This window comes from Numida meleagris, chromosome Z, assembly GCF_002078875.1.
Source record: "Numida meleagris isolate 19003 breed g44 Domestic line chromosome Z, NumMel1.0, whole genome shotgun sequence".
NCBI lineage: Eukaryota > Metazoa > Chordata > Aves > Galliformes > Numididae > Numida > Numida meleagris.
The window spans coordinates 41,841,413-41,984,915 of NC_034438.1; the positions used below are offsets into that span (position 1 = coordinate 41,841,413).

The window sequence follows — 143,503 nt, forward strand, 5'->3', positions numbered from 1 at the left end:
GGGGAGCTGCTGGAAGCATTAATGACTTTGCAGCCAGATTTTCACAGCACATCCTCACAGGCAACACTCCCATGTAGGTGTCTGGGTTCACAGAAGTTGACAAAGGCAGTCTCTGTGACAATAGGGAAAAAGAAGTTAAGCTTCAGGGTAGTGTTTTTGAACAGTTATCATTGCTCATCTCAGGTGTGACACTGTGCAAGTCAGACTGCTGCTACAGACATTCTGCATGCTCAGCTTAACTGTGTTTAGCTGGAATAAAAAAACAACCAAACAAACAAATAAAAACATCCAGCAATTAAATACACATACATGCATTTGGGGTTATGCCCGACATCCAGCCTGCATTTCCAATGCTTCATCTGTAAACAGATAATGTTAAATACTACTCAGCATTTATTTCTAAGTATAAAGCAATAACTGCATGTAGTGGAAATGCTAAGTCATGGATTGAAATGGTGATTGAGCACCTGGTAGGAAGGCGGGGCCAACCCAAGGGAGCTCAAGTGCATGCAGTGCACAGAGTAAAATTTACCATAAAATTTAATAAACACTGTTATGTAATTGATGGGTTTTGTTCTCGTAGAGTGCTTGTTAAGAAATCTTTGTCAAAATATTTTGAGTAAACCTTTTCAGAAAGACGTAGTTCTGGAAAAAATAAAATTGATCATTTGCAGATTTTCTATCAAATAAATACACATAGCACAAATTTACATGGAAGAATAGTTGCAAAGAAGCTAAGCCAAAGAGACGTATTTTCTGGTTAGCTCTAATTGTGGTTAGTGGTTATCCTTGGGTCATTTGGAAGAGGTTTTTCTAGTCTTAATTCAGCATCAGGGAAAAACACAACTACTGTGGATGCAAGCCTTCCTTTTTCCATTAGCAGCTCGATTTTTTCCACTGGAGAAGAGCTGTTGTCAAGGACATCACCACAGAGGGAGCGGCATTCTGCTTTTGGACAATTCAAACTCCAGAGTGCTCTGCCAGGACTCTGGGTCTAGGCTTTGGCACAGGGAGATGCTGACACATGTGCGTTCAGACCCTCGAGTAGCTCAGCTAATCTGCTACTTGTGGCTCAGGTCAGGCATTCAATTAATTGTTTTGCCAAGGAGCAGCTTTGTGGGGATGTATGTGATACAACCCCTTATGAATAAACACATGAATTAGCAGATCCTACATTAGCTTCAACTCTCTGGGGAGACGGAGCACATTTCTTTGTACGAGGAACAGACATAAATACCTAGAAATTACAGGAGGCATTAATCTTTCTGGAGTGCTTTCGGAGAAGCAAAGCCCATCATTCTCATTAGGTTGCCTTCTTTGTGATTTTCAAAACACAGCAATGAGACAAATTTTTAACAAAATTTAACAAAACAGTATTTTATTAACTAAAGAGTGATTATTGCAGCCTGTCCAGTTTACCCTGCACCACTGACATGACTGCAGTGACAGTGCTGAATACTGCCTGGTGAATCCATTTTCTTTGTCAGCTACCTGCTTTTTTTTTCTTTTCTTTTTCCACTATTGTGTGACATCTATAAAAGGAATACCTGGCATATTTGGAACTCCTTTTGTAATAGCAATTCTCTGGGTTTACCCAAACAGAGTGTCTCAGTTATACAGAGCATACAGAACAGCAACTTCCAGGGGCTGACATAGTGTATTTTGTGAGAAATGAAAATAGGTATGGAAAATCTATGAATCATCACAGAGAACATCACACATTACCCAGGAAATTGCTTCTATAGTCATGTCAGAAGCAAACACTGATCTCTTAAAAAGAAACCTGTATGCAAAAGAAACAATTGCCATCTAAGTGACTCACATTTTTCACTGTCAGTTACATCTTACATTATTAGGAGAGGCATATTACCTGGATGATGGAAACAGACCAGCCAGTAATCTTGAAAATATTATTGTACAGCAGTGTACTTAACATGCCTCCTTATCTGTTGGTGGTGGTAGTGTGTTTTTTTTCTGTTTGTTTGTTTGCTTGTTTTGTTTTTGTATTTGTTTCTGTTTGTTTGAATGCAGAAATGGGTGCCTAGATGGAGTGGAAAAGTGCCTGAGGAGTGCTGTGAATCACGGGGCGTGTAGAAATATTGTAGCTTTCCTTTCACTAATCAGTGCCCGGAGATACAGTGGCTCCCTACAAATTTGAATTCCTTGTAATAATCATTAAGAAAAAGAATGCTTATTTTCTACATAGCAAAATATATGCATATCAGTTGACAAAGTAAGCTGGCAGGCACAATCCAGCCCTTTGCAAATACACTTTTTGCTATTAATCTTTGTACCTGATCCTCGTTCGTTTAAAGGTAATCTTATTGAAGTCAGCACCACTCCTGATTTACAGCAACATAAGCAAGGAGTTACTTTCACTTTATTAGTTCTGTTAACAAGGTGCGGCCTCAACAATGCCGAGTACAAGAGGACGATCACCTCCCTCATCCTGCTGACTACACTATTTCTGATACAAGCCAGGATGCCATTGGCTTTCTTGGACATCTGGGAACAGTCCTGGTTCATGTTCAGCTTGCTGTCAGCTAACACTCTCAGATCCGTTTCCTCTACACAGCCTTCCAGCCAATCTGCCCCAAGCCTGTAGCATTGCACGTAGTTGTTGTGACCAAAGTGTAAGACCTGGCACTTGGTCTTGCTGAACTTCATCCCGCTGGACTCAGGCCAGTGATCCAGCCTGTCCAGATATCTCTGAAGGACCTTCCTACCCCAGGCAGATTGACACTTCCTGCCAAGTTGGTGTAATTTGCAAACCTGCTGAGGGTGAACTCAATGCCCTCATCCAGGTCATCAATAAAGATATTGAATAGGACAGGCCCCAGAACCAACCCATGGGGAACATCACTCATGACTGGTCACGAGCTGAATGTAACTCCATTCATCACCACTCTCTGGGCCCTGCCCTCCAGCCAGTTCTTTACCCAGCAAAGAGTGTATCTGTTCAAGCCACAGGCTGCCACCTTCTCTGGGAGAATACTGTGGGAGATAGAAACAAAGGCTTTGCTAAAACCTAGATAGACTGCATTTCACAGAATCACAGAATTGTAGGGGTTTGAAGGGGCCTCCAGACATTATTGAGTCCAACTCCACTGCCAAAGCAGGCTCCCTACAGCAGGCTCCACAGGTAAGCATCCAGACGGGTCTTGAATATCTCCAGAGAAGGAGACTCCACAGCCTCTCTGGGCAGCACATTCCAGTGCTCTGTCACCCTCACTGTGAAGGAGTTCCTTTGCATATTGGTGCAGAACTTCCTATGCTCCTGTTTATGGCCATTTCCCCTTGCCCTGTCCCCACAGACCGCTGAAAAGAGGTCGGCCATATCCCTTTGTCTCCCACACTTAAGATATTTATAAACATTAATAAGATCCCCCCTCTGTCTTCTTTTGTCAAGGCTGAACAGACCCAGGGCACCCAGCCTTTCCTCACATGGGAGATGCTCCAGGCCCTTTATCATCTTTGTGCCCCTCTGCTGGACTCTTTCCAGGAGATCCCCATCTTTTTTGATCCAAGGAGCCCAGAACTGGGTACAGTACTCCAGATGAGGCCTGACCAGTGCAGAGTAGAGGGGATCACCTCCCTTGACCTGCTGGCCATGCTCCTTTTAATTCCTCCCTGGATCACACTGGCCTTCTTGGTCACCAGGGCACACTGCTGCCTCATGGCCAACCTGCTGTCCACCAGGACCCCCAGGTCCTTCTCCGCAGAGCTCCTCTCCAGCAGGTCATCCCCCAACCTGTACTGATACATGCTGTTATTCCTTCCCAGGTGCAAGACTCTACACTTGCTTTTGTTAAACCTCATCTGATTTCTTACTGCCCAGCTCTCCAGCCTGTCCAGGTCCGGCTGAATGGCAGCACAGCCTTCTGGCATGTCAGCTACATTTCATCCAATGCAGTGCAAAACCTGAAAGCACAAACTGCAATCAAAATTGCTTACCTACATTTGTCAGCAATTTTACATAATTTTTTCCATTCATCACATGTGTAACCCAATACCTGTCTCCAGAAGTTGAGAATCATACTGAAGGTGCAGCTGTTGGGCTGGGCTTCTACCCTGACCAAGGACTGCAGGAGTGCCACCAGGAGCACAGTACGTGCACCCTTCTGAAGTGGTCTGCACCAAGTGCTACCTGTTGAGTATCTCCCTAAAGATGCAGAGATGGTGCTCTGAGCGACAAAAGTCTCCCTTGCACCCACACATGCCCTGGCACAGCCCTGCCACTGGGGCCACATGCACAGCTGGTGCACTGCTGCTGCAGCAGTGTTCAGACACAGCATCTTCTGCAAGTGAAGGGCCTGAGTGTGAGCAATATGCAGGCATAGCCTTCCATACAGCTATTAAGTAAATGAGACAAGCACTGTAAGCAATGCATTTTTTCTGTTGATGCTATGCATCTAGGTAATTATCTCAGAAACAGTGCGCTGATTCCGGTGTGTGCTTGTCTGAACCAACACTGAGATTCCAATTGCTTCACTTGGTGCAGGCCTGGGTCACAAGGAACACCCTGAGCTGCATACATGAGCAGTGCTGGTAGAGCAAAACACATGTGCGACAACAGGTGCTACTCCTATGTGAGCCCAGGGCCATAACAAAAACACCAAGGAAAAAAAGAAAAAACGTGAAGATTAATGACCAAAAAACTCTTTGGCTGGCTGCAGTGATTCTCTTTGCATCCATCAAATAAGAAATCTCCAAAGCCAAAAGGAACTTCTGAACTTTTACCCAAGGCTTATCAAAATTCTTGAGCTGTACAAACAATGCAACCACCTCAGATGTGTGAGTCACGACCTGAAAACCCATTAGGGACAAACGCACGGAAGATGGGCTGTCTGCAGGCCTCCTCGCCTTGCTTCTGTCTAACAGCCGTGGAGGACAGTGCTGCTGTCACAGCGCCCATGTCGGTGGTGTGGTGCCTGCGGTGCGCTCCTTGGAGGCAGCATGATGGAACTGCACCTCACAACTCCGCTGCCTATGCCTCCATTTCATGGACGACATCGTTTGGGCTACAGAAAATTTTGACACTCATCTGGGGCCACATCGTGACTCACTCAGGAGATTTCAGGGCTTTGCATGCCTGGTACTGGGCTTGGAGAAGGCTGGGCTCTCTCAAGTGCTAAATGGAGTGAGCGTGACACCACATATCTGTCCTGAACTCTTCACCTCTGATGAGCAATCCTCTTTCTGAGAATCACAGAGCTCAGAGGGGAGCTGAAAGCTGCTTGGTAACCTGACGTCACACACTCCCTCAAGGCTGAACAGTGCAGATGAAGGGAACAGAGCAGCTATAAAGAAATGTACGCAGCTAAGTTCCAACCCAGCACTGGGCCATATGCTACGGAACAGGGCAGGCCAAAACCAGGCAGCCACAGAGTGCAGGAAGCCAGGGAAGGCCAACGGGCAGTAAGCACGCAGCATGGCAACAACAACGCGATGGGTTTCACGTGGCCCCGTGACACAGCGCCCCACGCCGGGTACAGCCCTCCAGCGAACGCGCCCGGCGCGGGAGAGTTTCCCCTCTCAGGGTAGCGAGGGACTGACGGGCCGCAGCCTCCAACCTCCCGCACAATGGCGGCTGCGCGTGCCCGCCGCCAACCCAAGGCGGCGCCACCACCATCCCCCGAAGCCGGGCAGTGCCGCGCCCGCCGCCCGCTCTCCTCGCCGAGGTAGGGGGCGGGGCGGTGACGCCTTCCCATTGGCGGAGCGGAGGCGGCCTTGTGCGGTGCCTGAGCCGGTCGGGGCGCTGTGGCCGCTTTGCTGGGTGCGGATTGTTTCGGGCGCCGCGCGACAGAGGACGAGAGGCAGGGGAGCGAGCGAGCAAGCTCCGACCGATCGGTCGCGGGGAACGACCGCTGTCGCCGGGCGGGTCCCAGCGCGGCAGCGGGCAAGGGAACACTTCCCCACTTCCCCTCGCCGGGGTCAGGTGCGGGGAGGCCGGTGAGTACCCGGCTCCTGCTGGGTAGCGGAACCGCTGCGGAATGAGTCGGGCGGGCGGCGCCCCAGGGAAGGGGGGGTCGCGGGAGACGGGGGCGGTGCGGCCGAGGGCGGGCGTTCACCTCCGCGCTCCTCCGCAGGGCGTGGGGCGGCCCCGGCGTGGCGGTGATGAGGGCACCGAGCAGCGGCTGAAGGCGGCGGTCAGCGGCGCGGCGCTACCATGACGGTGTTCCGGCAGGAGAACCTGGAGGAGCACTATGAGACCGGCGAGGATCTCGGCAGGTGGGTGAGGGGCGGCGGCGGGGACAGAAGTTCTCATTGTGCCGTTCTGGCGCGGCGGGGAGGGGCGGGAGCGGGGCCAGCAGGGTGCTGCGCCGCGGTGGGCGACGGGCAGACCCACTCCTTTGCCTCTTGACTCAGCCCCGCTCGGTTCGGCCAGTCGGGGCTGGTTGTCGTCCTCCCCTCTTATTTAGTGGAGGGCTGCGGCATTTCGGGACAGCACAGGGCCGAATCTGTGTCCGGCAGTGATTTCCGTGATTGGTAAGCTCGGACGGTGTCTGATTACCGCTGGGCAGTGCCGAGGGCAGGGATGACCTCACTGCCCCCGGAGGCGGCGGCCCGGCTGAGAGGTGTAGCGGGGCTCTGAGCTGTGGGACTGCTGATAGAAAGGAGCGGCACGTTATCAGGGGCATTTAAAGCAACAGAAATGTTGCACAGAAACTTGTGCAGGTACATACAGAACCAGTTCCTACATCTCAGGTGACAGACTGTTGGACAGCCTTGTCATACTGATTTGTTGGCTGTCATGGTAGAACGATATGTGGTCATGCTGAACCATGAATTTCAGGTGTGTTGTCCAAATAAAGTATTTGGACGTGAAAAAAATTTTGGGAAGAAGGTGTGAAGTGTTCTAGAATTGAATTTCCAGCTTCTGGACTGCTAAAACTGACACTATGCTTGTGCTTACAGACATTAGTACGTGATTTACCTTACAGAAGAAAATAAAGGCAGAATCAGAAATGATCTATTGTGTTGTCTTAAAATTCTTCACAGGGAAAACAGTTCCAGCCTGCTAGCTTAGGAAATGCTAAGGTTTATGTAAACTGTCCTGTATTCGTTTTAGAGGGAAGGTGTCTGTGCAACCCTTGGTCCCCGACACCTATTTGTGAAAGAGAGCTGGTTCCGTAATGATGCTCACATACAGAACATGTTCCATAAGGGCACTCACATAGGCAGCATGTGAAAATATGGGAATTTTCCCACACAAGCATGCTTGAGAAGTCTCGTGTTAGCTCCAGAACGTGACACTGAAGATGGAGATTTTCATTTTTAAAGCACGGGGAAGTGCAAACACTGAATGATGTTACACAGTATATTTAAAAAAGAAAAAGCAATTGGATTTTTTTATATTGGCTGAATATCATGTAATAAAGTTCAGTAAAAAACAAAAATTGTTATATTTATGTGATCAGTGATGGACAAGGTGTTACAGTATTGAGGCTGTTTGCTTTTGTTCATTTCAGTGGTTTATAACCCTAGCATGCAGTTTGAACCTATAACATTTAAGAATTTAAAAGAATTAGTTAAACTCCAGTTGTTTTTCCTTAAAAAAAGTAAACGTAACAAAGAGCCCTGCTGTTTTTTAGTGACTGATGTGAGAAAATGCCAATTGATGATAAACGTAACCAAAAGTGTAGGTTTTGCTTTAAAAATAAAAGGGCCCAAAGAGTTCAGTATCACTTTGAGAACATCATTCCAAAGCTAAATGTTGCCATAATAGTAGGGGTAAAGAAATCAGCATAGTTGTTGAGCAGTTTAGTTCACTGATGCTTTTAACTTGTTTTTGAACTTAAGCTTTTAGGGTTGCTTGAAATACTCTTGTAAATCCCATTTCTTTCCCTTGCTTCTTTCCCCCATAGGCTCATCACCTTTATGTTTGCAGGTAAACATACTTGCAAGTGTCAACCCTGAGGCTTAAAACTAAAGAATCAAGTGACTATTAAAACACCTTTGACTTTAAATTTTGTTGTATTTATGAGAACCTGAGTCATGATCTAAGATACGGCTAAGCATTGATGAAAGGTTCTTTTTTTTTTTTTTTTTTGCTGTATCAGCCTATTTTTCCCTCCTAAGGGATGAATTTGTTTCCACTTTCTTAGCAGCAGCAGTGTAACAAGTGGGTAGGCAAACTGATTAGTGTTGTGTTGTTTTCTTGTTTTTCACTAAGGGGTGTTTACATGTATGGATCCTGAAGCTCCTAGGACCACCTGCCTTTTGAGAAAGCTTGGTGAAGATGCAAATACTTTGACATTTTAATCTGTTTTCGCTATTTTTTTTCTTGGAAAATATTTTGCTGTCTTTATTGCCTTATGATACTTCTGGTAGTAACTAGAATAAAAAGTAACTTTGCTGTTCTAGCAAAGATCGTTTGAAGAAAATACTTGAATTGTGTAAATGAAATTTCTAATTGAAGTTAGTGAAGGAAGTTTAAATATTGCTTACAAAAACCTTCAGAAGACTGAAACAAGGAAAAGAGGTAATGGTGTGCCTTGGCTGAAAAAAAATGCATTTCTCAGTTTTCTGTTATTTCTTAGTGCCATTGCAAAAGTAATAAACAGTCATTCTCTTGCCAAAGTGTTATGAGTTTTATTCCATTCTTTGGTTTGTTTAGATTTATCACGATAGAAAATGAGAGAAAAAGAGTTCAGAACTGTGAATCCTTGTGGGATCATTCTTTATTTTTTTCATCTTGCCTGTACATGAATTATGCAGATGGCTTTGTGACTGTTGAAATAGGCTTACTTCTTTTGTCATGTTAAGCTTTTGTACCGAGTGTCCCAAGACTTGTTGATCAAATGCTGTCTTCAGGACAGAACATCATATGTGGAGACTGTGCTCTTGACCACTGTATGTGTTGTTTTATGCACACTATTTTGCATCTTATAGATTTAGTAGTATGTATCAGTCTATTGTTCAGGTGTGTGTTACTTATAGATGCGTTAAATAGTCATCTGACCATGACACTTCAGAGAGTGTTGGAGATCTGTTCCTGCTGGGTTAGAGATTACCATGAAACAGCAACAAATTTACTAAAGTTGGTTTATTCTTGTTAATTCTGCCTGCAGTTGCAAGGTGACTGACTGTGCATTTTAAATACCCTGCTGCAGTGCCTCTGCTTCAGTTTGCCCAAAAGACGGGAATTAAAGTTCACCAGTACTAAAAACCTTACCATGGGGAGCACACAAGGAAAGACCTTGAAACCAGTTCAGACTAATAAAAACGTTTTTTTTACTATCTGATCGACTTTGTCTGAAGTTGCTACTGTGATAAATGCTGCATTGCTCAAGAAATTATTGGGAATGGTATCCAAGCAAAGCTACACTATATACATTGTGTTTGTTTATGTGAATTGAAGTTACTTAGTTCATAGTCTTAAATGCTAAACTCCTTCTGCCTCTGCTTTTCCTCCCTTTTTTTTTCTTAATCATTAAACTTTTGAGTGTTTCCTAAAAGAGCTACAGATTGCTAAAATAATGTTCTGGAATTGAGGAATGGTATTTGCTTTGCACTGTGGTTTGCCGCTTATTAATAGGACACCCCTGCTTTTTCAAAAAGTAGGAAGAGATAGAAAACAAATTTAAACTTCCCTTGTTTGAATTTGTTGAACTCATGAGTGATATGCTTTCAACCATTGTTGAACATAACCCATGTGGATCTCAGCAGCTCTGGAAATCAGCATGCTTCTGCTTGGTAGCTCACTAAGCAGAGGAGCTACCAGGGTTAGCTTACTGCTTTCTGCTGTTATCTAAGGCATCTAATCACTTTATTAGTTCAGAGAGGAAAATGCATAGGGTAATGTGATGAAGGTGCTGATAAGAGAGAATAGGCAGTTGTGGAAGCATATATTTATGATCTGAAAAATGTTCTTTTCTTTTTGAGCATTCAGTTAGAAATCTTTTAGGCCATGTGGGATTTGATGTCAGTAGTAAGCAGTGAGTACGTAGGCAGAATATATATATATATATACATACACACATATTTTGGTTATTCACACTTCAGTTTTCAGAAATGCTTATTTTTAGGACTGCAGAGGCTGTCCCTCACCTATCCATACACTGGAACGGTAATTACACTGCACTCTGGTGTTGAGAGCGAAGAGAAAACATTGGACAAAAAATGCGTGGATGACAACTGTAATGTGACTTTCATGGTGCTTTTCAGGCTTGACAACCTAAACAACTCATACTAATAAGCTGGTGTGCAGAAATTGTGCACATATTGTCAAGTTCCATTATGAGATGTACAGCATGTGAAATTCCTTCGAAGTGATGCTTCCTCTCAGAGTGGCCAAGCTGAGAACCATGCCAACTCTCTTTTTAATACTGTTCTGTGATGTTTTTTCCCTTTACTTAGCAGATTAGAAAGTCGTGTTAAGGGATGGGGGAGAGTAGGAGCAGTTTGAAGGATGGTCTGGTAAAGCTGAAAGTATTACATATGTTTAAAATTTTTAACTAGGCCTGTGGAAATTTCCAATTTCTGCTTTGTTAGATAATCCTATCAAAACCGCAACTTGGTTTGCTCCCTTCAAAGGCACACTAACCTACATTTTTGTACAGAGACAAAACTACCGAATATTGAAGATGGGTAACAAGCAAACCCCTAGAACAGTGTTTCCTGAGTTACTCATGTAGGCTTTGCAAGTATGGAATTCAGTATTTTTGTAACTACATGTATGGAAATTCCAGTAATATGTGATAGTGAATTACAGTAAATTGAATGGGCTGAAAATGTTGGCCCCAGAGCTACTTCTTGTGTAGGACATGTGAGTGGCTGATGAAGCCCAGCTTGCAGTAAAGAGCTATTTCAGTGCTGTCTGTGAGCTGTGTATATTTTGTATCAGAATTGTAAGCTATGAGAAGCTGCCTTGATAACACCAAGTGGAGTAATACCTGACCCTGGCAGTTGCATGGGGACTGAAAAAATAATTCTCTAGCTGTAAAGCATGGTGGTAAGACTTACTCTTCTGGATCTCATCTCACTTTACCTCAGTCGTGCCTCAAAATGCCTCTATTTGGAAATGTGTAATAAACTGCAAGCTGTTGAGCATGCACTGCTGGTGACAACTGTTGCCTTTTAAAGATATGTTGAAAGTTGTTGCTGCAGGAAAACCATGAGAAGTGCAGCCGCTTTTTGGTGTAACAGCTTCATTCTTAGTGCATTTCTCTGTTCAGAGGAGAAGTGTCTGATTTATAGGACTTCTAAAACTAAGTGTAATTACATCTACAGCTTGCTGATTATTATTTGTTCATCTAAATGCAGAAATTTTTGTAAATCTGAACTCATCAGGAAGTAGATAAAAATGTTTATCTTTGATTTCTTTTCTAGCTAGGCTCAATGAAGTACAGTCAGCTCCTGAACTGATGTGTTGGGGGTGTGCTTAAACTTTAATTTGTTCTTTCCGGCTTTGCTTTTTTGTTTTTCTTTGAGTGTGGAGGCTTTTTTGGTGGACTTTTTTTCTCATCTCTGTTGTCTGCCTTTACAGATGTTCAGGTATATCTCTTCCTCTATTAGAACTGTGTGTACTGAACAGAATTTGGCATGTTTGACTTAGGAAGAGGCTGAGGCTGCATTTCCCTGAGGGCTGTACGCCAGGCACAGCCCAGGCTGATGGTACCTGACAGGAGTAGTATCGCTTTCCCCTGATGAATGTTTCTAGCCATTTCTTTGATGCAAAGATGCTGTCAAAGAGAAGAAACACCTTATATCTAATTTATGGCCACAGTTCACACTTAGATCAGCTGAAAGCCCTTTGAAATCTCTGTCTGTGAGGAGGCCTTTACAAATCTGCCTCCAGTTAAACACGTGGGAGGGACAGAGGTAAAGAACCATGGTATGAAGGCAAAAGAACATAAGCTGTCAACCAGGAAATAAAGCTGAAAATAATGAGAATGACGGAGAGTACTGAGGTTGCAGGATGACCTTGCCAGACAGTTGTTAAAGTTGGTAATGCATTAAAAGGCATATCAGTTTTTGGAGGAAACTGCGTATTTCCTGTGAGAGCCACAGCTGGTCCTAATGACCAGGTGTCCTGTTTTTGCCTGATTTTGTTAGTCTTAAAGCAAACACACACAACTTGTTGGCATAGTTATATGTTATGGAGGAAACAATGCCTGTTAAAACAGTGGTTTAATAATTTCTATTTCCTGAATGATACTGTCTTGCGTAGTAGTCTTGTCTTAAGTAAGACTTTTCTCAAACTGCGTTTTGACCCAGTTGCAGGAAGATAGGTGACCCAAAGGAGTACTATCCAGCAAACTTGAAAAGCATCAATGACCAACACAGTAGATCTTACTTAAACAACACTAGCTTATGGCAGAAACTGAGGTAGACAATGAAAGTTTGCCTCTCAAGATCCTGGAGCAGAAAATAGTTCCTTGTGTATCTTCATTATGCGTTACATATAGAGTAATGTAAATAGTATGAAAATTAGTGGGGCAGATTGCAAGAGCCTCTGCCAAGGAGCCTAATGTAGGTAATTCTGCTGCATTCAGATCTCATAAGTTGGGGCTGATAGAACAAGAGTGGAGCCTGCCTGTCTTGGTCAGCTGTTGGGTAACATTCCTGTCACAATGCGTAAGGGTGCGATTCTTCTAAGTACCCTGAAAGAATGAAAATGTTTGAGGAAACAAGGAAACCTTGGACTTGAAAGATCTAAAGTAGATTTACACTTTAATGTTCACAGGTAAGCGAATGGGCTGGAAATTGAAATGCTGGTAGCCTCCAGGAGAGTGAACTTCAGGATTTCTCTTTGAAACAAAGCCAGTTTCAACAGCGAACCTAAATTGTTTAAAGGCTGAACTTGTTAAATTACTGGAGAGTTCAGCATGATGCTGTTGTGGGGAAGGAGGAATTAGGGATAAGGATTTATTCTTTGTAGATTTTTTAGATCAGCTTTAAATCTTTCTTTTATCCAGGCGCATTATAGTCTTTGAGGATGTTTCCTTCTTTAGTGAATGTATTATATTTTGAGCATGTTAGAATATTATCTTATTTGGTTTTTTGGTTGTTACACACATTGATGTCATGGAGAATGTCTTCTGACAGGTGCTTTTCACCAAAATCCAGAACAGTTCACGCAGTTTAGCATTGCTGTGAAACACCACACTGAGTAATCCATTTGGTGGTTTGCATCCTTACGCTCTTGGTTTTAATATTTTATCCCCTTCCCCTTATTCTCTGTTGATTACATGAATAGATGTGAAAAATGACAACTTCTGCTTGAAGATGCAGTAATGCTGACGAGGAAGCATCACTGCATGGTTGCCCAGACCACGTGCGTGCATTCTCCACCACCGGCATGGAACTTGCAGGGTGGTGGTATGCCAATTCTTAACGGAGCAAGTCTCTCCCAGAATAGCCTGCCTGGGGATGTAAGATGCTGCAGGTGTTTAGAGCATGTTGTCTGTACTTCTCTGAAAAAAAACTAGCTATTACCAGGTGATTGCAGGCACAGGAGGGTATATCCACACCTTTGGAGAGTTTGCAGTCAGTGTAAATTATAACCATGCTTACAGCGTGATTGACAGGTATAGTTTTATTGAATTCATTGCTGAGCTGTTCAGGGGAATGAGCTGCTGGAAAGGAAAAAAAACATTGCTGAATGCGGTGCCCTGCTGTTTGTGCATTTCTTGCTTCAGCTGAATGGTAGGATTGCCTTTAACTGAAGTAGTGTGGTATAAATATTTGATTTCTAGTGTATCTTTATGTATCTTTGTTAGTGAGCAATTAGTGTGGTTTATAAGTTTTTGCCAGTTACCAGAGGAGGCCCTGCTTTCTGTCTGATCTGTCAGTTAGCTTCTGGGCTCTTGTCCCTTTTCTCAGCTTTGTCTCAAAGACCATGTCTCACAGACTCATTGTAAGGCTTGCGGTGCAGGATGGTGTGTGCCTCTGAAAGTGTCCACTGACAATGCCTTGCTTTTGAGCATACCTGTGGGGGCAGGGACTCGGAGGACCACGGTCTGGAGCTACAGTGTTTTGAAGTTGCTACTCTTACAGGAGAAAAGGAAAGGTGTTCATTTTCTGGAGTCTGTGGTGACATTCAAGACATTATTACAGAGAAGTGGGATGGTGCCTTTCATGTCTTTGGTCTCAGCTGAAATTTTTAGTCTCAATTTGTATTGCAGGTTGTCTGCAGCTTAAGAGGACTGTTTTATTTCTGAAATGGTGCCTTGTAGTCTTGCTTTTCTAAATGAGAAGAAGAAAACCAGTGTTTAAAAAGTTAAAATACTGAGATCCTGTGTTCTTTTGAGTGCACATTGGTGTTTGGCATTTATTATGCTTACTTATGTAGGTATCACTAGCACAGGTAACTCTTATATTACTTGATTGTATTGTATTCTCTTCTGGCACTACTTGCAGCTAAAGTATTTTGTCACGTTTAATGGAGATTTAGTGGTGTGGAATCTGTTTCTCCTTGTCCGGACTGGGAAATAATATTGGTGGATATTTTACTTGGGTCTAACAAGTTCTTGGCCAAGATCCCATCACTTCCACTAGCTCCATCAAATAAACTGGCAGCTTGTTACTTCCTAAGAAAACCACATACCTTGCAGTCTTGGTCACAGCGTCTGTGAAACAGTGGGTCACCTCCATTGGTGCTGATTTGTATAAGCATGGCATGCAGGCTCTTGTTCATTGCTGGTGAAAATGCATAGCTAATGGTGGTAACTGTTGAAAAATAGTGTTTTGTAGCTGAGAACTTGCTCTATCAAACAGTGTCATCATGTTCTTTGTAACTGTTGTAGTTTGCATGGAAATAACCAGGAGGCATTACTTTTGGAGCAACCTACGCTGCATGAGTTCGGCCATCTGCATAGATTTGCTGTCTGTTTCCTGGGAAAGGAAGGCATGCCAGGGAACAGCATGGTCCATTATGTCTTGGTTACTCTCATTAGTTTCTATTTGAAAGGGCCTTCTGATACTATTTACTTCACATTCCTGCCTAAGAGAAGCATTGCTTTTTCAGCCACTAGTTACAACATTAATCAAGGAACATATTACATCTGAAAAATCTGGTCCATTTCTGGTTCCTCTTGTTCCTGCAGAAAGAAGGCTTTACATTATGGTTTCCTCTATGGATGAGTGCGCTGCCATCAGGTAGCTCCTGACGGGCGCTGCAGTGCCTCCCTCTTAGCCTGCCCAGGTGCCCTTATGGTGTGGCCAAACCTGTCCAAGGAGAGACTGCCAAAGGCAATGGTCTTTGTCCTCACCTGCCACACTGCCCCTGCAAGCACCAGACCTTCGTTGGCATCATGAGTGGCAAGGGAGCATGTGGACCTCCATGGCACCTCAATGGAAGTGCTCCTCTGTGCAGGGAGGGAAGCCTGACTGCTGATTGACCCTAGGTAACAAGGCCTGTGACTGCGCGGTCTGAGCGTGCTTTCCCATCGCAGCAGTTGTAGGGCAGACAGGCAGGCCTTCCTTTGCACGAAGGTCAGAGAGGGCAATTTGCAATATATATTTTTTTAATGTTCTAAATTCCTAAGTGCGCCAGCTCATCTGTGAGAGTGAACAGATGTAAATAAAGACTAAAGAGCAGGGGAAGCAGACAATTACTTGGCTGTAAATAGCAGCTCATAAAACAGTAATGTATACAGACAGTTACTAAGGCTCTTGGTATGAGGTTTGAGTATGTGACACAAACTGTGCTTTGTTTGCAGTTCTTGTAATAACAGGTTTCGGTGTCTTCCTAAAAAGCTTACTTCAAGGAGAGGCAACATGTTCACCGTGCAAATTTTCTTGAAAAACATCAACAAGTAATGTGCTTATGGATTCTCTTGCTTGGCGAGTTTCTTGTATATCTAGCTAATATCAAATTAATAACTGAAAGGGGAAAACTAGAAATTTTTCCAAGCGAAGTACATAAGCTTGTGGCTTCATGCTTTTCTTTGTGCTCTGGTACTGGAATGTTAGTAAAACCTGTGGATTTTACAGTGATTACATATACCCAACGGGAAGTAAATGTGATAAAATCTGTACCATACCTTTAATGGCATCCTTTCTTAGGAAAGCGTAATCAGTTTTGGGGCTTTGCAGTCTGTCTTCGTTTCTGCTTACTGTCTTTCTAGCAAGCGTTTGCTGAATAATCAACACTTTGTCATAGTATTAAATCTCTTTTACTAAGATAATGAAAAAACAACTTTGAAAATTAGTACTGGTTTAGGTATCTAACAACTACTTATCTGCTGTGAATGCCATGCATTTGAATTTTTGGGTTTGTGACTGTGCAGTAGACAGCCTCCAGAGTTGAAGCATAGAAATGTTTTCCAGATGCACATTACTATTGTTCATTAAGATCATAGGTTGTATGTTGGAAAACAGGGAGGTTCTGAAAGGTGAAATAGAGGGAAGTTGTTCATTATAATGAAGAAGTGGATGGCATAACTTAGATATAATAAGCATTATCATTACTCTTCTTTCCCAAGCTGCCAGACAAGCACAAGCATCAGGCAAGCTTCAGAACCCTTTGCTATAGGAGAGCAGCAAAGCAGGAAACTTAGCCTTTTCTGTTTACAAAATTGCAACAGCAGTATTCTGTGCTTAGCATCACCAAAATCAAATGTTTCTTCTGATCATATACTTTAATACTCACCACAGGATCCTGGTTCAAGAATTTCTGAGGAAATTAGGACTGTTCTCTTGTCTTTAATTCTGAGTTAGATGTACCTCATAAATCCTTCCAACATTTAGGCAGGCTAATTCATGAAGTATTGTTAATTTCTGAGCTGGTTTACAAACTTCTTGAAAAGTACGAAAGGAAAAATAAAGAACAACAGAAGCATTACAACTCAAATTCTGGCATTAAGAACTGGCACTGTAAATTATGTTCTTTGTTTATATGGCTATTTACTTAGGCGTTGATCTGTAGGTACTTGTACTTGCAAGCTCCTTTTCATTACTGTAAATGATGGTTATTGTAGCGCTTTTTAAAAAAAAAAAATCTGCATTTCTCTGCATCTTCTCACCTTATTTCTGGCTTTTTCATTTCCATCAGAGATGTAGCTATTATTTGAACTGTTTGTAAGTGTGAGTACCCTGTTTTTCACATGTTAAGATGGTTTCTGAAAGGGCTTTAACAAATGTACATATATTCAGATGAATTCCAGTGAGCTCCAGCACAGGCATGATTATTACAAAATGGCTGGTATCCAGCTGGCTTGGAAGTTTTGCAACCATATGTATTCCCCTAGTTTGTACAGTAGATACTGCTATGTCTAGGCATGGGTTCACAATGGTATTTTAAATGACTGTATCTATGAGTAGACTTCTGTCTGAAGCATTTACTTTAGCTGTTACTTGAGCAACTAAAATAATACTTAGTTCTTCCTGTTCTGGAGTTTGGTAATTGCTAAGTGCTCATGTTAAGGGGCTTGCCGTGCAATACCTTTTCTGTTATTGTTGTTTTTACCATCTTCAAGCTTCACAAGAATGATAGACACGTAAAGAATGATATATGTGCTTATGCTTACAAAGGGATATCCATCAATTTGATATTCCACACCCCACCCCCTCCAATAATGTTGCAATTGTTATTCATGCCTAGGCAATAACTTGATCAGGAAAAAGAAATGCCTTGGCATTGCTTGGCATCTTGTATGAAATTTCATTGATGTTAATAACTTGCATTTCTTGTCTAGTCCGCTGGCACAACGACAAGCATGTATGTCTAGCATTATACAGAATAAGTGAATGCTACACAGATAATATGAAACTGAAGACATCGTGATTGTTTATGTGCATACAGGAAATGAGGAAGGTTTTGTCTGTGCCTGTTTGGTGTGTGCCTTACACCCACCTATTCTAACAATTCTAACAGTTTGAAAATGCTAAAAAGCAGAAAAGAATTTGGTCTTTAATTGGCTACTTTAGGACTTTAGTTTTAGCAATCAATAACGTTTTCTTTGTACCTCTTTGTTTTGTATCTGCCGTAATTTATGGGTTTCCAGCAGTAGAGAACCATCAGACCTTCAGTAATTCTTCTTGATTGTTCAGTGCACCTTTGCTTCCAAACAGCTGCTGCCAGCACAGGTCCAGAGTACTTTTATTCAGTCCCATTTGCATTCCAAAACCCAAATGTGAATAGGGAAAAAAAAAAATCTGACATCAGAATTCCTGCTCAAGCAAGGGAATCTGTTTTAAGAAACATCACAGAACTCCGGATTGGCATGCAATATCTCTTTGTTCTGACTAACAACAACAGCACAAATTGACTTATTTGTCTGCCTACTAAGCCACATTAATCCATTGACAGAAGTGTAATTTAGAATTATCAATGCAGTACTAGTGAACAGATTGATGTAAAGGAATTTTTCTTTGTTTTTTTTTGTGTGTAGCTTGGACCTTGAAAAACACTTTGTCTATTTGTACACAGATGCCAATTTTCCTGTGCCAAGAATGTTCCTTTATACACTAAAAAGTTCTAGCAACAGTGCAACTCTTATTTCTGGCAAGGGCTTTATAAGTGCTTGAGAGTTAAAATAAGTCCTTCTGCTCCTTTTTTACCTCCTCTCTTCCCCCTTATGCTTTCTTTCCTTGACCTTCAGCTGTGTTAAACTAATTTTAAAGGGCACAGCTTGACCTAATTGCTTAACAGAGTATGATCGTGGAGAAATCCCATATATTGTCTGCTAACCCCGTGGTCATAATTTCTTTAAAATCATGTGCTCTTTTGAAAGAACACATTGATGGGAGGGCTGTGTGCTGGCGCTGTCTATGGAGGATTTAGCAGCTGCACAATCTCTCCTTTCTCTTTTCTCCATTGTTTGAAGTACCATTGACAGTGCCACCTTTTCTGCTTGAAAACCACTTATCCTTCATTCTCCAAGGCACTTAAAAAAGAGACAGAAAATCGGTGTCTGGCTGAATCTCTGCTTTGCTTTTCCACCCAAATGAAAAATGCGTGGGTGTGAGTTCTTGTGTGATCTTCCCTTAAAGGCTTAAGACAACTTAGGTGTGAGTGCAGTGTGAATTTGAACACATACAATTAAAGATAACTTCTGTCAGCCCCCTCATTCTCAAACCCCTCCAGTGAGGGTGTCTGTGGCCCAGGGGGCCTTGCCTCCCTGTTGGGCTGCTGGTGCTGGCTGCCAGGCCTGTCACAGCCTTTGCCTCACCCTGAGTGCTAAGTGGAGAGTTGCTTTCCCTGGCTCCTTTGTGGGGCAGATCGCTTTGCACAGACAGATTGGGAGTGGGGATGCAGGGGTTTTTCTTGTTCGCAGAATACCTTAGTGACAGAAAACTAGATGATGCTGAAACTAGCAGTCTGATAAGTACAGTGCAAGTAAAAGCATGTGTTTCCTAGCTGTGTTTGGATTCCCTAGGTAAACTATTTTCATGCTATTGGTTTTAAACTGTTTCTGAGGGCTGATTGTGACTCCTGTGTCCTGGCGTGGCGCGTGCTGCCCCTTACTCCCCTGCTGGAGTGCTGGATAGGCCTCGGTGCCATCACCACACTCATTCAGGGGAGAAAGAAAGCTGATATTGGAGGGCTCTTCAAGCTCTCACTTTCAGTCAAAAATAGGAATGCAAACTAATTTTCTGTAAATGGTATTTTTTGTGTTAGTTCCAGTGTTAGTTGTACCACTTAAATATTTGATTTTTCTGTATTTTGTAACATCAAAAGAGCAAGTTTAGAAAACAGTGTGACCACTTGCCCTTTTGTCTCTCATGTGTATTGCATACCATGTGATGTAAAAGGGTGACTTTGCAAACTAGTATCATTCCTTCTGTGCACTTCAGTTGATTTGTAGTTTATGTGGTACAGTCTTAAGGTCCAGTATTGTTGACCATACACCAAGAAGTGTTCCTGATATACTGTTTTACTGATAGTTACAATAGAAGCTGTCGGGGCTCACTCTCCGAGAAATGTGGGAAAAAAAGGATCCATATGGTCAGATTTGTGAGGAGAAATGCAGCCCATCCTTGTTGTGATAAGCAACACATCAGCTTTTGGTGTTCCTCTGTGGAACAGAGAGCTCTGTTAGTCCTGAAGTGATGAGACAGTGACTCAGCTGAGATGGTGTTTTGGGGGGGGATTTCTTTTTTTTTTGTAGCCCTCACAGGGCTTATATCTTGCCAGAACACTGGTCAGAGTGTGAAGCGAGTACCTGAAGTGTGCCCAAAACTGTTGCTTAGCTTTGCTGTGGGAGTAACTGTTCATTTGTTTGTTCATTTTCAGCTTGGGTGCTCTCCTAGGAAAATTCAAGATGTGTTCCTAAAACTTGCATCTGCACCCTCAATGTGCTATCTTAAACCAGAATATGTCTAAATACATTTAAGCCTCGTAATATTTTTCTGATAAGCCCTCTTCTGTGATGTCCAGGCAAGTTTAGCCAACCAGTAATGCCAGGTGAAGTGAGGGAGCTTAATGGCTTTTATCTTAAAAATAAGGGTGGAGGAGGAGAGGAAAGAGACTGTGCGTGTCTGTATGGATGTACAGGATGTACGGTATTCGGTTTTCTGTGCATGTTTTTTACTCCGTTTTTACCTCATGGGTGAACTATATTGTCATTGGTGTGTGTAAAGAAACAAAGGCGACAGAGCCTTTATTTGAGATACAGGCGCTATAGAACAAGGTATCAAAGAAAGAGGAATTACCTCACCCCTCCCAGCAACAGTTCGGGAAAAAAGGGTGAGCTGAGGAATGCAGCCTTCTCCAGTCCGAACTCTGGCGTGCCGGAAAAGGCTAGGGGGGAAAACTGCACAGGCAGTGCATAGAGTGCAGAGTGCATAGGCGCTCCTGGAAGCACGGCCGGAAGCACCTCTGAGGCGAGAGGGAGGACAGGTGGGTCAGGGCTTCCCTGCTTCAGCCACTTGGGTGCTCATGTATTGGTTCAGGCTGTGACCTGGCAGTATCACTGCAGTGTGTTTTGAGAGGTCCTCTGTTTAGTCACCTGTATCAAATGATCTTATAATGAAGTTCTTTTCCTGCACCCAACTTTGGTGTTCACTTTTTTTGGGATTAAGAAGTTTAAAAGCATTTTAAGCTGCTTTGTTTATACACACCTTTCTTAATCCTGTCAAATAATGTTATATTTTTAACAGTGTTCATGTGATAGTAGCTTTTAGTGAGGATGACAACCTATACTGATCTAGAGAAAAAGAAGCATCTTTTTGATACTGTTTCTTGCTTAAAATCCCTGCTGAAATACTGGAAAAAGCCAAGTCTGTGACACAGTACTTGTTGAAGTAAAATTGAATCCATCCTTTAGGGAAAAGGATGAGCCGTGTGGGTGTGGTCAGTTAATATCTCTGTATCAGTGTTTGCAAAGTGTGTATGCAAGTGGCTGGGCAGGTGGTGTCTTGAGGCAGCAGCAGGAGGGCATTTATTCATCCAAGGCAGTCTTGTGCTGAGACAAGGATGGGTGGGCTCTGCCTAGCCTGGCCTTTGAAGCCATGTGGTTGTGAAGTGGAGCACTGCTGCAGCTCCAGTGAAGATCTGCTGCCTGGGGCTGCAGCTGCTCACCTCATCCTCTTGGGCAGCTTCCCCACTGCCCAGGGTGCACAGTCTGGTTAATCTCTGTAAAGCTTGGGCCAGTTTGCAGAATATACTGGAAATATATACAGCTTGTTTGTGTGTAGCTTTGTTCAGATCGCTTACCTACTCTGTATTCTCCTGCCTTTTCGTCATTGTATCAAGGTTCAGTTGCTTCTATATCCCAACAAAAACAACACATCACTGTGTTCTGTGTTGTCTTGGGTGTTTATCTTTGTTCACATTTGCTTTTTGTCCTTTGCACTTACCTGCTATTCAGCCTCAACTGAGTACTTGCTTCCTGATGCCTGCTGGATTTTTTTCTTTGACTTCAGTGTGTCAAAATGCACCAGGCTGTTCTTCATACCCGAATATCTGGCCAGCAGTTGAAATTTTTCAGAATGTTTGCAGTTATGAAAGGATGGAAATGTCTTAAGTCTTAGTCTTAAATAATCTATTTTCTCGATGTAACATGCTCTTAGCCTTTGTCCAACATCCGGACTGTAACATCTACGTCAGAAAGTTGTCTTCTGTGATAACAAGCTCACTCTGATACTTTGTGAATCAGCAGAAGTTTTGTTCTTTTATTTACGCAGTCATGACTGCTTTCATTAGAATTTCTGGAACAGTGTGAACTCAGTTGATTAATCACTTTTCTTTTCTTTGGAGGCACCATTGTCGGTCCTGTGTACAACCTAACCTCACTGTCAATACAAATTCCTAGCTGAAATTCCCATGTGGCCAAGATAATCAGTTCTTTTCTGGGATAGGAAGACTAAATCGTAAAGGAGTATATGGGAAATAAATGTTACTGTTATTCTTTTGTATTGTATTTCACATTACACGACAGCTATGTTTTTTGACCATTCCACTTACTTGAAATGGCCTCTGCAACCATTGCAATGTAGCCCTTCTGTTTGTATTGGATTTTGAATGTTGTTTGTCAGCAGTTAAGTGTTTGGTGTTACCTTTGCATTTTTCAGCATAGGTGATCTGATGCTACTGCTGGCAAGTTAGAGTTTTGAAGTGTTAGTCTTCTGAATTCTGTCCTCTCTACTTCGTAATTCAGGGAGGAAATCATCTATAGGAAAAAATTTCTGACCTGTTGTTTTGTTTTGTCTGTATTATTTCAAAACAGTGAACTTAAGTTTTGCATTAGGTAATCCATCTGTAATTGTCCTATATAAAATCAAATATGATTCTTCCAGAATAGCATCCTAAATGTAGTGAACTATCTAGAGTTTAATTCAGGATGGTTTCTTAACTTGACAGAAATTGACTTTCTGTAGTTGAGAGAAGCTGTGCGCCGTGGAAAAGTACTGGAGTTCTTGACTGATCAAAAATGGTAGTAAATCAGTCCTTGGTAACATCATCTTGCATGACTAATAACCTCACCTTTGTTTTCAGTAGACCAACTAAAAGGAATTCAAATTTCAGAAGGTTGTGGTGAATAATTACTTGTTGCTGAGAAGTCAAAAACAAACAACAGAAAACAGGTTCTTATCTGACACCCCCAAAATGTATTTTCTCTTGGATTTCTCTGGCTAATGTTAATTATTAGTATGTGGCTGGCAAAGCAGAAGACTTAAATTAAGGCAGAGCTTTTGCTGTCATAAATGAAATCTGAGGGAGCGGAAAATAAAAATGCTGTAAGTGTTGGAAAACATTTCTTGTTTAATGAACAGTAGCATAAATAAAGTTGGAAATGATCTCAGATGTACTTATATTCTAGTTTGCCTACTTATCTGTAGTATCGTTTGCCTATTTTAGGGTACTGTCTTTCCAAATCTGTAAGGGACAATGTAGCCTTGGAAAAACTTCAGTCTGTTACCATTTGATCCTAAGACATATGGTGGCTTTCTTCCTCTGTGACTTACGCGCGTGTTTTGTTTTTAAAAATGAATGTTAGAGCACTACTAGCTAGAAATAAGTTGTGATTTTCTGAGATCAGTTGGAGGTGAAATGTGACAGCAGGAACAAGTGGTTGCGAATGCAGGAGTGTGGGTAAATATGTGCATAGACATTGCTGACCCTTTGGTGAGGCAGAGGAGGTGTTTTAGAGGACATCCTTCCCATAATGCCACACTCTGCTGAGCTGCAACTGTGCTAACCGTCCAGCACAACAAACCTGTGTGTAATGCGTATGATATTTTAAACGGTTTTTCACATTAATGAATTATAAAAAATGAGGAAAATTGTGAGGGGAAGAAACTACAAATTCCTAATAAGTTGCACAGACAAATCTGTTACTCAACTTCATAGTATGGATTTTTAAACTAGTCTTATGTGCTATCTCAATTCATTTCACGTGTTTCTTAATACGTGGCCTATGCAGGCTCTAACTTCAGAGAAGAGCTTTAGGATTCAAAAGTTGCTACCTTCCCTGCCTCTATTTTTTGAGTTCCAGTGTTGACGCTTTTCATTTTACTCTGCTAAGGTTTATTGCATTGACTAGTAGTGTGGCATATGAGGAAAAGAGTTTCAGCATGACAGCATGAAAAATGATGTAAGGCTAGAAAGCACAATTATTTCTAGGTGTCAGTGTTGTTTCTCCATGGTAGTGGTTTTCCTGTAATGTCTTTGGAAGTGGGCACTGTCCTGTATTCTCGCCTTAACTCTGATACCCCCTGTACTTGCAGTTACAAAAAAAGTGATGTTCATGCTCAGGTAGTGTTAGTCATGGTATCTACAGCCTGCTCAGCAGTGATCGTGTTACCTTTCACATGGGTGACATTTCAAGCCAGCCCTACTGTCATTTAGTTTCATCTTGCAGTCATATTCCTGCCTCTAAGAAAACCACCTTCTGTCAATCTCTTGTCGAATGGTTTTGTGCAAGCTTGTTTACAGCTACAGAGTAACTTTCTTTTTCCCCTTGCAACTTGAATATAAGCTGTCAAATTATTATTTGTTTCTGTGCCTGGTTCTATGGTATCCTAGGCCTAAGTTTAGAAATAACTTTTTCTTTTTGAAAATCATTGTATAATATTTTGCGTGCTTCTCTCTGCTGCTCCACGCCACAGGGTTTCCTGTGTGTCATTGTTGCCAATAGGGCATGGTTTTCAAGGAACCTTATTGGAAGGAGTTTGTGCACAGTGTGGAGATCTGTTTATTTCTATGTCTCTGATGCAGTTATGTCTGATTGCTTAAAGCGATGCCTATACTTACCTCGTTCACTGCCTAGTGGAAGTCTGAACCCACACACCTACCGGGGTTTTAACTTGTTTACTCAAAATGTTCTTTACAACAGAGCTTGGACTTTCTTTGTTGATGAAGGTTTTTTTCATTTGTATTTTTTGAGAAAGCTTTTAAAAACAAACAATAAATATCTTAAACTCTGTGTAGTGAGTGTATTGAGAATGACAGTGAGTTCAACTCTAACAGATGCTCCAAAACAGCTCAGGCTTGCTGATGTCTTTATTTTGGTTATTATTTTTGCTGCTTTAATGAAAAGTAATTCAGAAGCTTTTCTGACTTTAAGGTGTGATTTTAAACTAGAAGGTATTTGGGGATTCTGTATTCTATTCCACAGATGTCGGCGTCAAATTCTCAAGCTGATTTTTGACTGCCAAATCTGCAAAAACTGTTATGCATTATGGCAGCTGATCTGTGTTCTTTCCTCTGTCATCACCAACAAGCTATCACTTCAGCTATGTTTCTGCCAGCTAGGCAGTCTGAAGGTTACACTTGGAGTAACACTTGTGCAAACTCATTAATTGTGAGGGGAGTTTTGCTGGTGTTACTCTGGAAAATCTGGAGAAAGATGTCTTCACTTGATGAACTCGCATTTTTCCGCTTCATGCAATTCTGTTTAAGTTGTTATAAAACTTCTGTTTCTTCCAGCAAGCAGCCACCCTTCAGCTATGCTGAAACTGTGAGGCAGTAGCAATTCTTCTTGTGAGTATGAGAGTAACACCCAGTATTGGGAGAGAAGGGGGCTCTGACACATGGCTGCCACTCTGCAGGTTTAAACTCACGTGCCACCACATTTTCTGGACAGGCTGCCGAGACCACAAGCCCCTTCTGTTATGTTTGTGGTTTTTTTTTGTCACTGCTGAGGGCTGTAATGCGTATGGTTGCTGCTGAGTGATAACACTGGGTGCATCCTACAGGTTTCCATAACAAAACTGTCTTCATGGAGTGAGAAGCTGCATATCCAGAATGTTGTTCACATGTAAATACTTGCCTTTCTAAAGTTATGCAAGTCCCTTATACTCCAGGTCAGTTGCTGTAAACATCCAGTCAAGTCCCAGACAGTATAGGAGCAAAGACTGGTGTGCTTGGCAGAGCAGCAGCAGATACCAGCTACTTCTGGTGAGCTGCTGTGTGCGGATATTTGTTTCCATGTGTTACCCGAGCTACGTCTGCTCTGTGAGTGGGAGAGGAAAGCAGCCAGTCATAGAACCATAGATTATCCCAAGAATATCATTGAGTCCAACCCCTGGCTCCACATGGGACCACCCAAAATCCGAACCCTATATCTGAAAGCATTGCCCAAAGGCTTCTTGAATGCTGGCAGCCTGGGACCATGCTCACTGCACTGGGCAGCCTGTTCTGTGCCCACTGCCCTCTGGTGAAGAACTGTTCCCTAACCCCAACCTGCCCTTCCCCTGACAGCTCCATCCTGTTCCCTCAGGCCCTGTCACTGTCACCAGAGAGCAGAGCTCAGCATTGCCCTCCGCTCTGCTCTGGGCTGAACAGTCTCAGGGACCTCAGCTGCTTCCATATGCATCCTTCACCCTCTCAGTGGCCCTCAATGCTTGTGTGGGCCATGGTGGAGGCTCATGCCTGGGACAAAGTATGGGGGGTCAGAGAGGAGGAAAAGGAGATGTTTCTGGAAACCCAGGCTTTCTTTCTCGGCGGATTGAATTTGTTTTTCATCTCCATACTGTGTACCAGTAGAACATCCTCCCACTTTGTGAGATACATCCTGTGCTGTCCTCTGCTCTGATGTTGAATACCATTGTCTCAGGTGGCAGCCACAGGCACGCGTTCTGCCACAAGATGAGCACAGGCAGGTCGGGGTGCAGGCTGGACAGGGCCTCTTGTTAGCCATGCAGTGTGCACTTGCTCCTGGGCTTCTGAAGGCAATGCAGAGCTGGCACCACCATCTACAAAGTTACATCTGAGTGCTGATGTCATGAGGAGTGGCGGTGATTGCCTTGTCTGATGGGATGCAGGACCCTCGTGTGAGGCAGAGCAAGGGCCTGCTTCAGTCGAGACCCTGCGCCTGACATGGTGTGTTCACAAGCAGTCCTAAGTCCTTAAAGGTTCTGTTTGTCAAAATGAAAAAGGACAATTAACAATTTATTCTTCGTCCAGCTCTTCTGTAAGGTGAAATGTGGTCAGCGCACTGGCATACTGATCTCTGCTCTCTTGTATTTCCCCATTGACATTTTCTCTTCCATTTAAAGCGAGCAGGGAGAAACTGCCAATCACAGTGATTTTTCTTTATCTGACACTTTAACATGAAAAAGAAAAAAATGAAGCATGACACTGAGGGGAGAGGCCATTGTGTTGGTCTCCCTGAGACAATTTGTGTTGAACTGAAAAGCCAGTGGCTGGCCTTAGAAAAGACGGGCTACTTGCCTACTGCATTTATACAAGAGGTGCATGCTGAGAAGCACCTGGTAATTTCATGTAACAGTTTTTGTTTGGGATTATTGCTTCTATGAAAGAAACTGTAGCAGACCTTCCTAGGAGGAGCCTTGCTTCAGGCACCGTTTCACATAACTTGTATAGGAATTATTCTTTATTTCAGAAAAGGGAAGGAAATGCACAAATGGAATTTTTATTCTTCAAGCTAAAAAGAAATGTCTTGGTGAACTTCTTTTGTAACAAAAATGCAGGGAAAATTAGTTGCAACAGTCCTTGCACTCTGAGAGCTTGAGTCATTTCTGTCCTCTTGAGAAGAACTCAATAATTAGTATTGTTTAGTACTTCAGGTATTTACATGAGAAATCTTTATGTAGAAAATCAAAGATCAAAGCCAGCTGTGGTTTCTGGAGTGAAATACTTCAGGGTTGTTTGTAATTTATTTCTGCACACCAGAATAAGTAGCAGCTCAAACAAATACATTTTTGATAAAGCAGACTGTCATTTGTATTCAAGTTCTTTTATTATTAGCATGTACAGAAACATCTGACCAAAACTTCAGGAGAGTGCTTTGATGCATAGTTAAAATTAACTGCATGACCTTTGTACCCTTGTAAAATGTCAAAAGGAGTACTCCTTAACTTTCTGAAATCTCTGAAAAATTAATCTCTAAAAGTAAGGACTGAAAGAGTAAATGCATTTAGCAAGTGACATTTTTTAAGTTTTTTGAGGAAGTCACGACAGCAAAGAAGGCGCAGTAGAATCTCATGAAGGGAGAAGTGGTGAACGGAAAGTTTATTGAAAATGGTGAAGAGCTATTGGGTGAGCTGATGCTGCTTTTTTTTTCCTGGGTTCTCATCTGAGATATTCATAGAATCATAGAGTTAGCTAGGTTGGAAAAGACCTACTAGATCATCACCACCAATATAACCCCACTAAACCATGTCTCAACACAACATCTAAACATTTCATGAATGCCTCCAGGGACAGTGACTCAACCACCTCCCTGGGCAGCCCATTCCAGTGCTTAACTACTCTTTCAGAAAAGTAGTATTTCCTAATGTCCAGCCTAAATCTCTCCCGCCGCAACTTGAGGCCATTCCAAGTAGAGGGAAGCTGATCATAGCAGTGGGGAAGGGCTTGAATCCCCAGCTTGTCCGCGCTCATTCATTTGCAGCAGAGATGGACTCAGATGCTTTCTATAGGGATGCTGCTTTTGCCATGTATAACTGGAGAATGCCAGCTGGCTGGAAAAAACATTCCTGTTAAAACTGGGATTACGAAGTCATTTGTGAATTCAAAAACTATTGGTTTTATTGGTTTAATTTGAAGCTGTGATGAAATAGCTTTCTCCCTTAAGTGGCCGAAGTCATCCCCCTTGTTCTCTGTCTGCTGTAATATAGCATATCTGCAATATAAAAGTATTGCAGTATCGACTGCTCTGAAAGTAATACCTCTTATGTTACTGTGTTGGCCCACGATGTCAGAGGTGGTTGTTGGTGATATGGCAGTACAGGCTGAACCTTTCTACAAGTATTACGTTACACGTTGTTGTGGTGTGGTGGATGGTCGCAGAGGGGCAGTCTGACAAAATGGCATCTGACATGGAAGTGTGTACAAAGCAAAGGTGTGTAATTGAATTCCTCCTTGGTGGCACCCACTGACATTCATTGATGCTTGCTGAATGTTTGTGTATACCAAACAGTGGATAGGAGCACAGTGGAAATTGGACTGTGTGGGCAACATTTGCCTAGCAGCTGTGTCATAGTTGCATGTATGAAACAGCGCGTCGCTCCACTTGTGCAGGTTTTTGAGCGTGGCATGCAGGCTCTCGTTCATCACTGGCAAAAATGCATAGCTAATGGTGGTAACTTTTGAAAAATAGCATTTTGTAGCTGAAAACTTGCTCTGTCAAATACTGTCATCATGCTCTTTGTATCTGATGGAGTTTCCATGGAAGTAACTACAAGGCATTACCTTTGGAGCAACTCACATATAGGAAGTTGAGGGAGGTGGGGAGGATAGAGTGAAGCAAGACAAAGTTATGAGTAGCAATTCTACAGTGGAAAAATATACAAAAATGCCCCATGATGAAGACCAAGGTTTCTGAAATGAATTATGTACTTTATGCACTCCTTTGTGCATCCCTTGCAATGGGGGGAGGAAAGGATTCTGTCTGCAGCTTGGAGTGGTTGTTACGCTGATGTCACTATGACTACATTTTTTTTTTCCCGAGGTTTAACTCTTAATCTGAGTAGAAAGAGCTGCATCGCTGAAAGCTGGTGCTGATGCATGTGAATCTTTTGTAGACTGACTGAATTGCCATAGAAAGTGAAACTTCTGCTCTGCAGTGTTACTGATTATAAATACGCAACTGTTTGAATGACAGATCTCCTGGCATCCTGTTATTCAAAACCAAACTTAGAAAAATACTTTCTTTTTTGGCACAGAATCTGAATGTTAGGAGACAACTCTTTTTAGCAAGGCTGATAGGAACTTGAGAGTCTTTTGACTTTTGTTTATTCTCATTGTTATTCATTGAGCATAAAATGTGCATGAATTAATGAAAATATATATATGTTGCTTACACTGGTCTCCCATTTTTCCTTTACATATTTACACATTCCTTTACTGTTACTAGCATAATAGTTTTCATGGTGTTCAAAAATGTCATCAGTGTGCATGTGGATTCTAGATTGCTTCATAACACTGACCATCAGTGTTGTTAAGTCAAAGCTGTCCAAAGACAGTTTCTCTGCACTGTGTGTGCTTGCAGAAGTGCAGCTGGAGTGGAGCTGAGATTCAGAGGATGTATTCACTGCCAATGGAAATACTGTGAGACAGCTGCGGCTCCAGACAGCCGACTGTCCATGCACATGCTGCCTTGCAGCATAGCCCCAGTCCTGCTGTGCATAAGCAAGTGATTGTCTCTGGCTTGCTGAAGTTTCATTAAGAGCTATGGAGCACGTTCATCTTTCATCTGAGTACAGCTTACACTAGTTTTCTGGAAAATAAGCAACAATTTACTGCCATGGAACTTAACCTTTAAGTACATTATATTAATATTGGAAGTATAAAAGTCTGATTCCCAGCTCAGACTTCAGAGATTCAGGTGAGATCTTGATGTTTTAGAGTGCTAGTGTTTCTGGAGATCCTTTTTGTTCACACTACCTCAAATCTGGGTTACTGTGTCTTTACTTATCTTTCTTGAGGCATGGTAATTTTTCTACTTACATACATTAAGTGAAGTATTGGTTTAGAGCATTTGGAAAAATACTTATTTTTAAGAATGAGCTGGTTTATATGCAGTATGAAATTAGAATATGATAACTTCAGTATAGATGGCTTAAGCAGTTTCTCTGCCTCAAAATAGGATCAACTTGAGTGCCTGCAAGTATAGAAAAAAATGTCATTTTCTGGGTAGCAGCGCTAATGCTGAGAATTGAAGCTTTTTACATTCTTTAACATTATTATCTAAATGGATATTGCTGGCTTTTTGATCACAGGTCAAAGCAAGCACTTACAGGCAAAAAGCATGTGTCAAAAACCATATAAGAAAAAAATGATGGTTTTGCAGGGGAAGTAGATAAAATTAAAAGCCTCGAACACAAATGGATTGAGCCCCCAAGGGGAGCAAACCTGAGCCTATGTAATTATTCAGCAGTTGTGCTCCAAATTTGTCTGTCTTTCTAGTGCTTCACAACAACACTTCAAATCCTACCAGAGGCTAAGAACACTGTTCTAAATGAAAGGGCTGGTTTTGGCACAAGTGTTTATTTTTTAGTCAATTACTCCTGCAAGTACACTATGATTGTTGTTTCTATAATATTCTAAAATAATCTGATTGCTAAACACCACCACTGTCAAAGTTGCAAGGAACAGTGATCTTTAATTCAGCATGTTTCAGCATTGTATGTTTGAACATAAAAATGCATAGACTGAGTTGTTGGGTTGCAGCCTGTTTTTGCTGGAAGGAGCGAGGTTAGAAAGTTGCATTATGTTAAAAGAAAGTTGTGGGTATTTTGGTTTTTTTGTTTTGTTTTGTTTTTGTTTTTTAAGAGGGTATCAGTTCTCCTGCCCTTGGTATGCCAGCTATTGAATCTGTTCCATAGACTGGAGAAAGTGTGAATGCCTGAGCCCTTTCTGTCTTCGCAAAAGCTTTTACAGAATGATAAAGGTGCTATAAGTTAAGGCTTATGTGGAGTAAGCCCAAGGAAAATGGATGTGCTGTGTTTTAGGATAGGTTGTTCCATTTAGTTCTGTTATGGGGAGACTGTTGATCCCAATTCTCATAGTGGGAATGGGAAAGAAAGTGTGGGGAGGAACTTGTCTCATTTCCATGTTTCAGACACTACAGCTTTATTATGTGCCTAGATCCAGACAGTGATCAGGTAGGTAGACTTGAGGCTGGAGAGGAAGGTTGAGATTACAGAAGTCTTGAATTAAGAGGACTTAGTGAGGAAAATAAATACAGTGGGCTGACAGCTGTCAGAAGATTGAGGAGGGGGCCTTTCAGTTGTTGCAGGAGCACAGCAGTGGGACCGGGCAGACGAAGGTGATGAATACTGGAGATGAACAGAAAGCCTTTGGAACTGTGCCACGTGTTCAAAAATCTTTGTTTCAACAAAAGCAAAAGGCCGACAAGTGGTATTTTACATGTACTGCAAGCCTTTGACTTAGCCCACCACTTGGTCAATATTAAGTCTGTCTCGGAAAACAGAAATTAAGTTCATTTTTACAGTTATCTAAATTGAAGAAAATAGGCTTATAGGAATTCTGTCAAAATGTTCAGCTGAATTTAAGATTAGGTATTAGATAGGCTAGAAGTCCTGCTTTTCATGCTAAACTCTGAAACTGGCTAGGGACTGTGCAGAAGTTTTAAGATGCATCTTGCAAAGCATTTTCTCCTGAGCAGGTGACTTTTGAAGGGCTTACTGAAATCTCTCTTACACTATTGAGTTGTCATCTGCCAATTTCTGTTTGAGTGCTAACTTATTTAAAGTCCTAGGTAAATTTCAATACTTAATATTTTCAAACCCTGATGAAATGCCCTTTTAAACCTTGACTGTGGTTTACAATGATATGCTTTGTGTGGCAGTTTAGTTAATAAAATATTTATTGAAGTAAGAATCTTTTGTCCTTTTGCAGTACTTGGTTTGCCAGAGCTTTTCTTTCTGTGCTGTAATTCCTCTGCTATTCTTTGAAATTTGAATGAAGACCAGTGATATCTTTCAGTAATCAAATTTGTGTTCAGTACAGATAAAGTATTCAGATGGGGTATTCTTCATGTAATTATTACATTTCCTATTTGTATTTCTAATTTAAGATTTACTTATAATTTAATATCGGCCTATATTTTGGATAATGTTCTTGAACAGTTTATATTTGCCTATTTTATACTATATGACAAGTTAATCAAATACGTAAACATCTTTTAATAATGTGTAGTTCAGTAAGATCTAATTATATGTCAAGAAGATGGACTACATAAAGAAAATATAAATAGCCTCAGTTCCAAGCAGTATGTATGCTGCTATTGTTTCAGCTGTTTTCATAACTGCTTTCCCATTGAATCGCACAATAAAGTATCTACAACTTTGAGTTTCATGATTCCTTCCACTCCCCCATACGAAGTAACATGCCAGTGCTCAGGAATCACTCTGAGCAGAACCATTTCTAACTTCACAGAGAGATCTGGTGTTATTCAGACAGAGCACATTCTGCACACTGTAGATCTGTTCATTTTAGAGCTCTGACTGGCAACAAAGCCTTGCATAAAGGGAGAAAATGTTGAGACTCTCCTGTCAGATGAAAGAGAGGACTACTCTCTAATTTAGTTAGTAGCAGCCACACTTGGCATGGGCTGTGCATCAGCCTTCAGGCAAAGTACATCAGCAGGAAGCAAATATGACAGGCTTTTTGAATTTTTTTTTTCCAGATTCTGCATTTCTAGTTAAAACCCTTCTAAGGACAGTAACCCACTTACTGCATACCAAGAGGGAGTATTGCAAATATCTAGTTATTTGTTCCGCAATGTAGTATGTATAAGATAAGCTATCAACAAAATATCATACGGTCAAATTTTATGTTTTGTTCTGCTCTTGGTAGTACATACCAATGCTCTTGTAACATACTGAGATTCTGGTACATTGATGTTTGCATAAGGAGTAAGTGAAAGTGTTTACATGTGCTGGATGTAAACAGGAGGGAACGAACTGATGGTTTTCTTTTTTAAATTTGTCCTCTGTTCCACTCCACAAAATTAAGCCTAGTCATCACAAGACTACATCTTTATCTTAAACTCCTTATTTTTAGATGTGAGCAATTAACTGTTCATCTACAATTGAAGTTTACTGTCAAACTGCTGATACTTAAAATTCACTTCTCCCTCTCTGCCTGATGGCATATACCAGTTAATAAGTGCTTCTGGCACAGTAGTTGTATGCGCAGGTATGTGCATGCATGCCTAAACAGCTGTTAACTTGTTTTTCTTTAGCTTTGTTGGTGAAATGGTATCATGTGAATAGAAGTAGAAATCCTAAGCAGATCAGCATCTTCCTTTTAAGTGATGTTGTTTGGCCAGGGGAAGGTGTATTGTTTTTACTTTCAACATGTGGGTGAAATACATATGAAAAGTGTATTGGAAATATTCCAGATATAGCTTTTTCTTCATGACAGTCATGTGAAGTCCCTGGTGAGAGGAAAAAAGGCAATGTCACACCCATTTTTAAGAAGGGTAGAAAGGATGACCCAGGGAGCTACCAACCTGTCAGCCTCACCTCTGTGCTGGGGAAGATGAAGGAACGGATCCTCCTGGACACTATGCTGAGGCACATGAAAGAGTGGGAGGTGATGTGAGAAAACCAGCATGGCTTTACTAACAACAGGTCCTGCCTGGCCATCCTAGAGGCCTTCTATGGTGGCATAACTGCATCAGTGGATGAGGGAGTACCCACTGATGTCATCTATCTGGACCTCAGTAAAACCATGTTCAGTAAGGTCCCTGTTCATTGCAGCTGAGTTGGATTAGATGACCTTTAAAGGTCCCTCCCAATTCAAATGATTCTCATTCATCTCCAATCAGACCCATCTGATGAATTAACTTGTGCTTAGCAATAGCTATTATTCTGGAGAGCCCCATTGGGTGAGATGTGGTCTTAGCAGAAGTTGTGCATGAATAACACTTCCTGAAGTGAATGTTGGCAGTACCAGACACACATTTTATCATCTGCATTTTTAAAAGAGGCCCATGATGTGCTGTAATACTATGATAATCTGGTATCACGAAGGCCCTTAGTAGCTTAAGCCTTTCATTTAATGCTGGCTGCTTAAGCATACATGTACATGGATCAAAAATAAGTCCTCTTGTTTCTATTTCTTTCTCTCTGTTTTAGTCCAAGATCTCATGTATTTATTCCTCTAAAATTTTTCATATGCTAGTCAGGAAAAACAAAGGGTAAAGCATAGGAAACAATAAGAAATGTGATATCTGTCTTCTGTTCTGTCATGGATACTGAAGTGCTTTGTCATGCTGTTATGTTGTTATGTCCTTCCTTAGGACTGGAGGCTCTTCAGGTTTCTAAGAAAACAATGTGAAGACTGAAAAATCACTATTCTTTAAGCATTGTAAACATCTAGAGAAGTCTGTTAACAGCCTAACAAAATTGTAGGCAAATGGAAAACAATAAAGGACTCCATTGCAATCTAATTTCAGGGTAATTTACAAATTTCTGCTAGGTAGGTTAGCCTGTGGATATGCTTAAAATGGGTAAGTTTAAAAGTACAATATTAAATTTTAAAAATGTGTACATTTAAAATCTAGCCCATCTGCTTTTTACAGTGTCTGAAACATCAAATTCTGGTTGCTTCATCTTGACCATCTGTCATAAATACTGTCAGGCTGCTTCTCTCTCCGTTAAATTCACTAATAACTTACAGTTACGTTGTTCAGTCTGTATTTGAACAGGTAGTACAGCAGAGGTTTCAGTGGATTTGGGCAAAAAATTGCAGCTGACTTTTATACATTAAATAATATCTGGCAAAGCCATGTTTTTCTCTGTCTGAAAGTATTTCATAGAGTAGTAATACAGATTATTTTGAAAGTGGTTTTGTGTTACATTGGTTGATTTTTTGCTTAGCATATCACATGAAGGAAGCAGATGTTTTGGTGTAATCACTTTAACAAGTATTTGTGTTCCTGTTGGAAAATAATCAAACTTTCATTGTCACATACACTGGGTTACTGTATTGTGATCAGGGTTCTTCCAAAACTCTGTAATTTGACACTGAAAGACAGTCAAAGTCAGAAATCTGGAGAAAGAACTTATGAGATTTGTCTTGAGTTAATAGGTACATAAACATATCTGTGTACAACAAGGAACTTGAAAGACCAGTGTACCCTTTTTCAGAACAAGTGCGTTTATGTGCAGCAGAAATGTGCTTGTGGTGATTGGGTGCTGCTCCTTCATATTAGGAGGTAGCCAAGTACTTTGAGCAGTGCCATTTTATAGGCTCAGGGCAGACTGTGAAAATACTTTTCTCTGCCACAGACACAAAGCAGACAAGTCAAATGAGAGATGTGTGTCTGTGTAAGCGCCTGAAGTGTAAACTTGTTACCTACACTGAAGACTGTTTAGCTAGAGCTGTTTTGATTTTTTTTTGTTGTTTTTCATGAAAAAAAAGAAAGCAAATAGCATAATCATTTATCCAGCATCCTTCAGATACAGACATCCTGCAGTGCTCTCCTCTTTGTTTTGTTTGCCATCTCTGTTCAAAGTTCTGGTATTCGAGAGACTAAATGCTTTTGCCATTTTCTGTTTCCCTCCCGGTGAATTAAACATTGCAGAGCAGGGGAATGAACACAAACATTTTGAGCATTGCATGAGTGCTTCCACCTTTCAGAGCCTAAGCAAATGCAGTATGAGCAAATTAGCCTGTCCTGAATTAATTCCGTGTGGCTGCAAAATTAAAAATGTGATTGGGAGATAGAGCAGGGGAATTGTGCCCTTTTTCCCCCCTGCATTGCCCTCCGCATGTCCATGCACATGTATTTCAGTTTCTTGATCCATCACGATTAGTGAAGAACGTGCCTTGAGGCCTAATGCTGGCAATGAGCACAGCTGCATTTAAGCATGGTGAATGCAAATGGCCACCACCACCGCTTCCGTATGATGACTGCCAGGAGTGCTCTATAAAGCAAGTGACTTACCCTGACCTGTTAGTGTTGATGGTAGTTTATCTCTTCAATTGGGCAAGTGTAACACTTTGTGCTTGTGACTCTTTAGTGTACATTCGAGGCAAGCTTTCAAGTGCCTCTTAATGTTTACCCTGTTGTGCAAGACTGCAAAGAAGTGGTGATGGCGAGGGAGCAGTTGGACTCCAATTTGTCATTGTAGTGGAGCTGAAAACATAAACATTATTTGCAAGATTTAGAAGGTGGAGAGGGATTTAATGCATCTATAACCCTTTGCAGTTTCTAGAGAAACTGTTTTTTTCCTTTAGAAAAAGCTCACTTGGTGCTGATACCTTCCTGGGAGTTTTGTACGAGTTAACCCATCTAGCAGCAAAAATTCAAATGTCCTCTGCCACGACCAGGAGCAGCAGATGAGTGGTAGTGCTGACTGATGGACCAACCTGACAAAGAGACGTGGAGGTGCTGTTGTTATCAAGAGCAAGAGAGGGATGAGTTCCATTGTTCAGTTATACATCCTTCTTAGTCTCTTGTCATTTTCCATGCAGCTTCTTTTTAATAGAAGCTTCAGAGAATGTTAAGCCATTAGAGCAAAGACAATTATAAAAATATATTTTAATTTAAAAAAAAAAGTCCTTTAAAAAAAAGCATTTTGAAGCATGTGATGTCTGTACGGGTTGGAAAACACAAAGAATCTAGGCAGACAATTGGAAGTTGAAAATATGGAATAAATCCCACCAGTTTAGGAGGCAATATCCTAGGTGAATCTACTGAATTTGTAGTAGGTAACTGCTTTAAACTTTCACAAGTCCACCGTATAATGTTTTTAAAGCCTGTATTTTCTCAGTACAGACACTTCTCACACAGGGAACAGCATATTGCAAAAGTATTTGGTATGGTACAAAATATGGAATTCTCAAAATGGAATGTGTGTTTGCACATCACAAAAGGTCTCAAATTACAGAGAGATATACAGATAGGTAAATATTTCAGTCACAGCAGTGAAAATCCACAGAAATGCAGTTACTGTGGATTTATAGCAACAGATATAATCCAGCACTGAAGAACCTGGAAAAAGTAACTTACTGCATGAAAATATAATGTGCAACATCTCTAGATTTAAATCCAGTGAAGGTGATTTTGTACACTTGAAATGCGGCAGTGGTTTTACTTAAGTACCTGCAAAAGGAGGAAGCAGTTTCTAATAAAAGGTATGTACTACCAAGACACTTGCTTTATCTCAGCTACCTGTTTAATGCTACTTCAGTGTCCTTTCAGTGAAGCAACATGAGCAGACCCACTGATACCTTCAAAGGAGACTTCTCATTTGTTCGTATTACCTTCAGTTCTTTGGAGTGAAGGTGGGGGGAGTTAAAAACCAGTCACCTGTTCAGTTGGCCTTCCCTGCTGCAGTCCTCTGAGAGAAATTGCCAGCTGTGTTTTGGATTTATGGATGAGTACTTCAGCACAAGTAGTGTGTCAGCTTTCAAGGAACAGGACATCAAAATTGGGGAGAGGATGTTTACTCTTCCACTTCTGAAAACTTCTGAAGTAAGAGGGTTCAGAAAAGAAAGGAGGTGTGAGGATGTTCGTAGTCTGCTAGCAGCTATTCTTGAGGGGAAGCAAGTAGCTGTGTGGTTGACTTGCAATCTAGTAGTATTATTTGAGTGTCTTTCTACTGGATAAGTATGATTTTTAGAAGGAGAGCAGTCAGATAGTGAAAGCAGTAGTATTTGAATCTTAATACATCACATTGTCAGAGCTATGTAATGAATACCAAGTTTTTAAAATACTATTTTTCAAAAAAGCACTAGATATTAGAAATGTTCCGAGACATCTTGTTACTGTTACCAGTGTAATGTCAGTTCTTTATTCACTTTCTCTGCTTCCATTAATGCAGTCCATCTTAGAAAGTTGCATGCGTAATTCCCCTACACTTGCGCATCTGTGGCAATAAATAAATAGAAACTGGTCCCTGGGGCTTGCTTCAGCACCTTCTTGCTCAATTTTCATCTCTTTTGGAAGGTTATTGTTGCAAGAATTTTTCTCATTGCAGAAGCAGCTAATCCGGTAAACATAGTACTGCAGGCTGGGGCTGGGCAGGAGTACAGGGTTTGGAACAGGTGACAAGTCTGCCACTCCTAATCACTATGATCATCCATCAGAAAAGGAAGGCACTTACAACACTGAACCTCCTTCCAAGGAACATAGATTCTAAAACATCTGTGTTTGTAGTTAGAACTGTCCATAATTTATGCTAATGATTAGTTGTTCTGTGATCCCACTAATCCAGGACCAATAAAGAGTGAGGTGTGCATGCTTTGAGGATTTTGTCACTTCTTTCCATATTTTTTGCACTTACCTATATGTATTATAAAGAGCAGCACATGTTGTCTTTATGATATAAAAACAACAGAGAAATGTAATGACTAATAGGCAAATAGGATAAGTACTTATTCAAAAGTGAGTCAGAAAATTCACTGGATGTGGAAGGTTCATGCCAAGAGTCCTGAAAAGAGCGGATTCAGGCTAGCAATTAGCTACTGGTTGAGTAAAAATTACAAAATCACGAAATAAATTACTGTTATTAGCAGAAGTGTTTGTTCTCATATCAAGCTGTCGTCTTCACTGTTGAACCTGCTTCTGCCATGTGGAAAAAAGTCAGATATTTTATTTATGAGGGCTTATGTTTCTTTAATGTAATTCTCTCCTATAATGACAATGATTTTTGTGATCCGACCACTTCAGATGAAACCTGCAAAAGCAAGAAAAACTATAAAAACCCAAGTGCTTTTTTTCTGTCTTTGAAGAAACTGAATAAATGAATGCTGGATTTGAAATAAAAGATCAGTAGGAAAATGCGTAGGAATATGAATATGTTAGCCTATACAGGGCTGACCTACACCGGCTCTGTTGCTGCAGTTCTACAGGTTAAAGTCCAGTAAATACCCTTTGATTTACACCTCTCCTTTAGAGGTTTAGAGGGAGCTGCAAAACAGCATGGCTTAGAGATCTTTGGAGTGAAATAGCTCTTTTGATTGCAGCTTAAAAGTGATCTGCAAGTACAGCATTTAATAACAAACAACTAATTGTGGGGTTATGTGCTGAATACCACAACAGTGGCAATAAGAAGTTTGTTTGTTGAATAACTGGCACTTAATCTAGATACCTGTTATTTGATAACTTTCTTGTACTCTTGAGCAGTGGCGAAGATTCCTGGAACCTCACATCCTAATAAACTGTAGACAGGAGCAATCTACAAAGTCATTTAATTTTAAGCAGTATATTGGCCATCTGATAGCACTTTCATACTGTGGTATATACTGTGCAAAGTATCCTTGAAACAGTTACAGCTTGAGGAAAAAAAGACTGAAAATGCTACATAGCTCAGAAGAGAAAAGAGCTACTTACCTTAGCTGGCCTCCTTTGTTTCAGTGCTTCAGCCCCATGCTGTAACATGATAGTTGACCCATTGCCAACATCAGATTAAAGAACTCTTAGCCTTAAAGGCATCATAAGCATGGTATGTCTGTGTGGAATGGGGGATGTTGAAGATGTGCTGACACCGTAGAGAAATCATCTTTCTTTAGCTTACAGATCTACAACCACTACATGTTTAAAATCACGTGCGGAATGTTTTCTATCTAGAAGGAAGACCAAAATGAATTACTATCTTCAGTGAAGAAATAATGAAGGAAAAATTATTCATGGTCTAAAGGAAAAAGTATCAGAAATTCAGGTATCAGAATTCTTCAAACATCAACAGTGTATGCTTTTTCAGTGAAAAGGGCTGCTCCAAAAGTAGTTCCTCCTGTTTTATTATGTTGGTCCATGATGTCAGAGGCAGATGTTGGTGGTATGGCAGTAGAGGTTGAACCTTCCTGCCAGTATTCTGTTACACTTTGTTGCTGTGAGACAGACAGCAGCAGAGGGGCAGTCTGACAAAGTGGAAGTGTGTGTGAAGCAAAGGGGTGTCACTGAATTCCTCCATGTGGAAAAAATGGCACCCGTTGACATTCATTGATGCTTGCTGAACATTTATGAAGACCAGACTGTGGATATTAGCTCAGTGAAGCAGTAGGTGCTGCATTTCAGCAGTGGTGAAAGTGACATGAAAGGTAAGCCTTGTTCTGGACAGCCATGCAGATTGTTACAAGTGTGGCGTGCAGGCTTGTTCATCATTGGTAAAAATGCATAGCCAGTGATGGTGACTATGCTGAAGAACAGTGTTTTGTAGCTGAGAATTTACTCTATGAAATAGTGTTACTGTGTTCTTTGTATCTGTTGTAGTTTCCGTGGAAATAATTAGGAGTTATTACTTTTGGAGCAACCTGCATACATAACTGTTAATCCTAGTCAGTTCTTCAATTTAATTAAATCTTCTTGGATACCAAAATGTATTGTATATCAGTGTACTTCAGTGTTACTTTTTCGCCCCAGCCTCTCATGAGCCTGATATTAGCAGTGATTCTGTTTTTTACTTTTTTTTAGTATGATAAAGCAGTAGCTGTTGTAAAACTTCCAAGGAGAGCACTGATAAGATAGTGATTAACCGTAATATTTTCATGACTGAAAAGGTCTTATGTATTTCCTTACTCTGACTAATGACTATTTAATTGTTTTGAGATCGATGTGTTTTTTTCCCTTTTTGCAATTGGTGCTTGATGTTGGAAGAGGAGAACAGGTGTTACATGTGCACACACACAGAGTAAATTGTAAGCTTCTTGGAGCTGCGAATCACTTAGCTGCAAAATCCTTGTTAATGTGCTGTTTGAGTGCATATACAACTGCAAATCTGTGGAAAAAAAAAAGATGGTAATAGCTTAAAATCATGTTGTGAGCTATCTCACGCGAAGATTGACATTCTTTTCAAACATGGAAAAAAAAAAGTCATTTTTTGTTACTGGGTAGAGAAGGCTTTTGTCTAGCCCAGTATTTTTCTCTCTATGATATGGAGAGATGAGGGTGTTTTTAATAAGCTCTCCTCCAAAGGGGTAACTAGTGTGACAAGGAGACAATTCCCAGAATTTGTCTGGTTTTCTGCTTTACTTTGTCTATGTAACTTCTGAGTATTGTAGTAGAACCTAGGAAAGAAAATTAAAAGTAGAGGAGGAAATGTAACGGAATTTTGTACCTGTTGTGATTAAACCAAAAATTACTTACCCTTACTGGTGGCTGCTGGTGGCAACTTCTTTACAGACTAATTTAATGTTGTGTGTACACATCGTGTGGGGCACAGCATTTTTATCCCATGAACATCTCCCCAGATGTCTGTATAGCGTTCAAGCCTATGGGCAAATCATAAACAGAAATATTTTTCTTCTTCTATTGTACAGTTTAGACTTACAGCTAGAAAGCCAGTTGACCAAAATACGAGGAAGAAATTTTTACTTCCATCTGACCATTGAGCTGGACTGAGTTGTAGAAATGCCTGTATCTGCTGCCTAGCTTTGCAATTGCCCTGGAGCTCTGAACTCTCTGAAATGTGGATTGCTTTTTCAATAATACTAAATACCTCTGTGTCTCTGGAGGTGTACATGGTTGTGTGAGAGAGTGTGAGAGAATTACAGCTTTTCCTTTCTATAAGAACAGCCTAGAGCACTGTGTGAGCACTTCACCACAGCAGGGCAGATACCTGAGTGCATGCTGTGCCTCGACTGGCTGCCCTGTAGTGCAAAACTGTGCAGATCCAGGAGACCAAACCCAGAGTCTGCATTGTTTGGAGACCTGCTGTGGAGTTCAACTGAACCAAGCAGAGAGGGCTAAGGTACCTGAGTGTCTTTTCTGTCCCTCTGCTGCTGGTTTAGGACAACACAGATCTTCCAGAGGTCCTGTACCTTGTCTCCTGGTCCTGTATGAGTGTCCAAGATAATCTCAGATGGCTCTCATGAGCTAAGTTGAGGCTAATAAATTAGGTCTTCCATCTTAGACTTAATCAGAAAGAAGGTACAACTGGCGCAGCCAAAGCACAGCTCTGCCTGCTACCATTTGAACAACATTTGTTGGGCTCTCTCTGGCAAATTGGGCCCTTGACAGCTTTGTGCTGTGAGCAGTACAGCTCTATCTTTAGAACAGAGATATGCAGGGGAATAACAAAGTATGCAGCAGAATTTTGAGAAAAACCCTTGCCTTAAATATTTTTTCTCAAGCAACATAATGTCATCTTACAAATTAATTAATTAATTTCATGAAATGATGAACATGTTGATCATAACATAGAAGTAACCCCCACCCTCAAAACTTAGACTGAATGCTTCTCTCAGTGTTTACTTCTCTGGCTGTCCATGACAGGGTTCAGAGACTCTCCTGCAAGTGTTGGCTATTCCAGAGCCTTTCTGGAAGGCAAAGGTCTCTGCCCTGTCTTCTGCAAGGAAGTCACCCAGTGTTGCCCAGTAGTGTGTCCCAGCTCTAGACACTTTGTCGCTCAGGTTTATGTGTGGTGATAGTGGCAACCCAACAGCATGAAATATTCTCCAGCTGATCCAGCCCTTTAAGCTCATAAATCTTGTGATTCTCTCTTTTGTTGATTTGTGGAACCATTAGATGATTTGAGTTGGAAGGGAACTTAAAGATCATATAGTCCAAGCCACCTACCATGGAAGTTGGCTAATTATCATGTAATACTGCTTTTATCAGTTATTGGCTATTTTCAGTCTGTCATACACTCCTTAATTGTTTACTCATTTCATCAGTGTATTTGACACAAGCAGATTCTCAGTGATGTAAATGGTGTAATGGATTGCATTCACACATTAAAGATTCCCACCTGGCATCACTTAAGTGATGCCCTTTCTGCAGGTGATGCATCATCTTGCAGATCTCTGTCAGTTGTAATTAATCAACTACCAATACAAGCTAGCTCATAGTTCAGGTACTGACGAGAGTTGCACATGCCTATATGTTACAGCTCTGTGCAGATATCCAAGCCTACTAAGCTTGTCTTTGGTTTAACCATTGCTATAAATGTACTTCCAGGGACAACACTTCTTTGCTTAACTTCATAAATTTAGAAATTGGAAAGTTTCAGAAAAAAATTCTCATTGATATTCGTTAATTCTTTGTACGGTGAAAAAAAAAACAGAATTGCTAGAGAACTCTGAGCAGGAGATTAAGAAAAGTTAAGAGGAAAATTTAGTAATATCAGGAATCCTGTTCTCGCTTTAACATAGCACTAGATTCTTGGAAATTTCTGTTCTGATTTGCTGTGTACAGCTAGCAGCAGTTATTTATGTATCAACAGAAACACAGCATCTTCTTGGAGTCCTTTTTGGTTTGTGACATGATGACCTCAGGCCTGTTTTCAGCTTCAAATATGTCCTTCTTAAGATTATGATATAATAAATGTAGTTCTTGATAGTACAGTAAATAAAACATAAAGCGGTATCCTCAAAAAACAGTATCCTTTTGAAAACTGAGTGAACTAAAAATAGTTTTGAGTGTAGAGTAAAATGAGTAGTGATAGATTGGAAGAAGCTGAAGTTTGGGGGAACGAAATTATCCTCAGCCTTTACCTTCCCCCACTAATTCCCAGTGCACATTTGTGTCAAAAATCTAATGGTCTACACAGGCAGCACTTTTTATTTACATATGCTGAAACATGGGTATACGTATGCATGCAGTGTGTCTGTAGAATTTCAATTTTTTTTCAGGTATTACTCGAGTTTTCACAAAAATCAGTTACATATTTCAGTGGAGTTGGTCATTTGGAGTTTCTCCCTATAGTAGCAAATAGAAACTACTTGCAGTTCTAAACTTTCTTGAGCCAGGTTTGCATCTTTCTTTCCTTTTTTTTTTTTTTTTTTTTTTTTTTTTTTTTTTTTTTTTTTTTTTTTTTCAGTGGGCAGTTTGCTGTAGTGAAAAAATGCCGTGAGAAAAGCACTGGTCAGCAGTTTGCAGCAAAATTCATCAAGAAACGGAGAACAAAATCTAGCCGACGTGGCGTGGGCCGGGAAGATATTGAGCGAGAAGTCAGCATTCTCAAAGAGATTCGACACCCTAATGTGATCACCCTGCACGATGTTTATGAGAACAAAACAGATGTCATTCTTATTCTGGAACTGTAAGTGACTCTAGAGATTTGGAGAAGAATAACAGATTTTTTTGGTTGTTATTTTAAAGAAATTAAGATAGTTTCTCTAAGAATTGTGATTAAATGAGTCTTTCTTACCACCCTAAAGATAATAGTTTAAAAGGTTTTTTTCTTTACATTGGAGTTGTAGCTTCTTGATTTATACATCTGTTTTTCACTCTAACTGTGCTACAATGGTTAAAAAAGTACAGTATACTTAAGCTCTTTTTCTGCCCGTTATTTTAGTCATCATTACTGTTCTAAATCCAGAGGAATAGTGTAGAGCTGAATGAACAATTCAAGATTAGAGCAGAGGGAAGTACTGAATCTGAATGGAGGTTAGTTTAGCAAATTTTGTGATGTTTTGAGTTGGTGTAAAGCAGCATCACTGAATTATTTTTTCCACATAACTGAGAACTGAATTCTCACAGTTCTTTCCTGTTGAAATGTAAACTTAACTTTCATATCCTTGTTTTAGTTCCCATTTTTTTCATCCCATTATTTTCTAACAGAATGAGGTAAATATGTTAGCAGGGAACACTTCACCATTGCTTCAAGTCTGACCTCAGTTTCCTCAAAGGTTGCAAGTTCCCTCATTAACCAATACTTATCCTTCACAGCTTGTCAGCGTCTGCTTGTGGGATGTTCATGTCTTTCCATTGTTTGGATGCCTAACACAGCCTGTATTATTGCCACATTTGTTCCCTACTGTATAAATGTTTTCAAATGCGTATTTCGTGCAAGCAAATGCATCTGATTTGTTACGAGAATCTTGGACAACACTTCTCTTTTTCTTTGCTGTTCATGTGATTTGTCTTGTACATTGTGTCTTCCTGTTTACTGGCTTTCATAACTGATAATTCCACACACCTTATAAGGATACTTTAGTGTGGCATGTTTTCAGTTGCATATATGTAGATTTACAGTAGAAATTCAAGAAATAAACTGCAAATTACCTTCTGGAGTTTCATCTTAGCTATGATATATATATACATGCATAATACATGAAAACATTTTTACGCTTCTTTTAGTCCAGCACGTGATTGTTTATTGTAGTACTTGCTATTGTCAGTGCACTGGCTTCTTTAGTTTCAGATTTACACGTTTGCATTAGTTTGAATTTGCGTAGATGAGAATTATTTTAAAAAACTGAATAATCAACTTGTATAACGTAAAAGCTTCGTAGTTTCTGTCAGAAGATCTACTACTACTGATTTTTGTTCTAAGCTCTTTTAAAAGTGTAATGAATACATAAGGACTAAGGACTGGGGGGTCTTGGTGGATGAGAAGCTGGACATGAGCCAGCAGTGTGTGCAGGCAGCCCAGAAGGCCAACTATGTTCTGGGCTGCATTAAAAGAGGAATGGCCAGGAGGGAGAGAGAGGTGGTGGTCCCCCTCTGCTCCACGCTTGTGAGGCCCCATGTGAGTACTGCATCCAGGCCTGGGGCCCCCAGCACAAGACAAGCTCTTGGAACGAGTTCAGAGGAGGGCCACCAAGATGATCAGAGGGCTGGAGCGCATCTCCTATGAAGAAAGGTTGAGGGAACTGAGGTTGTTTAGCTTGCAGAAGAGAAGGCTCTGGGGAGACCTCATTGTGGCCTTCCAGTACTTGAAGGGAGCGTATAAACAGGAGGGGGAACAATTGTTCACAAGGGTGGATAGTGATAGGACAAGGGGGAATGGTTTTAAACTGAGACGGGGGAGGTTTAGCTTAGATGTTAGGAGGAAGTTTTTCACTCAGAGGGTGGTGACACGCTGGAACAGGTTGCCCAAGGAGGTTGTGGATGCCCCATCCCTGGAGGCATTCAAGGCCGGCTGGATGTAGCTCTGGGCAGCCTGGTTTAGTGGTTGGTGACCCTGCACTCAGCAGGGAGGTTGGAACTAGATGATCTTTGAAGTCCTTTTCAACCCGGGCCATTCTATGATTCTATGATAAAAAAAAATTACCATGATTTCTCTCCCCTTGCTCTCACAGTCTTCTTATATGTAACCTTACTGTTGTCATATTGCTTCTTCTGCGCTGCTTTCTTTCTGTTCTGTAATCTGTCCACATGAAAGTCCAGTGTCCAGTACTTGAGCCATGAAGAAAACTCAGTAGTCACAGGTAGTGGTAGGAGGAATGGAACTGTTCTTCTCTTTTTTTCCACATGGAATAAAAGCTCCTTTGATGGCAGGGCTGCCATGTGTGTCTTTGTGTACCTACTGACTTTTATTGAATGGAAACAGATACTGCATCCAGTATGTGTTAATATGTCATAAAAATGAAAATGTGAAGTACAGCAGATTGTTTATATATCTATTTTGCTAATCATGTTGCCAAGTTAATAATCCCAATGTAGTGTCAGAGATTTTTTTTCCAATTCTCAAAACTGTTACATGAATATTAATCTGAAGAAGTGCTGTTTGTGGTATCAAAAAGTAACATGGATGATCAGAGAGGAAAAGATGATGCACTAGCAGTCCCTTTATAAACTGAATCGCTGTAATTGCTGTATTGACAAGTTTTACTATCTTTAAAATCTCTATGGTATTATGTAAAGCTGTGGGAAATGCAGAAGGATTGTCATTTTAATCATATACTCAGATACTTAAGTATGTAATCCATTTTTTCTAATTTTCTAATACTCATATTTTGCCTGGGGACCTACTCCCCTGACATTCTTTGTTATTAGAGAGCAAATTCAAGCAAATCAGAAATCAAGCTGAAATCTTGAAACCTCTTTCGCTCTTCTCAGAATCCAGGAAAGTGACAATTTTCTGTACTGAATTTTCTGTAATATCTTCTAAAACTAAATTCTTCTAAATACTGCATTTTTTTTTCCCTGATGACGTATATTCTTGTATGACTGCAAGATGAGAGAGCATACCATAAATAAACAGAATTTTGTGTAATTCACATTTTTTCTTAAAATTAGAAACTGAAAATGAATGTTCAGCTACAAAAAGCTCATAACTAGGCAAAAACCCAGAAGAAACACTGGTTTGCTTATTAATAATAACACGTGCAATGATGAGGAGAAGAATCTTTGGTTTCTGTCCTGCATGGCACCTGCAGTCCAGAAAAGACATGACATTGAAGCTGTCCTTTTAGTGGCTGTCAATAGGTGTTAGCGCAAAAGTCTCAAGATGGTGTCTGCTACCTATTTACTATTGATTTCTATCTCCCAGTTCAGAAGATTTGCAGGATTTTGTGCAGACTTTTAATCATTTTTAAGCATCATTCATCAGCTGTTTGTAAGGAGCAACTGACTGTAGTTCTCAATTGCGTCACAGCAAATATTATGTCAGCCAACAGAATATTTGTTACCAGTTCATATGCAGAAATCTGTAGGCCATCATTAATTATTGCATTGACAATGTCTTTGCAATACTGAATGGAGAAAAAAAAAAAAAACTTCTTATATGCTAATGTTTGGAGGTTTTTTTCTCTCAACTACCTTGTATCAGGAGACTAATGTATTAGAATTTACAAAATGTTTAATTTCTGTAACTTTAAGTCAAATGTTTCCATAGAGAGACATCAGAAAGCCAGGGTGCACATGGAACTGAATTTCACAAGGGATGTGAAAAGGAGCAAGGATTCTACAGGTGCATGGGTCAGAAAAGAAAGGCCAAGGATGCCTCTGATGAATGAGAAGGAAGGAATGGCAACAGCAGACATGCAGAAGGCTTAGGCACTCAAGCAGTTATTTGCCTCAGTCTCCGCTAGTAGTCAGGTTTCTCACATTTCGTACGTCACTGAACCTTTGGATGGGTGTTGGGGTGCAAAATTCCCCTCACTATAAGAACAGAGCAAGTCCAAGACCGCCTCATGAGGCCAAATGAGTACAAGTCTGTGAGGCCAAATGGCATGCATCCCAGGGTCATAGAATCATAGAATGGCTTGGATTGGAAGGGACCTTAAAGATCATTTAGTTCCAACCCCCCTGCTGCCGGCAGAGTTGCAAAGTGCTAGTTCAAGTACTGGATCAGGCTGCCTGGGGTTCCATCCAGCCTGGCCTTGGAAACCTCAGGCATGGGGCATCCACAGCCTCTCAGGGCAGCCTGTTCCAGCACCTCACCACCACCACTTCTGAATTAGCAATCTTAATTTAAGACCCTTAATTCTTGCAGTGTATTGCTGAATGTTGAAAGTCTGTTGATAAAATTCAGAAAATGAGAAGAACAGCTTGAAAGTCTCAGTTCAGAAGGAGTGGAATTCTATTGACTTGCACATGACTGAACATTAAGTGTGAAGGCTAGTGCTTTTCAAAAGTTAGTTCCTGTATACTTCTTTTAAAATATAGTCCAAGGGAGCTGGACTTTTTCAGTCTGGGAAGGAGAAGGCTCCAGGGAGACCTGATTATGGCCTTCCAGTATTTAAGGGGAGATTATAAACATGAGGGATATCAACTTTTTATATGAGTAGATAGAGACAGGACAAGGGGAAATGACTTTAAACTGTAGGAGAGGAGGTTTAGGTTAGATGTCTGGGGATGTTTTTCACAGAGAGTGTGGTAAGGTGCTGGAACAGGCTGCCCAGAGAGGTTGTGGATGCCCCATCCCAAGGTGTGTTCAAGGTCAGGCTGGATGGGGCCCTGGGTAGCCTGATCTAGTACGTGATCTAGTGGTTGACAGCCCTCCTCGTGGCATGGGGTTGGAACTAGAAGATCTTTGAGGTCCTTTCCAACCCAAGCCATTTTGTGATTCCAAGTCTCAGAGTTACCACCTTCTTGGCACCTCTGTAATATTTACTAGAACAGAACAACAATTAGATGATAGATCCATATATAAAATTTTGATGGCATCTTGAGTTGTTTATTGAAAAAATAAGAACAACAATGAACTCTGTAAATCTCCCTTGTATTTCATCAGAATTAACTTACTATGCTTAAAATAGCTTGACTTTTACTGAGGTTTGAAGTCAACACAGTTTCTTTAATTGTATCTTTACTAAAATAGCCTTGATATTTTTGTTAAATTTACCTCTAACTTGTTAAGAAGTTGTTCTTGATGGGCCTTGTGGTGGCTTTTCAGAAGTTACTAGGAAGTTACAGCAGGTAAGCACGCTCCACAACGCTGATCTTGAGATGTTGTGCTACCTTTTGACTTCAAAATCCTGAATTACAGGGTGTCAGATATAGCCACAGAGAGTGTTTAGGCACCTAGGAATAAAGGCTTAACAGCTGTGTTTGGGTGCAGAAAGATGTACCGGAGTTTTCAAGTCTCCATATTAGTGGAAACTGTCTGTTTAAATCCCTGCCCAGATTGTGAAGCCTGTGTTCTTCTGGCTAGCTGTTCTGAAGCCAAAGCTTCTTGGTCTATATACTTGTAGAATTCAGGCACATCAGGGAGAGGATTTCACAACAGTGTTTATCTCCAGTATGGGCTGGAGAAGTGAAATGACAAGGAGCTGTAATGCAGTAATAAGCCTTTGGTTGTTTTTTTGTTGTTGTTTTGTTTTTAAACTAAGTAGGATACAATCATAGAATTGCTCAGGTTGGAAAAGACCTTCAAGATCATCAAGTCCAACTGCAGCCTAACCATACTACCCTAACTCTAACAACCCACCACTAAATCATGTCCCTGAGCACCACATCCAGATGGTTTTTAAACACATTCAGGGATGGTGACTCAACCACCTCCCTGGGGAGCCTGTTCCAGTGCCTAGCAATCCTTTCTGAAAAGTTTTTCCTGATATCTAACCTAAACTTCCTCTGGCGCAACTTGAGGCCATTTCCCCTTGTCCTGTCACCTGTCACCAGTGAGAAGAGACCAACCCCGCTCTCACTGCAATCACCTTTCAGGTATTTGAAGAGAGCAATAAGGTCTCCCCTCAGCCTCCTTTTCCCCAGGCTAAACAGCCCCAGTTCCTTTAGTCTCCCCTCATAGGGCATGTTCTCCAAGCCCTTCACCACCCTTGTTGCCCTTCTTTGGACCTGCTTCAGCAGCTCAATGTCCCTTCTGTACTGAGGCGCCCAAAACTGAACACAATACTCCAAGTGGGGCCTCACCAGTGCCACGTACAGGGGCAGGATGACTTCCCTAGTCCTGCTCACTACACCATTCCTGATCCAAGCCAGGATGCCATTGGCCTTCTTGGCCACCTGGGCACACTGCTGGCTCATATTCAGCCAACTGTCCATCAGTACACCAAGGTCCTTATCTGTGAGGTAGCTTTCCAGCCGCTCCTCCCCACGCCTGGAGGGTTGCCTGGGGTTTCTGTGACCAAAATTGAGGACCAGACAAGTGGGTCCCCAACATAGTGTTGCAGGGTAGGATACAAATAAATGTAGCACCCTTGAACTGCTCTTTCAAAATATTTGGTACATTTTTTTACGTCAGAAGAGTGGCTTGGCAACTGTACAGTTCATAAAAGCTGATAAATGGATACTAAAACTGTTAACCTTAAATAAAATGGAAGTAGCAGTATTTTACTGTAGCCTTGGACAGAAAATTTCTATTTTCAAAAAATTCAAGGAATCATAGGGGAGATATTTGACTGCAGAAAACCACAGAATCCATAGGAGAGAGCATTTCTTCTGCAAGTTGGTAACATAAATTTTTGGATTAGAAAGAACACTGATCCGTGTATTAGAAAATAATTCAGATAACTTTCCAAATTGAATCTGCTTTAAAAATTATAATAAACTGATTCTGGATTTTAGCTTTTCTACTTCACACTTTTTTGAAATCTAAGATTGATTAAATCTTTTAAGCTTAAATTTGGGTTAAGTTGCTTGAAGCTAGGGCTTAGCATTTTGTGTTTTATTTTCTTTAACTTCATGAGAAATCATTAGATAATCGTTAATTATAATTTAGGCAATATTATCATATAAGCAATGTGATCAACCCATCGTGTGATGAGTCATTATGAGCTGGCCACACTGATTTCGAAGTTAATTGGTTCTAAGTTCCTGTGTCAGTTCCTGTAATGACTTCCTCCAAGGTCTGGCTAGCAGTGTTTCCTAGTTGAGGAGACCTGGCAACTTGAAACAGCGCTATCTAGAAATCGTTTTTCTGCAGGTGTGATGTAGTTCAGTTCCCGGAGAGAAATACGTGAGCTGCAAGAACATCTGTCAGCCTTCCTTTGGAAAGACTGAGAATTGTGCTGCTACTGCATTTTATGTAAATACAGCATACCCGAGGTTTTGTTTCATTTGCACCAGTTCAGGAAAGCCAGCATTGCTGCCTGGTTGTGTTGGGGATGCAGCAATACCAGTGTTACTCTTAGTAAAAATGATTGTACAAAATATTTTCAAGTTCAGGGCTGTTGCCTTTTTTAAAAATGCACGCTCTGGTGCTTGAAAACAATATGAAGTGAAATGATGTTATGGCAGTGAAAATAGGTTTACTCAGCCTTTACAGCTTTCTATGTTATAGCATAGTAAATAATAAAACCTAGCCTCTTGGATCAAGATGTGATACTCATGGGTCACAAGTTCTTAGTATATTGAGGCAAATGTATGAACAACCTATTTATTGTAACTACAGAATATTTCCAATTTAAAGGTAAGGAGAAAGGTTTTATTCGGGAACAGCGAAGAGTTAATGCTTCAGAGGAAACAGTTACACAATGGTGAATGTAAAAGTTTTGCAACTGTAATGGGATTCAGATGTGACTTATGTTCAGCTATTAATGTTAATATGAAGAGATATAGCTTGTTGCTGACCTGTTACTTGATGGCAGTTTGTGGAGAAGAGTTGTCAGTGCACAGATTAGTTGCTCAGAAAGCTGTCTGTAACTCCAGCTAGCAAACAGAAAGTGCATGGAGAAAAGCTATGCACTTCCAGAGGAGACAACATATAATTATTCTGAAGTGTTTTTCAGGAGGAAATCCTCTTGCTCAGTGAACAGTTTGCCTGTGCACCCTGAGGAGAGCAGTTCTCACCCAGTCTGTTGGCAGCAGTTATGTAGTGCTGTATGAATCCCTGTGTAGTGTGTAAAAGGCAAGCTGGAAGCCAGGTTGCAGGGTTCCGGCAGCAGTGGGGAAGCCTGTCTGGTGATCTAGTTTCAGCTAGATTTAAATACATCTTTCACCAGCAGTCTCATACCTAACTTGTTTTTGGTAAGTGAGAAACAATGCTGGGTCACTGTAGTGGCAGTGGAACCAGTATTCTTCCTGGGAGAGGCTGAAGTTTTAAGAGATCAGTCTTAGAGACTGAATGGTCTGCCTCTTCTCCTTTAGATTGAGACTGCTGCCATGCATTGGATAAGACTATGTGCAGGTATTTTGGTGCAGTAGTGTTTTCTTTTGGTACAATTCTGGCTTGCAGTTTCATCTCTAAAGTTAAGCATAGGATAGTAGATTATACCGTGTTTATTTAGTATGGGAACACGTTATCCTGGCTGAAGCGCAGGACTAGACTTGAAAACCTGACAACATTTTAGATTTGCGAGGACTGAAATAGATTTGACAGTCAGTGTCTTATACTGGGTTTTTTAAAAGCAGTTTCTTAATCTGTAGTATTTGGAAGTCCACTCAAGATCATCCAGCGTGAATCTAGTTATATAATGTGATTATAAAATTTGTGAGAGTAGATTCCACTGACCAAGGGAACTGTGAGCCAGTAAATGCAGAATTGAAACTTAGTTTGTAAAGCATGTTGAGTGTAGACGTGCACTAACACTCTATGGGTTGTTTTAAAGCAACAATTGCCTTGTAATGATGCAATGATTTTCTGTATACCTATGGTGATAGTATTTAAAATCAGACCTGACCAGGGTCAGCAGGAAGGTAGCATAGTAAGCGTTCTTCTGATGAGCATTAGAAGGAAGCTAAGAAACAATACCTGCATTATTATGCTCTATGAAACCTTTTACTTTTTTTCAGAGGGAAGCAAAGAATGGGGGAATATGCATATGCATCCAAATGTAAGATCTTTCTGACCAGCCTGCACAAGATAATGAACTGCATTTAATCTGCAGCAATTTCATTTTAATGTTTCTAAAACAAAATTATTAAAATGACTTCTATTCCTTCCAGTTTGTAATTTTTGCATTTCATTTTGCACTTATTTTAATAATTGCTTTCATGAAGAAAATATTACAACATCCCAAATAATACCCAAAACAATACTCTTGTCTTCTAGGCAGCTCAGTGAAGGCTCCAAGAACTCATTGAAATACACTTTTCATGCAATTTGCATTACAATAATGCAGATTAAGTCTCTTGAAAAGTAGACATGATAAAGCGAGTTGATTGTATTTCCAGAAACCTACCCAGACCGTTTAGCTATTGTTATATGTTAATCCCATTATTTTTCATAATCAGAACTTTAAGTCATGAACAGATTATTTTGTCCCTACAGAAAGGCAGTATAAATTAGGTTGTACTTTCTGTTATATATACGTATAATTTTTTAAATTATTGGTATGTTACAAAATATGGGGGATAATGAGACTTTCTTTGCTGTCTCTAACACTTATCTATGTAATAGTGCTGGTTTTATAAACAGGAAAGAATAGTTGCTAGAGTGGCAAGTTACCTCAGTAGGTGTCCTTAAACTGAAGAGAGCTTGACTGTTTTTTAAGAGAAGTTGTGAATGTTGTTTCTTGTTCACTTCATGCAATGGTGAAGTTCACACTCCTGAGGGATATAGGACAGACAAAGAGTAAAATCAGGATGCTAAATTTTAGGGAAGTCAAATTCCAGCTCCTCTGGGAGTTAAGTCAACAAAACTCCCCTGGGAATCTGCCCTCAGGGACAAGAAGGCAGAGCAGAGCTGGCAGATCTTTAAGGAAGCTTTCCTTAGTGCAGAAGAGTTCTCCATCCCCAAGTGCAGGAAGGCAGGAAAGGACACCAGCATGGCTGAATCAGGACTACTGGTCAAACTGGAGAAACGAGAAGAAAATGCACAGGCAGTGGAGATGGGGACAGGTAACCTGATGCTGCTAGATTGTGTAGGGATGGAGTCGAGAGGAAGGCTAATCCCCAACTGGAATTGGATGTGGCAAGGGGTGCAAAGAATAAAAAAGGATTCTACAGGTACATCAACCAGAAAAGGAAAGTCCAGGAGGCAGACTGGTAACAGTGGACAAGGTGAACGCTGATGTACTCAACAACTTTTTTACATCAGCATTCACTGGCAACTGCTCTTTACACACCCTTCAAGCAGATGGAATCAGGTGGTGTGTGTTGGGAAGCAGTGCCTCTTCGGCTGTAAGTGAAGATCAGGTTTGTGACCACCAGAGGAGCCTGAACATCCCTAATTATATGGGTCATTATGAGATGTATCCCAGAGTCCTGAGGGAATTTTCTGACTTAGTTGCCAAGCCACTCTCAATGATATTTGAAAAATCATGGCAATCAGGTGAGGTCTCTGGTGAACTGGAAAAAGGCAATGTCGCACCCGTTTTTAAGAAGGATAGAAAGGATGAGCTAGGGAACTACTGACCTGTCAGCCTCACTTCTGTGCTGGGGAAGATCATGGAGCAGATCTTCCTGGAAGTTGTGCTAAGGCACATGGAAGGGTAGGAGGTGATGCAAGACAACCAGCATGGCTTCATCAATGGCGAGTCCTGCCTGGCCAGTTTTGTGGCCTTTTATGAAGCTGTAACTGTGTAGGTGGACAAGGGAAGATCCACTGATGTCGTCTATCTGACCTTCAGTAAGGCCTTTGATACAATCCTCCTCAGCATCCTTTTCTCCAAATTGGAAAGATATGGACTTGATGAGTGGACTGTTCAATGGACAAGGAACTGATTGCAAGAACATAACCTCCAAATAGTGGTCAATGGCTTGTGTCCAAATGGAGATCAGTGTTGAGTGGTGCCCCTTAGGGGTCAATAGTAGGGCCAACACTTTTTAATATCTTAATCAGTGACATTGACAGTGAGATTGAGTGCATCCTCAGCAAAATAGCAGATGACAAAAGGCTGTGTGGTGCAGTCAACGCACTTGAGAGTCTGAGTGCCATCTAAAAAAATGTAGAGGGGTTCAAGCAGTGAGCCCAGGAGAGCCTCATGAGGTTTAATAAATCCAAGTACAAGATCTCACACCTGGGTCATTGCAATATCCACTATCAGTATGAGCTGGAGGATGAAAGGGATAGAGCAAAACCCTGCTGGAAAAGACTTGGGCGTACTGGTGGACAGCAAGCTGGACATGAGCAAGCAATGTGGCCTCGCAGCCCAGAAAGCCAACTAAGTTGTCTTAACTGCAGTTGTAGATATTCCTTGTTAGGGAAGTTGTGGTACGTTAGGATAGAAATATAACATGCATCCTGAGTGTGGTACACTATTTCAGAGAATACAGTTTGTTTTTAAAGAGTTGAACGCTTTGGGGAAGTTGTGTTCTTCAATTCAGTTTTTAAATCATAATTTAAAAAACAATAGCACTAATTATTATAAAGAAAGTTTTGAATTTTGAATTTTCCAATAAAATACAACCGAACAAAATCTAATGTTACATGGGTGTATGAGCAAAGACAAGCTTTATTTTTTAGCTGTTTGGTATGTTTTGTGTAGGTGGGTTTTACTTCACTTAAATTTAGATACAGCCAACCATGAATATGTGTATGTTTGGTTTTTCCAACCTTTTTTCTGTAAAAAAAAAAAACAAAACCCCACAACTTTTTCAATTGTAATATTTCCTCTTCAGGGGGAGTAAGGGGTAATTATTATTTCAGATATTGAATTAAGTATTTTCCATCTTCTACTTTGATACTGACAACTTACAAGCTTTTGGGTGCTTTCTGAGGTTGGTCTGGTAATAGTTGTACTAAAAGGAGCCTGTAGGTTAAAACAAGCTTGGCAGTAATTCTGCTTCTGTTTTCCCAGTGTTGCAGGTGGAGAGCTCTTCGACTTCTTAGCTGAAAAAGAGTCTCTTACAGAGGAGGAAGCCACAGAATTTCTCAAACAAATACTTAATGGTGTTCAGTATCTCCATTCTCTTCAAATTGCCCACTTTGATCTAAAGGTAGGTTGAGCAGATAAGAATGCACACAGCTGTGAGCAACATCCCTTGAAGTCTTGTGTCATGGACAGGACTAGTGGTGTCAGTAATGGGGCTTTGGCTATTTATGTCATGGAACTAGTTTTGAGAAATCTGGTCTTCTGGGTGAGGATGGAGTTCATCTCTCAGAGAAGGGGAAGACCATATTTGGCAACAAGCTTTCCAATTTAATCAGGAGGGCTTAAACTAGAGTTGCTGGGGGAAGGGATCTTCAAACCATCCCACTTTGAGGCTGATGATGGTAATGAGTGCCCTGGGTCTGGAGCTGGGTCATAGGCCAGTAAGACAGCACCTAAGATGCAGGCTAAGGGAACTCCTGTTGGTAAATCAGCCTCAATGGGAGCCCTGCTGAAATGGTTGTACACTAGTGCATGGAGCATGGGGAACGAGCCAGAAGAGTTGCAGGTGTGTGCATGCCTACAGGGCTGTGATGTCATTGGAGTCACTGAGACATGGTTGAGTGGACAGGTGTAAATTCTTTAGGCAAGGGAAAAGGGGAGGAGGGGGTGTTGCCCACTGCATCAGTGACCCACTGGAGCCCATGGAGCTCCACCTGGGGATAGATGAGGAGCTGACAGAGAGCTTATGGGTTAGGGTTAAAGGAAAGGCAGGAAAAGGAGACTTCATAGTGGGAGGCTGCTACAGGCTGTCTCATCAGGAGGAGGGAGTGGATGAGGCTCTCTATAAACATATAGGAGCAGCTTCACATTAACAAAGCATGGTTCTCATGGTGAGCTTCAGTCATCCTGATATCTGCTGGAGGGGCAGCACAGCAGGGCACCAGAAATCAAAGAGGTTCCTGGAATGTGTTGATGATAGCTTCCTCTTCCAAGTTGTACAGCCACCCACGAGAAAAGGTACTATGCTGGACTTTGTATTCACCAGCAAGGAGAGGCTGATGAGTAATGTGAGGCTCAAGGGCAGCCTTGGCTGCAGTGCCCGCAAAATGGTGACCTGGCTGCCCCTTCTTCCAGAGCTTGTAAACCCTTCTTGGATTCTTGAAGAAGCTCTATGTTCAGCTAGGCTAATCTTCTCCCCCATTGGCTCAACTTTCAGTCCACTGCCACAGCCTGCTCGTGCATCTTCAAGATTTCCTTCTTGAAGAAGGCGCAGCCTTCACAGATTCCTTTCGCTTTAGACTTACCTCCTAAGGGAGTCTGTCAGCAAGGTCTCTAAATAGGCCAAAGACTGATCTCTGTAATTCCAAGGCAACAGTTCTGCTAACTGCCTTCCTCACTACACCAAAGATTAAAAACTGATGGCACATATGGTGGGATAGAGTGTACTGTCAGCAAGTTTGCTGGTAACACCAAGTGGAGTGGTGTAGTTGACACAACAGAAGGAAGGGATGGCATCCAGAGGGGCCTGGACAGGCTTGAAAAGGTGGCCCATGTGAAACAGAAGACGTTCAACAAGGCCAAGTGCAAGTTTTTACTCTTGGGTTGGGATAATACCAAATACATGTATAGACTAAGAGAAGAACTCATTGAGAGCAGCCCTGAGGAAAAGGACTGGAAGTCCTGGTGGATGAAAAACTGGACACGAGCCAGCAGTGTGCTCTTGCAGCCCAGAAGGCCAACAGTATCCCAGGCTGCATCAAAAGAGGATTGACAAGTGAAAAGGAGGGGATTACCCCCCTCTGCTGTGCCCCTTAGGAGGCCTCACCTGGAGTACTGCATCCAGGTCTGGGGCCCCCAGCACAAGAAGCATATGAAGCTGTTGGAGTGAGTCCAGAAAAGGGCTGAAGCATCTCTACTATGAAGAAAGGTTTAGGGAGTTGGGCTTGTTCAGCTTGGAGAAGAGAAGGCTCCGGGGATCTCTCATTGGAGTCTTCCAGTACTTGTGGGGAGCTTATTAGTGGGAACTTTTTACACAGGTAGATAGTGATAGTACAAGGGGTAGTACCCCCCTGCCCACTTCGAAGTCCCTTCATACCTAAGCCATCCTATGATTCCATGATAATCCGCAGTCAGATAGTGATAGGGCAAGGGGGAATGGCTTTAAACTAAAAGAGGGGAGATTTAGGTTAGATGTTAGGAAGAAATTTTTTATTCACAGGGTGGTTAAGCTGCCCAAGAGAAGTTGTGGATGCACCATCCCTGGAGGCATTCAAGGCCAGGTTGGAGGGGGCCCTGGGCAGCCTGATCTGGTGGGTGGCAGCCCTGCTTATGGCAGAAGGTTGGAAGCGGATGATCTTTAAGGTCCCCTCCAACCTAGGCCATTCTGTGATCCTGTGTTGTAAGCAATCCTTTGCTGTATTTTGAAAGATAATTGGTAAATACAAGAACCTGCTATTCATCTATGAAAGGATGTGGAGCCTTAAAAGTCTGGGGGCTGGACCACTCCTAAAGTTTCTCTTGGAGATCCAAAAGCAGAAAGATAATACTTCCCTGATTTGCTGTTTCCTCACTTTCTGTGAAATAAACCTCTTCCAAGGGGTAATACTGACCAAACACTAGTTTTTATAGTTTTTCTCTCTTGCAAACTTCTAGCAGAACTGCAGTGATCATATCACAGGGGCTGTGATCTTTACTGAAGAGGATGTGTTTCACCAGGATCTGTCCAAATGAAAACTGCTACTCTTGTATTCACAAGAGCTAGAATTTTGTGCCTGCAGAAATTGTAGCGGTTTGTCATCAGCATGAAATTCTGATTTACTGTATTTAATTTTTATCGTATGTTAAATTGCAATAGGAAAAAGCAGGATTTTTCTGCTGAATACACAAGAAATTCTCAACACTGAAGAGCACTGAGATGTATCAGACATTTTGTACCTATACATAATCTTTTTCTCTCTCTTCCTCCCTTTTAAAGCCCGAAAACATAATGTTGTTGGACAAAAATGTACCAAAGCCTCGCATCAAGATTATTGACTTTGGTTTAGCACACAAAATTGACTTTGGAAATGAATTCAAAAATATTTTCGGAACACCGGAGTTTGTTGGTGAGAAACTTGATGTTTGTTAAAACTCTTCTTTCTCAGTCTGTGAAATGATAAATGTGGCTTAGCTTGGTTTGACTGAGATACAGTTTATATGGTGGCTGCTCTGAAAGTAATGCCTCCTGTGTTATTATGTTGACATCAGAGACGCATGTCGGGAGTATGGCAATGGAAGTTTAACTTTCCTGACAATATTCCATTACATTTTGTTGCCATGTGACAGAGAGGCATTCTGATGAAACGACATCTGACATGGAATTGCATATGAAGCAAAGGTGTGTAACTGAATTCCTCCATGTGGAAAAAGTTGCACCCACTGACATTCACTGACACTTGCTGAATGTTTTTGGAGACCTAACAGTGGATGTGAGCAGAGTGAGGGATGCATGGTGTGCTTCAGCAGAGGCAACAGCAACAGTGGGTCACATCCACTGGTGCAGATTTTTACAAACATGACATGCAGTTGTTCGTTGCTAGTGAAAATGCTTAGCAAATGGTGGTGAATGTGTTGAAAAATACTGTTTTGTAGCTGAGAATTTGCTCTATCAAAGGGTGTTATTGCACTCCTTGTATCTGTACTAGTTTCCACATAAACAAACAGGAGGCATTACTTTTGGTAATTCATGGTATTTTGAAATTTAACTAAGCAGTTTGTAGCATTCATTCCTGCTTTAAAGATATGTTAAAGGTATTAAATGTCAGCATCTTAGTTTATGATCTCTGACATGTATAATCTCAGAGTGAAATGGATTTCCGCATTGGCTATATTCTAATCTACCTATTTTCTCCTTTAGCTCCTGAAATAGTAAATTATGAGCCTCTTGGTCTTGAAGCAGATATGTGGTGAGTTACTAGATCTTATTTGAAATAAATGTTATGATTATTTTTATGCTCTAACCTTATGTTTTTCTTTCTCCATTTCTCTCTCTCTTTTTTTTTCTTTTTTTACTCCAGGAGCATTGGTGTAATAACTTACATTCTGTAAGTACCAAAATCTATGGGCGGTTCTTAGAATTGCTAGTTTTTTAATCTGTTCTCTGGGTTTTTGGTGATGCCTGTACGAATCAAGCAATTTTGATTGCACAAGATGTTTCAAGTTGAATAATCATAAAAGCAGTATTGTAATTCTTGATCAGAATAGCCATTAGAGGGTCTTGAGATTGCATGGGAAGCTGTCTTAAGATGTGTAGGTAATATTCTTAGAAATTGCAGAGAAACTTTTGCCCTATTAGATCAAATCTTCCTGAAAATAGTATTTCCAGTCTTAAAGCAAGAAGAATAAATGTTCCCTTTCTGCTGTTGTTTGTATCTGAGAGAGTTAAACAGCTGTGTTTCAACATGTAATGTGAGATGTGTTCTGCATTTCTGCAGTCTAAGTGGTGCATCACCATTTCTTGGAGAAACCAAGCAGGAAACATTAGCAAATGTGTCTGCTGTGAATTACGAATTTGAAGAAGAATTCTTCAGTAATACCAGTGCCCTAGCTAAAGATTTTATACGAAGACTTCTAGTCAAGGATCCAAAGTGAGTTGTTCCTCTTGCATATGCATTGTTGCAGCCTGAAATGTCTCTAATATTTCAAATTACAGAATATTTTGCATTTTTTTTAATATATAGTATTTTGTATTTTATACTACCTGAAATAATTCTTTTTTGTGCTATTAAAGGAAGAGAATGACTATTCAAGATAGTTTGCTGCATCCTTGGATCAAGGTGAGCATGTAATTCATTCTCTGTTCTGTTTTTTAATCATTCTTGATTTCTTATTCCACTTTCACTTGTTAAGTTCTTTAGCAAAGCCTTCAAATTGAAAATTGGTGTAATTGTTAAATATATCTTACTGCTTTTGAAGACTATCTGTATGAAAACTAGTATGTGTGAATTGTGGACTTCATTAACACATCCTGTATATAAGTTAGCAATGGGCAAGAAGAGCAGCCTATCATTTAGATAAAATTCATGTTCAACCAGAGAAGCTAGAGTTCAGAGAGCGTTGTACTGACAAAAATGCAGTATCACAATCCAGTCCCGTTGTTGTCTAGCTCTTATCTCCTTATTTAGATCAGGTGTAGAATAGTCATCTGTCTTCTGTCTTTCTTCCCCCTTTAGACTGAAGGCAACAGTTGATGCGAGGCAGTGTTCCAATAATTGTTTTTAGGACAAGCTATTGTAGTATTTCTGGGCTGAAGGGGAGAAAGTGAGACCTATCACTCTTCTTAAAGTATACGCTAATAACTGTCATGGATGTTTTTCAATACCCTATCAAATTCTGATTATGAATAGTAAATGTCTTTAGCAGCAGTGATTTCCCAAGCCTTTGGGTTCCGCTGTGACCTCTTTCCACTTCCCAGAGAACCAGTTCACAGTTTAGCATCCTAGGGCAGATACTTCCACAGCAACATGCCAAACTGCAGATTTGACTGGAAAAAATACTGATATTCTCTGTGCTCTGCTGACTTTTTCATGGGTTAATCTTAACAAGTATAGGTGTGAAATGGACAGCTGGGATCATGTTGAAGTGATTTTTAAACCAGTAGAGCAAGCACTAAGTTTGTGTTTCACAGACACGTTTTCCACTCTTGCAACCAGAGCCATTGTTTTGTACTTTGCAGTGTTCCTTTATAATCTTAATTTTCCAGATGTTCTCCTTCTGCCTCCTCCACTGCTCATATCCTCTATTACTTCTTCCCATCACTACCCTTACCCATATTTCTCAATAAAAATAACTTCAAGTGCAGCATCGTGCTTTGCAAAATGAGGTATGTTTCACTGGTGACTGGTGCTTAACATTAGCATATGAGAAATGTCAAAGGCTCCAATGTTAGTGCTTACTGCATAGGACGATGAGATATGATTATTCTTTTGTTCCAGCAGTGGCTACCTAATGACACTGAGATTGGAACAAAGTTGGATTAAATTCAGCTAGGAAATTTTCCCTGAAGACATATTTTGTCTAGGAAATGATACACAATTCCTCCGTCATAGTGGAAGACTAAGGATGAAGCTTCTCTTTAGAATGTTAAATTAACATTCTTTTGATGTTGGCTTTTTGTTTTTGTTGTTTAAAAAAAGCAACAAAAAAGCCAACTTAATATTTCATTAAATATTCTTAGATCTGGATTTTCTTTAGAGTGTATTCTTACGGAATTTCATCTGCATGCCTCACTAGATTGCGAGTATTCGAATACATGCTTACATTGTAAAAACATCATCACAGTGTAATAAAGTAATTATAAATGGAAGTCTTACATAAGGGAAGATCCTTTATGAAAGTTCCGGTTGTAACTACGGGATATTTCACAGCTATATTTCACTTCTGCTCACAGCCTAAAGACACTCAGCAAGCACTTAGTAGGAAAGCATCTGCAGTGAATATGGAGAAATTCAAGAAGTTTGCTGCACGGCGAAAATGGAAAGTAAGTCATTCAATAAATCTTCAGAATGTAGGTAACGTATAAATATAATAGTGGTACCTGCTTCAGAAAAACATGCTTTTCCTTTGTCATTTGAGATAAAGTAGGTGCTTGGGTATAGTGAGAAGACTTCCTTGCTAATGATCTGCATGTAAGTGCTCGTGTGTGTGGAGTATTTGTGTGTCTAGTTGTTTGCTGTCATTATCTGTCTTGCTCATGTTTATAGAGGAAGGGCGCTCTTACGTGTAGGTACAAGTTTTTGCTGCAGTAATACCAGTAAATCAAACATCTTCCAAGCAGGCCTCACAGAATTAATTCTTCCAACAAGTTCTGCCAACACACAGCAGAAGAGGAAGGAAAAACTAGTCTTTTTTGCGAAGGGTTTTTGCTCTGACGCTGCCAATATGCTTACAAGAAAACATCATTTAATCTCCTCAGAAATGAAGCAAGGTATTAGCTGAAGTTCGACATTGATCAGTGCAGAGAGCACTTCAAGGCAGTTCTTCCCTTCAGTGTGCACACTAGGGAGTTCACACTGATACTGAGCAAGAACTGGACTGCTGTGTGTATGAGAAGAGTGAAACATGACACAACAGAGGTCTGTAATATTAGAAAAAGAGTTTTACTTATTTCATTGGAGGCCAGAAAAACAATGATTTTGTTAAGCCATCAAGCAGAAACAAAAACTATCCAGCTATACATGTACTTTTTTTTTTTTTTGCCGCAGTGCAGTGTCTCTTTTAGGTAAATATCTATGGTGTTTATTAAACTGAAATATTAGTTTGCTGCCTTAGAATAAAACCGTAAGTCTATATCTTACTCTCTCTCTCTCTCTCTCTCTCTCTCTCTATTACAATAACAGTTTAAGGGAATGTTGTCAGTTAATTTAAGCCCAGTTAGGTTTTCTGTATGGACATGCTTTAAAATCCACTCATTTAAATATTTTCAGTGTTTTGCTCTGTATCTGAATGGCTTTTTTAAATAGTACCAATCCAAAAATATTATATAGTTCTCCTAGGGCAAATGAATATCTTATCTGTACTATAGTTGAAGATTCAAATACAACTTAAAAAGGACATGGGAGAGAGGTTGGAACCAAACTCATTTGTGTTGCTAATAGCCAGTCTTCTTTTAAAAGCTCTGCAGTAGCATTCTATCACAAGTATTGTTTTGATTATTCTTTTAATATAGCTTTTCTCTTCTTATTTTTAAAAAGCAATCAGTGCGCTTAATATCCTTGTGCCAAAGATTATCAAGATCCTTCTTGTCCAGAAGTAATATGAGTGTTACTAGGAGTGATGATACTCTGGTAAGTGTATACTTACATGATTAGAAAGCCTTAATACATCTGAAATGACATTTTCTGAAATGATTCTAACATGATTATTGGACAAAATGTGCAGGATTAATAAATCCTCAGGTGTAGGAATAAGTAGGTTTTAAATCTGCAAAGGCCGGTTGTCCATAGTCTGATCTTGTGTATGACACAAACTTTGAAATTTCATTTCTCAGTTTCCATACTGAGACTGATTAGCTTGTGCTTGAAATTCATTTATCTCAGTTTTCGAGTTTTATTCAGGGGGAATTTTAGTGTTGTGGCAATTATAATGTGAAAAAGTTGCATCTGATTTTATTCATGGCACATCATAACATAAAATAATACTGTGGGTATTTTTAACAGAGTATTCAGAATTACTAAGCTTCCATAAGTGTGACAAATGCTAGACAGCAGTATCAGAGTATGGATAGTATGCAGTTACTTAAGGACAAAATTGTAGAGTTGGCCAGTATTCCATTTTTGGGGTTGTATATGTCTACTGGATTTTAAGTAGTAGCAGTTGTTTGCTTTGAAATTAACAATTTCTTGTAAATCCAAGAGCATCTTATTTATCTTACTCTCTATATTTTAATACAGGCTTCAGAAATCCCATGTGATCAGCAATGCTAATATGTTTAGAGCTGGGTAACATCATTTTTTTCCTGTGCATTAATAGGATCATGCCTCAAAAATTCCACAAAGCCTTTTTTGTTCTTGTTATCTTCTTTGTGTTCCTGCTGTGTAACCCCACATACCTTTATCTCCATTTTCTCTTATCTTTCTGCTTCCATGCTGCTTATTCTCTGTCTTTTCCCACTTTCTCTACTTCCCCCACCCCAGCTTATCAGCTGTCATTATGTCTTTTAACACTCCATCAGCGTTTCACACCTGTGTTGCAGTGGAAGAGATCGTTTTCTGCACATCCTAATGTTAGATTATAAAAAAAATTAGAAACTGCAGCATGAAGGAGATAAGTGGTTCAAATATTTGGCTCAGTGAATTTCAGTGCATGGAAGAAAAATAGTCTGCAAATGTATCTAGGCTCATTACTTATTTTATAGATTCCTACCTGGTCCATAATGAGTGTATGAAAGCTAGATCCAAAGTACCTCTTCTACAGCATATCCCTGGATAACACAAAACTTGATTCTGCTTTTTATATGTCTGTATTTCTTCTTTTTAATGTATCAAACATGTAGAATCAGTTAGGTTGGAAAAGACCTTTAAGACCCTTGAGTCCAGTGATCTACCTAACACTGAAAGTACACCACTAGACCATGTCACCCATCTCTTAAATACCGCCAGGAATGGCGATTCTACCACCTCCCTGGGCACCCTGTTCCAATACTTGACCACCCTTTTTCTTCTGAAGAAATTCTTCCTGATTTCCAATCTAAACCACTTCTTGAAAGGAGGGAGGGGACAACTTAAGGCTATTGCCACACATCTTATCACTTGTCACCTTGGAAAAGAGATGACACTCTCTTTGCTGCAATCTCCTGTCAGGTGGCTGTAGAGAGTGATGAGGTCTCCCCTCACCCTCCTTTTCTTCAGACTACTTAGCCCCAGTTCCCTCAACCGCCCCTCATGTGTCATGTTTTGTAGTCCTTTCATCAGCTTTGTTGCTCTTTGCCGTGCTTGGGCAAGTCAGTATTCTTTTTGTAGTGACAGGCCCAAAACTCAACATAGTATGCAAGGCGCAGTCTAACTAGTGCCAAGTATAGAGGGACAATCACTTCTCTGCTGGCCACCCTATTTCTTATGTAGGCAGGACACCGCTGGCATTTTTGGCCACCTGGGCACGCTGCAGGCTCATGTTCAGCCAGCTGGTGATTAGCACCCCCTTTTCTATTAGGAAGCTTTCCAGCCACTTTTCCTGAAGTGTATACCACTGCATGTGGTTGTTATGACCTAAGTGCATAGGTCATATGTATCCCTCTGCAGAGCCTTCCTACCCTCAAGCAGGTAACACTCCTTCCCAACTTGGTGTCATCTAGAAACATACTGAGAGCTCACTCAATCCCCTCATCAATATAATTGTTAAAGATATTAAAACTGACATAAATACTGAGCCCTAGAGAATGCCACCTGTGATCAGTTACCAACCAGATTTAACTCCATTCACAAAGACCCTTTGGGCTCAGCCATCCAACTAGTTTTTTACCCAGTGAACAGTACATCCATCCAAGTCATGAGCAGCTAGTTTCTCTAGAGAAGGTTGTAGGAAACAGAATTGAATGCCTTCCTGAAGTCCAAGTAAACAATATCCACAGCCTTTCCCTCATCCACTAAGTGGGTAATGTTGTTGTAGAGGAAAACCAGGTTAGTCAAGCAGAACCGGACTTGTATAAGTCCATGCTGACAAGATCTGATCACCGATTGTCCTGTATGTGCCATTTGATGGCACTGAAGAGGATCTGCTCAGTGACCTTCCCTGGCACCAAGGTTAAACTGACAGGCCTATAATTCCCCTGATCCTCCTTCCTGCACTTCTTGCAGATGGGCATCACATTTGCTAATATCCAGTCAATTGGGAGCTCCCCAGTTAGCCAAGACTGCTGGTAAATTTTTGAAAGTAGCTTATTTAGCACTTCAGCCAGCTCCATCAGCACCCTTGAGTGGATCCTATCCAGCCGCATAGATTTGTGTGTTCAAGTGGTGTAGTAGGCTGCTTACCATTCCCCTTTGGATATATTCATGTAATTAGTTCTGCTGCATTTAGTTCCTTGTTTGGAATCTCAGTGAATAATGAGTTTATAGGTCAAGTATTACTGTACTAGAAGAGATGTGGGGCTTTTTGGTGTGAATTCTCAAATAACATGTGCATTTTATCTGTATGCTTCACAGAGGATTACTTGCGGCAGAAGGGTTCTACAAGACTTTAAACATTTCACTTTTTAAAATGTTTCAGTGTCTTGACAACTGCTGAGTTGGAGAGGGGTTGTTTTTCTTGAAGCTAACAGTTTTTCTTCTTTGCCTTTAATTACAAGGATGAGGAGGATTCTTTTGTGATGAAAGCTATTATTCATGCCATCAATGATGACAATGTTCCTGGATTACAGCACCTTCTGGGATCTCTGACAAATTACGATGTCAATCAACCCAACAAGGTAGAGTGTGGGTCTGTGATGATGTGGGTGGCAGACTAGCTCTAACTCTGTTGAATAGATCAGCATGGCTGTAATAGAAATGTAACACGTGAAATGAAAAAGAAATGTCAAGTGGATGGGAAATTACTCTGCCTTTCTTTAGGGAAAATTTTATAAGTTCTGCCTGCAGTATTCTCAAACTACCTGAAAATGGAGCTTGAAATATGTTTTTGAAAAAGTAAGCCTTCGAAAAACGACTAATCAAATCCGTTTAAAAGAGCTTTGTTATATTAGAGATTAGCCTTTGCTTTAGTTTGCAATTGTTCGTTACAGCACATGAAAGTGGCTGAACATGTACAAATAACCAGACTGACAAACCAGCTTTGCAAAGCACTGTCAGAAACAAAAGTCCCATACAGGAGAAACTGTATATATGAGCGTGGTGTTAGATTGAGCCATTCATTTTCAGAAACAAAGTGAGTTGCCTGCTGAAGAGTTTTAGTATCCTGCTGCTGCTCGAATGGGAGTATTTTAACTGAGCTAGGAGACTGGGGTTCCATTGCTGGCTCTGCTATTAAACCTTGGATAAATTATCTCAGCTTTGATTTTCAGTTTTTTTGAATGATGATAATGTTCATTGTAAAATGCTTTAAGAAGTATTCTTGAAGAGTACTGTGAAAGTAAAGCATTTATTATTTTGTTGTGAAGGAGTCCTGAACCTTTCAAGTAGACGTTTTTGTTCAAATGCTACAGTACCATTTAACTTTCTAAGATGTTGTTAGTGGGTTGTGTCTTTGAGTTATTGTGGCCAAAAATTTAGATATTCTTTCTATATTCTTTTCTTTTTTCTAAGCTGTTTGAAATGTAGCTATAAAGAAATTGTGAAAGGGACCGTCTTTTGAAAATTGGGCTAATGAGAACTTAACATTACTATTCCTAATTTGAAAAGTGTGCCTTTAATATTTTGTGTCATTTAGCCAGTGTGACTTCAGCCCAAAAATGTGGAAAATTGATATATAATAAATTTACTTGGACAAAGGAGTGAATTATTTACTGTACAGTATTCCTTGAAGACTTGTCTAAAACTGGAGATCCAGAGCTGCCACTAACTGTCTTACTGCCTTTCTTCTATTTCATTCTCTGTTCTTAATCCTTCAAAATTTAAATACATTATTTCTGCTTGTATTTTTCATCATTAGCATGGAACACCTCCACTACTCATTGCTGCCGGCTGTGGAAACATTCAGATGCTTCAGCTGCTTCTAAAGCGCGGATCCCGTGTTGATGTCCAAGATAAGGTCAGGGTTCCGATTTGTCACTGTTTCTGTATAAGATTTTGGCTTTCAGTAGAGCTAGCAGAGGACAGGCTGTTTAGACCAGGTTGTATTGGAAATGAAAAAGTGTGTATTGTAGAGCCTGTTTTGTAAGTTATTCACTAGTCTCCACAGCAAAAAGATAAATGCAAATCTTCAATAACTTCATTTGTTATTAGTGCATATGCCCTAATTTTTATCACTTTACTAGCTGTGTTAATCTGAATGATACTAATCTTAAAATGTAGCTCTTGCTTATTAAGTTGACTAAGTTAGTTCAAATTAGTAATTGCACTAAATCAAAATGGTGAACTTTGCTTAGTATGAAATGATAAGCACGTATTTCAGTGATGGGGAATGTCACAACTAAAATTCAGGTGCACTTTGCAACTAGTGTTTTTTCAAAATATCTTCTAATGATCTGGGTCTCATTTAAAGTGAACTTGAAGCACTGTCTGCTCCTACCTAATAAATGGAAAAATAAGCACAACAGAGATTTTTATCCTATGAATTCTCCATAATCTCCCTTGCAAGGGTGAAGAGGATTATCCTTGCATAGAGTTAGTTATCCTATTTATTATCCTTGTACAGAGTGTGGTGGTTTTTTTGGCGTTGATATGTCCAGGTGTTAAACCATTTGAAGAAAAAAAGTACATATATAAATATGTTGTTATAAGTGATGAGCTCAGATTTACTGTGATGAGTCTGATTTGTTCAGTGTATCAGTATACATGTATGTGCATTTTTACCTCAGTAAATGTCTAAAATTAGGATTCTAAAGCGATTACTGACACCTATAATCAAACATTTTGGACAGGCTGGATCTAATGCAATCTACTGGGCTTCTCGACATGGTCATATAGAAACATTGAAATTTCTTAATGAGAATAAATGTCCTTTGGATGTTAAGGATAAGGTAAGAACAAGAGCTTTTTTGTTTGTTTGTTTATTTGGTTTCACAACACTTTTATCTTAGCAAAGAGAGAGGTCTTTGAATTGAAATGGTTTTCAGTTGCACTGTAATCTTAAGAATGTGACTGAATTTTTTAGTTTGGTTTTACAAGCTGACATACAGGGCTGTAATAACACAGCTTTTAAGTAGCTGAATGTACTGATTATTCTTCTGATGGATGTTAACCAAGTGTGCATATAAATGTGGTGAGTACATGGCAGGTAGGTGGAGAAGAACAAACCTAAATTAATTTTCACTGGATTTCGCATTGGAACTCAGGGTAAAATCGTGATTCTGTTTTTCATTCCTCTTGATCGAAAATCACTTTAGTCTGACAAGTAGATTTGACTTTACTGAGTATAAACGAAGGTTAAGAGTTGATGAGTTCTTAGCCTGTCTCTGGCAGTTACTTCAGCAGCATTTGCCCTAGAAGCTGGTTGCTGTTAAAATCTTCTACCAGAGCAATGTTTTCACACTAGCCAAAGCTCCAGTACAGAGGCAATTATACCTGTGAAATGTATGTAGTTGTGAAATGTACTTTGATCGTGGAACTAGTGCAAGGGAAGGCGTACTGGCAATATCAGTATTCCATTCCTGATAGAGATACTAGAAAAGGAGTTACACTTATAGTAGAAATACTGTTTCTTGTAATGTAACTGTAACAAAAGTTTGCAAATTATTTCATGTAATAACCAAAATATATGTACCAAAGGATATACTGAAATGTTAGGCCAACTCCCTACAGGTATGGATGTAAAGGTGGGAGGGATAGTAAGAAATAGAAATAGGATACTTGTTTCAGTGACAACTGTGCACACATCTGTCTCCTCATATTACTCAGAAATTCCATTGTGGCTGCGATCTTTAGCAAATTAAGTAAGAAAGTAAGTTCTGGAAAATGAATGCCTTTCAAGAAATACCTTTTGTCTGGTGGTATCATAATTGTCACATATAACTACAGTTTGCAAACTGGAGACCTCTGCTAATTGGAGCTGTAGTGTTAGGGTACAGGAAGAAAGGAGACCCCCAAGCAGTATAGGCAGTCATGCTGTACATAGTGGTGTACGTTTGGGGCAACATACAAAATTACACTGGTGTGTTCCTTTGTAATTGCAGTCTGGGGAGACAGCTCTTCATGTTGCAGCTCGATACGGGCACGTGGATGTGGTTCAGTTTCTCTGTAGTGTTGGATCCAATCCAAACTTCCAAGATAAGGTGAAGTACTTTCTGTTTTTCTTACAGAAACACAGCTTTAGTGGGCATGGTCAAAATTCTTAGCCTTTCCTTACAGCCTCTAATATGTTTGAATTTCCTTTCAGTATCTTAATGGGGGCTGTAAGAAGGAAGGGGACAGGCTTTTTAGCAGAATCTGTTGCGACAGGACAAGGGGAAATGGTTTCAAACTAAAAGAGGGGAGATTTAGATTGGATATAAGGAAGAAGTTTTTTACAGTGAGGGTGGTGAGGCACTGGAAGAGGCTGCCCAGAGAGGTGGTGAATCTCCCGTCCCAGGTGTCCCTGTTAATTGCAGGAGAGTTGCATTAGATGGCCTTTAAAGATCCCTTCCAACAAAAATGATTCTGTGATTCTATGAATTTGAAAAAGACAAAAAAAAAAAGTCAAATTATGGAAGTCTTCATACCTCTTAATAAATAGCTACTCAAAAACAGAGTGCATAAACCAACCTACCACTGCAGTACTCATAAAGCACAAATTTGCTTAAAAGCGGAAGCTTAAAGATGGAGAAGCTTTACATCATGAAGGTCCCACTAGTGGTGTGTAATCTGTGAGTTCAGTTAACACCTTTTATTACTTGTTGCTTTGATTTCAGCAGCTTTTTATGAGGCATGAGAGATTTCAGAAGTGTCAAACGCTCATTTTTGAAAATAGGAGGACAGCTCAGAAGGGCTCCTTTAAAGATGTTTTTGGGTTTTTTTCTGTGAGCTCTGAACTGTAAATTCTTGTGAGAAAACAGGAAAGAAAAGGCGTAACTGAGAAAGAAAACATACATTCAACCCAAAATTCACTGATATTCTGTTGTGCGTGGATGTTGGCTTGTGGAACTAAAATCTGACATCCCGTGGGACTATATTTGTATTGTTTAAGCAGCAGCAAGCCAAAGGACTACAGGACATGCTGTTCAACTTTTACCTTTTTCCTTAGATTTTTACAGAAACCTTGAATACAGCCCAAGTCCGCTAATATGAGCATTAATTGTCTGTTGTTATTAATCAAGTACAGAAAGGATATTCTATTTCCTAGAATTGGAAAAAAAAAACTTTGTTATGATTCTTGTTTTGTAGTGGGATACAAAATCAATAGTTTCAATAGCATATTTTTATAAAACATTTGAATTTCTTAATGATACTCCACGTAACTGTTACAAAGTACAGAGCTTCTGGAGATGAAGTTTTGAATCTTCCTTGGTTCAAACAACAACAAAAAAATCTGTCTCAAGCAGAAAGTCTTGTGGGATTTATATCTCCTTGGTGAGTTATCTGTTTTAAACACTATTTTAGTCCCTCAACATGCAGGATGTGGCTGTAGAAAGTGTTAATGAATGAGAATCACTTTTCAAGTAAGAGGACCAAGACAGCCTTAACAGCATGGAAATGTCTAGGCTAGTATTGCTGACATTCAGAGTGTTGTCAACAGATAGCCTTATAGTGAGAAATATAGAGTCCCAAAATCCAGGTGATGATGCAAATCTAGTGCTTCATCGTAATCCCTTAGTGTGTCATTAGGAACTACTTTGAGAACGTCAGCATTTGAAATTATCCCATCTTTCCACAGGGCTTATGTAGTAGACTGTCTCTTTTCTTTCCTTCCGTCTTGCTTTCTCTCTAAGTTAAGGAGGTGAACTGCTTCTTGTTTCTGTTTTTTTCATTGTGGGTTTTTGTTTTTTTTATTTTATTCTGTGTTGCTAGGAAGAAGAAACCCCATTGCATTGTGCTGCTTGGCATGGCTACTACTCTGTTGCCAAAGCACTTTGTGAAGCAGGTTGTGATGTGAACATCAAAAACAGAGAAGGAGAAACTCCACTCTTGACAGCATCTGCTAGGGGATACCATGATATTGTGGAATGCTTGTCAGAACATGGAGCTGACCTTGATGCAACAGATAAGGTTAGTTATGGGTGAGTGATTTGCTTTTAGTAGGAATTGCGTCCGGAGTTCACAGGTGTCACAGAGCCATACCTCTGAACTGATTTATTTGAGTGCTGCATGCCAGCATTGTTTTTTGTGATTTCTGTTTTCTGAGCAGTTTCTACAGAGAATATGGATGGCTGCATTAGTCTTTGAAGTTGCCAGCTGATTTTTTTACTTTTTTTAATATTATAATTTGATGATTCATTATTGCCTTTATCAGTCATCACCTTATGAATAGTATTAGGTCAGATAAATCACACCTGTTCCCAATACACTAAAGTCTAACGATTTAAAAATACTACTCCATTTGATCCAAAATCATGTTTTGTCTCTCACAATGTGATCCCAAAAAATAAACTTTGCATTTCTTAGCTTATACTTTTGCTATGCTTGTCCTTATAGCTAGCTTTATTGGTAGTAGTTACAAACTTGTTGCTAAAGCATGTTCAGTGCAATATTTGTTTTTCTTCCCCAAAAGAAGTAAACTGATTTTTTCAGTGAGGTATGTAAGTTACTCCACTGAGAAAGAAAGCTTTGTCTCAGACGTGACATATCACTAAATAGATTGCTTGAATTTTACATACCTAACTTCTATTACTAAACAGTAGAGTAATTTACAATGCTGAGCTGGTTGTTTCAGTTGGTCACGCTCCCAGTTCCTGAGGAAGTCTTCACTAGAGAATGTGTATTTACATTTCATCCATTCCACTGCAAAGCCCACTGGCTTAATAAAAAATTTGCTTTCTACTTGTTGTTGATCTGTTCTGACAGATATTGTGCATCTCCCTGCTTCCAGCCCTGTCCTTCCCTTTTGCCTCCCCCAGAATATTCTTTTTTTTTTATTCTGGAGGTGAGGAAATGCATACAATTACTGGGAAATGATCGTAACTCTGAAAATACTTGGATTTTTATCTCATGTCTTTGCTATCTTGTGATTTCAGGATGGTCATATAGCACTACACCTTGCTGTAAGAAGATGTCAGATAGAAGTAGTTAAAACCCTCATCAATCAAGGATGTTTTGTAGATTTCCAAGATAGACATGGCAACACTCCTCTGCATGTGGCCTGCAAAGATGGGAATGTTCCTATTGTAATGGTACTTTGTGAAGCAGGTTGTAATTTGGATGTCGCTAATAAGGTAAATAGGATACTGCACTGAACTGCTTTGTTTAAGAGGTCACTCATTGCATTAGATGACCTTTTCTACTTCACTAGTCAGAAAATTATTGTTCCTTCATTTTTGTCTCTTAAAGTGGCCAAATGCAAAGCATTAAATGACTCATGTTGCAAATTTACCTTTTTCAGTTTAGTTCACAGATTAAAGATCCATGAAGAAGGAGCTCAAGTGAATTAATTACCACGGTGTACTTTGCCACTCAGCTCTAATGTTCAAGTCTGTGCCAGCCATCTTCCCTAGCTGTGTAGCTTTGCTCATGCAGATCGTATCTAGGCACCAAAGAACACAGCTTGTTTATTTCTGGAGGCCTGAACAGACATTGTATTTTAATAACAATAAATTGCTTGCAGAATTGAAGACTGGTACATTTTTATTAAAAAATCTGCTTTAAATTCAGTATGGATCTTCACTGTCATCTGAATAGGTGATTTAAATCAAGTGCAGATTCTACAGCTGGTTATAAAAAGGCATGTTATATTAGCTGGTTTATGTTTTTCTTTCTTGAGTTCATTTATTAAAATATTAAGATAAAGATAAAACATTTATCTCAGAATAGAATATCTTCATATATAAAAGAAGTTGTCACCAGTAGAGTACATGAATTCTCTGTTTTCAAAAATTGTAGTTAGATGACTGAGGAACGTGCTTTTGGAAAACTGTCCTATTGCTTATTCTTTCACTTACAAGGGACAATTGCAGAAAGGATAAACCTTTTAAAATGTTTCATGCAATGCCTGTTGATGGATTACTGGCAGGTAAAAATGTGAAATGCCCATTACTGTAGTCAGTAGGCACTTTCCGAAGAGAAAGTTTAATTGCCTGTCTCTAAATTTGGAGATACTAGTGCTTTCTTGACTTCTTTTCTTGTGTTATTGCTGCAGGGTATGGGATAACTAGGTGTCATGCTATGCAGGTTTAACGTTCTGGCTTTCCTATGTATCTTTAGGTGAAAAGTAAGCTGTTTGAGGAAATTTTCCTTTAGCTGGTTTGAATAAGTTTAAGGTTGGCCAATAGACTGCTGACATGCTGTGAAACTTGGGGTTGATATTTGGCTCCTATGTCTTTCTCTGCTCTATTCAACTTTTATGTGCTCTGAAATTTAAAAGTTTTCTGTAGAAATCTTTATTTCGTTATCTGTTAATTGTTTGATTCAAATATTGTAATTCACTTGTTTTTCTGAAAACACGTATTCCAACAATAACATTTTACTAACGTCTTCATTTATTGCAAAAACTGACCTCCATATTAGCCAGCTGATTAAAGTTGTAGATCTTCTGGCTTGAAGATTGTCCAGTGAAATCACTTGGTTTTAATAATTAAAATCATCAGCTGCCAAGTCAAGAAACCTACAGTAATGAGCTCCCCGATCTTGCCTCTGAGCTTAAATATGATTGAGTAGGCAATTAAATCTAGATTCACTACTGAGAACACATTTTTGGAAAGTGAGTTAATTCAGCAAAAGGCTGGATTAGCACCTCTTTTCATCACTGAGAATGCTCAGCTGGGATCAGTAGCCTGGCCTCAAGCATACCATGGAAAAAAACAGCCTTCAAGTGTTCAGGTGATATGGGATCGTGGCACAGGAGCTTCAGTTAAAGTTTTTGTCCTGTTAGTCTTTTAGGAGTCAAGTATACTAGAGTGATTTTAACACTATTTGAATGAGTGAATAAAGGTCTTAAGAAATAAGGGACATCTATTTCTGCTTGTCCTCTTCAGCAGTGAGGTGTGTAATTTGAGTGAATTTGGTTCTCAAATCTGGCATTGTCCAATGCATATCCAATACCAGTTGAGGGCACTGCTAGTTTCTTCCACAGACTATGTGCAGTAGAACATCATAGGCATTTATTTGAGTTCGAGGAGTAAGCATCTTTCCAGTTTTCAGCTGGCATAAAATTGGCTTTGCTTTCAAATACTCTTTTGTGAAGTAAGCAAATGAATTTGGTTCTGAATGTAGGGTTTAAACAGGGAGAACTGTATTGAAAATACGAAGTAATAAGAGGATGTGATAAGAGGATTTACAAGTAATGCAAGGATTTACAGTGTACAGTAGAGTTATTTATGACATTAGCTGTGAACATAAAAGACCAGAAGAGGTTGATATGGAAACCTGTTGTCAGCAGAAAGATTTGGAGAAAAAAGCAAAAATGGAGTGAGGAATACTTTCAGCTCTTTCCTTCTGTCACTATAATCATAGATCCCTTCATGCTCACTCCTTGTGTTTATCTCTTGTTCCTTGCTAGGAGGACACTGCAGACATGTTATCTTCAGTAATACTTGGTTTGAAATAAATAGAATCCAGAGCTTTAAAGGCTAAGGACTTTTTCTTAAAATTTTTACAATACCTTTGCAGTGTATCAGTACTTAACAATTGTATTGTATGTTTGATAATTAACCATAAAAATTGGAATGATGATCTTTGACTAATGTGACACTTTATTTTCACCACAATAGTATGGAAGAACATCTTTACATCTTGCTGCAAACAATGGCATTCTTGAAGTTGTCCGGTTCCTGTGTCTTACTGGTGCCAATGTGGAAGCTTTAACCTCAGTAAGTATGAAGACAGTGCTTCATGCATGTTTTATATACGATGGTAGAAAACAAGTTAATCTCAAGGGAGAGCAATGGTTAAATACATTTTGAAATGAAAAAATAGCAGGCAGTAGAACATCCACAGCTTGAAAATACTTACCTCTTGTCTACCTGTTCCCTTCTTACAACTGAATTTGAAACTAGGTACTGTAAAGCTACCACGTCATCTGCAGTTTCTTCACTTAATAATTAGTTATAGCATTGTGTTATCTGTATGCATAATAGGCCACAGTTGTTAAGATATATGTCATTTCATACCATGTATAGTTACTGTATATGTGTAGTATGTAGCTTGTTGGATTTTTTTTTTTTTTGCTTTTGCAGTGGTTAAAAAGTTTCATTTTCATGTCATAAATGTGTGGGTGCATGAAAGAGTGAACTAGTGTGCAAGTATCTTTATAAAAACAAATCATTTATGTCAGATCAGTCAGTACCATTGCTTCCAATTTGCACCGCTCCAGATATTTTTCTTTCTCACTACCTTGAGAAGCAATGTCCTTTCTGGCATATCCACAAAAGAGGTTAAATATCCTTCTTCCTGGACACCTCATACACCCTCCATGCATCCAAGGCATTGTATACACCTTTACCTTCCCACCCACCATGATTTATTTTTAGAAGAATTGAACTGATTTATGCTGCTCCTTGATCTAATCAGTGCATTCTAATCTGAAATGACTGTTTCTCTGTATATTGAAATCATGTGATTGCGATTTGGTTATAACTGACTCTGGGTTTTTCAAAGTTGTTATCCACACAAAGTATCCCTGAGACAACAAAAATGGAGAGAGAAGGAAGACTTGTATCTCGTTTGCTTTAGCTCTTTGATGGAAATTACAAACGTTTTTGCTTTCCCATATATTGAGCACTGTTTTTTCCTCTAAGTATGTATCTCACATGACAAATAGAAGCCTTTCAAAAGCAGTCATTAAAGCCATTGAAATTGTGGCTTGAAGAAGTTTAGTATCTGTAAACAATGTTTGGAAAACTAGGTCAATAACTGCTTTGTCCCCTATTAATCAGTAATGAAATGTGCATGCAGTGGACTTTGTGGTGCATGGGCATTTTACAGCTTTTTCTTTGCCACCTGTTTTTGTTCTTTGCTTTTTTTTTTTTTTTGGTCTAATTCTGCATTTCTGTTTTCAGTACTGCATACTGTAGAGGTGAGGTATAAGGAAAGAGTGTGGATAGGGGATTCATGAGCTGTATCAGTTCACTTACGTCAAAATGACTGTGTTGATGTAATTGTCCATGTATACCATGTCTTTCCAAGATAAGAGTACTTTTTATCTCTGTAGTTTATATCAATGTGAATGAGATGACAAAGCAAGTTGTGCTGATACTGAACCTCTCAGAAGGAACACACTGAATGTACCGTAATCATAGAAAAATAGAATGGCTTAGGTTTGAATGGTCATCAAACCTTCTGCTGGCAGGGTTGCCAACCACCAATCCCTCACTAGATCAGGCTGCCCAGGGCCTGATCCAGCCTGGCCTTGAACATCTCCAGGGATAAGGCATCTACAGCTTCTCTGGGAAGCCTGTTCCAGTGCCTCACCACCCTTTTAGGGAAAAATTTCCCTCTGGCATCTAACCTAAATCTCCCCTCTTTTAGTTTAAAACCATTCTGCCTTGTCTTATCACTGTCTACCCAAGCAATTTGGATCAGCACAGATGCAAAGATTCTTCTCTTTGTTACATCTTTCTAAAGAAAAAGAATTTTTAAAAAATAAGGTGTTTCTTCAGTAAAATTGCAGATACCTCTCAAGTATGGAAGGAATTTGAGGGCAAGACATTTGTTCAGAATTAGTCACTTCATACCATGAACTACAATTTTGACTATTCCCTGCTAATGTTGCTTTCCTTTTCTATATGAATTATCTGAAATTCTGGAGTACATAGTAACTTCTGTGGAAGACTGAAAATGGCTTCTGTATGTGAATACTCAATTATCAAAGATACCTGTTTCACTTATCAGGCAATAGTTAACAGTATTGTCAGAAACTACTTAAGACTATACAAATTTCACATGAAAAACTAGTAAATTAAATATGGAAGTCCAAGAAAGAAGTCTTAATTTTCCAGTACTTTGTCTTAATATTTGAAAGCTCTTTCATAAAAAAAAGAGTGAAAGAAGTAAAGTCCTTGTGAATTATTTACTTGCTGCCAAAATATAAAACAACATTAGCATTAATGTAGTTGTAACAGGAAAAATAGTGAGCAATTTTTCTTTCAGCTTATTTCATATTAAACTGCTGATGTATGAAATGTGAGTAATTAAATGTCAAGAGCAGAATGCTGAAGGCAGCTTTCCTTCTCCTTTTGAATTTGCTGATGCAGTTTAAACCACATCCTTTATAATGTTCATGCTTTCTGAAAACATCCATTGACCGATGTGCTGTCATCATTCTTGACCCACTAGCAAACAAAATTCACCTGCTATTCATGCAAGTGAATATGCTAATGTGTGTCCTCTTCATGAACTGTTTAAACTTAGAAATCTGTTTAGAATGTGATATCTAGAAATTGCTGTAAACTACTCATTGGTGACAAAAGAAGAGGAATACAGAGAGAGAGTACAGGCATCACTCTATGGCTCTGAATTCAAAGCGTCTTGGTACAGTGGTATCCAGATGCTAATTTGCAGAAGAAATACTTGGTACATTTTACTGCATGTATCTTTGCACCGCTTAAGAAAACAGGAATTCCAGTGGGTATAGTCAGTACTGCTTCATTTATTTTTTCTCTTCTCCCTGACTCATCTATGTCTGACAGTAATTATTCTGTTATTGCCATAACCAGAGTTGATCTATGTTGCACATAACTTTTTATTGTGGGTAAAAGGAAGAAACTGCAGCTAATGATTTATCTTTCAACAGGATGGGAAAACAGCAGAAGATCTTGCCAGAGCAGAGCAGCATGAACATGTAGCCAGTCTGCTTGCAAGACTTAAAAAGGTTAGGAATGCATAAATTTTAATTGAGCTCTTCATGTTTTTAAGATAGTAGAAGCAGTTTGAGTATGGGAAATCATAAGATCATTCACAAAAGCTACTCTAAAAAACACATTACAAATATCCTTGCTGCAAGATAGACTGCACCAACATTCCACCTTATCTGCTCTCTGACAATCCCTACCAAATATTTTAAGGAATTTATAAGGAACTGAAAAACTATTAAGAGTTAGCACATCCTACAGGAAGACTTACTTTCATCACCATTTTAGTTAGATTTGAGTTATGGACTGTGAGGGGTTTGTGCCCTTCTGGAAACTCTAATACCACTTGGAATAGTAGTGTAAGTCAATGTCCTTTTTTAATAATGCAATTTCAGTATCTCAAAATCCCCTAACTTCTAGAATGTAAAGCTGATGTGGGCTTCTCATAAAGGAGTAAGTCTGACAAGTCTGATATACATTGATTATTCTAGATATGCAGCATCATTCATGCTATGAAGATACAGAGACCAGTTTCCTGGAGATTTCAGGCAACAGCCAAAGCAGCTAGGAGTACTGTTTTAAGTATGCTGATGATACTATGGAGATAGGAAATAAATGATCAGTCTCTTCCTTATACATAATTTTGAAGTAGTAATGTATGTGTGCCAGGCATTGCCAAGGTGAAAGTAGAATCATGTCCTGCCAGTAAATCTATACTTGTTAGGATTGTAAAATATACTAGCGAAGATGACAGAAAGGTACAAAGTTGAGGCTTCCTTTGCAGTGATAGCTTTTGCGTACACATGTCATAACAGGATCCATAGAGTAGCATATATATGCTATAGCATAGTATTTTTTCAAAAAAAACCCAATCAAACAAAACAAAAAACAAACAGCTCTTGACTGTTTTTGCATGCAGGTGGAGAAATGTTTATGATGTTGATATGGAACTAGTACGAATCAACCTAGGACAGAAGGAAGAAGATAGATAAATCTTTTCTGGAAGGGATTTTAGTAGCTCTAACACTGTTTGACAGTGGAGTATACGTAATTCTAGAAGGCTGGCTATGTATATAGGGAAAATGTATGATAACTATATATTTGATTAGAACCTGCAACAGAGAATTTGCTAAGTTGAAATTAATAATCTACAACAAACCACTTAAAATGGGTAATATCATGTAATATTGAGTGTACCTGACATTTTTTTTATCTTCAATACCTGTAGAGGATTTTGCTCCTAGTAGCACACATATGAAGAACTTACTGTCACAGTAGCTCTTACAGAGAATTGAATATTAGCAGTGACGGGGTGCAAAATTTGCATTGTGATGAATGTGTTTCATGCATACCTGCTAGGGAGGAAGAAAATAAATTAAATACACTACTGTTTCTGTGAAATTTCTCAGTGAAATTGCTGCGTGCTCTTATTTTAGGGAGTGCTGCTGTGGGTGCTCTTTTAATAGCTTACTGTACCTGTTAAACCCAATACAAATGCAGAACAACAGAGCATCTCTCAGCTCCAAATGGGTGAGTGAAGGGAGGGAGGATGAAGCAAATTCCTTTGCTCCGCCTTTGATTTTAAAAGTTGATTTTAAAGCAGAGGTCCCATGCAAAACAGTAGAGTATCTATGTCTGATTGCTTCTTGCTGGAAGAAGAGAGCAAGACATGTGATTTGTTTGTTCTAGGCCCTGTTATTCTTGTTGCGACACAGAGTGGTGATGCGTAAGCTTAAAGAGGAAAGCTCTTGTGCAGAAGCTGTGATTGAGTTTGAAGAAGGCCTGAATATAAGGACGAGACTACAGCTGTGGAAAAGCTAATGAATGCATCCAGAGAGCAAACAATGAAAGGAGAATTAATTAGGGAGGCAGATGTATTGAAGCTTGGGAGTAAAAAGGGAAACAAGTCTAGAGGATATAAGGCTGCAGTAGAAGGGTAGAAATATAGAAGATTGGAAGAGGTTTTTAATGAGAGAGAAGAAGTTTGTGGGAATTGAGATGTAAGATTGGTCTGGGTAAGGCAATATTTTGCTTGCAAAAAAGGAAGTGAAAATAAACAGACTTTTGGTGGAGAGAGAAGAATAGAATTCTCCTAAGTATTAAAAGTATAGAAAAAGATAACAGAAAGAGGAAGGGAAATGCATGCCAGGTTTTCACATTGCTCCAATGGTTGCTATCATTGCAAAATTCTTCAAACCTGGATGTATATTATGTAAGCTGAAAAGTACTGTCTGTGCTACTGAAACTCGTGGGTAAGGACAAGGGGAACTAAAAGAAACTATTCTTTTCTCATTTGTCCTCTATCATAGGTCAAAATGATCCCATTCACTGATGTTGATCCTGAAACTATGCGTGATTTTCATGACAATTCAAGGTCTTTCTTGACAGCAGTGATTCAGCTGTGTTTTGGTTACGTATCCCTCCTCTTCTGCCAGTGATTGATCACTTGCATAATGGAGCAGATGCGGGAACCGATCCAGATGAGCACTAACCTCGCAAGAAAGTTTTACCTAAATCCTAGGTCTTGAGTTTGTTGAGAGGCAGAAGTTCCCTGCCATACACTCTGATTTCTTCTCTATATTGAATTTTAGGATACACATAGGGCGCTTTTTATCCAGCAGCTGCGACACACGCAGAACCCACAGCCACGGATTAAACTGAAGCTATTTGGACACACTGGCTCTGGGAAAACAACCCTTGTGGAGTCTCTCAAATGTGGCCTAATACGAAGCTTTTTCCGAAGACGAAGGCCTAGACTCTCCTCCACAAACTCAACCAGATTCCCCCCATCTCCTTTGCCTTCCAAACCTTCAGGTATGGCTTTAACATCATACCATTGAATTAGTAACTCATTCTTCATCTGTTAAACTCCAGACAAACACCTGTTAACCTGTACTGTAAAAGACAGAATAGCCTATGTGTGTAAGGAATCAAAGCAAAGCAGAGTTGGTATTGACTTCTCTGCATGCAGACTCATGCCTAAAATAAGAGATAAGAGGAGCTGTGGTTGTGGAGAATGAAGAATAGTTCAGCTTCTATTCACTATTGTGGTGCATAAGTGAGCTTAAGAGAGCAAAGGATAGGACTTCAAAAACTGTATTTATTTTTACAAAAAATTCTCAAGCTGCAAATATTGGTGTCTTAGTGGGATTCTACCATCATGGTTTTGGAGTTACGTTTTGTCAGCATTTTTGTTTAAGTGCAAATTCAGTGTAAAATCAGTTGCTGCATCCTTAGATGATCATTAAGTGTAACTAAGGATACACTGAGATGCTTTTTGGTAAGGCACAAAAATGGATCAGTCAAGTAGTGTCTAAAATTGTCTCTAACCAAAATGAAAAAGGAGCTTTTCTAAACTGAAGTAAATGTATGCAATGGTAAGGAAACCTTGCTCATGAAGTGCTGGTTGACCTGTGTAATGTGAAAAGAGCTGCAGGATGTGGAGAAACTAGTTAGATTTACACATCAACATGTACCTTGTTCTGGAAGAACCCATAGTTGTGGTAGCATGCCAGAAAGAGAGAACTGTTTGTTGTAACATTGAAATGCTGTGCAATGTATACAAACTAATCAGGCAATTTGAAGAGCTTGAGTTTAAATTGCTGTTCAGAAATAGTCTTATTACCTAGGTTTCAGATGGGGTCAGTGTTGTCTTTTTCTTTAAAAACCTTCGGATATTGCTTGCAAGTTTAGGTATCATCGTTACTTTTAAATAATGTTCAGGCAAGTGGTTGCAATAGATTTCATCCCCACTTTCAATCCTATCAATTTTGGAAACTCTAAGGTAATTATTGTGATTTGACAAGGTACACAGATTGTTACTACATTTGCTTTTCATATATCAGAAGGCACTCACATCTGTGATGGAGGCAGAATACATAAATTGATTAAATAAATCAGTCCGAAGTTCTTGGATGATTTAACATAATTCACTGTGTCATACAAGGGGAGACTAACTATACCACAAATATCAGTTCCTGGAGGCGGTGCAGAAAGGTGACACTAAGCTGAGTGATGCAGTTAATACGACAGAAGAAAGGGATGCCATCCAGAGGAACCTGAACAGTCTGGAAAGGTGGGCCCATGTGAACCTGATGAGGCTCAAGAAAGCTAAGTGTGAGGTGCTGCGCTTGGGTTGGGGCAATCTGAAATATGTATGTAGACTGGGGGAAGAACTCCTTGAGAGCAGCCCTGCAGAGAATGACTTGGGGTTCCTGGTGGACAAAAAGCTGGCCAGCAGTGAGAGCCAGCAGTGTGCTCTTGCAGCGTGGAAGTCTGCCTGTACCCCGGAATACAGACAGAGAGTGGCCAGCAGAGCATGAGAGGTTATTGTCTCCCTTTTCTCTGCCCTTGTGAGTCCCCAGCTGGAGTACTGCATCCAGATCTGGGGCCCCCAGCACAACAAAGATGTGGAGCTGTTGGAGCACATCCAGAGGAGTGCCATGAAGATGATCAGACGGCTGAAGCACCTCTCCTGTGAAGGAAAGGTTGACGGATCTGGGCTTGTTTAGCTTGGAGAAGGCTCCAGGGAGACCTCATTGTGGCATTCCAGCACTTAAATAGAGCTTACGAACAGGAGGAAAATCAATTTCTTGCGCAGATTGATAGTATTAGGACAAGGGGGAATGATTTTAAGCTAAAAGAGGGGAGATTTAGATTAGATGTCAGGGAAAATCTTCACTGAGAGTGGTGAGATAATGGAACAGGCTGCCCAGAGAAACTGTGGCTGTCCCATCCCTGGGGGTGTTCAGTGCCCGGCTGGATGGTGCCCTGGGCAACCTGGTCCAGTGCTTGACTTAGTGGTTGACAGTCCTGCCCGCTGCAGTAGTGTTAGAACTAGATGATCTTTGAGGTCACTTCCAACCCAAGCCATTCTATGATTCTATGAAGGTTTTGACTGAAGATGCTTTTTATGTCACTTGATACCAGAACCAGAAAGTAATCTAATGCTGTCATACCATCGTAAATTGAAAGACGACTTGTCAGTCACACTGTTTTTTAGAATAACTGTAATAGTAATGGTAAATTTGAAGCATTCGCTTGAAAATAGCTTGTCTAGAACTTACACTTGAAAATTGAGCAGCACTGTCCAAGTGAATCTACTGTGACATCATTTTAATGTTTCAGTACCTGGTCATTTTGGATGCAGATAATTATATAACCTGTGAAGAATGTTCTGAATGGAGTGTCATAATCTGATAGATGTTTAAAACAGTCCAGTTTGGAGGATACGTGTTTGTATTTTTAAAAGTTCTGTAAAAATAAGTGTGTGAATTCACTGTATTTAATTCACATGAGCTTATAGAGATTTAAATATTCTACCAAAAGATCAAACATGAAAGTTTTTCTTGTTCTACTGACAAGTAGTTTGTTAGAATTCAGCATCTAGTAGAGGAATCAAATATTTACTTTCTCCACTAGATGGTGCAAGTTAATTGAAAAGCTCTCATTTACAGAATCTGCAGTGAGAATGAACTAAACAAATTGCTTATTAGTAAAATCATTACAGTTACGGGCCTGCTTTTCTCCTGCACCTCCTCAGAAATAGTTATTACACAGTGATATTTTTATCCTTATTCACAGAATTTAACTATTCAAATGTATAGCATTTCTATGCCATTAAAAATAGCCTTTGCTATGAAATTACAACCCTTATCTATAAAAAACAGTATATCTTTGTGATGTAGAAGAGCTTTAACTCTTGAAGTCTTTTATTTCCAAATTATTATTTTCCTAGCTTCCTTCCCAGCTGTATATATGCTAAGGTACACTAAATGCCAAATGGGATCATTCTAATATTTTCCTTTTCAGCATTCAGTATAAAGATGTGGTTGTGCGTACTCACAGCTTGGTAGTCATCTTTCTTTGAAGAACAGTTTGGTTTTTTAAATCAGTTTCTTTCTTTGCCTAGCCTATTTATTTTGGAGTGATATGATTATAATTTTCCCATGATTTCTAATCTTGTTTTCCTTTCCCTTGACCCAGTTTCAGTAAGCATTACAAATCTTTATCCTGGTTGTGAGAATGTCAGTGTGAGAAGCCGAAGTATGATGTTTGAGCCGGGTTTGACGAAAGGGGTATTAGAAGCTTTTGTTTCACCTGCTCATCACTCTCATTTCTCTGCTGATGATCAGTCCACCAAGGCCATTGACATTCAGAATGCCTACTTGAATGGTAAGCAGAGTTCTGAGCTGGCATGCCTTAGTTCTGTGGAAAATGTAATGCCATGTTGCTTGTTTTTAGAAGTAAAAATTAAAATATATGACTTGGTATGGTACTGACTGTGGTTCAACACTGGTGGAGTGGGGTGTGTTTAAGAAGAAAGTAAATCTGCATGAAATTCTCTACTTGTAGTACACGTAGTAATCATTTGTGTCAGATATTTGTAGCATTACACAGAAATACTTTTGAGATGAGTAAGTTGGGCAGGAGGAAGGGTTTTGTTGTAATAAGAGTAGACCATCTACTAGTTTGAAGGTCCCTACATAGGGATTTTGTCAGATTTAATCCAGTCCCATAGGCCCACATGTGGTTACCATCTGTATGAAGGACCTACGATTCTCACCCTACAAGGGGGCTGGTGCAGCACATCTGGTGAGCACTGGAGTGGAACTTCTGGTTTCATTTTTTTGGAAAGCAAGTTAACTGTTGTGCAATTGGAACCAGTAGCAGTAAGAGGGGTCGGTCTGAGCAGATGTTTGAACAGCTGACTACTGATCCAAAGCAAAAGTAATGTAATGCCTTCTCTCCATCCAGTAGCTGTCTTTTGTCTTAAGTACACATAGATCCTAGCGTAACACGTTTGAGTGTGAAGACCATACGAAAGGTACATACCAGCACCCTTACTAATAATCACAGAGGTGGTAAGATCTATCCACGGTGAAGATGACGTTTTGCATGCTTTAGCAGATTGCAGTTCTGAGGCTGAGTTCAATTTAATCAAACTTTTAATTTGGAGAGAGAAGCCTACTTAGAAATTTCGCGTATGCACGCTAACACGTACTGTGACAAAACGTTTGTGCTAGATGCTGAAGAGTTTGGCATGTAACTAAAGATTGTTCTTTGTATGAGCTAATTTCTTCTTTCAGTATAACTCGAAACCAGGTCAAATTCTGCAGTGAAATAGCCACAAACTGTCCAATTTTTTTCTTCCTCTGTACTAGCTTGGTATTGAAGCAAAGTGTGTACATGGATGAGCTCTGAATGGCTGTTTTCATAACAGTAAATTTGAGGTTTCTGGCTTTTTTTTTTTCTCCTAGAAGTATGAGGTGCATCTCAATCGGCATTTATTTAAGTAAAAGTAGTATAATTGTATCCAATTTCACTCTAACCTGGCAGTGAGTCTGGGAAGTGCCATGCAGTACAACATGCTAATGGTTTTGTCACCTAAAGCTTAATAAAGCAGATCACAGAAAGAAGCATTGTGCTGTTTCAGCCCTTAATATAGTGATTCTTTAGTTCTGACTTACAAATGTGATTTGAGTAACATAATTCTGTAAAGCACAGTGGATTATTTGAGAATATCCTTGCGTTGCTTTTAATACCAGCCATGACACTTTAAAAGAAAAAATCATTAAAACACTTTTTGGGATTACCAAGAAAAGAACAGGAGCAGTTGCAAGGAATCACTCCTGTACAAGGCAAAAGCCAGCTTAGTGTGTAAGGCTGCACTGCATGTAGAATGCAGGTGTTTCCCTATGATATCCAGCTGAATGACTTAGAGAAGTGAATGTGAGAGAAGAACAAATTGTGAGGCCCCAACTTCTCAGTCTCTGAGGCTGTCTGAAACTACACCATTCCTTTTGTTCATGATTGCTTTACAGTTTTGCTTTCTCCCTTGCATGCAGTTGATCTTTGAGAAAGTTTAAATTAGATTAACTGTTTGATTTGTCTTTCCATGATGAGTAAAGCTTCATGCTTACTGACATGTGTTTGTCTTCTTTTCAGGAATTGGTGATTTCAGCATCTGGGAATTCTCTGGGAATCCTGTGTACTTCTGCTGTTATGATTATTTTGCTGCAAATGATCCCACCACAATTCACATAGTGCTTTTTAGTCTTGAGGAGCCTTACGAAATCCAGTTAAACCAAGTGACCTTTTGGCTTAGTTTCCTGAAATCATTAGTGCCCATTGAGGAGCCAATAGGTATGCCCTTTTGCTTGTTAATGAAATATTACAGGAATGTAAATGTTTCTCTGCAACTTCATAAATCCTCTGTGTTGACTGCTGTTATGTGTCTCCATCCCCTTTCATTTAAACAAACTTGAATCAATGTTTCTCAGCAGTGGACAGTTTTATGTGTGGGACAAGCCTGAAGAATTCCATGCACCAGTTTATCCAGTTGAAAAAGGTCACAAGATACAGCACAAGCTCTTGTGGCAAGTGAAGTTTTATGTCAGATAAGCATTCTGAAAAAGTGTTCAGGAATGTCAAAACCATTCAGGGCAAGTTCTGGGCACACTGATTAAAATGCACTTAAATCTAACACCAGTTAAATGTTTTTGGAGCATAAATTAGTTTTGCCAATGTGAACAGGACAGAATGATAGAATCATAGAATAGTTTGGGTTGGAAGGGACCGTTAAGATCATCCAGTTCCAGCCCTCTGCTGTAAGCAGGGACACCTCCCTTTAGACCAGGTTGCTCAAAGCCCCATCCAGCCTGGCCTTGAATGCTTCTCAGTGGGGAGAGCATTCACAGCCACGCTGGGCAACCTGTTCCAGTGTCTCACCACCCTCACAGAAAAGAAGTTCTTCCTAATATCTGGTCTAGATCTACTCTCTTCCAGTTCAAAACCATTTCCTGTTGTCCTGTTGCTACCTGCCCTTATATGAAGTCCCTCCCCAGCTTTCCTGTGGGCCCCTTCAGGTACCAGAAGGCCGCTCTGAGGTCTTGGAGCCTAAGAACCATAGAATCATACAATTAGCTAGGTTGGAAAAGACCTACAAGATCATCCAGTCCAACCATCCACCTACCACCAATAACCCCACTAAACCATGTCTGTCAACACTATATCTAAATGCTTCTTGAACACCTCCAGGGACGGTGACTCAACCACCTCCCTGGGCGGCCCATTCCAGCACCTGACCACTCTTTCAGAAGAGTAGTATTTCCTAATATCCAGCCTAAATCTCCCCTGGTACAACTTGAGGCCAATTCCCCTCATCCTGTCACTAGTTACAAGAGAGAAGAGGCCAACTCCCAGCTCACTGCAACCTCCCTTCAGGTAGTTATAGAGAGCAATAAGGTCTTCCCTGAGCCTCCTCTTCTCCAGACTGAACAATCCCAGCTCTCTCAGCCACTCCTCATAAGGCCTGTGCTCCAGACCCCTCACCAGCTTCGTCACCCTCCTCTGAACACACTCCAGGGCCTCAATGTCTTTCTTGCAGTGAGGGGCCCAAAACCGGACACAGTACTTGAGGTGGGGCCTCACCAGGGCTGAGTACAGAGGGCCTTCTCTTCTCCTTGCTGAAGAGCCCCAGTTCTCTCAGCCTGTCCTCGTAGGGGGTGGTGCTCTAGTCCTCTGACCGTCTTCATGACCCTCCTATGACCTGCTCCAACAAGAATGATGCTGTAGACTGACGTTACCTCTCAGTACATGCCACTAACCTGTTTAATTAGAGTTGTATGTGAGCTTCAAATATGTTAACTTCTGGTACATCAGGATATACAGAAACCAGTACTTGCAGATCACTTCAATTTTTTTACGACTTTGCATGGGTTTTAAGGTAGTTGACTTTGTATTCAAGCTTTTCAGTGAGTTGAAAGTTAATAGAATCATAGAAGTTACATAGCATTGAGTTATGTGACGGGCAAACAAATTAACTTAAATCACTTGAATTTTTTCCTTAAAAGATCTGTAGGTCTAGGTATACATACTGTAAAGTTTGATCATGTTTATAGCTAAGCATTGGTCTGCAGTTTTATGGAAGAACTGGTTCCATTAATTAAAATGTTATCCCTGCCAGAGGATCTAACTCAGCACTGGTGGATATTTATTACATTGCAGACAAAAATATTGAATGCTTACATAGTACAGAGTACTGCCCCTCTCTTTTTGTTTACTGCTCTGTTCTGTATGTATGATCTCAGCCTGACAGGTGATAATGATGAGCCAAGGGGCAGACCTTCAGTTTTCACCTCAGACTTCTGCATGTCTTTCATATTCCATTTTAGGTCACAACACAAGGTTATGAATATAACTGTTATAACCAGTTATGGGTGTAACTGACTTGCATTTACTTTTGGAATTAAAAGCTCAAAAACATGCAGAAAAATATTAAAGCTAAAAATGCAGTTAATTTGCAGTGGTTGAAAGCTTTTCATGTCTTAGTCTAGTAAGGGAACTTAGTTTGACTGAGTTAATACCATTATTTAGGCACTTTGCTTAAATCAGTATTTATACTGAAAAGCTCTGTTTGGATACTCATACATATTTGTGTTATTTGACACTAGTGGAAAATTTTAACTTTTGGAATTACTTACAATTTCTAAATCCTTGAGCTGAAAAACAAAAAGATTTAATCTGGAGAAGACTTATCTCAAAGTGCTACAAAGACAGGGGAAATGTGGCTATTTTTAAGAATGAAGCAAGATTCTGTAGCTTAGTCGATGAAAGCATGTTTCTGACTTGCAGTGTTTTTGTCAGACAAAAACTGCAGAATTGGACGTACTGTCATTCTTCTGAAATAATTGTCTAATAATGTCTCCTCTTTTGTGGAAGATCAGTCTGAGAAGAGATTGAAAATTTTGTGTTCCATGCTGTCACCTCATTCATGCCACTTGTATCTTTCTTTCTTTCTTTTTCATTCTTTTTCTTAGTATCTGCCAGGCTTTCCTACTTAACTCTCACCTAAGTGAGAGGTCACTGTGTGTGTAAGTACTGTAAAATAGCATTCATACCAACATATAAATGTTGTAGACATTTTGTGTTCTACCTACATTTCCCTAAGCTTTACCTGTAGTGTTGAGGTAATGAGAAACCCTTTCAAGAAGCTTTTATTTTTCTTAGTTATTTTTCCTCACGTTGTTATAGATTGTAGTTAATAGATATATTGGTAGTGTTATTAATTAATGTTTTTGTTAAAACAATAAAGGCATCTAATACCAGTATTTCCGATATTATTCAAAGATTCTAGCTATTCAAATTGAATGTTATATAGATAATTCTATAGGTGACTAACAACCATAACAGCAGTGGTTTGATTGTATAGAAATAGACGTAGCTGTGCTTAAAAGTTTGTAAATCCACTGCAGAAGTGATTGTTATCAAGAGCATAAAATGTGTTGCTCCTTCCCTGGCTCAGTAAGGCACCCATCTTCCCAGACATGTCTCATAGTGAGGAAATGTTCTTGTTTCCCTTCTAGCATTTGGTGGAAAGCTGAAAACTCCACTGCATGTTGTTTTGGTTGCCACACATGCTGATATAGTCAATCTTCCTCGTCCTGCTGGGGGCGAGTTTTGGTATGACAAGGATATGTCATTCTTGAAAGAAATCAGGAACAGGTAAGGAGGGATTATATTTATTGGTAGCGTACGTGTGAGTTTCAAAGAAAATATATGAAAATGCATAAAAATATGTAAAAGGTTTTTTATTTGGCTGAAGCTATGTGATATTTACACAAAAGGAAGTGTCCAATTTTGAGGATTTTTTAAAAATGAAAATATTCAGGAAGCTTATTCTGTGGGAGGGGAAAAAAAGGAACATTTGCCCATACTGTGTATCAGTGAGTGAGCTGCACTAAGTGAGCTCATGTGAGCAAATAGTGCATAATATGAGTGAAGCTCAAAAGTCTCACCCAGTAGATGGGTTAGACCCAGTGGCCAGAATCAACAATCTGTCTGACATCTTCATGTGTAAGTTTTGCACCAGCCTCAGAAAAGTGGGCAGTTCTGAGCTTCAGCCTGCAGGAGCAAAAGAGGAGGCTCCACAGGGCAGCCACCTTTTAATCTGAATTGATTTAGGGTTGCTAGGAGAAAAACTAAGTTAAGCCTGGAGGTACCACCCATACACAATTTCTGAAGAACTGGACATAGCGGAGTCACATGCATGAAGATATCAGCCAAAAGGTACCTAGAAGTTAGAAAAGCTTCTAACCTTCTTGAGCATATGTTTGGAGAACATGGTGGTTGTCAGTGGCAGCAGTGAACTTTCACACACTAAGGGTATTATTATATAATACTATATAATAATATAATAATACCTTATAGGTATTCACAGTGAGCAGAGTTACCCACCAAATGGATAATGTGGTATCTCAATCAGTTGAAGTGAACTGTCCCAACAAACCTGGGTGTAAGCTTTGGTCCTGAAATCCTTTTAAATGTAAATCATTTCAGAGCTAAGAAAACAAGTATGTGTGATTGAAAAGTTAAATAAAAGTAAGAAGTAGAGCTAGTGTCTGTATTGATGAAAACTTAACTATTTTAATTGAGTAGAAACTAAACAACAAATTTCAAGACCTTAAAAAAAGAATTCCTGCTCTCTGTTATCTGGTAAAATGTGTTTGTAATTACAAGTGCTGGGATGGAGTTATACTTTACTTAGGACTCTTCAGCCTTCTTCCATTGGAAAGTTAATTTTCTGTCAGTATGTCTGCTTACGATGAAGAAAATTAGAGAGCAACTGTTCTGTCTTTCCTTATAAAATATCTTGCGATAATTAGTGCTGCACTTCTTCATTATTCTTTGAAGGAAATTAAGTATTGTGTAATTCAAGGCTGAAGTGCCACTGGATTAAGAAAATAGATATGGAACTGAATAAACAACATGGCTGTATTTCTCTTTAAGATTTGGAAATGATCTTCGAATTTCGGACAAGTTATTTGTGTTGGATGCTGGAGCATCTGGATCTAAAGATATGAAGCTTCTCCGAAATCACTTACAAGAAATGAGAAGCCAGATAATTTCTGTAAGTAATATTAATGGTCTAGTTTGTGCCAGCCAAAATGTGAAAACCGATGACAATAATTTTTTTTCTGTAAACTTGTTACTTATTTTTGGACTTAAAAATGAAACAACTGCTGACATGAAGGATTCTGTCAGCAGTTCTAGCATTGTTGGCATATTGTACAGGTACCAAAAGACCAAGGTTGAACACTTTCCTTATAAATGTGTGAACTTATATTATCTATCTATCTATATTATTATATAGATAAACTTCTTACTAGATTCTCTTACTGAAAAATATGTACTTGGATTTTTCATAGATGTGTATATATATGTATATATATATGTATATGAAACTATGGGTAAAATTGCCCTTAACTGCATGTAATCACAATGAATCTACACAAACTTCAGTACTGAGGGTGACCAACTCTTTTTGTAGTCTGTGTCATTTAAATTCTTCATACTAAAGTCCTTCTTAACTGTATGACTTGCCAACAAAACATTCTGCGGCTGCTTCTGTTAGGTGTAAAAGAAATAATGAAATGAAAGATAATGTGTTGCTGAGTTCACTCTGTAGATTCAAGGAAGAGGGTTTTTTAATGTAGTAAAATGTAGCCTATTTAATGTTCTCAATGGTGTCTTGATTTTAATAAGTTTTTCTTCTGTGACAGAACTTATTTTTGTAGCAGTTTCCATTAGATGAAATTTGAAGGGGCTTTGTTGCATACAAATTGGGTGCTGTGTCTTGAGATTGCAGGAGAAAGTCATCAGTAATGTCCAAAACAGTAAATAGATAAATGTGCTATCTGTACATGTTACCTGATATTCTGCAGTGTCGCCTATTGAAATAAATTAGTCCAGAACAGATAGTGGTGAGTACAGACTTCAGTTAAATGCCCAGCTGTTTCTGGAATGAGTTCTATTGAGAAAAAGTAGATCTTCCCACAAGTGTATACCAGGTAGAAGAGTAAGAATCCATCACAAGGGGACTCTTTAGACATGCATGTGTATTGTGTATGTATTAGACCTCAGAGTTAGCAGAATACAGTTAAAAGCTGGTTTCTGTGCTTTTTGTAAGACTTGTCCACCTATGACTCTTCTGTGTGAAAAAATAATCTCCACACTGCCTTCATGGAGAAAAATGAATGGACCCAACCAGCTGATGTCCTTGCAGCAGTTTGTATATGATGTACAGGAACAGCTTAATCCCCTAGCAAATGAAGATGACCTACGGCATATTGCACAGCAATTGCATAGCATAGGAGAAGTAAGTGCTTTTTATCTAAACTGTGTATTCTTATTATTAAGGTACTTCTTTGGTCGAATATTGCTTAATGGGATGTAAGTAAATGTCTGTAGTTAATTCCTTCTACTGTTACTTTTAAGACATCATAAGTAATAGAGACTGCTTAATAATGATTCTTGTTATCATTATTGTTTTGGGGTATGTGTTCTACTCAACATTGTTTCTATGAGACAGAAAGAACTGCAGTTCATTACTATTGGAGTACCAACATAAAATACATAGGATAGGCTATTACTAGCATCTTAAAATGAGGTAATGCTTAGCATGTTCACTGCAAATGAGAAATTTCTGTTTGTCCGTTAGAAATTGAATCATAGGAAAACACCTTTGCATGAATAGCTTGCAGAGCATTGGCTAGGCTTTAATGCTGTTGAATTCTGTTGGCTTTATTATTAACAGAAGCCAAGAACAAATTCCATTCTTAGTTCTGAATATTTGCAAGGAATTAAAATGCAGTTTGGGTTCTGTCAGCAGTGTTATTGAAATTATTTGATCAATAGGTTATGAAAGACAGAATGTGGAGTATCATAGTGTTCTTCACAAAATACCAGTAATAGTTTTCCTGTTTATAAACAGATTAACATTATGCAGAGTGAAACAGTTCAAGATGTTGTGCTTCTGGATCCTCGCTGGCTCTGTTCATATGTCCTCGGAAAAATCCTGTCAGTAGAAAACCCCAAAGCTCTCCATCACTATAGAGGTCGATACACTATAGAGGACATCCAGCGTCTGGTAACAGATAGTGATGTGGAAGAACTGATACAGATTTTGGATGCAATGGATATTTGTGCAAGAGACCTTAGCAGTGGAGCAATGGTGGATATTCCTGCTCTCATCAAGACTGACAGTCTCCACAGGTCTTGGACAGAGGAGGAGGATGAGGTACTGATTTATGGTGGTGTTAGAATTGTTCCTGTGGAACATCTTACCCCATTTCCTTGTGGAATTTTTCATAAAGTTCAGGTGAATCTCTGCAGGTGGATTCATCAACAAAGCACCGAGGGAGATGCTGATATACGTCTGTGGGTAAATGGATCAAAGATTATGAATCGTGGAGCTGAGCTTTTAGTGCTGCTTGTCAACCATGGTCAGGGTATAGAAGTTCAAGTTAGAGGACTGGAAACAGAGAAGATCAAGTGCTGTTTACTTTTGGATTCTGTATGCAGCACCATTGATAACTTAATAGCCACAACCTTACCAGGCCTTCTGACTGTAAAGTACTACCTTAGTCCTCAGCAGCTGAGGGAACATCATGAACCAGTAATGGTCTATCAGCCTAGAGACTTCTTCCGTGCACAGAGTCAAAAGGAGACGTCACTAACTAACACCATGGGGGGATATAAAGAGAGCTTTAGTAGTATCCTGTGTTTTGGGTGTCTTGATGTCTACTCCCAAGGAAGCCTAGGAATGGATATTCATGTTTCAGATCTGAATCTACTTACCAGGAGAAAACTAAGCCGACTTTTGGATCCACCTGATCCCATGGGCAAAGATTGGTGCCTTCTGGCCATGAACCTGGGCCTCCCTGATCTTGTTGCAAAGTACAATACAAATAATGGAACACAAAATGACTTTTTGTCAAGCCCAGTCCATGCCCTGCTGCAGGAGTGGAGTAATGCTCCTGAGAGCACTGTAGGAATCCTAATGTCTAAGCTGAGGGAATTAGGTCGCAGAGATGCAGCAGACTTTTTACTCAAGGCATCTTCTGTATTCAAAATAAATTTAGATGCTAATGGTCAAGAGGCTTATGCTTCAAGTTGCAACAGTGGCACATCTTATAATTCAATTAGCTCTGTAGTGTCACGGTAAGAAAAGGTGTTTTGCATAGAAATGTTTTCAAACTGCAGAAAGGATAAAAGTTCAAGAGTTTCTGTACCTTCTTGATTATGATGTTTTACATTGAAGTGTCTTTATCCTTCTAAGCACCACCTTTTTGTGCTTAAACTTTCTACTTCTAGCTGAATTGTTGCTTTTTATTTGATCTCTTAAAAAAGGCTGGTGTACTTCTGGTGTATTAAAGTTATTACAGATACATAATGTGCTGCTTAATACTGCTGTTTTAACTGGAAAGTCTTTCAACTTCTGGATGTACCACAACTGTTTTATGAAGTAATCTTCCCTGTAAGAGGAAAGGGGAGAAGAATAGCACATAGTACCTGAAATGTGTATTTCTTACATCCATTTTTTTTCCTTTAATGCTGTCCTCTGTTTAACATTTTTTAATATTTGTAAGGAGAGAAATCCACCCACACTTGTGATCAGTCTGCCTGAATATAACACCACTTTGTTTTTAGCTGAAAAAGTGAGTGCCTTTTGCAGAAGGGGGGGTTCCGTTGGTTTGAATGACCCTGCTGGAGTTACAAGAACATGCTACCTCTGTTTCACTGAAATCGTCTGCATGCTTATCATTGCAAGTGGTGCTTGCCTTTTAATTTTTCCCTTATTTCTAAGACATTGGTGATGACTCATGCAGAGCATTCATGTGCTAATACTGTGGGTACAGAGGTGTGATGCCTAATCAACTTCAATTACAATCAAATCATAATGTGAAAACCTCTTAATGTTGCCAATTACCATGCTTCATTTATTTCCATGCTCCTCAGGTAAAAGTTTATTTCGTTATAGAGTTCAAAAAGGACATACATGTGTTAGATACTGGCAGAATAATATTGTATAGCTGTTAGTTGTAATTTGTGTATACCAAATGGTTTTCTACTATTAGATCCTAAGTTAGTTCTTGTACTTGAAAATTTTAATGGGGATAAAAACAAAAGGACACAAGATTTCTTGCAGTGAGAACTTTAAAATTGATATGAGGGGATACAGCGCATTCTCTGTTCTAAAAAGCATGTAATTTTAATGGTGGAATGTGTGTTTGTGTATATATATTGTATGTATATATATTAATACTATTTTTTCCTTAATCTTACCATGTAGTAAAATTTTAAAGGATTTTTCTACAAATAAACTGTTGCTTGTTGCATCCCTTTTATTTGTATTCTGTACCTTAAGTGGACCAATCCTTCTCTTTTCCTTACAACCTCAGTGCTGCAGAGGCATTGTCTGGCTTCTGAAGTTGTGAGCACCTCCTGTGTCACACCAGGGAACTTTCTCAGTATGCTGTGCAAGTATTTATTTATATTTTTATTAGGTGGCCTTCTGCTGTAGAGTAGGTATGTGTTCATTTTGACTAACAGCAAGCCAGAACGGTTCACTCCATCACTTTTCCTTTGTGTATTTCAACAATGAGAACCATAGCAGCAGATGCAGGTCTGTCATCGGGAATCCTTCAGATTGGGCTTTGTTGTAAGCATGGTTCATACTCCATTACCACCCATGCATGGTGGTGGCTCTTAGATTAAGGATCTGCTCATCATGTGAGGATTGGTGTTGCTGCTACATGAATTCTCAGCTTCGTTTGCTGACAGCTGCATGGCCTCTGGCTGCACTCCGTGCACGCAGCTCTGTGCAATGCCACCTCCCTGTGTATGCTGCAAAACTGCACTAGGTGTTACACTCACTTTTCTTAAGAAGCTAACTGCTGTTTCCCACTCCTTTCAATATGTATTTTATAATCTCTTTATTACATCCTTCCCCTGACATCACTGAGCTCCCTTGTTGAATGTTTTTTCTAAATGCCTAGTATGCAGTAAGAACCATACCTAATGAGCAGCCCAACCTTCAGGTACCTTTGTTCTGGTGTTTTCCTACCACTGACAAAGTGAGCTCAGCTTCTCCCTTCCACCACTGCTATGAGTTGCTCATTGAAGAACCCTGCTTTCTGTAGCCTACTTTAGGGAGCTTTGCCTGCGTTACTTCTTGGCCACCACCACACTTTGCCTCCTAGCTGTGCACACCTGGAGCAGTTCTGCCACATTCTGGTATGTGGATGGGTCTTGCTTGTTTTGTAATACCTCCTGGTTGTGTAGCTAGTTTCTTCATCGTCAGCCTCAGACCTGAAGGTGAGTCCAGCCTCTGAGTTAGCTTTGCTGAGACTATATGGCTGCAGAGGACTGGGACTGGGTATATAAATTGTGCGAGAGTGCAGGCCACTGTGAGCTGCTTTCGATGTGCAGGTCTGCCAGCAGTGCCTGCTGTTTTGGGATTTAATTCACCACTGTACTGTGGTGAAGTGGTGCAGTGGAAAGACTGGAGATAGCAGGTAGCTCTTCACATGCCTCCCTCCCCAAATGCTTTAAGGACATTAAAGATCTATGTTTCACTTTCAAATTTGGGGATGTTATGGGTTTTTTTTTTTGTTTTGGTTTTCTACCCTTCCGAACAGAAGCAGAGAATCTGCTTCCATTTACTGTAAAATGCAATCCTGCAAGCAGCAGATGCTATGATACATCTTTGAATGGCAGAAAATGCTTATTGCATCATTTCCAGCTCTTATGGTAATAGGTTCAGGAAAGTGAATCACAGTCATAGGATAGCTTTGGATTGCGTTCCTGTAAGTCATTGCCATATTACTGAGATTCCAGAAAAAAATTACAGTTGTTTGTAAATTACAATTTTGACAGAAAAAGTTTAGCAAAGGGATACAAGTAGGCATTCTTCACGCTCTTCAGTTGTTTCAATTTTACTGATTCCCTGTTTTGTTCTACTGCTACAAAAAGCAGCAAAATTCCTCAGTTTTTACGGATGTGTTTGAAAGGCACTGGCCCTGACTCACTCCAGAAACATGGGCAGTGGCATCTTAGAAGATAAAAAAGTTTGGCTGTAAATGTAAATTGTGTGCCGTGAACATGCTAACTAGGTAAACTCAACTCCTGATAGTGAAACAAGTGAATTTGGATACTGACCATTAGAAGACTCCTTGGCTGCATAATTTGATGATAGAGAGGTTAGTCCCAGTGTTCATCAATAATACAGACAAACACAAGGATGCAACACAATTGCTCAAGACCAAGACACATGACAGATGATCCTTGGCAGTTCATAAATGTTCAGTATTGATATCTGAACTTAAATTCTGAAAAATCATTTTTCCAAGTAGAGTTTCTTTTCTCAGGTGTGCAGCACTATGCATAGGATAGCAGAGTGCTTCATGTTGCCGTGTGTATTAGAGACTGATTTTACATCTTGTGGGAGTTTTGCTGCAGACCCAGCTGGTGAGATCAGAAAGCCAGGAGAGATCAGTGGCTCCATGCAAATTACTGAGGGTGGGACAAGAAGGGCGTCCAGAGGTGACCTTGGGTGGAGAAGAGTATAAATTACTCTTCACCTTAAGAGAATGTAAGCCAGAGACAGCCACAGTTTTCAGGAACCTCGTGATTCAAATGATTGAGAAAGAGTTATGAAACCACAGGGATTTAGCAACTCTAAAGTGTCAGAGATTGAAAGGCAGGAGGCTCAGAAAGGAGCCAGAAACTTGCTTTCTAAGTGGCCATGTCTTTCTAGAGCAGTGGTGAAGCTGCATTCCCCAACCCTAGCAGAAGTTATTTGTTGGTATATTGCAGCTTTTGTATTCCAAAGAGGCTGTGTTGCAGCACTGTTTAAAAGAGATTCCTTGATTTGAATCATGTCACTGTTTCAGTTTTGCAAATGAAATGGAAGAGTGATGCACAAATTGTAACTCCAAAGAAAGTAAATGAAGCGTGCTGCGAGCTGAAACCTCTCTAGGTTTTGAGCAGACGGAGCAGTGCATCTTCTCTGAAGGTGGCCTGAATGTACTAGGTACAGAATTAAAATGTTTCTATTTTACTTCTAACTAGCTTGTTAAAATTCACAAAAAATATTGCACAGGACCACAGGTTCATTTCTTCATCTTTTTAGTCTTTCTCTGACTTGTAAGGCAAGGCAGCGGGCAAAAAAAGAGGAAGAAAAGATTTTAACAATGCTGAGGTACTTGTTTTCTAAAAGGGCCCAGCTGCTTGAACTTCACCTCTGTGAGATGGGGTCTCCAAAAGTCAGGGGAGATGTAGACAGAAGGCTGCATGGCAGCAGTTTACCATAACAAGCTTTACTGAAACAGCGGGCCAGTGGGAAATGCTGCCTCCAAGCTGAAAGAGCATCCCTGCACTCTGGTTTGCATTAACCAAACTGACTTAGCATTTCTGCGCCACCCAGATTGCCCTGAGGTGAGGTTTGAATCCAAATTATGCCTATTTAAAGATCATTCTTGAAAATGCTGCCATGTTGCTGACTCAGTTGGGTGTACCTGGAAAACTACCACCCTGCACTGAGGACACCTTGCCTGCTCACTGAGTCCTGTTTTCACCAACTTAGGACACCATGAATCAAACATGCATTCACATCCCTATGCAGGAAGGAAAACTGGGGGCAGTCCTTTTGGGCTGTCAAGGGGTGCTGAATAGGAAAAAATGTCTAGGCACTCTGCACCTTGCTGGCAGAGGAATTGGCAGCCAGAGCCATGCCGTCTTCTGCAACAGAAATGTGGCACCTCTTGTAAGTGCTGGGGCACTTTTGGCAGCTCTTTGTCTGGGTTCAGGAATATCTCTGCTCACTCCTTTCAGCATGGGGCCCACAAGGCAAAGCTGAGAGGTGCCTTCCCTGCAGCCTTGGGCACACTGTCACAGCTGGGCCTTGTCAGCCCAAGCAGCTCAGGATGTCTTTGCTAGAACGAGACCAGAGGTGCTTCTGCATTTCAGTGATATTTGCATGAATGAGTAAGGCCTGGCATGAGACACCAGCATGTGGTATGGGGTAGGGAGCAAGAAGTTGTACTTTTCAGAACTACACTGAAGAAAGCATGGGAAAGAAGGGCAGGCCTCGTGTCAGGGGGGTCAGCACTCACTGATGCTGTTAGAGGACTGTGTGACTCTCTGAGTCACCATGTGTATCACTTTTCAGCTGCCTATTCCATTGCAAAATCTGCTGGTTTAGCACAGCCAGAAGGAATGCTTTCATTGTTGTAGTCCATTGCCTCCTGGAGATAAATGAGTCTCACACGGGCATACCCTCAGCAGGACAGTTTACAAGCCAATGTGTTTGTAGCAGAGTGGATCAGATAAGCGAAGTGAGCGCAAGGAGAAAGATCGCTTGCTGGGAACTTTGGGTTATCAATAAATCCTGTTATCCCTGTATTTGCCTTCATAGTCCTACAGCTGTGTAGCATTGTCATCTATACCTATATATTTTTTTTAAATTCTGACTTTTTCTTGGCTGTAAATGCAAAAAATAGTTCCTCTGCAAAGTGCTGAGCACTGTCAGCTACTGCTGAAGCTAAGGCTTTCATTCCTCTGGAAAACAGAGGTCACAGGTCTTGAATGCTGTGGTAAAGGCAGTGTCAGTGCACATGAAAGTTGTGGTGACAAACTCAGGCGAGCTCCAGGACAGAACCAGCTCCTTCTTTTCTAAGTCCATTGTGTGGATGACATCACCATTCCTAAGGCACAGATCTGCAGAAGATGCAAGAAAGAGACTGTTAAAGGCATTTCCACCCATTTGATTGCTAGGACTATATTATTTAATTATTGAGCTAAAGCACCACTGTCTAGCACTGAAGTGTTTTGACTCAAACATTTCTACAGACTGCTGGGGACTTTAGGTAGCTGGATAATGTTGTAACAATTAGGCTGGAAATCATGGAAGAGGATGAGTCACTGCAACGAAATTAGCACTATATTAGGATGGGATTAATTTCCTTAGATGCTCATAGGTAGAAAGAAATACTGCTTGCAGCTGTTAGACCTGGCAGTCAAGTAGCAGTAAGGATTGCAGAGGAAGCTTGAGGCAGGGACCCACAGAAGCAGGCTGCTTACAGGTCTGAAAGGAGCCATGCGGACACTTAAACTCATGCAGTTTTAGTGCATGCTCCAGGAACTGATCAAGACCCAGAGCTTAGAGGTGCTGCTGGGAGGAGAGGGATTTCTAGACGCAGTGTACAACCTTCTCATCCCAGGTTGTATGACCTAGCTAAGGAGTTCTTTGCATGGCAGTGGTTTCTGGCTTCTAGAGAAAACAGGAAATGAATAACTGGCTGCAGTTTGGATGTATGGGGCAAGTATAAGAACCAATTCAAAGCCACAGCGTTACCTTTCCATTTGCTCTCCAGGAATCAATGTTCTTTAGTTCTTAGCAGGAGAGCATCTTACCAGGAACAGTGGAAAGTCAAGGAGTGCTAGAATAAGAACCGCTTGCCCAGCTGTGATTCTGCAGTATACAGCTCAGATTATTTTGTTTCTGACAATTGTGGCTACAGAAACTCCTGTAGCCACTAAAGAAAGGGGTGACAAGGAGAAATTATGTTGCTTTTTTCAATGCATTGATCTGCACTAGGATATCCAGTTACTTAAATTCCTAGCCTTCATACATTTGTGCAAGTGTGGTGATTTCACAACTGCTCCACTTGAGCTGCCTTTCTGCTTGAAGATATGCACCCCATGAATGCTTCTGCATGGCTGGTGCAGCATGCACTCTGCAGCATGAGGTGGACAAAGAGGTGCTGCTGAGGCCACCAACTGCCTGGCACAGTGACTGCTGCAGGCCTCAACCCTCAGACAAACCTCACCCAGTTGCAGAACAACAGAATATTCCAAGTTGGGAGAGACCTACAAGGATCATGGAGTCCAACTCCTGGCTCCACACAGGACCACCCAAAATCCAAACTCTATGTCTGAGCATGGTGTCCAAAGGCTCCCTGAACTCCAGCATCTTTGGGCCGTGCCCACTGTCCTCTGGTGCAGAACCTTTCCCTAACATCCCCCTGCTCCTCCCCTGACACAGCTCCATGCCGCTCCCTCAGGCCCTGTCGCTGTCACCAGAGAGCAGAGCTCAGTGCTGCCCCTCCGCTTCCTGTGAGGAGCTGCAGCCGCCATGAGGCCTCCCCTCAGCCTGCCCTGCTTTGGGCTGCACAGACCCAGGGACCTCACACATCTTCCGCTTATAGCCCCTCTTTTGTCCTAGTACAACTCAGCTGTGTGGTGTGGATGTGGCTCCTCTGGATCACCCATGGTGTTAATAACAATGCAAAATGGCATGTCTCTTGGGGACAAGAGAGAGGAGAGTTATTTTCTTCATGATGCGATTAACTGAAAGCATCTTTCACCTTCCCTCAGTGAGCCCTGGAACAGGCTGTGTAAGAACAGGGAGTTGTCTCTGAAACTCAGACCTGACATTCATTGTCCTTCTCCATTCTGCCCTCATGAGACCCCACCTGGAGTACTGCATCCAGGTCTGCGGTCCCCAACACAAGAAAGACAGGGAGCTGTTAGAGAGGGTCCAGAGGAGGGCCGCAAAGATGGTCAGAGGGCTGGAGCACCTCCCCTATGAAGACAGACTGAGGGAGCTGGACCTGTTCAGCCTGGGGAAGAGAAGGCTGAGGGGTGACCTCATTGGAGCCTTCCAGTACCTAAAGGGAGCCTACGAACAGTAGGGGAGTCAACTCTTTACATGGGTAGATAATGGCAGGACAAGGGGAAATGGTTTTAAGTTGAAGGAGGGAAGAATTAGTTTGGATATCAGGAGGAAGTTCTTTACTAAGAGAGTGGTGAGGTGCTGGAACAGGCTGCCCAGAGAGGCTGTGGATGCCCTGTCCCTGGAGGTGCTCAAGGCCAGGTTGGATGGGGCCCTGGGCAGCCTGGTCTAGTACTGGATGTGGAGGTTGGTGGCCCTGCCTGTGGCAGGGGAGTCAGACCTTGATGATCCTTGAGGTCCCTTCCAACCCAAGCCATTTTATGATTCTATGATTCTGTGATTCTATGATACTATGATTCTATGATTCTATGATTCTATGATTCTGTGATTCTATGATTCATGACCATCTGCATGCAGCCACGTTACTGCATCAGGCAATAATGGAAATACTCCTAAACACTTTGGGGTTTCTTGGTCTCCACTGTTTCTTTTTCACTCTCAGAAGTAATACTGGTTTATATGAAAGAAGTTTTCAGTATGTGTTTTTCATCTCCACTTCTAGTCATTGTTTCTGGAATATGGCTTGATTGACATCTCTGAAAAAAAGTTTTTCCCCAACAGTGAAACATAACTCCTGGGAGCAGTTTTCTACTCGTAGAAGCTACTAAGAGAGACTGCCTCCAATCAGTACTTTGAGTGGTAAGTGAGGTAATATGCAAATTATTTTTGTCAAATCCTGATATGAGTACCTCCTTTAATCAAGCTGGAGTCACTAGTCCTTGCTATGCATCTGTGTATACGAACTGCACAGCAGCCACAGCTCCTGCACGCCTCTGTTAGGAGTAGAAAAGGATGAAGATTACCTGCCCCAACAGGCACTGAGAGACCCATCGACCTGCATGTGCTCAGTATAACTGAAGCATGGAGATCTTCCTACACCTGAGCAGGCCAACAAAGGCTTGCCTATACCATTTCAGCTCTGCTGCTAGCATCCACCAGGCTGAGAGCTGCTGTTTGCTTAAAGATTTCAATTTCTAGCTTAGGAGAACTGACCTGCAGGCCCAGTCTCTGTCCTATCCAAGGGTTTACATTACTCTACCTAACCTTTTTTTATCTGCCTGCAACTCCATGTGTTAATCCAGCTGAGTTGAGCTGAGCTTCAAAAAGTAAAGTGTGCAAACAGTACTGATGATAATTTTGAGAAGCTGTGAGATTGGGTGAAGGTAAGGTCTTTCAGTTTCAACAACAAGCTGTTTTCATTCTCCTTCTGCAAATTTCAGTCTCAAGAAATCTGCAAAGTCAAGTAATTTGTCTCTTCAAACCTAAGGAATGTAACAAAGTCTAGAAAGTTTATAGTTATACAACAAAAAAAAATGACTTTAAAGATTCGGCTGGAATTGGTCATTGGAAACATCACCCAGGAGCACTTTCTGTCTCTCTAAGAACAAGCCTGACTTCTGTCTCCTCTGCTTGGTAGAAATATGTTTCCTGCCTTCACCCAGCAAAAGCATTTCTATGTTGGGCTACTGCTAAGTCAACAGATTAACCAGAATGTACTTGCATCTCCTCACTGACATGGTTACGGTTTTTGCCTCTGGGTCACTGCTAGTGCTTGATGGTACTTCTCGATATTGGCAAGTTCCAGCTGAAGACATGCTATTTCTTCTCTTCAAACAAGGTCTCCATTTGCACTGCCAACAAGAGTGATGTCTTGATGTGCTCTGTTTCCATTGAGCAGGGAGTGGTGCTTGGTTACTAAACTGCCTTTCCCACTTAGTTTTCATCTGACACATGCTTAATTGTGAGGATGTCCTTCCTCTTGTTGGTGTTTGAGTCAATCAAACTGTTGATGAGGGATGTTGGCCAAATCACATAGCAGTAAAAATGGCTTTAAGCCACAGTGGAGCAGAGCCAGGCTTGGGTTGACAAGTCCTCTTCTTCCACTCCCCAGCAGAAGCCAGCAACAGCTTCCTCACACCCCTGCCTGGCCATGGGACTGTCTTGAGCATCCCTGGAAGAGGCAAGAGCTGTGCTGCAAGCTACCTGTGAGGGAGCACCCTCTGCCACCCAGGTTATTTGTGTAAACTATGTGAAAGAGGATTAGCGATGGAAGTAGAATAGGATATAAAACACAAAGAAATCTGTGAAATTAGTGGCTTCTCTGTCTTCCACATGGTTAAGTACTTGAAATTTTTGACCAAAGGTGCAGTGTTCAGATGCTAAGTACTGAAATTATAACCTAGGTTACAGAAAGGTTGGTGTTCTTGTAAGAGAAACAGATTTCACAAGCTTTACCTGTATCACAAATACGTGCAGTCTTTCCTTCCAGCCTAGTCCATCCGGGCACCAAACTTCACGAACTGTTTCAAATTCAAGAAGCCAGATAATGCTCCTCCTAATCCCTGCTGCCTGGGGCTTCTCTGTGATGACTGGAGCCAAGCAAATAAAAACAAATGGGCAGTAGGAATGCAGTGATAATTAAGTGTTGAAATAGCAAGACTAGAAAGCATGTTGATGGAACTCTCCTTTGTGAGAAATATATACTACTTTCTGCAGGGAGGAGAGGTGGTTTTAGATGTCATTGGGAAGCAGAGGCAAACTGCTCTGCTTCCCATTCTGCACTATTTTTCTGCTGAAAAAGACCTGGGGGTACTGGTGGTTGGGAAGCTGGACATGAGCCAGCAATGTACCCTTGCAGCCCAGAAAGCCAACCATACCCTGGGCTGCATCAAAAGAAGAGTAACCAGCAGGCTGATGGAGGTGATCCTCCCCCTCTACTCTGTGCTGGTGAGGCCTCACATGGAGTACTGCATCCAGATGTGGAATCCTCAGTACAGGAGAGATGTGGACTTGTTGGAACATATCCAGAGAAAGGCCACAAAAATGATCTATGGAATGGAACACATCTCCTTTCGGGACAGGCTGAGAGAGCTGGGGCTGCTCAGCCTGGAGAAGAGAAGGGTGCAAGGTGACCTGATAGCAGCCTTTCAATATCTTTCGGGGAACTACAGGAAAGAAAGGGACAGACTCTTTGGTAGGATCTGTGGTGATAGAACAAGGGGAAATGGCTTCAAGCTCAGGAAGGGTAGAGATTTAGGTTAGATATAAGGAGAATATCTTTTACAGTAAGGATGGGGAGTCACTGGAACAGGTTGCCTAGTTCCTGGAGGAAGGCGAGCCTGAGTAAGGCCCTGGGCAACTTGATCTAGGTGTGGATGTCCCTGTTCATTGCAGGGGATTGAACTAGATGACCCTCAGAGGTTCCTTCCAACTCTAAGGATTCTATAATTCTATGATTACCCACCCACAGCTGGTGACACAGCTGGGGCTCAGAGTGGCCATGCTGCCAGCACACGCTGGGTGGACTACAGAAGTATGGTGGGGCCCTCTCTCTAAGTAGGACGGGGCCTGTATGCTTGTGCAAGTTCCTAGAGAGCCTTGTACATCCCGTGCTGGCAGAGCCAGCTATGAGAACTGCACAGGTTGCCCTGTTCTGCTGGCCTGGCAAGCATCCCGCTCCACCTCACCTGGGCATTCCTGCAGAAGCACTGCAGAGATTGGTGGGAAGCAGTAAACAACACCATGTGGTTCAGCAGCCAGCCTAGCCATGTGTTTGGAGCAGAGAGAAAGGAGCAGGTGCTCTGCTGGGTCACTGCCACAGTTTCAAGCCTCAGTCCATGCTTTTCAGTCAAGAGACTGCTGGCAACCAATCAGCAAATTTGTCCAAGGCTGGTGCCTTGTGTATGCAGGGCAGTTTATGCATGGGTGTGTGTTTTTGTAACCATGCTCAGGACAGTTGATGGGGATTCGGTGCCCCATTGCAGCAACACCTGTGCTTCCAATTTGTTTTTAATTCTTCTTACATTTATTCTTATTCAGGATACTTTTGCAGCAATGGGGAAAGCTAAACAGAGAGTTTGTGTATACAAATAGGCAAAATTACTGACAGACTATCTGAACCCCTGCACGGTCTGGCATGGAGGAGATGTTAAGCAAGTTCCTGCATAGCTCAGGCCAGCACTCCAGTCTCAGCACTGTAAGGCTTCGGAGTGTTTTACCCAAGTACCCTAAGCAAGGCAAAAGCTGCCTTGTGCTGAGGGTGAGGTCCTGTCCCCTCCATCTTCCACTGTGGCTCCATCCATTAAGCTCACACCAGGCCCCATGTGCTCGGGCATCCCAGCCTGCTGCTGGCCCTGCAGGCCTGGCCTGTGGCCTGGTTTGCTCACTGCTGTGGTTAGAGGTCAAGGGGCTGCCAGTGAGGGCAGGGCCCAATGACCTCTTTTCAGCAGTAATGCTGGTCCAAATCAAGCTAAGCTCCTTGGGAAAACACTCAAAAGCAGTTTCCATTCTGCCTCAAATTAAAATTTTATCCACATCATCACAAAAAACCAGAACAACCCCCCCAGAACAACTGGACTTCAATATTTGTTTTAGTTAGAAAGATTTCCACAGGCCATGAAGTCAGATCTCAGTGGCCCTTGGTAGAGAAGTTGCATAAGAAAGGTTGCCATCACCTAGAGCACAGGGCAAGCTGCAGTCCTACAACAACATCATGGCCATATAGAAATAGTCCAAAACCCTATTTGCTCAAAGGGCTGGGCTTTAAATGCTGTATCACAAGTAGGAGGAGGTGGCTAACTGGTGGCAAGGCTGAAGACACACAAAGCAAAGAAGAAATATGGTGCTACTTTCCTACAGACATTTCTGAATTAATGCAGTCTGCAAGTCATCTGACCCCTGTCTCTTTCATTATATCCGGAAGCCATACTTAGTCTGTCCTCATCAGGGTTTGTTGTTTTTCTTTCAGCCAGAAAAGAAGAAAAATAAATGATCTTACAGATATCTAGCAGCCGTTCAAATGCTGCTTCTTAAACATATATGATGAGCAAATTTAATTAAAATCAAAGTGCTTCTAGACAGTGATCCACAATTTTCTGTTTCTTACACATCAAATACCACCACCAGGCTTCTGACCTAAGTCGAGATCACTCTGGAACAGCATTAATTTTAAATAAAAGCATCTAAGTGAATCAGAAAGCCCTTTGTCTACTATTTTAATAAACCCCAGTGAATTTAAAGGGTGCTCTCTGCTCCTGCTTCTGAAGTTGGGTGTTCATTTAATGTCCCCATTGTTTAACCTGTGGGTGGCCAGACTGCCCTACAGTGGCTGATACACAGCATAGGCTGTCCCAGCATTTTCCTTCTCCAGAAGGCACCGCCCCAAGAGCCAGAGCAAAAGACACCTTGGTGCTCAGTGCTAGGTCCTTTGTAACACGAGTCAGGGTGGGCTTTTCCCAGGTATAGTAGTTGGGTACCAAATTCCAGACAGTGTCAGATAAGCCATTACCACAGGTGAGGGAGAGCTTTTCTCTGAGTGGTCCACGCTGACTCCCTAAAGAGAATCACAGAATCATTGGATCATAGAATCATAGAATTAGCTAGGTTGGAAAAGACCCACAAGATCATCCAGTCCAACCATCCACCTACCACCAATAACCCCACTAAACCATGTCTGTCAACACTATATCTAAATGCTTCTTGAACACCTCCAGGGACGGTGACTCAACCACCTCCCTGGGCAGCCCATTCCAGCACCTGACCACTCTTTCAGAAAAGTAGTATTTCCTAATATCCAGCCTAAATCTCCCCTGGTACAACTTGAGGCCATTCCCCCTCATCCTGTCACTAGTTACAAGAGAGAAGAGTCCAACTCCCAGCTCACTACAACCTCCCTTCAGGTAGTTACAAAGAGCAATAAGGTCTTCCCTGAGCCTCCTCTTCTCCAGACTGAACAATCCCACCTCCATCAGCTGCTCCTCATAAGGCTGGAGCTGGTGCTCCAGACCCCTCACCAGCTTCGTAGCCATTCTCTGGACATGCTTCAGGGCCTCAATGTCTTTCTTGTAGTCAGGGGCCCAAAACTGAGCACAGTACTTATGGTACAGCCTCACCAGTGGTGAGTACAAAGGGACAATTACTTCCCTACTCCTACTGGCAACACTATTTCTGATACAAGCCAGGATGCCATTGGCCTTCTTGGCCACTTGGGCACACTGCTGGTTCATGCTCAGCCAAGCATCAACCAACACCCCCAGATCCGTTTCCTCCACACAACCTTCCAGCCACTCTGCCCCAAGCCTGTAGCGTTGCCTGGCATTGTTATGGCCAAAGTGCAGGACCTGGCACTTGGTCTTGTTGAACCTCATCCCATTGGATTCAGCCCAGAGATCCAGCCTGTCCAGATCTCTGTAGGGCTTTGCTACCCCCAGGCAGATTGATACTTCCTGCCAGCTTGGTGTCATCTGCAAACTTACTGAGGGTGCTCTCAATGCCCTCATCCAGGTCATCAGTAAGGATATTGAACAGGACAGGCCACAGCACCGACCCCTGGGGAACACCACTTGGGACCAGTCACCAGCTGGATTTAACTCCATTCACCACCACTCTCTGGGCCCGGCCCTCCAGCTGGCTCCTTACCTGGCAAAGAGTGTTCCCATCCAAGCCATGGGCTGCCAGCTTCTTCAGGAGAATACCATGGGAGACAGTGTCAAAGGCTTTGCTGAAGTCTAGGTAGACCACATCAGCCTTTCTTTCCCTCATCCACCAGGCTGGTCACTCAATCAAGGTTGCAGTACCTTTCCTTTTGCTGGCTGGAAGAGGCTGTTTCCTGTGTAACAGCATCAGCTGCAGACAGCTGCTGGGGCAGCCTCCTCTTGATGCATCCTGCCCCATTACACTCTCTGCAGAGGTGCTGGTTGTACTCTTCATATTGAAGCAGTCACACTGCACATGAAGGGGAGGTGATGTACTACTTCTCGAGGCTCTGTCTCTAGGTAGTCAGCATGTATATTAATGGGAGTACACAGAGATGATTGTAGCTCTGTTCATCCTTAGGTTTTATCTTTTATTTGCTCTGTTGTGTATGGAAAACAAAACAATAGCTTTTTATATATGATTGTAGTATAGCTTTTGGAGTATGTACTTGCAAAATATTTTCATCTTCTGAAGTAAATATAACATCAAAATAAATAAGTGAGGAGCACTGGGCTGTGCTGTAAGATGAGGAAAAGGTTAAGCTTCACAATGCCTTCTTTAATTCTGTCTTTAACAGTCAGACCAGTTATCCTCAGGGTACTCAACCCCCTGAACTGGAAGACAGTGAAGGGGAGCAGAATAAACCTCTCACATTTCAGGAGGAAACAGCAACCCGGTTGTCAACGGTTTTACGGGCGTTCGGCCCAGTTCCATGACGAAGGGGACGGGGGATCCACAGGTCCACACCCCGTGAAAAGGGAAAAGGGAAAAAAGGGTAAGGAGATGGCCCTGAGAGCAAAGAACAGTGGCAACAATCTGAGGAGAAACAAACTAATTTACTAAATAAGATATCGGAATGCCAAACAACACACTATAATACAATATAATTACAATTTAAGCTGATAAATCCAATACAGAGAGAGAGAATGTCCCAAAATCAAGGTAGGCCTTACTCTACTACCGACGATAAGACGGCTGGAGAGCGAGGTGCTGCCAAGACGAGAGACGGCAGAAAAAGGGATGAGGTCTCGTGATCTGCAAGTTTTTATACTGTGAGCTTTTATCTTTTCCCTCCGGCTGGAAAATGGTAACAGAGGAGCAAAGTGCTGTGGGGAATGTAGTAGTCCTTCTCTTCTGAGAACCAGGTACATTCACTACATGATGTTATGATGTGGAATACCAATAACCGAAAATCACAAAACCATGACACCGATATTCCACCTGGACTGTTGTAAGTCCATGAAGCTGGATGGGATCCACGTAAGAATACCAAGGGTGCTGGCAAAAGTGATTCCTGAGCTGCTTTCCACCATTTGTCAGCAACTGGAGACTTGTCAGTGTGATGCCTGTCTACAATAAGAGTCAGGAGGATATAGAGTCAGGAGGTTCTACATATCTATCAACCTGACCTCAGTTTTGTGGAAGGTCTTGGAGCAGATCATCTTGAGTGTGATCACAGGGCATGTGCAGGACAATCACAGGACCAGGCCTAGACAGTATGGGCTCATGAAAAGCAGGTCCTGCTTGACTGACCTGATCTCCTTCAACAACAGCAGACCCTTCTAGTGGGTAGAGGAAAGGCTGTGGATACAGTCTACCTAGACTTTGGTAAAGCCTTTGACTCTGTCTCCCGCAGCATTCTCCTGGAGAAGTTGGTAGTCCATGGCTTGGACAGGTGTACACTCTTTGCTGGGTAAAAAACTGGCTGGCTGGCCAGGCCCAGAGAATTAAATCCAGCTGGCAACTGATCACTAATGGTATTCCTTACGGATCATTACTGGGGCCAGCCCTATTTAATATCTTTACTGATAATCTGGATGAGAGGATTGACTGCACCGTCAGTAGGTTTGCAGATGACACCAAGTTGGGAGGAACTGCTGAATTACCTGAACATGGGAAAGCTCTTCAGAGAGATCTAGATAGGCTGGATTTATGGGCTGTGGCCAATAGTATGAGTTTTAACAAGACCAAGTGCCTTGTCCTTCACTTCAGTCACAACAACCCTGTGCAACACTACAAGCTTGGAACAGAGTGGATGGAAAGCTGCACAGAGGAAAAGAATCAGAGAATATTAGTTGACAGCTGTCTGGACATGAGCCAGCACTGTGCCCAGGTGGCCAAGGAGGCCAATGGCATCCAAGCTTGAGAGAGGTGATCATCCCCCTGTGCTCAGCACTGGTGAGGCCACATCTTGAGTGCTGGGCCACTGACTACAAGAAAGACATCAAGGCCCTGGAGTGTGTCCAGAGAAGGACAACAAATCTGTGAAGGGTCTGGAGCATAAATCTTACAGGGAGTGGCTGAGGGAACTGGGATTGTCCACTCTGGAGAAGAGGATGCTCAGGGAAGACCTTATCGCTTTCTACAACTCCCTGAAAGGAAGCTGTAATGAGGTGAGAGTTGGCTTCTTACCCCAGGTAACAGCAATGGAACAAGAGGGAATGGCCTCAAGTTGTGCCAGAGGAGGTTCAGGTTGGATGTTAGGAAAAATTTCTTTTCAGAAAGTATGGTGAGGCATTGGAACAGGCTGCCCAGGGAGGTCGTGGAGTCACTGTCCCTGAAGGTGTTCAAGAAATGTGTGGATGTGGCACTGAGAGACATGGTTAGCAGGCATGATGCTGATGGGTCAGCAGCTGAATACCATCTGGTATTAGAGGTCTTTTCCAACCTTTATGATTCTATGATTCCATGAAAAGCCATTGAGTTTGGTACAGATATAGGAAATCTTATTGCCTCAGCTATGCGTAACACAGACTTTCACACCCATTTCCAAAGTGTTGAGGTGCAACCTTTACATTTCCAGTGGTAAAAAAAAAAAAAAACACTGGCTGGGATCTGAGATACGTTTTGTGTTGGCTTAGAAGACAGAAGGTCATCTTCCTTATCCGATTTTCAAATGAAAAAGAAACAAAAATTTCTTCAACAGAAAAAGTCAGATGAGAAAGGAAAAACGCTGGCAAGGAGGTTCCCCACAGCAAACAGTTCTCTTGGGTGTTTGGACAGGCAGTTCTCTGTGTGATCAAACTACTTTTTTTTTTCTCTTTTTTTTTCACCTAAGCGTTTAAGTGTGTTTTGTTTAAACTGTTCAAAAACTAGCTCCAGTGGCCAAGTACAGGAATAAAACAGCAAAAGAACATGTGTAATTCTAAGCTGAGGAGTCACTCAACAAGGGTGTGTAAAGATTTCTCACTGCACTTTGAAGTATTTTAAACACTTGTAAAAAACGCTTAATACCCTCAAAGACTGAATGCAGAAATGCTTATGTGAAGATGTTTTGCTGGAAGCAAACATCTTCCTGAAGGAAATAGTCTGTAGATGCTTCCTCTCCTGATCTCATTTTCACCAGGCATTTTCACCATCGAGTCATTTAGTGGTGGCCCTAGTGCAGGACGGGGATTGAGGGCCTCCTCAGCTCTGCAGCTCCTCTGACCTGAAGGCTCCATGCTGTGTTTCTGTAAACCTCTGCAAAGACACTGCAGAGGTGCCCGCAGCGCTCTGGCTGCCCCAGAGTTGTTCCACTCTCAGCCCCCCTGGCTGCCCACCTGATCTTGATGGGCCCCTGAGTGCAGAAACCCAAGCTGTCCCAGGGCAGCACTGACCTGGCAGCAGCCCTTGTCCCCTCTCAGCTGCATCAGTTCACTTATCAGCAGTGTGGGGGAAATAACACATGCTTTCCAGCATTTGTTGATGTGAAGAGGCTGCCAGCGGGCACCTGCAGCCTACAGATAGTGCAGACACAGATGAGAATGTCCAGTCCTGCCTGTCACCCAAGAGAAGCAGGAGATGCTGCAAGGGACTTTCTGAGGATATCCAGTAGGCCTTGTGTGGTGCAATGCACACCAGGTGAGAGTTCCTTTTAGTTTCAGTTCCTTCATAAAAGAGAGGAGATGCTGCAAGGAGACAAGATAGTGAGAGGCACAGCAGTGTGGACCCCTATCCATCAGCCATGAGCAGCTGCACCTTGTGGGTAGGAGTGCTTCTGCTGCCTCCCACGCTAAGTTCATAGCAGTCCCAGGGCCACCGACACTCATTTTCTCATTCCGAAACATTAGAAGAGTATTTGCTGCAGCTTCTGTCCTATAAGCCATCTAGACTAAAACTGCAGGTGCTGCACTTTAGTATGAATCATCACATAAATATCGCCACAGTCATTGCTTGTCACAAACAGGTTTATTTCAAAATGCCTCTTGCAACACTCCTCCTTTGTTTGGCTGCTTTACAGCCAGCCCTTCCTCAACTACATTGAGTGCATTTGGCTCTGGAAGGTGAGAGGGACTGTCTGGGTTTGTTCCTGCCACCCCTGAGGCACAGTCTGTTCAATTCACCTATGGAAAGAGGTGAGGGACCTCGCGTCTGGCCATTTCATGGGATAAACAAATGTGGTGATTTCACAAGGTGAGACTTTTCACAACACAACCACATATCTATTACATCCTGTTTCCTGCATGGCCAGTGTGTGGTGTGTCCTGGTGGCACAGGAGGAGAAGGCCAGAGGCACCAAATGCACCACTGCAGGAGCTGCAGCCTCTGCCCTGGGACGTGGTCCTGCAGCTGCCGAAACACAGAGTGCAGCATGTCCCAGCCTCTCTCCTCTCCCAATACGTAGCAGCATGGAGGGGATTGCAGCATGAGCTCTGTGCCTCAGCAGGAGGGACCTATCTGTCATCACTGCTCCTTTGCAATATTGTGCCTTCAGATTACCTGTCAGCCTGAGTAAGACTCTGCCAAACAGGAGTACAAATCAAAAAAACCATGCTGTAAACTATTTTATGGGAAAAAGATTATGTCGACGAAAGTAACTGGCAAAACTGTTTAATCGCTTTAACTGCAAGCCAAATATGTCATGTGCTACCACACTAGCAGGGCCCCTACTCAACATGCCTGCACAACTCTGTAAATGCTAGGCTTAACAGGAATGTGTCTAGGCTCTTCATCTTTCAAAGAGAAAGCAAACTGACTTTCTTTGTCCAGCACTCTGGCTCCTGTGACTGTCCATGCCAGTAGGTGTGAATTTGCCCACTTCTATTCAGTCCCAGTAGAGGAGAATCTCCTCCCAGTGTTTTCTGGCTTGTACTGTCCTTTCAGTTACCTTCTCCATACAGAGAGATAGCTGATCTTTTCTGACATGAGAAACAACCTGAGAAGAGTAGCAAGAATTTTCAGGAATGTTGACAGCACTGGGAATGCTTTATTTAGTCACAGAAGGGGAAAAAACCTCTTTATTCCAGTCTGAGGAAACTAAGAAAAAATCAAGTTCTTCAGGTGACCACAGAAAACTCTACAGATGCTGTAGAAGATAATGTGTAAAGAAAGGCTCAAAGGCAATTTAAAAAAAATATAGATGGAGACTTGTGCCATTGTGCTGAGGCAGCAGCACCATCGAGCGCTAATTCAAGCCCTCAGTTTGGACCTTTTGGGCAGTGGTTGTACTGAACTATGAAATATTGCTGCAACACATGTGCAGGTCCGTACAAAACATGATGATCCTTATACTCTGCAAAGAGCATATCACCTGCAAAAACTGCTGCATGCGCTTAGTGGCAGTGTTGGGGCAGAAGGAACAGTTCTTCTCAGCAATCACATTGGGCCTCCATAGCATACAGTGTGCTTACAAAACCTTATAAAATTGCTCGTGTCTCAAGTTCAGTGTTTCCACAACAGAAATATCAAGTTACTCTCCATTTAGTCCTCTGGAAAATACTGTCTTACTTTATGCACTGTTCAAAACATAATTTCTCCAGTAAGACTACAGGTATGTACCCACAACCTAGCTGTTATCATTTTTCATTTTATAGTCTTCAAAAAATTTAGTGCTACAGAGTTGAAAAAAATGGAGATACCACGTTATGAGTGGATGAAAGACAGTTTTATCAGCTATTTCCTAAATAAAAAGGACTAATTCTGCCACCCCACTGAAGCAGGTATGTCAGGTGTTAAGTGCTTGACCTTGGAAACATTTAAATACGTATATACGGTTTATTGATTCAAGTGAGTTTGCAGAATTACAGGAATTTACTGTCTCGCTCCAATTTATAGGAGGGAGAGGAGATTCTTTTAATATATGTATACCCAACAGTGAGATTAAGACACAACGGGTCAAACGTTAGCCCAACCAGTTTATTACAAATCCTAGTCATTTAGGGAGATGGGGAAGGGAAGGTGGGCGATAGAAAAGAGATAAAAGCAAGGAATCTTTGTAGAAAGCAAGAGAGATAGTCACCACCACAGACTCCAGCTGTTGCTTGTAGTTCAGACGCTGATCTTCAGTAGTGTTGGGTCGCCAGAGGTTGTGTTGTTCAGTTGACGACATCTACAACAACAGTACAAACTCATTTATAAGTCCAAAGTGGTTGAGTCAGCTCTCTTTGGAGTGACAGTTCAAGTCCAAAGTGATCGAGTCAGCTCCCTTTGGCCTTGGGATCTCAGCAGAAACTCCTTTGTTCTCATCTTCCAGGCCTTACCAGCAGGTAAGAGGAAGCAGAGAGGTGCCCACCAGCATCCTGTTTTTCACAGGATATGATGGTATTTTTCCCCAGTCTCCCATACCAAGCTGGAGTTATGTGGTCACAGGCCAGATCTTCTGCCAGAAAACACTCCTGAGCACTCTCTTCCAAAGGCAAACAGCTCTGAAGAAAATGCTTTCAGATGTCCACAAGGTGATGATCATTGCCACACAGCAACACCCACCACTCGCCTCCTTGATAAGTCAGTCAGCATCTTATTACAGAAAATACCTCAGAAAGGAAGCTTTGAGCCAAGAAGAAAAAAAAAAGGGTTCAGACAATTACCTCCGTGGATAAACTTGTAGGCCATTTTTTGTCACTGCCTTCATACCTGGAAAGCTTCTTGTCAAATGTTTAGAAGTGGCATCTACAGAAAGTGCCCTATTTTTAAAACCTGTTTTAAGTAAGGGATTCCTCATGCAGTATGTTGCATTTTTGTGTTGATCATTTCAGTCTAATTACTCTTCTAACGTGTTTGATTTTTTTAAAAAAGCAACTGATATCATTATCTCGATTGGTTTCTGCTACTGATGGGAAGTAATTGTCGCATCATACCTGGCAGTCACGGGGTGCTCAATCTTTACAGTGATTTCACATACCCCAGAAGACTTCAAGTAGTCAAAACCAGACAAACACAAAAGCGAAATTCAGGCTGCCTTTGCCTCAACACAGACTGCCTGCTTGCACAGCAAAGGATTGCTCTTCTTAGCCATTGCTAATGTACTGCTCTTTGCTCCAATCTAGTCCAGTTTCTTTACAAAAGGTGTTCCAGCAGGAGTGTGTCTTTCTTGCTCTTCCTAGCTACAATGCATTGTTTCAGGAGTCTGTCTGCAGTAGTGGTACAGATGTAGCTATAGATGGAGTCTTGTGCAAGTAATTGAGAAAACCAGCTATTAAGACAGATGGACAACATGGATGAAAGAAGAACATGATTCTGTATAACGAGAAATGAAAGGGCAGATCTGAACAGTTCTCATTATCTTTGGATCTCTCTTTTGTCTCTGTTCCTCCCTGGGATATCACAATCCTTTGTTTCTTTGCCTTCCCATCCCCACTGGGCAAGTGGGAGCTGTGCCACGTTGTCTGGAGCTGTCTGTGCTAGGATTGTGAGTGATTGCAGCTGCCAAGCATTGCCTTGTGAGAGCTGCTGCCTGCCTGGCTTCCAGTCATAGAAGGCTCTCTCTTGGTTTCTTCTCACCTTCAGGGCAAGTTGGAGATCTCTTCTCCTGGCCAATCTGCTCAACAGCTACAGGAGGAGGGGAAGTGAGCTCCTAGGTCTCATATTCTTAGGAGAACAAGATTAAAGACAACAGAAATTGCTCTGATTAAAGGGAGCATAAGCAAGGCAAGCATGAATTTCACCATTTATTTTGCATTGGCTACCTATCAAACTCTTGCTGCTGTTCTTTGAGCTCAGCCTCAAAGCCTTTGAGTCATCCAAAATCCAGGAAGAAAACTCTAACTCCAATGTGGTGAAAGTGGCATTCCTTTATTCCTCATGATACATACCAGGCAACTTGACAAAACAAGTTCAAGTTCTACATTTAAACGGTTAATACAGACATATGCAGTACACTGGCATACATATTCATTCTTTTCCAAGAACTCATTAATATATGCTAATGTCCCTCTGGGCATGTACAGTTGCACCTAAGGCGCATGACCACTTACTTTCTCCCCATTTTTCCATCATCAGCTTAATCAGAGAGACTTTTGGCTGAATGCTAGCTATTTTTCCCCAGTTTGGAAAATTTCCATTGCTTGTTAGGCCATAATGAGCAATTTCCAAAGCCGTATATGTGAAATCCAAGGAAAAAGTCCTTGCACCGGGTGGATGCAAAGATAAAAGTAATCTATTATGACTCCAGTGCTTCTTGTGAAGCAGAAGCATTGAGAAAATACAAGGCTGTTCACACACCAAGCAAAGTTGAAATGGAAAGTTTTAGAACTAGCACTCATTGATTCTTCTTGTTACACTAATATATTGGCCCTTTAACTAATATACGGATCCCTATTGCTAAAGAAACCAGCCTATATCAGGGCTACATGTGGATGCAAAAAGCTGTGTGTTTTGCTGTGATTCAGATGAAACTGAGTATTTTCTTGTCCTTCCAAAACAGGAAAATGGAAAAAGGTAGCTGTGCTGAATTTCTGCTTGCATCCTGTTTATAAAAAGCCCCTGCTTCGTGGTACACTCTCTTTCAACTCAGTGAGAAAAACATTTGTGCTAGTAACTTCAAAACTGTTTGGGTAAGGTGAGGTAACCCTGGCTGTTCCCAGAACCAGAGGGAGGGATGAGCAATTGAAACACATAAAGCAGCAAGGAACAGGCAAGCAAGATATGCATGAACACAATTGCAAATACAAAACTGAGGATGAGGAGAAGGTTGTCCAGGGACTTGAGGGCAAAACCTTACTGAAAAAAAGAAAACATCTCACCTATTAAGAACCAACCAAGTCTGTCTATCTGCAGTCTTATCAGGAAAAAAAAAAACAAACGCTGCACCCTGCAGGTGGGTTTGTATGAATGTATCTTTGCTGTACCGTGTGAGTACACGGACCCAATATCTTCCACAACCTCTGCTCGAAGAGACCAGCAGCTCAGCCAAGACCTCAATAGACCTGGACATTTCAGCTCTGCTGCTTCTTCCTCCTCCAGGGTCTGTACTGAATTCAGAATGCAGAACTACATCTGCGCTCGTGAATTATGAACTGAGCTGAGGAACTCTTGTAATGTTTCCAGTGTTTTGCATGAAACAGTTCTAAGCCTTCTTCAAAGGGGGTACTAACATTTTATCTTAAAAAAAAATAAATAGAAAATCAGTTTGAGAATTGGCATTCATCTTCATCTCTAAAATTTAGGCAACCCTGTGGTGATATATATGCCAATTCTGCAGTCCAAACAATTTGTCTCTGACACTGCAGCCAGGCTTTAGGTAGGAAAATGTGTAGAAAAGTGTCCTAACATCTGCATGGAGTTCTTATATACACACCAGTCCCAGGTTATTTTCAGCATTGACCTCCCTCTCCTCCACAGGATTTACTGAACATAGCATCGTTAGTTAACTGTCATGGAAGAAGAAGGCATTCAATCAATGCAAAGCATTTGATCATGATATCATTATAGTGAGGTATTTTATTATCTCCATTTTATTCTGTTCTGATTATCTTCAGTGAAGTTTTACCTGAAAACATACAATTAATGAAAAATTAATGAAAACATACAAATAATGAAAACATAAAATACTGTGTTAATGTAATCTATGGTGGCTGTTCCCCTGTGCTTCTCTCAAAGGATGTTGATAAGGCAAGGCCAGTGCTCAGCAAAACCCAGCTTCACCATGAGTAGTCTTGCTGATAAAGGCTGGGGAGAAGGAAGGAGAACATCTTTATTTTGCTCATTTTTGTTTTGTAGATGTTGAGGCATAAAGAAGCAACATAAAAGGACTGTGAAGCAAGCTGATGGATGGAAGAAGAAACCCCACATACTCTGCCTAGCCAACTGCTGGCAACGCTGCCATTGTTTGCCTCTATTTTCACCCCTCAGCCCAAGGAACAGTCAACACACAACTTTTGCCATGTCAGGCAGGGCTGCAGAAAGACCGCTGGCAGCAGAAGGAATGTGCTGAGGAAGCAGGCTGCTGCGGACCTGGGCTGGTGTGCTTGGCAGAGGCAGTCCAGCAGGTGCACAGCCTCCTAGATGGAATCCTAGGCCTGCTGCAGCCTAGGGTCTGCGCGTGTGTCCCTCAGCAGAGGTATTGTCCTTCAAAAAGGACACCAAGCAGAAGAGCAAAAAAGAGCAAACACAGAAAGCTATCTAACCACCTGAATCTGGACTACCTCAACTGGTTTTTAAGACAATCCATGCCTGCTGGGCTTGACATAGTAGCTTTATATAAGTTGATTAACATTTTCAGTCCCCTTCATACAATGCAGGCAACTGAAGGTGTGAATACCAGGCAGCAGGCATTTCATGCAGTGATTTATAATGTTGCCAAGTGCTGAAGGTAGTGTGGGCTAGTCTCAGGTAGATTTTGCCACCCCTTCTTGGGTTGCCTTTCAGTGAGCAGTAAAAGGGGAAACAAATCTGTTTATTATTAATTACTAGAAATCAATCAAGTCTAATCCTGCTATTTGAGTAGAGAAACTGATAGGTTTAGCTGCAACTGTTTTGAGGTGAGGAAATTTTAATACTATTTTGGAGGAACATTTTAATTTAAATTATCTTTAGTACACTAAGTACAGAACACTGTTAAAATGTGTTTTTACACTAATGGTTTACCTTTTTTTCTAGTAACTTTCATGCACATTCTGTGAGTGGTTTAGGACAGTGCAAATTCAGCACATGGAACAAAATGCAAAGCAGTGTTTGTAATGCTCTATATGGGTTATGAATACACTATTTCATGAAACAATTATTGTTCATGCCTAAAACAAAACAACACAAAAATGAAGAAACAAACAAAACCTAATTCAACAAACATTGTTCTTGCTTGGATAAAGAATAAAAAACGATTTTTGCATTTGCACTGATATTTTACCACTGTACATATGTTGTCAATTTCAGAATCTCCTGAAACACATTGAAAAGTCAAGTGTTTAGAGAGGAGACAATGCTTTATTTCTGTGCAGGGCACCAGGTGGTTAATCTCCACAAATCAAGTGTGCCCGAGTCATTGCACTATCTGCTCTTTGTAATCCAAAAGTTCTCAATAGACGCCTATCTAGTACATAAGGTACATCTGTCTATTACATATCTATGAGATTACTGCAGGTACAAGGTTACACAAACATATTCTAATCTGCGCTTACGTGGGAGCCTCCGGTAAGCCTCTCTCATTTGGAGAGACGTCCCCCTCTTCATTTTGTCCAATTATTGGCACAGCTTTTCTAAGGACACCCAGTTTCCACCTAATTTTTAATGATTGGTTACTTCTTTTGGATTTGGGATTAAATGGGATTCCCCCATTTAGAGGATGTTGGTCTTGTTACACAAGCATTGTAGTTAGGAAGGATATTAATCATAGGTAAGTGATACATCTGGAAGCTATATTAATTAGACAAAATGGTGGATCTTCAAGGACATTGCTCTAATTATCTTGTAGAGAATTATATCTGGAAATCATAAACAGCAAAAATGGCAAATAATTAATTTTCAGACAACACATAAATAAAAATAGTCACAAAATTAGATTTTATAGGCAAACCTTGGGCTTCTAAATTGTTTGATAATTTGTTAGCGCTTTCCTTCCTGACTCTCTTTCTCATCTAAGAGTTTGGGGATTAACCTTTTATGATCAGGCTGTGCATGAATCCAGTTCTAGATTTGAGTGCCAGGGCTAAGTGCCAATGCCTGCAGCAGAGGAAAACCCTGAGCAGAGAGGTGGTGGCGGGAGTAGCCAGGCAAACTAATCCCTGCGGTTTTGGAGAGGACACACTTCACCTGTCCACTTCTGTGCCCCCACAGCATGGCTTTGTCAATTGAAATAGTCAGGCTGGTTTCACTCACACAGATCTTGTGTTTGGAACAGTCATTTGTTGAATCAAATCCAAAATCCTTAACAAACGCTAAGTGGGAAAGGGCCAGCACTGTGTTTGGATTGCAGTGTGTGCTCAGCTGTCTGCCCGGCAGGGTAATGGGAAGTGTTTGGGGCTCTATCAGGAAAAGGGGGGCAGGAGCCACCTCAGGCACATGGTACTGGGAAAAATCCTCTTACCAGTGATGGGTAAGGTTTGGATTTTTGAATCAAATGAAGAGTATTGTAGGTAATGGGTTTATTGCAAGTCAGTGTGTAAAGCAGCCTACTTGGCTGACACCTGAGGCCCTGGTTTCCAGAAATGCCGCCTGGGGAGTGAGAGATTTACTAGTAAAAGGTGCTGGCACATGAATGGTGAAATGCATATTTGAGCAAGCTCAAATTTTAAACAGCTGGGCAACAGTCCAGTATAGCTGTGTGGAACCATAGGCACCACAGCTATAACCCTATGCTATCCCACTCTCCTAGTACTGAATGACTAAGCATCAGGAGATTGCCTTCTTTGAAAGAAAAAGGAAGACTGCTGGTGGGCATGAGATTTGACTGTATGAATACTGTGTCAGCCATTCACTGTTCTCCTCTGCAAGCCAAGGGGTAACATCGAGAAAACTCCCTGTGAATGTTTCCATAAGGAGCAAGAGGAAATTGCACAAGCTAATAGCTGCTCCTGAGACAAGTTGGAGGAGCAGCAATTCAGTTCTCTGCTCTGTGAAGGCTGTGCTATTGCCTTGTCATGAAGTCATCAGGACATTACTTGTTTAATTCTGATCACTAACTAAGCTATATTAAAACTCTTTCAGCCTCATTTCACATCCAGATGAATGTCCCTTCAAGTGCACTTTCAGAGCTTCTGCTGGAACCAGCCCAGACTTCCCTTTCCTTCAGCTGTGCTGTCCTAAAATTTCACATATAGTGTGCTCTGCTGGCTGAGGGTGGATCAATGATGGAGAGCCCAGAGGAAATTCTACTCCACTGATACTGAGGAGATTCCAATCAAGCAGATCTTTGGTGACCAGAAAGGATCTATGAAAGACCTGGTGTAGAGTGTTGGGGGCACAGTGATTAAAGAACGATTACAAAAACAATGATTAAAATATTTGAAATGATTACATCAATTTGACAGCAATTACCAACACCCTGGTGTCCAATGGACTGAGCTTGCTTCAGCAGGACCTCAGAGACAGGCAGGCAATGCGTACTGCACTCATTTAGACTGCATCTGTTTGCAAACCCAAAATGAGCTAGCATTTGCATCCATTTTTATTAGCAGAAAAGTGAGAAAAAGGAACACATTATTATTTATCATACCTCTGTGAAGACCCTTGAGTGAAAAAATCCATGGGTCATTCGTTTTACTTCATGGGCAACAACAGTGGCACTGCTTCATTTTTCCCCTCAGTCATCCCATTTGTTAAAGGGGAATAAAAGCAATTGTGAGTCACCTTTGTTCTTACCCCAAAAGCACATGAATTCACTTTCCTCTTAGCTGATTGTAGGGAAAACGAACTTTAAATCAGTATTTGATTGTTTCAGTTGCCTCTCTTCTCTTCTGTAAGTAGCTTTTATTTAACTTTCCCTCACATGATCTGTTAATGAAGTCCAGCCTGTAACTTTTAAGTTTAAAAATAACTCCTCACATCACTCGCAGTCTCTAACCTTATCATGGGAAATGCTTCCCAGCATATCAACTTGCCCTTTAGACAGCACTGCTCTGAGAACAGCAGGAGACAGACAAACAGATTTTCTTTCATGCTCTGCAACTGTTTGCAACATCCTGCTGAAGCACAAATGTTGCACGGGGACTTAAAGGATTATACCTCTCTGAACTTTATTACTACTTCCTTTTCGAAACAGAAACTTTGGCTCTTTATTTCTTTAAATTCAAATGGATATGATATACTCCCCCAAGACCTGCTGGAATTCTCTTAGAATGCCTTCACTGTGATCTCTAGAGTAAGGATGGGCAGTAAAAAATCAGTCTTAGTGAGTGGAACTTTACAACACAGACAGGATTTGCAGCTTCCAGCCTGTTAGAATAAAATCTTCAAATTAAGAAAGCCAGGAAACAGTAACTTCTTCTGTGTGAAATTTGAAAAGAAACATTTCTAGCAAACTCACAGGAAATTAATACTGGGGGGGTTGAGAAAACCCAGACTTAAAGAAGTGGTGATAATAGATCTCTCCCCTCCTTCCTTCTTGCAAGGCAAGCAATCCCTTGCATCATTCCCCAATTCCTGTGACCAGGTGAGATATTGAGATGTAAATTGAAGCCACCTTTGCCTTGTGGGCCATCAGGGAAAATGGAATGCAGTTTTATCTTTATCTGTTGCTTTACATCTCTTGAGATCACAAGACTGCTAAAAACAAAAAGGTGCTTCAGAAGGGCCTTGTTGCTGCTCCCCAGCCATCTCCAAGGTGGTCAGAAAGCCGACAGAACACTGTGTTCTCTTGAAGCAGACTCCGCTCCTTTTCTAACCTACTAATGATGCAACTGACTTCACTATAGGTGCTCCAGCTGAAACACCATTTGAATCTGATTTCTTACTAAGGAGAAACCAAATCAAAGATTAAGTGGGTACTTACAAATGTTTTTAATGTTGAAAGATCATTACAAAATCCAAAGCCACCTGAAGGCTTTGGTGAGGAATGCCCTGTCTTGCGAAGAAAGGAATTTTTATGGAGCTGCAAGAATGAAAACTACTCATTATTTTTGGTATTGTTTATCAGTCATGTTCAAATTAAGTGATGTAAAAAAATACCTACAGTTTCTAAAACATTACAGAAACTAGCATTAAAAATACATATTAAATTAAGCAGTATTTCTTAAGATAAAACAGATACATCTTCTCCACAACAGTCTTTTCACATCCTCCTAACTATCTGAAACAATCACTTTGGTACTGGAAACTTACTGCACTTGTTTTGTGTAAGAACATTTACTATAAAATAGAAGTACATCTTGATTACGTTGCTGAAAAGACACTTGACCTATTTTTTTGATGTTCTGTTTTCCTAAATACAAATGCATCTCCGGCATTTTTTACACATCAGCCAGGCACTGGTATCTAAAGTTTGTACAGTGCTCTCTGAAATGTTCTTGTACATTTTTTTTTTAAATTGGATCAGTGTTAAGGCAGCAAAAGCTTTAAGTAAAATGCAGTAGTTTGCATTTGAGGGTATATAACGAAATCTAAGACAGAGGGATTTCACCAGGTTTAAGTAAAGACATTCACAACCATAATTTTTAATTAATTCAGCTTTATATAATCCAGGAGTAAAGGTCTTGAATTCGGTTTATATATTAACACACACACATACAAAAATCAATGTTTGTCTAAATATAGTGCCCTTTCTTTCCTGTTTGGAGAGATGGCATTCAAACAAACCACTCATTTTCACTTCAGTAAGGAGCATGGCACATAAGTTACCTTGAGATAGCTGGTCCATGGATCTTCTTGAGTGCACACTCTTGCCAGAGAGAAGAATGGCATAGCTTATTTTATTCACATTGCACAGATGTTTCTGACACATTGTCAACCTGCTTCAGTTTTGCAAGTCAGCTACCTTTGCAGAAGAGCTTTGCCTTTTGTATTTCTGGGTCTTTTTATGGCAGATACAGATAAGCCCATTCCTCTTCGCATTAGCACCAAGATAATGAAGACAAAAAAAGGATGTAGAAGAGGAAAACAAATTTCAGAAATTCTGACTTCAAATAATCAAAGTAGCAAATGGAGAGGGCTGTGCTTCATGCCTGGGATATGCAGTGGTATCTGAATTTCATGTTGAAGTTTCCCTGGAGATTAGTGCTGATTTCAAACCTCCAATTACAAAGGAAACACACCACTATGCAAGTTCTTGTGCCTATTGAGAAATACACAGCTTCTGTCGTCAGGTGACTTGTGGAAGCTGAGAGCAGTTTTGGGGTTGTCGCAATGGGAACATGGCCAGTTATTAAAGGGTTGTTTTTGCCCCTTAGAAGGGCAGATCTCTGTTGAAATAGTTGGAATTTTGTATATACATGGAGTTCTGCTGCTATTCTTGAAATAATCTGGAAAGTTACCTTCCAGAAAAGAGAGATGTAAATTAATAGGCAACATAGGTTGTCATCCTTCCGAGTTTTGATCTCTATGTTATTGAAGAAAGTATTGTGACTACTGTGATTAGCACAGCTATCTATAGATTGGCATTGTGTGGCACCCTCTCTGCCAGCCTGAAAAGAGTGTTTTGTACATAAGATACTAGTCCTTGTATGGGTGTTTTCAAAAGAACAAAGACTGCTGTGACCAGTGTGACTCCAGTAGGACATCAGAAGGTAGAGGCATTAGATGAAAAAAAGATTTCTAGCTATATCTCTCCATTCATTATCTCTAAGCACTTCTACTGGCCCACTATTCACTTGTCCAGAACACTGCCACACTGCAATTCGGTGTGTGAACATATCATGGTGTACAGAAAGGAGCAACAGGAACAGTGCTGTGACAGCACTGTCTATGGCCTAGGAGCAGCACTGGAAATAAAACTATATGTTAGCTGTATAATAAGGCATATATAGTTTGATTTAGGCTGTCAACAGTCTCTGCAGTGTGGCTGGTGGTCTTCACATTGAGGACAACTCTCAAACAGGAGTTGTTTGCATAGTAGCCAGAGACACAGATGTTCTAGACCAGCTTCCCATCACAGGTTTCTAAATGGTGCTCTTGTGATGGCCAAGTTGTGATCACAGCCATTGCCATGATGATTTCACTTCCATCTGCTTATGTTTCTGTACCTGGGCTTCCAGGCTTCCTGTATGTTTGCTTCTCATCAAGGGCAAAGAGAAGGACTTGGAACTTCGAGATTCATCTAGTGAGAAGCCACAATGAGTAACTGTGTGGCTGGGTTAAATAAATGGTTTAGGCAGGATGACTTGGTGAGTACTGAAGGCAGAGAGAGAGAACTTTCACCTGTGTACAGGAATGAAATTAAGGGCACCATGGGGAGGAGCAGAAAGGAATCTGGCTTTTGAAGAAAAAATAAATAGGAGAAAGTAGCTGAACAACCTACAGAAATACTTGAGGAACTGGTATGTCCACATAGTAGTTATGATTCAGAGCAAGCTGAAATTTAACGTGCTGAAGGTGGAAGTATTCCTGTTACCTTCAAGAATTTCCAGAAATTCTCCAATGATATTTGCTCTATAAGGTAGGTAAAGAAACCTGTAATGTGGGCTAACCTTCACAGTGAAAATGGCATCTGGCATTTTTGTGTGTTGTGAATACACACTAAGAGCACTCACAAAAAGAGGCAGCACAGTAGACAAACACTATGGGATCCCATACTGGCTGGTGACATGGTTATCTCCCAGAGGCAGGATGTAGTGTTATCTGGAAAAGCTTTGGTTTGTCTTGGTGTATCCCAGTGCACATTACAGCACATATGTGATTCATAGTGCAAGACTGTCTGTAATTGTGACTTACCTCTGGTCACAACAGCTAAACATCTTTCCCTTCTAAAAAAGCAGTCCTTGTCCACAGTTCATTAGAAACTTAAATGTAGCCTTTCAATGCTCAGTTGGTATCAGACAGCGTTGCAGAAACAAATACATAGGACTGAAAAAGTCCCACTGCACATATCCACTGCACTGGATGTATCAGCAAAGAGCAGTCAAGTAAAAACTTCAAATTCCACAACTCACTACCATCCCCCATCCCCAAAACCCCACAACAACCCATAAGTTAGGCAAACTATGAAATCATTTCACTATCGTGAATAATTTGCACATAAATCAGCTATGCAGTGAAGTTTCAAGTTGGAAAAATACAAATGTATGTTCTTATTCAGTGAATATATTTTAAATTCTCATTACAAATAAGGAAATAGAACACTTTCCTTGGGAAATGCCAGTCTTTGACAACAATAACAACTGTTGTTTGGCAATTAAAAATACAAATGGTAAATGTTTAGTTGAATAGAAAGCACAAGGATATTGAGGTTTTCAAATGTTTATACACTTAATAGATCTTACGCAAATGCACAGACTGTTGCAGTTTATGTCATGCTTTTTTCTTCCTTCAAAATAAAAAGCTTCTATGATGGCTATATGGTCAGCCTGCTACCAGCTGTAGCAAACGACAGAAATTTAGGGCAAAACATAAACTTTCCGAATTCTTAGCCATAGAGACCTCTTGAAATTTGATAACACATCTTTGCAAAAACTATTAAAAATGATGAGCAAGTAATTACTAAAAATCATGATGCCTCCAGTATGCATTTGCTGCAGTCCAACCCTGAGGAAATCCTTTCAATGTTTCTTTTACAAAGACCTCATGTTTTCCTACCCAAAGTGACATGTCTGCATGCCTAAAACCATCCTGACAGCCCTGAGTGGTTGTATACAGGCTTTGACTCAAGTAAGCAGCTCAGCTTTAAAATGTCTTATTTTCTCAGAGGTTTTGCAAGGCAAGTTTATCACTGTTGGTGTATTTACACTTCACAGCTGTGTGTGTGTGTGTGTCTGTGTCTGTCTGTGTCTGTGTGTGTGATGAATACTTTGAAAAGACAAGACAACCTCTTCAGCTCCTCCATGTGTATTTGGCTCTGTGGGGCTTCCTCAGGCCAAACACCACTCCCATGATAATCTGGTTAAGGAAACACGTTTTGTTTGTCCTTGTGTGTTGTGACACATTTTGTGTCTTAAGACATCAAAAAAGGGAGAATCACCTATCATGTGATTTCTGCCTTTTCTCTGTTGTGCAACAGCTCACAAGCCCTGCATTTTACTCTACGTTTGCAAGCGAAAGCAATCAGAAATGCTGTCTTTACAAGAATTTATAGAGGAGCCTCACATGGCTCCTACAGTTATTCTACTTCAAGAGGCAAACACTCTGTTAAAAAACAGTAAGTGGTTTGACATCTCACTTGCACCCCAACTCTCAGTGTCACAAACTGCTTTTCAGGAGACACTACTGGGTGCTATCTCTATGAATATTAGCCATAATGTGGTGAAATACCAGATTCTTACCATATCAGGTCCAGAGGCAAGAAAAAAAAGTTTTCACAAATTAAATTGTTAAAAAAGGACTTTCTTTGAAGAGCTTCTCATACTAGTATAACTGCAACTGCTGCAGCACACCTGGGTGTGAGCAAGATGCTCCTCACAGCTGCCTGGCACCAGATGAGGAACAAAACCACACTCTGCAGCAAGTGCAAGCAAACATCCAGCAAGTAGCAGCAGCATTCCCAGACTGGAACTGGCTACAGCAAGGCTGGCACCCGCCCGGGGAGAAACAAAGCAGAAGTCACGCACCCTGGTTTGCCTCCAGCAGTTCGCTAAGTTTCAAAGGGACAACACTCACGGCTCTCGGGCTGCCTATCGTCTTGATCTGATCAAGAGCCGACAGTGGGGCTGCACTTACGTTTCTGCAGTTTCAAACAACAGGCCTTTCTTCCTTTCCTTCCAGATTTGCTGCCTTATCCTCTGCCAGTTATGAGTTTTAAACTGAACTCCCAACAGCTTAATACTCCACCACTCTCCCCCGCTTGCAAGCACCTCCATATCGCAACACCAACACTGCCTAAAACAACAGCCGGGGAACTGCAGGACCCCCAGGGCGGGCAGTTCCCACCGAGACGGGCAGCCTCGCTCCAGTCATCGGGTGGCAGACAGACCCCCTCAGCGACCCCTCCTGCCCGCAGCCACCGCCGCCGCCACTCGGAGAGCCCCCAGCTCAAAACCTCGACCTCGGCCTCGGCCGCGGCCCTGTCCTGAGCGGGCGGGCGGGGCGAGGCCCGGCGCTGCCGCCAATCGGCGCAGTGGGGTGGGCACGGCCGCGGCTGCTATAAAGGAGGGGCAGCGGTACCGCGGCCGGTTGAGCGCACTGCGGTGGTGGTTCGAGGGCAGAGTGGGGGTCGACTGAGGTGAGCTGGGCGGGGAGATTGCTGGCGCTGCCGGCGGTAGGGTCCCGCGGGCCCCCACCCCTCCAAGCGCTGCGGGCACGCAGGAATGGGGCCGCCGTTCCTGGGGAAGCTCCCACTGTGCCGCCCCGCCGCCAGCCTTTGGGCCGCGCCGCCTGCCCTTCTTTACAGCCGCAGTGGAGGGCTCCGAGACTTGGCGTGGTGGGACGGAGGGGCAAGACGGCCTCGAGGGTGGGCCCTGGCCGCGGGGAGCGCCCCGGAGACGGCGGCCTGACAGCCCGCCCGGCCCGGGGGGAGCTGGGGTGGTGAGGGTCGGGTTCCGGAGCTCGAGGCGGGGTGGGGGTGGGGAGTGAGGGGGGAGCGGAATGCTTTCTTCTCCGTTCCAAGGAGAGTTCTCTTCGGGATCTATGCCCATCTTGTTTTCTTCTCATTGTAAAGGAAGAGGGGAGACGGAGTCTTCTGTTGTGAACGGATTTGTTTCAAGCCGGGTATTTAGCGTTAGAGGCTGTAAGGCAAGCAGGGCTTGTGCGCATATTGTTTTGCCTGATGGGCGTTGCTCCATTTCTGGCAGATTTGTCAACATGAATGTGTGTCTGACCATCCTGTCCCTGTGCTTGGGGCTGGCCTTTGCTGCACCGAGATTAGATCCCGATTTAGACAGCCACTGGCAGCTGTGGAAGTCCTGGCACAGAAAAGATTATCATGAGGTGAGTGCCTGTTGGGTGGCCCCTGGGATGTGTGTTCAGCTCAGCAAATACTAAGCGTGCTCGGCTGGGCCCCATCAGCTGAGTCATGACTCCTTTGTTTTAATGCTGGCCATGGTCTCTATTTATGGAATTAAATCTCTCTCTTCCTGGATCCTTTTGCTTTGTTCATGTCGCTGCTCAGTTATGCTGTACTACTTTTCACATGAGAGTAGCAAAACGGCCATTCCTGACAGTGTTCCAGCTCTTTTTTGGAGGACTTCGTTTGCCTGAGTATACAAGCTATAACAAAGCATGCATCACTTAAGTGAAATTTTGAACATTCTCATTGAAATGTTGTTTTTTGGCTTCTCAGAGAGAGGAAAGCTGGAGGAGAGTGGTGTGGGAGAAGAATCTGAAAATGATTGAACTCCATAACCTGGATCACTCATTAGGAAAACACAGTTATAAGTTGGGGATGAATCAGTTTGGTGACATGGTATGTAAAGAAGCATGAAACATACAGTTCTATACAGCAGTGTATAGTAGATGATGACTTCATATCTTGGATTTTCTTCAGACCACAGAGGAGTTCAGACAGCTGATGAATGGCTATATACGCAAGAAGTCAGAAAGGAAGTATAGAGGATCCCAGTTTCTTGAGCCCAGCTTCCTTGAAGCACCACGATCTATAGACTGGAGAGAGAAAGGATATGTAACTCCAGTTAAAGACCAGGTATTCTATGGTGGTGGATTTCTAACTAGTTTCCTGAACGCTGCTTCAATTTTCATAGAGGAGAGATGCTGTTGTTTAATGAACCCTAGTACAAGCATACTAAATTAAGTTCCGTTTTAGTAAAAATTCTGTACCTCATTAGAACTGTTGAGGAGCTGTTCTGTACTAAACGTTGTAAAACTGAAACTGTCTCTCTACTTGAACATACTAAAAGCATGGAACTGAAGTTAGTCTTGAGGCTTTTGCTTTTTTAATGTTTAGATCACTGGCATGGGAATTGTAATTGCCTAATATATCCAACATAGCAACTTGTGATTTTGCTTCTTACGTCAGGGTCAGTGTGGCTCTTGCTGGGCTTTCAGCACAACAGGAGCTCTTGAAGGCCAGCATTTCAGAAAAACTGGAAAACTTGTTTCACTCAGTGAACAGAATCTTGTGGACTGTTCCCGCCCTGAAGGAAATCAAGGCTGCAATGGTGGTCTCATGGACCAGGCTTTCCAGTATGTACAAGATAATGGGGGAATTGATTCAGAGGAATCCTACCCATACACTGCGAAGGTAAATGTCACAGCTGAACATGCTGCAAGTACAGCATCTTTTGTGTGAACTACTATAAATGTCGAGGAAACTCATACCTAGAAAGCGCAAAGGCTATATAGCCATCAGTACATCTGCTTTTCCTCTTGCATCCTTCCAAAGAGATCTAAGATGGCTGCTAGCCCCAGGTTCTGTAGCAATCACATACTGCACTGATCTTTGGGTTCAAAATCTTACCAGACCAGTTGGAAAAAGTAGAGCAAATCTTGTTATTGCTTCCCTTCTGTCAGATGCCTGGCCTTATCTTTGATGACACGACAAACCAGTTCTTGGTTCTTGTCAAAACTGCTGTTTAGTCCTAGAGGTTAAATTCTGCTTCTCATAACTAAGCTATTATGGGTTGTTTCCCAAAGACCAAGTAATTCTTGCAGCAGGTGTGCATCTTCTCAGATTTGACTGTGCCTTATGTTCTACTTCTGGACTAAGTCTGCATAAACACAAGTAATGAGCAGATTTCTAAAATACCTCTAATGATCTACCAAAAGTTAAACAGGCATGAGAGGACAAAAGGGCAGTAATAAATGGTGGTGTCATGTACGTTGTAATGTTTGGGCTTTTACTACTTCGAGTTCTGTTGCTCACTAGAGACTTTCCTTGCAGTTTGTCTTCTGTTGACTGAATGTGTGGTAGCAGTACCATTCATTGTGAAATCCGTTGAAGGATTCGGATTCCTATCTGCCCATATCATGTAATTTTTTTGCAAACTTGGCTCTTCTAGCTGTTTATAGGAAGTACAGCTTGTTGGGTATGAGAAGTAAACAACTGAGGCACGTGGCCCATGTTCTTTTGGTTGGAAAGGCATCTCAAGTTCTGGTTTCATCAAGCAGATAAAACAGGGGCATACGTACTTTCTTTTTTTTATATGAAATTGCCAGATGTCCCAACTTGACCTCTATCCTGAGACAAATGCCTGTAACACACACAGTTCAGGCTTCACTGTGTGTGAAGAAGAAAGTAATCCTGTATTTTGGGCTTCTTTACTATAAGCTCATACATTAAAAATGAGTAATTTCGAGGTCATTCTTCATGGTTTTCCAGATTGACGGACTGGATTTAAGTGCTTGCTCAATTAGCAGTTTCTGGACTGCTTTGTAATTAATGAATAGTTGGCTTTCTTCCTTTGCCTGTTAATGCATTTTGGACATTATCATCTCTGAAAAGAAATTTGTCTTCCTTACTAGAGAATGCAGTGTACCTAGATGTGATGGTCTTTTGTATCCTAGTAAACATTTCATTGTGGGCTTCTCAGCCCTATGCTTTTCTCCCTTTTTCTGCATCTCCAAAAAACTCAAAAGCAATTTCTTCTGTTTCTGGCCTTCTTTCAAAGCATTCCCAAAACAACTAGGTCCTTCTCAATGTATTGCTTTCAGTACAGTGAACTTGTGGTATGTCTGGTAGTTCTTATGCTTGCCTGTGCATAAAGTAGAGAACTATGTAGTAACTGGTAGTTTTCTTGTTTCTTTTAATTCAGGATGATGAAGACTGTCGCTACAAGGCAGAATACAATGCTGCTAATGATACTGGCTTTGTTGACATCCCTCAAGGACATGAAAGAGCTCTCATGAAAGCAGTAGCAGCCGTCGGTCCAGTGTCTGTTGCTATTGATGCAGGCCACTCTTCATTCCAGTTCTATCAGTCAGGTGGAGATTTGCTATAACTTGCATGAAGAAAAATTCTTGGATATTCAGTAGCCATTTATTCTTCAATTTAAGAAGTGCAAAGAAAACCTGAGTTTGTGAAGTGGGAGTCCTTTTAATTCTAGCCGAGATTCCCACACTTTGTACTTATCTTGTATATGCTTATGCTTCCTGGGTACTTTCTCCCAGTGATGCATTTCACTTATTGCTCCCCTCTCTGCACAGCTTTTTGAGCTAATCAACACAATTTTGAACACAAGGATTCTAGTAGGGGAGTGTCATCATGTGTGATGTTGTACTTCCTCAGGTATCTACTATGAACCAGACTGTAGCAGTGAAGACTTGGACCATGGTGTTCTGGTTGTAGGTTATGGTTTTGAAGGTGAAGATGTAGATGGAAAGAAATACTGGATTGTTAAGAACAGGTAAGACTTTTTTCTTTGTGCCTCATACTCTTTGCAGGAGAAAGGAGGGTGGCTTGTCCTTTGGCCTAGAGGGTTATGAGGAGGCAACAGAAATTAAAATCTACATACAGAAAATCTGGAGACTGTTCTTGGGGGAATTGCATGATGGAAATTAAAAGCCAACTTAGACTGCGACTATCTAGTAAAGTAGGCCTTGAGCAGCAAATGCATTCCTCTGCCTTTTCAGCCAACTTGAGGGATCGTGGGAACTTGGTGAAAGAGTAGCCCATGCAGCTAGTAGATGCACTGAAGTGGTAGTGCATAGGACAGCAGGAGGAAAAACAGGTTGTGGCAGTGGGGGACCATGAATTTTTCAGAAGCAGTTGGGCCTACTCACTTGTGTGAAACAGGGTAACATTTGAATTTTCAGGATGTAGTTACCCTCCTAGGCTGGAAGGAAAACAACAAATTAATGCTGAAGGGCATATTACATGAGTTAGTCTCATGCTATCGGCATTAGTGGGACACCACCCTTGTGCTGCCTGCAGTCTTGGGTCCTCCCTTAGAGTGGACTGGGAGCATTATCTGAGCTCCAGCACCTGTAGTCCAAAATTATATTCTGAAGTCTCTGCCTCACAAGAGAAGAGCTGCACTACCTGTTTTCTGAGTTTTGGGTCCTCCTGCTGTTACATCTGTTTACAATTTCCTGTGAGCGTGAAAGGCAGCTATCAGTTTAAACACTTCATGGAGGAATAGTAAAGAAGTCTTTTGGAATATGAAAATAAACCTTTTATTTCTGATTACAGCTGGGGTGAGAAGTGGGGTGACAAAGGATATATCTACATGGCCAAAGACAGGAAGAACCACTGTGGAATAGCAACAGCTGCTAGTTATCCACTTGTATAATTTGAAGACTGAACATTTCATTGCAAAGGGGGATAATAAACTGAATGACCAAATCCACATTCACACATGTGGTAAACTTTCATTCTTCAAAAGTCAACTTGATTTTTTTTTAACTCTTAAAGTCTGTTTTACATGTTGATGACATGCCACTTATTTTAAATTAATGTGAATGTTGGTATGTAAACAGCTTGTAATATTGCTGGCTTTTAACTGCTTAATCTAATAGATTCTTCTATGTATTTTCTCTTTTTTTTTAAATTGCAAGTGTGCCCAAAGGTTTACTTTTTAAATAAACACTTAATTTAGTGTGTACAGATAACTGGCTTTTGGACTCTCTTTCCACTTGGAGCTCATCATTTAGGCATCCTACATGGTACTGCTTATGAAAGTCTCTTATCAGTTACAAAAATGCAGCTGTACTTGAGAATGGTGAACAGCTTTTATAAACTGGAAGTGTAGTATTTGATACAGTTTTAAAGGAAAGAAGAGAAACATCCTCAGTGGAAAAAGTGGAAATGACTGAAATTGGACACCCATTCTTTGAAGCTCCTTGTTAGTCTGGAATATGGTTGTAAGAGAAGGTTGGCTCTGTCCTATGACCCGGCGCAGTATAATGGCTCTTACTACTTTATAACAAAGATTAAGTATTTTTATGCCCTGTGTTCGGCCTCTGATTGTTTCTTATCTGGATTGCCATAGTTCTAGTCCCAGTGTTTCCTCATCCTACCCTATATGAGCATATTTAGAGCATTGGACTCCTTGTGAGCATTATGGGGTAAAACAAGAAGATCTAAAGCAAACATTTAATGAGAAAGCTTGTTGCTAGGTTGTAGTGAGATACTACTTTCCCTTCTGCCCCAGCTCTAGTTAGGGAAAGAAGGGGGGTGGGGGGAAGGACTCTTTCTGTAGAAACTAGTTAGACCGAAGTTAGCACCTCCTGCTTTCTCACTGGGTGATCTTGATGCTTGACTGCACTGTTGTGACTTGTAGGATAGCCTGGGAGGACTTCTGTCCTATGTTGAGTTCTGATGTTGAAACATTGTTACTAGCTGTTCTATACTGTTGTTTAGTTGTCTTTTGGGTAGCAGTAGTTCCTGTACTCAGCAGAGCTGGCAATACCAAAAACACCTGCTGGGGGAAGACTTACCTTGTATTTAAGATGTTGACTCACATTTTTGTACTTTGGCTAAAGTGGAAGGAAGCCAGCATGGGCTCAGGGTTCATGAAGCCGTAAGTTTTCAGGTACAGTATCTTTCCTGAGTCTGACAGTCATATACACAAGGGAAGCAAGATTTCCTTATTGTGGAGAAAGTAAATTTAAAGGTAGCAGTACCTAAGCTCTTCTTGGAGGGGGGGGGGGAGGGGGGGGAAGAAGCTAAATTTAGAAACATAGATAGCTAAAACTTTACTATCCAGCTGTGTGTCTGTGTGCTGTTTATAGATAAATTCTTTCAACCTGAATCTCCTTGCAAACATTTTTATTAAAGGAAGAGCCTCTCTCAGTGGCTACCTAATAAGCTACAGACCAGAAGTGCTGGTTGGAATTGAGCTATTATGCTGACTTGTTAAACCTGTTATGGAGAGCATCCACACTGCTTGATGGGAGCTATGTAGGAAACAAAGGGGAAGGTAAGCAACTGGTGGTACCCATAAGGACTATGCTTGGGAGGAAATGTCAGTGGTCTATGTTCAAGATGCCAGGAAACTGACTGTGTAAGCTGTGTATGCATTAGCTGATTTTCATTCTTGCATCCCTAGAACTGGGAGTGGACAGAAACCTGTCCCTCTCAACACTTCAATGCTGGACAAAAGGTGTTACTAATTTTCTGTCTTCAAATAAAATAAAATAGCAAGTGCAGTGTGAGCTCAACACAAAGCCTGCTAGTACTTGAGCTGCAAAAAAAAAAAAAAAAAAAAAAGAAAAGAAAAAAAGACCAGTATATGAAAGGTATTTGATTACAAAAGCCAAGGTTACTAAAAGCTGCTGGGAAAACAACATATTGTTTACGAACAGAAAGGAAAAGAAGAGGAAATTACTTTCTGAAGCCATATGCACATAAATGGGAATGTAGCTCACAGAAAAGACATCAGCCTATGACTTAAAAAAAAACAACAACATGATAAAACAGCTATTTGTATGCACTAAAACTTGCTGACTATTCTGGCTGAACATCCTCCCTTCTGAATGGAATTGTCAAGAAGCAGACAGGGTAAAATGGGTCATGCAGATAATTAGATATTTACACAGACGTTGTAAGGAAAAGCTTCAGCCCAGGTAGCCTTACATGATACTGTAAACAATAAAATTTGTGTCAGTTTCATTTAAGCTCAGTGGTAGAAATTCAAACCTGTTGTACTTAAAGAATTGTTTTAAATCTGTTTCTCTGATTCCACTGTGTTTGCCTTATTTTCTGAAGAATTGTATTGTTTACTGTTAAAGTGCTATTTTAAAGTAGCTAATGAGTATATGTCCTACTGGGGAAAGTGGTGAATCTCTATAGAGTTTTTCTTTCTAAAGACAAAGCAAACATGTGGTTATGTATGCACAGATGAAGCTCCTGAGTTGTCTCCAGAAAAGCTATGGGCTATTAAAGCTCTTGATGTCTATGTTCCTATATATTTGTTTCCAAATTTTTTGAGGAATTTTTTTTTGATTTATATACCTGTTGATAAGCAGAGTTGCATTTTTCCACGGGATGTATTACTTTAATGGATCCTAGTGCACTTCTTACCATTAAAATGTCCTGTCCAGACTGTCCTGTTTAGGCCCTGCCTGCTACTGATGTTGCTAATGGAGTCTTATATCATGCGTATCTAAAAACATGATTTGAGTGCTATGCTACATGCTTGGCATATGACAGTTCTGTACAATGATTAAACTGCTATCATTGCTTCCCTTCACCTTCATTGTGGAAATGAACTGTTTTAATTATATTCGGGAAGGAAAGGGAGTTTGCACTGGGTCTCTGTGTGCTGGTGCTTCTTTGATTAGGCTTGTCCTAGAGGTCTCATAAGAATAACAATTTCTCCAGTTTGTCTGTTGAATGACTGCATTTCTTTGTGGATGGTTATAGGATTCTAAACAGAAGTATATGTAAGGCAAGGACAGCCATGAAAAGAAATTATTCCTCTTGCACATGAAGTGGTCATTCTTTGAATTTCAATGAGAAATTGATCATCATGTAGGAATGTATTCCTTTTCTCTTAAAAAGCAGTCATTTTCTCATCCTATCTGTGAATGTTAAGCAAAATTGAATTTCATTTTGTTGTCTACGACAACGTACTAAGGCTTCCCTTCCGTCCACACCTCTGCGTGCAGGGGCATACGGGACACATACACGGTATGTAGCGCCGAAATGCCGATTTAATGCTGTGCAACAAGGCTACTTATACCTGTACACACGACCACCCCGTGTACCCATGACCCCCCCCTGCTCCTCCCAGGTGCTCGCAGGCACCACCCATCCCATTTAATCCCGCACATTTTTCTTTAAGGTGTGTTGTTTTTTTCATTGCTGATATTTAATCAATTTCTGAAAATTTACAGTGTTATTAAATAAACTTATCACCCCCTTCCATATCTATGCAGGAAAGAAAATTTCAAAATGTTTTTAAGGACTGCCAGGACAAAATAGTTTTCATTCCACTCTGCTGAATCTTGAAATCATTACTGACATTTCAGGTAAGTGCAGGGATACCTAATGCACATGGAAGAAAGGATACAGTCACAAAATTACCTGCAGAAAGATCCCATTCACAAAAATAAACCTTGATGACATTTGGTAAGGTTTCTCTGCATATAGACCGTGAGCTTTGATGAGGATGAGGGTTGTCCGTTTGCTGGAGATCCATGGGTGGATTAATTTTGTTGTTTTAGGGACCTGAGAGGATGAATCTTCATTTGTGTTCACAGGGAACTTGACTGTGCTTTATTTCTTTTCTTGTCACACTAATTTGCATATTTATTTTCCAGTGGTCTTGAAAATTAATTTCAGTAGTACTTCTTGTTTCCACCATGCACATGTCTGTTGAAGAGTTGCTACCAATTTTAGTGAGTTAATGGCCAAAGAAACCAAGAATACAGGCGTGTATGTAAAAACCATACCGGATTATTTTTAAAATGCTGCTTTGTTTTGTTCACTTGCAGTTCTCACCTTCTCCAGGAGATCCAAAACCTACTTCTCAGTGCAACTTGACAGCCTTTCTCTATAAAGTGGTGCTGGAAGGAGATGTCTAGCAGTATCAACACACATTTTTAGATGTGGTACCGTAGCTCTGGTTCCTGCCCTTTACCTTCTCTTGCTTTTCTCATTTCAGAAGTAGTCAAAGATGGATCAAAGTCAGAGACTAAGCTATAACCCCTTCCCAGCTACATTCAGAAGATGCTTCCTGGTGAGACTGCCTTTTGTGAGGGCCTCAGCAGAAAGCCTGTGCTGAGATCTGAGCTAGGACAAGATTTTTTTTCCAGCCTGCTGAAGGTTGTCCGTATGCTTAGTGGTGTCTGATACATTTTGGATATTCATCTCAAGTTAACTTGATGTTATGGAGTTCTTTATGTTAATGTGTGTTCCTTCAGGATGAGAATGGTTTGAGAGTGCTCTTCCGGGATCCCCCATAGTTAGTCCCACTGGGGACATCAGCAGTCTCAGGATCTGTGATGAAACTATTCTAAGTTCTGATTTTAATTATTAAGTTGATTTCTTTTAACCACCAGTGAAAGCTTCTTATATAGCATACAGGGATATAAAAATGTCTAAACTACAGGGCTGACAGATCCTCAGAGTAGTTCAGTGTGTCTGGGAAGTTGATGTTGAGATGTCATGAATTGCTTGCAGCCAATTGTTAGGCTGTAGCATATTTCTTGGAACACATTTGTTTTTCTTAAAATCCAGAAGCCAAGTGAAATAAATGTGGCTTCAGAGTTGCCGAGTCATAGATGGTTTTTAACACTTAGGAAGAAATGCCACAACTTCTCTCTGTAATATATCAAAGTATGAGGCTGACAAGTCCTGAAAAAGCATGGATTTGGCTTCCCATATGTCTCTGAACAATTTATTGCTGCATAGCATGTCCAATTTTCTAGATATGTCCAAATGCATACCAAAATCTTTTGCCCTAATATCATAGCAATGCAAGAAATGTGACTGCAACAGTCCTTTCAAAATTTGTTCTGTTCATCCATGTTTGCTAGCACTGCGGTTTACTTTTCTCATTTAAGCATGAAGCACTGGATGCGCTAGCTTACAGCTGTTTTATTAAGGCTGCTTTTTCTTTTTTTGGAATAGAAATATATACTGAAAACACCAACAGTGATATGAAGTTGCATAGGCTTTTGGAGATTTATGACAATACTCATAGCTGAAACATAGAATGGCTTGAGTTGGAATGGACCTCAAAGATCATCAAGTTCCAACCACTTTGCCGCAGGCAGAGTTGCCAACTGCTAGATCAAGAACTAAATTAGGTTGTCGAGGGCCCCATCCAACCTGGCCTTGAACACCACAAGGGATGGGGCATCCTCAGCTTCTCTGGGCAGCTTGTGCCAACCACCCTCTCAGTGAAATTGTCCCTCTGACATGTAATCTAAATCTCTACTAGATGCTGTGCCTGTGTTTATCTAGAAATTAAAAGCCTTTGTGCAAAAGTTTAAGACAAATACTGCTACTATTTTGCTATTAGTTACTTGGTAGTCACATGAAGAAGTGGAAAGCACCCGAGTTCTCAGATTCAGTGCTGTAACAAGGTTTCATCACATCTCTCTCAGAATAAAAGAGCATTTAAGAAGCATACCTGTAGTCATAGGAAACCTGTTAGGGATCATTGTGAAATGTTATTTCAATTGCAGTATCTGCATGCATTTAAGAAACTTTATAGTCCCATTTATTAGCTGCTCTGTAAATCCAAAAGCAAGGAAATCCCTCTTCCCAGCAAGCTTTTAATCTCAACTAATGTGCAGCTGAAGGGTGGGAGAGGAAAAAGCCAAAAGCAATGAATCTGCCTGCCAGAGGTTGTGCAGTTGATTAGCAGCTGTGTTCGTGGTCTGAGAGAATGCTGGCTTTGCTTTTTCCCATTGTAACTTCAGCAGAGCCAAAAGGTAAGCATACAGCTTGTCTTTAACTAACTTTAAATCCCAGGCATACTTTTGTCTGCCTGTCCCTTTCTTCCTTTTCATTGAGCAGTCAGTCTCCTTTTCCTCTCCCTGTGTTAAAAAGATAAATCATGCTATTTTGTTAAAAGAGGGAGAAAATTGTCCATGCAGGGACAAAACAGGAAATGAGGTCACCAGAAGGGTGAAGCGCAGTGTGTCACTTGGCAAGCACTGGGCCTGCCTGTACTGAATGACACTCCTGGGGCACGTGGCAATGACTGCTGTGCTGCAGTTGCTGGGTGTGGGGAGAAGCCGGCTTCCTCCTTCCCAGGCATGTACCGACAGTGCATTGGAGTGCGAACTGGAACCAGTAGGGTGTAGCAAGCAGTCATGCCTGGGATCTGCCTCAGCGTAGCCCATAGCTCCTCTAGTGTGCACGGGAATTATCTCCTCATGGAGGCCTCGCCTCAGAAGTGATAAAATAGCCAGCAGATGACCGGTATAGCAGCTGACAAGAGTGTTCAGATCAGGCTTCACTTACCGGCCTGTGAGTACTTTGCTATCCCGGCCAATACCCTCTGCAAGTGCGCTCACTGAATGCCCTTATTTGACAGTCATGGTCAGAACTACAAAAGGTGCCACCAGAGACCCACTCAGCTTCTGATGAACAGGATCCTGCAAAACCATGATGCGAATTGCTGAGCTGAGGGGGAGCAACTCCGCAGGATGGATCTCAGCATCAATACCTATCTATTATGCTTCATTAAGTGTTAAAATCGGCTCAGTGGAGTCAGGCGTAATCCAAATACAGTCTTCGTTTAGGTCTTTATTGACACATTTGCTGAAATCAGATCTGTATTTGCAGCAAACAAGGAGTAAAAGCTGAAAAGCATTTCCAGTAGAAATGAGTGTAGTTTGTGAGCATTGTCCATGATGTCATGGAGCAGTAGGCATGGTCTCCTCAGAATGTGTGAGCTCCTGTTCTTCTTGATGACTGTTAGTATGAAGGCCCTCTGTCAATGTGTTGATTTTTACTTACATTTAAGCCTACAGATACATAGATCCCAAGTATGGAAAACAGATACTTTAAAGCCTTGCAGGTTTTAACAACTTTGTCATCTTTCCTCTGATTAATCATACACTTCTGCTTTAAATGCACCAATCACCCTTTTTTCTTTGTGAGCCAGATGGATAACCTGATTTAGTTAAACTAAGGTCTTAACTGTTCCTTATAATTATCCTGTGATTATACTACTTCCATTTTATATATGATTAAAAAATTTGCCTGATTTTTCTAGAAATATCAGTTGGCTTTGTTAAAAAGCAAGAGAACTTCCTGCATGTATGCTTTGTAGAAAACAGAATAAAATCCAGACTTTTGATGTAAATGCTCAAAGCCCAATTTCAAGCAGCATCCCCATTTCAGCTCTCTTGCTCTCCCAGGTGGATGCTAGGGTACCCCTGGAGACTGAGCTGGGCTGTGCTGCTGCTGTGGACCTGCAGTCACTGCTCTGCTGCACTGAGTTCTGAGGCAGCAGCCTGTGGACCACACCAGCACAAATCTGTTTCTAACCTCCAGCCTTGTGATTTTAGTCACGAGGCTGCCGCTTTTCTCTGTGCCTGGCTACTCAGGCAAGCTTAATTCCCAGTCCAAGTAACATGCAAAACAACTGCTTGTTTATTAGCGGTAGGGGGTCTCTGTTCTTTCTTCTGTTTTTGGATACAACCAATGTAGGTAGTTTGTTTTTATTTTACTTCTGAAATAGGTGAAAATATATCCTGAAATTTGTGCCATTTTGAGGTGCAATGTAAAGCACCAGCTTCTTCTACAAGCAGAGACAAAGTGCCTTTACCCTGAGCTCAGCCAACACCACTGTCGCTGGGTACCCTGTTCTGCATCAGCTCTGGAGGCAGCTGCAGGTGTATCCTCTTTTTCACCTCTGCAATCGCTACATGTGACTTCTAGATCCTTAAAAAAATGAAATAGAATCATTTTCTTAGCTGTCTAGCTGTTCTCACACAGCTGACCATGAGAAGTTGTGGTTCAGCAAACACAAGGGCTTTGCAGGTAATGACCCTACGCCACAGACACTCTGCCACTTGTGCCAGACAGCTCTGAGGATAAGAGCCTGAACAGGTCTGACACTGGGACAGGAAACTTTGAACTCTGGACTGGCGGTCTAAAGAGGGCCATCTCCAGGCCTGGAGGTGTGAGCTGGTGCAAGCTGGCATCTCCTGTCTAGAGTGCTGCTGTACTGCCTCCAGTGCTGTGCCCTTCCCCTTGTCCCTCTCCCCTGCTCTGCCAGCAGCAAGGTTTTGCCACACATAACAGAGGCCATGTAAACACGTAAGAAAACTGTTCAGGTTATGTAGGTTTAAAGTGGGACTTGGTGAAGAAAAACCGCAGTGCACACCAAAGAAAGTTGCTGCTTGCTTAATTTGTGTTTGGGGTTTGCACAGGCTGCTTATTGAGCTGAGATTATTTTCTATTCAGAGAAGATACTAATCTTGCTTTGCCACCCAGCAGCCCGCAATGGTGAGCTGTGTTGTCTGAGCATCAGCAGCTATCAGAACTGCAACTGTTTGAAACATCAGTCACACAGTTCTGGGCTCTGCACTGAAGGGTGCCTAGGATTGCACGCAGATTTTGCTATGGAACCATACTTAAAAGCAGCTCAGGTGCATTCACACTGAGGATAAGGCACTGAATGCCTGAAATGTTGCAGTATGCAGACAGTGGTCTATCTGTTCACACAGAAACACATATCTTAGTTGCTAGGGTGTGCATACCCACCACAACACAAATTTTATTTCAGCATGCCCCTAAAAGCAGTGGTTAGAGGCCCTGTGGTTACTCAGAGGATTACCAAGTCCCTGTCTTCCTTCCTGGCCCTTGGAAACAGGGCAGTTACCAGTGGCCCCACTTCTGAGTGGCACAGGTATTGCCAAAGTTTGAGACAAGCCTCAAGTTGTGCATGGGTTTAGATTTTCTGTTTTAGAAATGCAGCAGAATTTCTCAATATAATGTTGAATTCAGCTGCTACAGGTGTGTTTATATGGAGATGGGGGGGAAGAGAGAAAGAGACTACATATACGTATAAATATATATATGTAACATACGTATTTTGTTTGCCAGAAAACTAATGCGCTAGCTTTCATAGTCAGAGTACACAATTACATTCTCTGTGATGTAATTTCTCTGGCTGTTACCTACATCCTCCCAGCTTTTTCTGCTTCCACTTCATTCTCCAGGATTTAAGTGTTGCTGTGTTTTGTTGTTGATAGCAGACATTCGGGAAGCACATGACAAAGGACGGAG

At 41.1% G+C, this 143,503-nt stretch overlaps 2 protein-coding genes across 4 annotated transcripts; both read left to right on the forward strand.

Moving 5' to 3' along the window:
* On the forward strand, positions 6,103-96,331 carry DAPK1 (death associated protein kinase 1). Of its 3 annotated transcripts, XM_021380161.1 has the most exons (26): positions 6,103-6,231; positions 44,101-44,322; positions 56,093-56,231; positions 59,082-59,211; positions 60,003-60,051; positions 60,163-60,189; positions 60,580-60,732; positions 60,876-60,921; positions 62,535-62,624; positions 63,838-63,930; positions 66,930-67,049; positions 68,228-68,326; positions 69,159-69,257; positions 70,410-70,508; positions 72,220-72,417; positions 73,383-73,580; positions 76,071-76,169; positions 79,091-79,168; positions 81,740-81,962; positions 85,134-85,322; positions 87,096-87,293; positions 90,515-90,653; positions 91,938-92,058; positions 93,118-93,306; positions 93,922-94,227; positions 94,323-94,498. In XM_021380161.1, the coding sequence occupies exons 1-26, from the start codon at positions 6,170-6,172 to the stop codon at positions 94,356-94,358; spliced, it is 3,402 nt and encodes a 1,133-aa protein (XP_021235836.1). In that variant the 5' UTR covers positions 6,103-6,169; the 3' UTR covers positions 94,359-94,498. The 3 variants fall into 3 exon arrangements, with proteins under 3 accessions (XP_021235836.1, XP_021235834.1, XP_021235835.1); XM_021380159.1 differs by having other exon boundaries at positions 93,922-96,331; XM_021380160.1 differs by lacking the exon at positions 44,101-44,322 and having other exon boundaries at positions 6,104-6,231; positions 93,922-96,331.
* CTSL (cathepsin L) lies at positions 128,999-134,415 on the forward strand. Its single transcript, XM_021381140.1, has 8 exons — positions 128,999-129,136; positions 129,705-129,840; positions 130,193-130,315; positions 130,397-130,552; positions 130,886-131,110; positions 132,621-132,789; positions 133,094-133,211; positions 133,997-134,415. The coding sequence occupies exons 2-8, from the start codon at positions 129,715-129,717 to the stop codon at positions 134,094-134,096; spliced, it is 1,017 nt and encodes a 338-aa protein (XP_021236815.1). The 5' UTR covers positions 128,999-129,136; positions 129,705-129,714; the 3' UTR covers positions 134,097-134,415.

Coding starts and splice junctions, on each gene's coding strand:
- DAPK1 (XM_021380159.1), top strand. CDS start 6,170: ATGACGGTGTTCCGGCAGGAGAACCTGGAGGAGCACTATGAGACCGGC. Junction 60,052..60,162: donor GGTCTTGAAGCAGATATGTG/GTGAGTTACTAG, acceptor TTTTTACTCCAG/GAGCATTGGTGTAATAACTT. Junction 87,294..90,514: donor GCCCATTGAGGAGCCAATAG/GTATGCCCTTTT, acceptor TTTCCCTTCTAG/CATTTGGTGGAAAGCTGAAA.
- CTSL (XM_021381140.1), top strand. CDS start 129,715: ATGAATGTGTGTCTGACCATCCTGTCCCTGTGCTTGGGGCTGGCCTTT. Junction 129,841..130,192: donor ACAGAAAAGATTATCATGAG/GTGAGTGCCTGT, acceptor TTGGCTTCTCAG/AGAGAGGAAAGCTGGAGGAG. Junction 131,111..132,620: donor CCTACCCATACACTGCGAAG/GTAAATGTCACA, acceptor CTTTTAATTCAG/GATGATGAAGACTGTCGCTA.